The sequence below is a fragment of the Lynx canadensis genome, chromosome D4, assembly GCF_007474595.2.
Source record: "Lynx canadensis isolate LIC74 chromosome D4, mLynCan4.pri.v2, whole genome shotgun sequence".
Taxonomy (NCBI): Eukaryota; Metazoa; Chordata; class Mammalia; order Carnivora; family Felidae; genus Lynx; species Lynx canadensis.
The window spans coordinates 46,154,759-46,298,937 of NC_044315.2; the positions used below are offsets into that span (position 1 = coordinate 46,154,759).

The 144,179-nt window shown below is 39.0% G+C and overlaps 2 long non-coding RNA genes across 12 annotated transcripts; one reads left to right on the forward strand and one right to left on the reverse strand.

Moving 5' to 3' along the window:
* The first annotated feature begins 18,501 nt into the window (after positions 1 to 18,501).
* On the forward strand, positions 18,502 to 71,233 carry LOC115500105. 11 transcript variants are annotated; one of them, XR_003964392.1, is made up of 11 exons: positions 18,502 to 18,632; positions 27,772 to 27,864; positions 30,452 to 30,493; positions 32,927 to 33,007; positions 33,569 to 33,767; positions 36,743 to 36,821; positions 37,509 to 37,650; positions 37,785 to 37,891; positions 57,602 to 57,644; positions 68,328 to 68,484; positions 68,812 to 71,233. It is a non-coding gene; the product is annotated as an uncharacterized LOC115500105 (long non-coding RNA). The 11 variants fall into 11 exon arrangements; XR_003964394.1 differs by lacking the exon at positions 68,328 to 68,484 and having other exon boundaries at positions 18,509 to 18,632; XR_003964397.1 differs by lacking the exons at positions 57,602 to 57,644; positions 68,328 to 68,484; positions 68,812 to 71,233 and adding an exon at positions 38,513 to 38,976 and having other exon boundaries at positions 18,510 to 18,632.
* Positions 24,491 to 37,866, reverse strand: LOC115500107. The gene is made up of 2 exons (XR_003964398.1): positions 37,778 to 37,866; positions 24,491 to 24,864 (listed from the first exon to the last, which is right to left on the reverse strand). It is a non-coding gene; the product is annotated as an uncharacterized LOC115500107 (long non-coding RNA).
* Positions 71,234 to 144,179: the final 72,946 nt, after the last annotated feature.

The window sequence follows — 144,179 nt, forward strand, 5'->3', positions numbered from 1 at the left end:
ATTTTTTGGATATGTATTACTGTAATTATGTGATATTTGATTTAATCCTTGATTCACCACTCTGCAGGAATTATATTTTCATGTTGTCGATGAGGAAGCCAAGGTTCTGAGAGGTGAAGTGACTTACCCAGAGAAACAGAGATAGTAAGTACACACAGAGCCAGAGTTTGTTCTCAGGAATTTCTGTTTATCTTTAGAGTCTGGGTTTTTGCCTTCACTCTGTTTTTACATGTTAATGAGAATGATTGGATTTTGGTCTTTTTTTCTACTTGAAAATCCTCGATCCAATATTAAATAGAAGGGAAAACAATTTTACACTTTAAAGCATACTCTATCATGATACTTTCTATGTTTGCTATTATTAATGGTGAGAAAACATTATACCCAGTTACTGACTAAATTTAGCAAGGATTTTAGGAAAGGAAAGCTAAGCTATGCAAAGATCTTAGAATCAGAGGACCTGAGCTAACATTTTAGTTCTGCTCATTACAGCTGCCTGATCTGTCTCAGCTTTATTTTCTTCTGTGAATTCAAAATAATAATGCTTCTTATGTGGTTTAAGTGAGAAAATGTATGGGCAAATGCCTGGTTGTGCTTATCATCACATGGTAGGCATTTCATAGGAGTTTGAGAAATTAGAAAGAAATATAATTAAGTGCTTCTAACTTCAAGACTTAAGTATAAGGAGAAAGGGTATGGCTTTGTTTGGACTGTAGTCAATTTGGGGCTCTGGTTTGTGCTTGGTGGTTTTACAGTAGGATGCAAGGGATGAGTTTGTTTACATTCAACTCAATCTTATGCATGTAGGTATGAATCTAGATCAACAGGGAACACATTGGATGAATTAAATTTAAGTATTGGATCTTATATGGATTTCCAGGATAGTTCACACTCTTATATAGATATAGCCTTTATGCTATTCTTTTCTTCTTTCAATTGCTTTCATGCGAAGACTAATAAATCCCTCCGGAGATTTCATGACTAAAAGTGAAAGAACCCAAGCTGGGCTGAGAAGTTATTCGTACCTGTTTCATTTCAACATATATTCTTTCCACTCAGGCTTCTTTGATCTAAGAGAAATGCAAACGTGAGCAGTCAGGGAATCTATGTTCCATGAGGATTCAGCCTTTGTATAACTTTATGGCTGTGGTTGCCCTAAGGTTGCATTCTTCTATTTTGAGCCTGACATCTTTTACCATTTTAGTAGCACATTTTTTTTTTTCCTTTCTTCACTTGAAATTCAGTTCTTCTCATCAAGTATATTGATTGAAAGTTTGCTCCCCATTCTGTTCCCCATGCTGGGGCTGGTTGACAGAGGGAGGAAGCCAGCCACACCAAGTGAGGACAGCAGAAGTTTGGGAAGCCAGTGAGGAGGCAGAACCCAGATGGGCAGAAGAGAAGAGAAGCCAGCATGGGGGAAAACTGAGGATTGACAAGAAGGAGAAGGACGGCGGGGTGCTCAGCCGTTGGTAGCCGCAAAGTTGCTAAAGCAGGAGGAGGGAAAGAAAGCAAGCACTCGAGATTACTGCTGGAAGCTTGGCTGCTTCCCCAAGTGTGTTTTCAGCTGTGTTTCAGTCCTCCTAGCTGCACTGGTGAGTGCTGGTTCCATCTTTTTAAAGGCACAGATCACAGCTTCTGATAGAGAAGAGAGTTCATACAATGCTTACTTGCTGAAGTATTTTTAAGGATGACTCTGTTTCTGCTCCATCTGTTTACAGCTCTGGTGGGGATTTTTTCTCTTCTATTCTCGGTTCCTCAGTGTGCTGGTGAAGCCATGTTCGTAGTGGCCAAAAGACGCAGAGTCATGAAGTTAGATTTTAGTCTATCATACACTTCAGCCAAGTTGACCAAATAGAATTGGAGTCAACTGCAAAATTTTTAGTTCTCTTAATGATGCCGGAACTTAAACAAGACCTTTTGTGTGTGTTTTTAACTCCCTTCAGCATAGCTGGCAGGTTACATAATATCCATTTGTCCCGAAAGTGAACATCTTTACAACAGAAATTACTGAAAAAGACATGGCAAACATTTCTAGCATCTTCCCAATTAATTGGTTGGTTTATTTTATAGTATCCTGGGCATTAACAACATTTCTGTTTAAAAAATAAAAAAATACACCATTTTATGTCTTACAAGAATTTCTCAGCTATCTCTCACCTACATTTGAACCTTGTAAGAACCTCACAGTATAGATATTATCTTGGTTTTGCAGTGAAGTATCAGAGAAGTTGAGTACTTTGTCCAAGTACTGTCCACACAGCCAGTAAATAAATAAAATCACATTCTGAATCTGTGGACACCAACTTAGGGGCATTGCTGTTTTAGAGCACACATTTTGTATAGCTGTTTTTGGTATTCTGTATCTAGTGATATAGATGATATAGATAGGAATCTGTTGTTCGTGCTGTAGTAATCTCTTGCCCTCTCCTTGTTTCTCTCAGTTCCTATCCTAGTTTAACAACCCTATCTCTTTTTTCAAAAGAGTAATTTTTATTTTTTATTCTTATTTTTGAAATTCTAATTACAGTATAATTAACATGTGGCGCTATGGTAGTTTCAGGTGTAAAATCTAGTGATTCAACACTTCTCTACATGACTCAGTGCTCATCACGGTATGTGTACTCTTCCTCCACCTGTTTCACCCATCTCCCCACCCACCTAGTTAAGAGTCGGGTTTTTTGCTTGTGCCTTTTTTTTCTTTGTTTATTTTTGTTTCTTAAATTCCGCATAGGGGTGAAATCATACGGCATTTGTCTTCCTCTGACTGACGTGTTTCACTTAGCATTATACCCTCCCCCTCCATCCATGTTGTTGCAGATGGCAAGATTTCATTCCTTTTTATGGCTGAGTAATCTTCCATTAAACATATCTACCACATCTTCTTTATCTATTCCTCTCTATTAAAGGACACTAGGTTGCTTCCATAATTTGGCTATTATAAATAACGCTTCAGTAAACAGGGGTGCAACTATCTTTTCAAATTAATGTTTTCATGTTCTTTGGGTATATACCCCGTGGTGGAATTACTGGATCATATGGTGATTAATTTCAATTTTTTGAGGAGCCTCCATACTGTTTTCCACACTGGCTGCACCAGTTTGCATTCCCACCAACAGTGCACAAGTTTTCCTTTTTCTCCACATCCCTGCCAACATTTGTTGTTTCTTATGTATTTTGGCATTAGCCATTCTGCTAGGTATGATAGGATATCTCATTGTGGTTTTGGCCTGCATTTCCTTGATAATGAGTGATGTTGAGCATCTTTTCACATGTCTATTGGCCATCTGGATGTTCTTTGGAGAAATTTCTGTTCATGTCTTCTGCCCCTTTTGAAATTGGGTTATTTAGGTTTTTTGGTGCTGAGATGTATCAGTTCTTTATATATTTTGGATACTAACCCTTTATTGGATATGTCACTTGCAAATATTTCTATTCACCAGGTACAGAATCCTAATCACATGGTGTAGGCACAAAATTCACTAGTAAGAGGGTGCCTTGTTATTGAGAAGGTCGGAAATATACAAGAGTATATTGAGAACTTTATTATGTGCCAGGAAGTATCTTAAACCTTAAAAAGGAAAAAGAAAAATGATTGCCTTACTATTTGAAAAATAATAAAGATCCCAGTTGACACCATAAACCAAGATGAAATCCAGATGGGTTAAAATGTAAATAGTCATTTAAGGGGCATGTGGGTGGCTCAGTAGGTTAAGCCTCTGGCTTCGGCTCAGGTCATGATCTCATGGTTCATGAGTTCGAGCCCCATGTCGGGCTCTGTGCTGACAGCTCAGAGCCTGGAGCTTGCTTCAGATTATTTGTGTCTCCCACTCTCTCTGCTCAGAGCTCATGCTCTGTCTTTCTCTCTCTCAAAAATAAATAAACATTAAAAAAATTTTTTTAATGCAAACAGTCATTTAAAAAAGTATAAGAACATGAATATTTACCTCATCTAAGGAGAGAACAGGAATTTTTAAGCATAAAAACAATGAAAGAAAGCACAAATGTCTATAGATTTGAGTACATAAAAATTGATTTTTGAATAGTCATAAATAAACAAAATGAAAATCAATCAACAAATGGGAAAATATTTGACATCAGACTAAGAAAGGCAGTCCTTTTTAATATATAAAAAGTTCTTACAGATCAAAGACAAAAATCACTAAGACTGCAATAAAAAATAGATAAAAAGTATAACCAGAAAAAATCAGTGAAGACAACATATAAGTGACTAATTTTAATGAAAAGATTTCAACTCATTTTCTAAGAAAAGCATCAATTCAAACAAGATAGCCTTTCTCTACCAAAATAGAATGAATGCTTCAAAATATATATTCCATTTTGGTAATGGTCTCATGAGATGGACACATACTGGTTGGGTTATAAGTTGGCACAAACCTTCTGAAAAGCACTTAAAAATTTTTTTTTAAAAACTTCAAATAAATTTGTACCTTCTGACCTCATAATTCTCTTTCTGGGAATATACTCTGTGGTTTTAGTAAAAAATTCAAACATATAATGTGTATATATATATATATCACAGAAATATATATATCAATGTATATATAAATTATATATATATATTTTTATGTGTATATGTGTGTGTGTGTCTGTGCATATATATGTGTTATATATATGCAAAGATTTTTATTTCTGTATTTTAGGAAAGCTTTTTATATGGAAAATTTTGCACTAATATGAAAGTAGAGAGAATATGACAGTCAGTCTCTATGTAGCCACTACCTGACTTCAGACATTATTAATATTTCTCCACTCTTATTTCATCTGTTTCTGTGTGCTTTCTGTCTCCAGGACTATGCTAAAAGCGAATGCAAGACCTCTTATTTTATTTGTGAAAACTTCTGTATGATAAAAGCCTTAAAAAGTTCAAAGGCCGCTATTAAGTCTAAGGTATTAAACAGATTGATGTTCACATTTCTTCATTGACTAAAGAATGTCTTTTAATAATTGCTTTGCTCACATTAGAATCTCAAAAAGGTCTGCACATTGCACATGTTGATATTACGTCTCTTAAGTTAATGTATAACAGTTCCTTCCCCTTTCTCTTTCTCCTGTTATTTATTTGATAAATAAACTAGGTCATTTGTCCTGTAGAATGTCATACATTCTAGATTTAGCTGATGTCTGCCTCATGGTATCATTTAATGTTTTTCTTTTTCTTTCTTATTTCCTGTAAACTAGTACTTAGAATGAGGCTTGATTACAGACAGGCTCATTTTCAGTTTTATTTTTTGGCAAGAATACTGTATGTGTGGTGTTTTGTACTTCCTGTTATATTATAACAGCATGCACATAATTTCTGGTTGCCCCACTTTCAGTGACGCTAAGATTTGTAGGTTCTGATGAGCCCTCTTTTATCAAAGTCCCTATTGACTTTTTATATAATTTTTAGTTATAACATTTATTAATGAGTATTGACTAGATCCATTATTTCATTAGAATTTACAAAATGGTATTTTTCTAATTCTACCTCTTGCATTAACTGGAAACTTTTTATACAGAAAAACTCCCTCTCCAACAGTTTGATTACTCTGAAACAGTTCATGCTGGAAAGACATCTTGATTCTTTCCCTTATTTATCAATTTTCAGAGGAATGTGTCAATGCTCCTGCTACCTTTATCCACATTGTTTCATTACAGTGCAAGCTGGTAACAACATAAAGGTCCAACAGTGGAAGATATCCTATGGTATATCTATGCTATAAATATTGTGCAGTCTTTAAATTTAAAAAAATATTTAATAACATAGGACAATATTCTGAATAAAATATTAACTGAAAAAGATCCAGAAATGTATATATAGTGGTGTGATCTAAATATTACCTAAAATGAATGCATCATAAAATACTATCTCTGCCTCAGATATTAACATGATCACCATAGGATAGTGAGTTTTAGAGTCTTGCAAGTTTTATCTTTATTTTCCATAGACCCTTCTAGAAGATCCACTACTTTTATCCTAAAAGAAAATGTAGGGGCGCCTGGGTGGCTCAGTCGGTTAAGCATCCGACTTGGGCTCAGGTCATGATCTTGAGGTTCGTGAGTTCAAGGCCCGTGTCGGGCTCTGTGCTGACAGCTCAGAGCCTGGAGCCTGTTTCAGATTCTGTGTCTCCCTCTCTCTCTCTGACCCTCCCCCGTTGATGCTCTTTCTCTCTCTGTCTCAAAAATAAATAAACGTTAAATTTTTTTTTAAATAAAAGAAAATGTAAATTTGCTTAAAAGAAATGTCGCTGGATATACTTGAAGAGATTCATGGGATGCTAATCCTGGCTCCAGCTTTGACTTCTATTGTAACTTTGATTATATCTCTTTCCTACACCTAAACAAGTTTTTGTGCTGTTAACCAAACAATTGGAGTGATTTAAAATGTGCTCAATTCTGCAGATTCTGAGACATCTTTTTCATTAAACACAACACATAGTCAGTAGAATGGAATCTACTAAATTAAGCCATGCTCGACAAAATTTGACCAATTCAGGAGACAGCCGAACTAAAACTTCCTGTTTTTGTTGTTCTCGTGTGTGTGTGTGTGTGTGTGTGTGTGTGTGTGTGTGTGTGTTTTATCAACTGGTCCATAATAGAAAAACAGATGAGCCAAAGTCTGTTCTTGCCAGGGTCCGTTTAATATATTCTAAATGTGTTTGTTGCTTAGTTTCAAGATGAATGAAAGGAAACCAATACTGGCTTTGATTTTGACAAGTTCTTGGTAATCCCGAGAAAGTACTTGATTCTCCAGGGACCTCTCTGAGGCTTAGTTTATACCTCTATAAAATAGGGAGCAGATGGTTTGATTCACGTGGTTGTTTCCAAGGTAATGTATATAAAACTCCAGGCATGATCTTAAGAAATTAGCAGTTGCCCAACAAATGCTACTTTTCTCTTCTTGCTTCCTAAATAGAAAGGGAAGCAGTCTTTTCCAGTTTTACTCTTCTAATATTGGAGAACTGATCCTGGGGACAGGTTATCTAGATTCAAGTCCAGCTCTACTCTTGGTTTTGAGCCAGTGAAATAAATAAATCTTTTGTGCCTCAGTTTTCCTTTTCTGAAAACGGGGAGAAGAGCAGTACTTACGTATGGGCTGCTATGCATAGTAAATGGGTTAGTAAATGCATATCACTTAGAATTTTGCCTGGCACAGGGTAGGAACTATATGGGTGGAAGCTATTACCTTTATTATCTGCCTAGAAAAATGGAATTTCCAAGCTCAAGATTCAAGGTACTTCCCCTTGGATGATACATGAGATACACTGACCACTTCTTGCTTTTTTACTTCTCTTTTTCAAGGTCCTTCTTCCTTCTGTTGATACATTTAACACTTACAGCCACACAATTCAGATTTTGCTTAATTAGGTCAGGGTTTCCTCCTGTGATTATAATTGATTAAGATTATGTGATATTTGTCCCTTTTCCTTATTCTTTTTTGTTGTTGGTGTGATGGTGGTGATGGTGAGGGTGTGTGTGTGTGTGTGTGTGTGTGTGTGTGTGTGTGTGTGTGGTATAGCCCTGACATATGGTAGCAGCCCTGATGGCTGTGGGTGTAGTTGCAACTTTCCACACATTCATTTTGTTACTAGTTTTTATTCCGAAATTTCTATAGATCTCTGCTTCTGTTATGGGACATTTTATCAGCATATCTCCCAAAAAGTAAGCACCGCACCATGCTTATTGAGGGGTTTGAATGGAATAATCTAAGTTCTTCCAATATTTTGACAACAGAGTGTTATTAGACAGGTTTAGGACAGTGTGCTGAATGACTCAAAGATAGGGACAAACCACATGGCCATATTACTCAGGAATGAGACCACCTAATCAGTGCACAGGGAGCTCTAAATCCCACAAGGGAACATTACCCTCAGATTACATAAGGACTGTGTTAGAAAACATTTCTCACTCAAACTGAAGAAAATAAAAACAGATCCAAAGTAGATGTAAGGTAACTTCCGTGGCAATAACCTAAGAGATAGATTTTTAAATGTGCTGCTAATGAGACAAAGATGTCCTTTCTATTAATTAATAGGCACTAGGATGTTTCTCAGTTTCCATCAAAGTGGTCAGCATGTGTACCCTAGGAAAACAGGACAGTAGTATTGCAACCCACCTATAGGAATGTGTATTGTCAAAACCGATAAGAGTTACGGACATGGAGTCCGGAGAAATGAGTGCCCATGAGTAAAGCCTTGTCACTGGGCAGTTAGCAGTTCTCAGAGTAGACAGCAGTCTGTGTCTGAGGCCAGGCCCCTATTGTCTGGACAGAAATCTCTAGCAAGTGATAGGACAATCCACTCAGATATTCCACTGAGGCTATTAAGAGCATCTATGCCTAAGTGCTCTAATTCTGTGCTCACTAGGAACAGACTGAGGCATCCCTTGTTCCACTGATTGTTCATACCCAACAGGAAGAAGTGATTTGGGCACATACCTCGTGCCGGTAATCTTCTTAGATGAACCTTTTATCTGAGGCAGGTTGCACAGGGTCTTGTAGACCATGCTAAGGATTGGGGGAGGGGGGGCTGGGAAGCCATTTGTGGGTTTTAAACAAGGAAGTGAGAGAAAATGTGGCACTATTTATAGATTTATAAAATATGAAATCAGAAGAAAATCATCTATTCAAACTATTTTAAATGTTAAAAGGAGAGTCACTTACTTTGCACTTCTGAAAACCTTGAAAACACTCTAAGATGTTGTAGAAGTCAGGGTTCTCCAGAGACACAGATCAATAGCATATGTTTCTATATATATCCCCAAACCTCAGTCTTTGCTCTTAAGGCCTTCAACTGATTGGACAAAACTCACCCACATCATGGAGGGTAATCTGCTTTACTCAAAGTCTACTGATTAAACATTAATCACATCTAAGAAATAGCTTCACAGTATCACATCTGGTTTGGTGGTTGGCCAAACAATTGGAGACCACACCCTACCCAGATTGACACATTAAAATTAACCATTGCTGACAGAAAGAATTTATGATGTTACCCTTAGTTGAGAGGTGACTTTGTTAAGTTTAAGCAAAGTCAATTGACCATTTCTACTTTAGGGCTGCAATCAGTAAGAAAGAGGGCCACTCTCCTTACCTGCTTCACACTTGAAGGGAGGCATAAAGTAGCAAGAGCATTTTATAACTGCCCCCCTGCCCCGAAATTCAAGGTGACAAGTACCATTATTTGAACACTTCCCTTTTTTTTTTCCAATTATCACACGATCCTTTCATTCACAACTTTGTGATAACAGCTAAATACCCTTTAGCTTCATTGTTGACATATTGTGGAACCCCATTAAATTGATGGTTTGTAGATTAATTGAGATTTTCCACTTAGAAAAAAGGAATGCCTCCATTTCTAATGAACAGTCTTTTCTTTTTACAAGGCAATGTTTCAAACCCCAATGACCAGGTGGAAAGAAGAAAGAAGAAAAGGGGTATTGGGATGGATTCTGGAAGCTTGCTAACAATCTTGTTTGATGACAGAAAAGGGAGAGTTTTCTTCCTGCTTTCTAGTTTTTAAAGTCTTTTCCTGTACATTTTGGAGCCATGATGCTAAATACACCAACCTATAATGGTCCCACACTCAATACAGATCATCTAAAGTTGACAAGAAAAAATTCTACTTTCTTAGAAAAATGGACTCATTATTTAATTACATGAAAGTTAAAGATCACTTTGTGATTATTTGAAATAAAAATAATCATAACAATTTCCAATAGTATTTATAAATTTTCATTTAAATTCTGACTCTAAAACTCATTCCTATCAGGTTTTAAAAAACAAACATCCCCAAAGGCAAGTCATTTATTATCAGTTACTAGTGTCCAAGGCCAATAAACATGAGTTGGATTCCCACATGAACCATATAGTTTTAAGGCCCATGTTTTAGACTGCATCCCAACAATTTAAACTATGTCTCTAACCCTCTGAAATATCGTCTTACTCACTAAGGGGAATGGGCAAGAGGTGTGAGAAAATCAATATACACACATGCTCCTGTGAGAAAACAACTCAGAGTTGCAGGTTGTTGGGGAGTGGTAGTTGATAAAGGATGTCATCACCTCTCCATGGATGGAAGTAAAGGAACAGCCTCTTTCTGGATGCATCACATTCGTTCTTTAAATGAAATTTCGACTTTCTTTTAAAACTAGCCAGGAATAAATTTATTGTGCATATCAACGTACACAATAAAAGTTGTTATTGTTGGTTACCAGACTTTTAAGATCTTTTTCTTTCTCATATATATATTAAAAACATTTTTAATGTTTATTTATTTTTTGAGGGAGACAGAGACAGAGTGTGAGTGGGGGAGGGGCAGAGAGAGAGGGAGACACAGAATCCAAAGCAAGCTCCAGGCTCCCAGGTGTCAGCACAGACCTGAACACGGGACCCGAACTCATGAAACGTGAGATTATGACCTGAGCCGAAGTTAGACGTTTAACCAACTGAGCCACCCAGGAGCCCCAGTCTTTCTCACTTATATTACTCACAAATTCTAGAGAATGAAATGTGAACTTTTAACTGATTTATTATTAAATTATTTATTAACTTTATTATAATTTTTAGCAAATTTATTTAGATTCATCCTCTCATCCTGAATATTACTCATCTATATGCAGCATTTGTGTAAATGAATATTCTTCCTTTGTTTATGGGATCCAACCAATAATGGTTCCATGGTGACACTTGTGCGGTGAATTAGGAAATTTCTGTGAGTCTAAGATTTATTGAGAGCTCTCTGTGTGACCAACACTGAGGACAAATATTCAAAGTAGCTCCTAGCCCTCAAGAAGTCCACACTGTCATGGAACCCCCAGGTAAAGGAACATTTGTAAAACATTTTGATCAATGATATAAAAGAGGTTTCCTCCTGTGCCTTTTCTCACACCACCCACATATACTTTGTTGTAGACCCAGTTGTTTTCACCTGTCCATACTCCTTCTCTAACAGGGCCCCAATTTTCCCTGGTGAATCATGCCTTCCCAATTAGGACCTGTCATTTGAAGTGTACCAGACTACCACTCAAGGTGACTAACCAAGGAGCAGGTATGTGACCCAACATAGGCTGACACTCTCTCCCAGGATCCTGTATCCTAGGGAGTGTCTTAAGAAGGGAAAATGATTGGAGGCTTCATTGCCATGGCAGTATCTGAAGAGATTATCCAACCTGCCTTTATGACTGGTGAGGCAGTCATTGTGTGAGAAGTCTCATTATTTGTTTTTGTTTTGTTTTGTTTTGTTTGGTTTTGTGAGGTACTTCATCCCATATCTTTCCAATAAATTCCTTTCCAAATGTGATTTACGTTGTTTGAAATGAAAGAAACTTTGATATGGTATCATTCAATATGAATAGCTCTCTCTGGCCCTCCTTATTTTGGTCACACCTCATATATACTTCATCCTATTTTCTGTCATTCTCTACATTTTGACTCTAGGGCACAGCGACTGCCATTTGGGGGAAATTCGTGGCCCAAGTGAGACAGACCTAGATTCTCCCTTTATTACATTAATCACATTGGGTAGGAATCTGAAGAAATATAATCTGTACTATCATTTCAAACTATCATTTGAAGAACTATCATCTACCTCACATATGTTACCTCATTTAATTATTACAGTATTTCTATGTAATAGGCATTATTCTCTCCATTTTATAGTTAACAGAAGTTCAGACAGGTTAAGGAATTGGTCCAAGGTTACATAGCGAGAATGTATCAGAGCTCTAATTTGAATTCATACCTACCTGAGCTCAAAACTCAATTTTTCCTCGAGGCTTCTCAGCTACCCACCCCTGAGATATCACAATTTTGATGCGTCAACACATTACTTTATCTTTGTGGGACTTGGTTTCCTTATCTATAAAATAGGAATGTGAAAACCTACTACATCGTATAGTTGTAATTACTAAATGGGATAATGTAGAGAAAGCCTTTAGTTTTTATAGGTGGCCAAAAGTGAATGCTTTCTAGCTTAATTTCCAACTTTGATATATATATATATATCTGATATATATATATATATATATATATATATATATATATATATATATATCTGGATCTTGGAGATTATGGTGAATTCAAAATCTTGACCAAATCAGTCACTTCCAATTATCCCTTAACCAACTTCTCCCCAGAGCAGCTGAAAAAATTTAATTTTATTTTTCTCTCCTTTCTCCTCTTAGCCCCACACCTTCCCATCTCCTGGAAGAAATGCTAACAAACAATGAAACTCTTATAGTAGGACATCAATGGTAAGGCCCATTGTGAACTCAGACTCTGCATAAGTGGGAGATGGTCTTCAGTACCTTTGCCTCCAGCCTGTATGTGTTTCTTATGTCATTTTTTCGTTTAAAAATGTAACTCACTTTTTTGATAATACTTTAGAGTATCTCTAAACTTCGATCTCTAAAGTTTTTAGCTTGAGAAGGAATTTTCAGTTTAGTAGTTGAAAAGAATAGGCCCTCTGCCTCAGAGTTTTGCCATTAGGGTTAAATAATACACAACACTTGCCATGCACAGAGTAGGCACTCAATAACTGAGCTCTGATTATTATGACACATTTATATTTTCAGTATTTTGAACATACAACCGATGCCTAGGCAATACAACAATACAACCGATGCCTAGGCAATGTTGGTTGTATTGACTAGAGTAGTCCACAGTAAAAAGGTGTTTCATGGAACAGATGAAGAGTTGAAAAGAAAATATTTTCAGTTACACAATGTTTAAATGCGCACTGAGGGACATTAAGTGAAATTCAAAGTAAAGTTCTTTTTCAATCTGGTCCACTTTTCTGGTGTAAGATTGGTTTCTGGCAAATTAGAAAATACTGACTCAAATGAAGGTTTTGGTTTTAGCCTCAAGTTTAAGTTTTTACTCATTTTCCTTATTACCAGGAAGCAGTATCTGCATTGAGCGAGTATGAGGAAAGTCCTACTTTCAAAATATATGTGTCATTTTTCCCACAACTGTACATGAAGCCCACATCCTTTCCTTCTGACCAAGGTGATGGTCAAAACACCCCAAGAGAATACGTATTATCAGCATATCTTTTATAATACTTTTCAAAGCGACATGTTGTAAGAATCAAGTGCTTAGGGCTGGTAGATGCGATATCACAAGCCCGTAGCCCTGGGAGCATCAGATACTTATGTTGAGTTATATTGGGTTGTGGTTTGAGTGGCTGGAGGAGGGGCAGGGAAGTAGTAAAACTAAAAAAAACTTGGAGGCAGGCATGTAGAACGCATTGGAACTAAAGTTAAGGCAAAAGGGAATAACCGAAAGCATGGTAAATCAAGGCCTTTGGGGGGAAACTGCAGAAGGGGAAAAACTTATAAACATTAAGACCTATGGTAGTGCGGCAGCCAAGGATGGGAGTGGGTCACAGAGCCAGAAGTTCAGAGATGGGTAAGGACTATGAGGATGTGTTAGAATCAAAGAAACCTGATGGCCTCAAGTCCCATTGTGTTTGCGTATCACCACTAAAACAGGCCAACTAAAGACTCTGGGAGAGTCCGCTCGGCCATATGGAGGAAGTCTCACATCGGTTTTAAAGTGATGAAAGATTTTCATAAGTAAGAGGTTTCATTTTCTGTAATAATATGTTTCTGTACTACCTCCCATCTGAAATCTATAGCGGGAGAAAAGAAAAAAATTGGAAGAACACAAGAGATCTACAGCAGTCCATCTCATCTAAATGGTCCTCCCAAACTTTGCTCCCTGCTCTAGCAATAAGGAACACTTTACCGAATATAGCACAGTAGGGCCAATTCTGGGGATGGTACTTTTTTGCAGATTGACATTGGCAACAGTTATACAAATACATTAAAATTTTTTTTTAATTGTTTATTTATTTTTGAGGAGAGAGACAGAGTGTGAGTGGGGGAGGGGCAGAGAGAGAGGAAGACACAGAAGCAGAAGCAGCCTCCAGGCTCTGAGCTGTCAGCACAGAGCCTCACCCGGGGCTCGAACGCGCGAGCCGTGAGGTCATGACCTGAGCTCAAGTCGGACACCTAACCGACTGAGCCACCCAGGCGCCCCACAAAGACATTTTTATTTCCATTTATAACTGATGGGAATGTTGACTTATTTAAAAAATAGAAATGGAGTAATATGCTTCTATTACTTATTAAAAATATATAAGTTAGAGAACATGGTTTTAAAAAATACGTTACACCGCATTTAGGTTATTGAGATTTTATTTTTTTTTTATTTTTATTTTTTCAACGTTTTTTTTATTTTTATTTTTGGGACAGAGAGAGACAGAGCATGAACGGGGGAGGGGCAGAGAGAGAGAGAGACACAGAACCGGAAACAGGCTCCAGGCTCCGAGCCATCAGCCCAGAGCCCGACGCGGGGCTCGAACTCACGGACCGCGAGATCGTGACCTGGCTGAAGTCGGACGCTTAACCGACTGCGCCACCCAGGCGCCCCTAGGTTATTGAGATTTTAAAACATTTTCACCATGGTTCCTGACCCACTGCTAGTATTCATGTAGTGGCAAACATTTTTAATAGAGAGGAGAAGAACATGGGGGATGTGGAGGGTAGGCAACTCAGAAACAAGTGGTATTTTACACTTGAACAAGATACCAAGTACTGAGGAAAGATTCTGCTGCCTTCAAATGTGTCATTCTGTCGGATTTCTTTTGGATGATGTTCTTTCCTATCTGAGAAAAGTATTTATTGGTAGCTACCCAAACTATTCCATTGGCCTTTTAAAAAATTTTAATTGTGAAAAATCTAAAGCATACACAAAAGTAGAGAAAAATGTATAAGTTCTCATGAACCGATCATCCAGCTTCAAGAGTTATACATATTTTTGCAATCTTGTTTCATTCTGACCCTCACTTTTGTGTGTGAGGAGGGCCTAGAGCACTTAAGCAAATTCCAGACATTGTGTCATTTTGCCCATAAATACTTCAGTATGCATTGCTAATTAAAAGACTGTTTTAAGTACAAACCATGCCATTATCACAACTTAACAAAATTAACAATTTTAATATATTCAATATATATTTCATATAGTCAATTCACAATTTTAATATATTCAATTTTAATATAGTCAATATATTCAAATTTACATCATTATATTTTAACAAGTTCCCTGTGTTATAATTATGCAAAAATAATGTGAAAAGTCACTAGAAATCATAAAAGCCACTTATTTGAAGGAACATACTAATAATATATGATGATGGTGATGACAGACTTGTGATCTGTTATGGTAAAAATAATTATTGTCTCCGGGATTAAGCTCAAAAAATCCTTAGTTTTAAGTTGCATAATACTTTAGAGAGTCAATTTAAAAGTTTTGCTATTTAAAAAAATTTTTTTTAAGTTTTTATTTATTTATTTTGAAAGAGAGAGAGAAAGAGAGAGAGGGAGAGAGAATCCCAAGCTGTCAGCCCAGAGCCTAATGTGGGGCTCGATCTCACCAACTGAGAAAACAACCTGAGCCAAAACCAAGAGTCAGACACTTAACCGACTGAGCCAACCGGGTGCCCCTAAAAGTTTTTCCTTTTTAATTTTTATAGTAGTTGGCTTCCTGAGAATGTTGGATAGATTATTTTTGTTCTTTTACATTGCTTTCCATTTTATAATATTTATTTTTCTGGTTATGAAAGTAATTCATGTTCCTTATAAAAATGTTGGAAAATCAATCATAATTTCATGACCCAGTGATGACCGTTCAATATCCTGGAATATTTCCTGCAGTCTTTGGTGTGGCTATTGTAACCTACTTTTTACAATTTACATTTTATTTTATGCATTTCCCAAGCCATTGAGCAACAATTATTATTTTTAAAAATCTTTGTGTGAATCTATGACTACTCCATGGCATAAGTCCCTAAAATGGAATTACTGTGTTCAGGAGTATGAATACTTGTAAGCTTTTTAGTATCTATTGCTTAATTATCCCTCAGAAATTATTTTCCTTTTCCAGAAAATGAGCACTTATTTTAATTCAACTTCATTAGCATGAAATACTAAAATGCAATCTTTTTGATAAATTGATGTATGAAATACTACATCTGTTTTCTTTTTTTCTTTTAACTTTCTGTGAGAATGAATTATGTCTCAGTGTTTTTTGAAATATTTTTTCAAATGTTTATATCCATAACTATAAGTTTTTGCCTATTATAATGTGTGACCAACTTTCTCTTTCAGGGCTCATCTCACTGAGTTGTTAATATTTTGTCTATAGTGAAGATATAAACATTTTGTGTGTCTTATGTTGGTAAATATTTTTCTTTTTCTTCTAATTTCATTTGTTTTTTCCTAAAGAACTTTTACATTTTTACAGTCAAGCCTATCAATGGCTTTTATTGTTATTTCTTTCAAAGATTTTACTTAGTCTTTCCCATTCTCAAATAGTAAATATATACTCAAATTTACCTCATGTTGATTTATGATTTTTAAAAATACTTTATCCTTCATTCTCTCTGAATTAACTTTAGGAGTATGGTGTGATGAAAAGCACAAACAGGACTTTTGCCAATTATTTCATTTTCATATCATATTAAGGGATAACCTTTCCTTATTAATTTTTTTGATAGTAACTTTATCACATACTAAACTTCTTTATCACACAATAAGCTTTTTTTTTTTTTTCACACACTAAACTTTTATCTCCACTTTGGCCTATAATGGTGCATTGATTTACAAGTAAATGGGCTGTCTACTATTCTCTTTCCTTGGTAGATTGTCCTTCATTACTTTGAACATGGTAGTCAGTGAAAATGTGTTGTGTGAAATAAGCGATTAATGAGTCATTAATATACCTGAGAAGGTATTAACTTTAAGTTAAATAAATGTCTGCTTTGACTGTTTTAAATATTTAACTTTGGGGGAACAAAAGGTGCTGAGCCTGATGGGTTTTTTAATGACCCTGCCATCTTATGATTCTTTCATGTAACTAACTTCCATAGTTATTTACTAAATCGAAGCACCAAGCTAGATTCTCACGGTCCCCAGGATCAAGATTAACATTTGGATCTAAGGCATTTTAATTCATCATCCAAAGCAATTGTGACGCAGGCTGGTATTTCTGAAACCCTCGTAACGGGCAGACATCTTTTGCAAAAAGACCTTTGAAGATTGCATTGTGTCTTATCAGTTCAGCAGGATATCCATATATACCAACTAGTTCTGGACTAGCTCAACAAAATTCTCCTAAGAATTTGCCTCTGGGGCTTCTTTCTTAGCGCCCCCCAACCCCCGTCCCGCTCGCGCGCGCACGCGCGCGCGCCCCTCCGCCCCCCAGCGATCCAACTTGACCGTAAACTACATCCCCGCAGGGACGCGATCTTCTGCTTTTGCAGCCTCCCGCAGTATTGCATTCACTCTCCAGATGTTGGCTTCTTGACTGAGCCCGCACCTTGCTGCGCTCCTCCTCCCACCCGAGCAGCGGAGCGGATCTCCAGCCTTCCGGCCACCTCCTACCTCCTCCCAGTCTCCAGGAGGCCGCGGCGTCCCTGGCGCTGTGTGGCTGCGCGTCCGCGCCGGCTCGGCCTCTGGGCTTGCGGGTCTGGCCCGGGGCCGGACGCAACACACGGTTCCGGACGCAACACACGGTTCCGGGCAAGGGGCACAGAGGATAGATGCCCCTCCCCACTTCCTCCCCTTTCTCTCCGTCTCCCTTTGCAGCCTAGTAAGAACGGATGAAGACAGTATTTTTATTCCGTTACTTCATTAAGTAACGTCTCTGCTTCTCACGGAAAGACCTCGGTGTCTGGCCTTCAGTTCCCTTGAAAGAAAACCCGGGGCTGAAGTAGATGGGGCTTTTCAAACGGATTGAGTCCCTGGGAATGAAAAAAGTTCCTCAGGGGGCGCTGTTTAAAGTGAACTAAACAAGCAAAACCAAAACAACAAAACACTCTCCCCTTCCCCCCCAAAACATAACCACCACTCCCCCCCTACACACAGCAGTAACAAAAACTCCTTGTAAAATCGTTGAAGCAGACAATCTTTCAGTATGTTTTCAGCGCTAACGCGCCATGCTTTAAGCATTTTTGTTCATTTCCTTTACATCACTTGCCTTTGTTTTCATCTGTAATGTTTTTCAAAAATAGGCAATTTTACCTCAACAATTCCTTTATATACATTTAATAACTTGTGTACATTATATCCATGAGCTGATTAAAGCAGCTTACATAAAAGATCAGTATTACACAAATTCTGTTCCAGAGAAAATTCTGGAACCTAGACCAAAGATTAGAGTTTTAGTCCCAGGTGTGCCACTGTTTTGTTTAGTCTTGGGCAATTCGCTTCGCCTCACTTTTGATCTCTGAAGAATGAACTAGTAGACCTGAATGAAATCCAGGTGTCTTTCCTGTTTTGAGTTTTCAGGACACCCACGCTGACTGGCTGGCGAACTGACTGTAGTCAGATCCCGGGTAGACTATAGGTTTAACTGCCTAGGATGGTGTCTTGGGTCCGTCCCAATTAGGGGTTTCCCCCCCTTGGGGCTTTGGCCACTCCTTTCTTCATTGGCCTTATCAGTAGGAAGCAGGCTGAGTCATTTGCTGACGAGTTAGGGCTGCTTCCTGATGCCATCTGAACCTAAGTCCCATGAAGGAACCCAAGGTCACACCTCATTAAAAGAAGAACACGCTAAGACCATGTTTATGGTAAGCCACTCTTTATAATCGGCTAGTCTGCTAAGTCTGCTAACTATTACTGGGAACAAAACTGTAGGTTTAGTGCCAAAAAGTTAAATCAAGTGAAATAGGATGCAAAACAGGAGGTCGCCTGGAGTGAACAAAGGTGTACAACTCTCCTTATATGGTCAACTGTCTTAGATGAAAAAAAAAATGTTCACTTAGTTATTCTCAAGGAGGTTAGAAGAAGCATTAATGACAAACCTTTGACTTAACTCGTAGATCAGAGATCTTCCTGAATAACTTCTATCTAATCTAGGAAAAGTTTGTTGAAGCAAAAGATAGATGTGTTTTCCACATTAAGACTACTCTATTTACAAGTTAATTTCCTAAATAGTTTCTTTGGTGACATAGATATAGACAGAGTTTTATGTCTTCTAGCATTCTGACATTTTTGCTATCCCCAAACCCAGTAAACTCATATCAACAGCTTATTTCTGTTTCAAATGATAAAATAAGGTTCTTTAAGGATTTTAATAAGTTATTTGCCAAAGTACTCTAGGAATTTGATTTGATTTTAAAGTATTAAAGGTTGAGGGTCTTTATATACCTTTCAAAAAAACATGGAGAGCATTTGGAGATCTTTAATCATTAGTAATGGCTATTCATTTTAAAAGTTAATTAAAAAGTTTTAGTTTGAGCAGTTAAATGAAGTCTGGTGTCAAGGAAACTAGGATGTTTGGTTCCCTTATTGAGGAATGGTATTTGAGATTAATATCTGGGCACTAGGGGTGTTCATTACTACTGGGATAGCCTTTAAGCCATTTTGTGAATAGAATTCTATTGACAGCATCTATATGTATACACACACCATACATATACACATATATAAATTATGAAAATACAGGCTATATGTAAATACATATGCACATACATAAATACATATATATGTGCACATACACATGCACATAGAAACATATATATACATATATACATATGTATGTATATATGTAGACATATATACATATGTATGTATATGTGTGTGTATGTGTGTGTGTGTATATATATACATGTGTCTGTGTGTGTGTGTGTATATATATATATATAACATATATATATATGAAATCTTGGGCACCTGGGTGGCTCAGTCGGTTGAGCATCTGACTCTTGATTTTGGATCGGGTCCTGATCCCAGGGTTGTGAGATTGAGCCCCCTGTTGGGCTCTGTGCTGAGTGTGGAGCCTGCTTGTTGAGATTTTCTCTCTCACACGTTGCCTTCCCCGGCTTGTGCACATGTGCATGTGCTCTTTCTCTCTCTCTCTCAAAATAAAACAATTAAAAACAAAAACAGATATCTGGAGTCCACACTGATACTACCAATTCAGTTGTATCCTTCAGGGTTTTTGCCTTCCTTGTTTCGTATCAGTTTGCCCATTCTTCCCAGTGAGAAAACCATGGTTCTCAACAATCTCAATGCATTACTTTATTCGCTAAATCCTATAACAGATATAAAATAATTCCAGAAACTTTTTGCCCATGCAATTAGAAAACAAACCTGTTAATAAGAATTTAGAATGTGTTTGCTGTTCTCCACTCCCTACTTTATGCTGGGCCCAAGGCCAAGAGTCAGATACTGTGGTCATTAGGGACTTGGGCTAGTTCTTTCACTGTTGTTCCATCACTGTAATATTATGGGCCTTTTTTTTTTTTGGAAATAACATTGGATTCATTTGTTTCACTTTGCTTTGTTTGTTTTTTCTTTTTTATCCCCTTTTTATATTTACGTTTATTCTTTGAGTATGTAATTACATGATTTCAAGTCATAACTATAAAAATAAGAATTCTCAGGGAAATGTCACTGCCTTGCATATTCCTTCCACCCGGTTCCCCTACTCTTTGTAGGTAACCATGGGCATTGTTTTCAGGTTTCTCGTTTATTGTTTTTTTTTTTTGTAAAGATATGCAGGTATATGTATAACTCGTTACACAAAAGGTAGTATAATATATATGATGTTATGCATTGTGCTGTCGGTCACTTCATGATGTCTTTGGGAAGTTGTTTCAAATGAGTTCATAGTGATATTCCTCATTCTCTTTTATAATTGCATGGAAGTTAGAAAGCAGCAAGCAGCTAGAGATTCAGAGAGAGAGAGAGAGGCACAGAGAGACGGGGGGTGGGGGGAGGCTACTGCTGGATGTTGTATTTGGTAGGGAAAGATGAGTAAGAAACATTTTTTGGGAAATTTTTCCCTGGGTTGTGAGGTGTATTTCCTTGCATTTTTCCAACCCTTGAGAAAACTTCAGAGAAGGCCACTTTTCACGTATATTGGGCATGTCACTTTGCTGAAGTAGATTTGAAAGTGTAACAAGAAGGTGCCGCCTGGGTGGCTCAGTCAGATGAGAGGTCCACTCTTGATTTCAGCTCAGGTCATGATCCAGGGGTCACAGGATCAGGCCCTGCTGAGTGTGGTGCCTGCTTAAGACTGACTCTCTCTCTCTCTCTCTCTCTCTCTCTCTCTCTCCCCCTTTGCCTCTCTCTAAAATAAAACAACAAACAAATAACAAAAATATACCTTGAAAGTGTAACAAGAACGTTGATTTTATTTTAGTTACAGGGAAAAAAATCAATGATATCATACAGTGGATCATTTAAAAGTCCTGTTTCAACTGTGGCTAATGATATAAATCTTTCCAGGTGTGGCTGGGATGTATGAAAAGAAACAGTAGATGTCCAAATCCCCGTCGTCTGGGGATTTGAAGGCTCGTCCTAGATAGGGAGATTTCTCACTCAAGGCGGTGGCAACTGTACAATTAGTGTGGAGAGCACAGCCACAGAATCATCATGGCATAAACATTTCAGTGACAGCCTGGAATCCGGAGGGTTAGATCCTGACGTCAGAGCTGGGTTATTGTGCCAGAATCTGAGAACTAGAGATGAAAGGCCCAAACATCTCAAGAGTAAACAGGGAGGGACTTGGGATGATCTTCCAGCTAGAACAAGTGCGGCTGTTCCCAGCTTCTTTTGAAGTTCTGGCCGGGGTGTGGTGGGTCAGCTGAGTGTAATGAACCCGAAGCACAAACGTGTAGACATCCGAAGACTAAGAATGCCATACGAAAGGTCCAGAGAGGGAGTTAAAGTGAGTAAAATATCAGTGTGAAGGGAAAATATTTGAATTTCATTTCTGTATTTTGGAAAAAGATCTAAGACAATGTGATCACGTAGCCTTTTGTTTGTTTATTTATTTATTTATTTATTTAATTTTTCACGCCGCCTTTTAAACACAGCATGGAATACCAAACTCAGACAAACATCTCAAGACTAATTGCGTTTTAAACATCGGGTAGTAAATGTAAGCAATTTGCTTCCTCAGGAGGTTGAAAGTATGCCCGGTTTCCAGCAGAAATTTTTAGATGAGTGAATTGGAAATAACTAGGAAAGTAGAGGCATTGAAGTGACTTTTTTTTTTCTTCTGTAAGACAGGAGGTAAGAGTTTATAGCTTGATAGATTGCAAAACGCATCTTCTACTTCTTCTTTCTCTCTTTACTCTTTTCCTCTTTCACTATTAAATTTGTGACAAACATCTATATAAAAACTTGGAAGCTGGGGTTCCTGGTGGCTCAGACGGTTCAGTGTCCGGCTCTTGATTTTGGCTCAGTTTGTGATCTTGTGGTTTCGTGAGGCACGTCGGGCTCTGTGCTGACAGTGCAGAACCTGCTTGGGATTCTCTCTCTCTCTCTCTCTGCCCCTCCCCCACCTCTCTCTCTCTCTCTCTCTCTCTCTCTCTCTCAATAAGGAAATAAACTTAAAAAAAGAAGCAGAGGGGCGCCTGGGTGGCGCAGTCGGTTGAGCGTCCGACTTCAGCCAGGTCACGATCTCGCGGTCCGTGAGTTCGAGCCCTGCGTCGGGCTCTGGGCTGATGGCTCAGAGCCTGGAGCCTGTTTCCGATTCTGTGTCTCCCTCTCTCTCTGCCCCTCCCCCGTTCATGCTCTGTCTCTCTCTGTCCCAAAAATAAATAAACGTTGAAAAAAAAATTAAAAAAAAAAAAAGAAGCAGAGAATACAATAATAGTTTCTAGGGGCTGGGGGCTGGGGAAAAGGAGGAGTGATTGTTCCAAGATTCAGTTATGTCGTACATAAGCTATAGAGATCTGCTGTAGAACACAGTACCTGTAGTTAACAAAACGATACACAATGATCGCACGCTTCAAAATTTGTTAAGAGGGCACACCTCATGGTAGGTGTTCTGACTACAAAAAAAAAAAAAAAAAAATCAAACCAAACCAAAACAAACCCAAAACAAAGAAAAACCCAAAGGAACACAAGGAAACTAGGAGGTGTTGAAGGTGTTAATTATGGTGAGGATACCACAAGGTGTTTACATCTGCCTGAACTCATCAAATTGCACGTTCAACATGTGCAGTTCTTTGTATATCAATTGTACCTAATAAAGCTGTTAAAAGTAACAATGAAAACATAAGGCTCATTGATATAAGTGTACAGAAATAAACATGCCCCCATATATGGGCTGGACACCTCCCCTAGCACATTGCTAATTTCAGTGATTGTATCTTTCATTTCTAGGAGTTTTAGTTTTAAACAAATCTGCCTGGCCATTTTTATAAATCTCGTTCCCTTTTATGTATTTTTGTACTAATTTCTTTCTTTGAAATATTTATTAGACTTAATACTTTCGACTACTTGTTAACATTTATTATTTCTATGGATTTTTCATCCGTAGTGGCTGGTTTTGTTGTGTGTAGACACCATGTGCCTTGCCACCTTATCTGTGGAAACGCTTCGAAGATGGAGTTTAAAGAGCTGTCCTGTAGAAAGAATTTATATTTACTGCTGTCAGGTGCTGGTGGGGTAGGGAGTGGGCCACAGGACAGAGGCACCAGCAAACCAAGAATCTTTTAATCTAAATTTTCACCTTTTTATTTTTTAAGGTTTACACAGGTACTGAGACCAGAAGGTCCTAAATCTGTGTGAGTGCAGAATTATGGCTAGTAGCTTTCTGGATATTTATTCTCCAACCAGATCTAAGGATGAGACAAGGAAGTATCTCCATGCCCCTTTGAAAGTGTGATTTTTGGGGAATCCAAGCTTTAGGGTTCTTCCCCCATCTTTTTGGTACCCTGATCCTGGGTCCAATGTGAGTAGTGTGGCAGGTGCCCAGGAGAGGAATGTTGTCTCAAGCACTTGCTTATCTTTCTGCATGTGTGTTTTCTCATTGTTTCTGGCCTTTGGGGATTTCCCTGATACGCTTGCATGTTTAGCCATGCATTACATTAAAAACAATTACTTTATATGTTACTTTTGTGTGTGTGTGTGAATGGGGGGTATTCTCTCCTGGGAGGATTTCTTTGGACACCTAAGGCATTGTATTGTCAGATTCAGTTCTGATTGATTTTCTACCTTGTTTCATCTTTACAAGAATACCACAAAATAGCTATTATGTCCCCCTTTATAATAAATATAGAAAAGGGAATCAGCAAGAGCAGCTGATTGCTTGCTGAAGATTATATACGTCAGGAGCACAACTGGGATTTAATGCTGTGTCGGCCAGGCCATGAAAGCTCTTTCCTGCCCTGGATTTTTACTGCCCTGGATTTTTTTTCCCTGGGCTTTGATATAGCATTATATCATGCACATTATACCAGAGATTTTTGCCTGTTTCACCCCCTCGTGCACACCTCCATATAAAGCAAAGCCGGCACATAGGAGAAGGTCGATAAGTACTCATCAGATCAACAAGTAAGGGACTTTTTATGCTACCATATAAGCATCATGATAATTCTGTGGCTGTGTAATGTATCATTGCATTGATTAATTGGGGCAGTGTATTTTTAACTAAGATTCTGTAACAGCAGTCATGTAAGTGCAAAAATCCTCAGAAACTGGTCAATTATTTTATTTTCTGGTGCTGTTTCTGTCCCATGGTGCCCCAGTCCTTTTCAGTGCTTTTACTGTTTCTTTTTTCTTTTTTCTTTTCTTTTCTTTTCTTTCTTTTTTCTTTTCTCTTCCTCTTTCTTTCTTTCTTTCTTTCTTTCTTTCTTTCTTTCTTTCTTTCTTTTCTTTCTTTCAACAAGTCACATCTCAGGAGATGTCTGCATTTCAACTGTGTGCATGGAGCCGGTGCGCACCCTGTTCCTGGTTGTGAGAGCTCTGGAGATACTTTCCCTTTCATCTACGAACTGTTCTTCTCAGAGATTAGTCACGACAGCAACGTGATCTTAGGCATTTCTTCTGCTGTGCAGCTGACTGTGAAGCCAAGTAAAAGGGCAAACTATTTATAAATCAAGCGGTTACAGGTGCAGAGAATAGATAAGAGTTTAGCTTTGTCCAGGTTGGGAGACCATTCTTACTGAATTTCCTTGTTTAGGGTATGGGAGGGCAGACTCAAATTTAGAGTCAGGGTTAGGGTTTTTTCAAAGAGCCTGTTCCAGAGCTGAACTTACTCCCACCTAAGCTGCTTGCAAAGTCTGCCAGTGTCAGAGTCTCTATTGTTGGTTGATTTTCTTTTCATTTAACAACTGTTTACTAAGTAGCTGCTATAAGCTAACACCATGATAGGAGGTGATAAATTTGGCAAGGAAAACAACAAATTCAGTAATATATAAGAATACTTTCTCTGGCTTATAAATGTGAAAAGAGCTAGGTGTGCACCCGGAAGGGAGCCGTTCCCTCTCCAGTGGCCAAGTATGGCTCCACAGACCCGCCTTCTACTTGAGACAGCCCTTGCCTTCCCCAGTTATCCCCAAATGGCTTTGCCAGACTCAATCTTTCTCAACATTTTTCTCTTTCTCCATCCTTTTCCCACCCAATTTGGATTTGTAGCTGTTACTTGTTAACAGGTATTATTAATATTTATAATATAATATTACTAATTATCATCTACAATTAAGCCTCCTTGATTTCAGGGTGCCTGGCTGACTCAGTTGGTACAGCATCTGACTCTTGATCTCAGGGTTGTTAGATCAAGCCCCGCACTGGGCAGGAAGCCTACTTAAAAAAAAAAAAAAAGTCGTTGATTTCTTCAGGAAGGGGAGGGACAGCTCTGGGTCTATCTCCTCCTCACTCCTTGGTGACTGTTTGTCTTAATTTAAGTCATTCCACACACATGCACCTGGGAAACATCTTTCCCAGTTTTGTCCCTGAAATTCTCTCTTTTCTATTTTGTTTAAGTCCCCCCCCCCAATTTTTTGAGGCCCACCTACTTTTTCTTATTGGCTTGTTTATGTAAATATATATACTCATTGTACTCTTGCCTATCATGGCCTTTCTTGCCTCTCGAATTATAGGAATGTAGAATATGCCAGTCCTGGGTAAATTAGCTTTGTTTGGCCACATGTCCAGCACTTTTATCATAAATAACTTTGGTATTTTTTTTTTTTAACGGTGTGTGTTGAAAATTCCTTTTCCCAATTTACTCTTTTGGGTTCAAGGCTCAGGTGTTATGTCTCTTCTTCCCCTGTATACAGAATTGGGCTCCAGAGGCTCCTTTTTAGACTTAAGATGTTAATTCACACAAAAATCATACTAAAGTGCTTATGTTCATAGAATAAATGTTGATTGGCCACAGGTTTAGTCTTTCTTTTTTCTTTCCTTTTTCATTTGCTTTTCCTGATTTCTCGCAATCCCATACCCATCCGTTCTTTATTTCTGTGACCAAAAAAAATCCAAAATATGTATGTTCCTGGCACATAGCAGGCACAGTGTGTACACAAACAAATAGGACAAGGAATCTACCATGGAAAATGGGTGAACATATGGTTTGAAATATCAAGAAATAAGAGCTGACTCTTTGCTATTTTTGTCCAATACGTATTTCATTGGGTTCGACTCTTTGAACCATCTATTACTTTGGGAGAAATTTGTTACGGATTTAGATTTTCTGCCTTGGAAGCCATAAGCTCCTGTGACAGACGTGTTGAATTTTGTATAAAGCTCGAGTAAGACACAGTATCTGTACTGAGGCTTACTGCTGTGCATTTGAGAAAATTGGTTTTTCAGTAAAGAAGCAACCTCCTGTCACCCTGACCCCAGGCAATGGGTTTTCAGATGTATTTAGGAAATCTGGTAATCCTTGCTGCCTCTTATCTCTGAGAGTGACTGAATTGAGTGGAATGAATATTTATTGAGAGCCCACAAAGAGGAGCCTCCCAGCCTCTGCATTAAGTTTGACACAGAGGTCGGCAGTAACAGGGCAAGGGCAGGGGCGGGCGGGCGTGGGGGGGGGGAGCCATCAGAAGAGGCAGGAGTAAACTCGAGGAGGCAAGAGAATTCAGGAGTCTGTGGGGTCTATTTCAGGGTATAGTGGGAAAGCAAGTTGGTGGACTATTTCTGAAAGGGCTTGGAATACTTGGCTGGAAGTGGCAAGTTACATATGACCAACACAATTAGGCCTTGGCTTTCCACCCAGCAATGAGTCAGTGTCAGGTGAGGCTCTGACGTACTGAGGACGCTGTGCCAGCAAACACGTGCAACGCTGAAGCCCAGTCTCCATCTGATCTTTGGGTCCAATGTGACTGGGAGGGAGGAGCCTGAACTGTGATGCTCCCTGAAGTCTTCAGGCAGAGTTCTGTTCAGCAGGTTTTTTCCTGGGAGGTGTGAGGACCTGTGAGGGTCCATACCTGTCCAGGCCCCCATCCCGCATCACAAAACGTTCCTTCTCATGTTTTTATGGTGCTTCAAGAGACAAATGGAGTACAAAGGTCATGCAGATTTTTTTTTTTTTCTCTCTCACTTTTGGAAATGACGTCTATGAGGGTAGGAAGTATGGTTTCTCAGGTCCTTTGACCTCTTGGTTTCAATTCAGGATTGAAATCACTTGCAGAATTTTAAGACAATTCAAAGACAAAGTATAGTCTATTGCTTAGAAAACAAATGATGAGTTTAGGAGAAATTCTTTATTGATTCCACGGTCCCATTTTAAAGCTTTTGTTAAGGTGCTAGCAGTTATAGGCATATAGCTCTCGGAGGTCATCAATGGCTGTGCCTGGGTCAGTGATTTTCAAATCAGGGACTAATTGGGTGGGAGTAGGGATAAAGTGGTGTCAACGAGGGCATACTAATTGTGTCAATTTAGACACAATAAATCCTAAAATCCTAAAATAATTTAGGACACCATAAATCCTTTAATTCATGTCTTGCCCATTCTTTTAACAGATACATCTTAACCGTCTATTATGGGTACGAATTATTGTCAAGAGATGGAGAAGTATGTAGTCTTGTGTGCCTCTTTGTCACGTGTCAATACTGGTAAGTTTCAAATTCTTTCTTTCTCTGACATTGAAAGGTTTTCTCCTGTTTCTCTTCTACACATCTCCTTAAAATGAGAGTCTCTGTGTCCTTTGAGTATGTAATAAGCAAAGGAAAGTATATTTCTGACGCTTAACTATTGCAGAACAGTTTTGAACAAGCTACTCAGGTAAAGTACCATAACAAATCATGCATATAAATAGAACAAAGTCTATTTATGAAACATGTCTCACACTTGTTTCCGTGTAGTATGTGTAACAAGGCAGAAGCTGTCCCCATTTTATAGATGGCGACTCAGAGATCGAGTAGCTTGTCTATAGCTTGTTAAATGGCAAAGCCTAGACTGGAAAGGGGAGTCTGGTGTTTTTCCCATTGCCTTATACTTCCTCCACAAATGTCAAGGGCAACTGGATACCGGCATTATTTTCAAAGTCCGATCAAAATGACTCTTGAACAATTGTGGCTGTTGTTTGAAATATTAAGTTGTTTTTTGGTATCCTTTCTCGATAAGAGAAGGGAAATATGACACCTAAATGTGGTTAAAGAAGACACGTACCTTAATCTGAAAAGACATCTGTACGTATTCTGATGACCTTGTAAATTGCATTAAATAAATTTTTGAGTTGTTTATTTTATTTTTTTTAGGTTTGGGTTGCTTTTATGGATATAGCTTTTTCAAGCCTGCCATTGTGGACGTGTATTTTACTCTAAAATCTGTTTTTAGAAGAACTAGAACTTTTCCATATCGGTGTAGTAGTATTTATTGATTAGTCAGTACATGCCAGGCACTATTACATGTTACATTCTTAGGCTGTCCTAACAACCTTGTGAGAAAAATACTATTATTATTTTAATATTAATATAATAATTTTAATAGTTTAATATTATTTAATAATAATACCCTTCTTATTTTAATTATATTTTAATAAACTTTACTATTACCTTAATATTTAAATATTTTAACATTTAATAGATGAGAAGATCGAGGCACAGAAAAATTAAGTGACTTGCCCAAGGTTATACAGCTCGCAAGAATGAAAACTGGGGCTTGAATTTGGGCTGATTGGATTCAGAGCCCGTTTTTACCCACAGCATTTATAGAGCTTTTCCTTGGCATTGCTGTGAGGAGTGAGTGGCTGTTCATAGGGCACTTCGTAGCTTTGGTCTTCAGATTCTTTATTTGTGAAAAGAGATGGCACTAGATAATTTATTTATTGGGCTACTTAGCAGTAGTCCTTATTTAGGGATGTTCCCTATTTAATCCTCACTGTATGGACCTAGAATTCTAACCTTAAATATGGACAGTATTACCATTCTCTTCATTTTACATATGGGGAAATTAGGACTTAGGCCAAGTACCTGCAAAATGTGGCCTAGGTGGCGAAAGAACTGATTCAAACTCAAGATTCTAATCAATATATGTAACTGCCTTTCCCTTTTAAGGACTTGGGTGCCTTAAAATTCCATACCTTGAATCCTGGCTTTTTATTTCAAAGACATAATAATAATATGTTTGTTTCATAAAGCCATGAATTTATAGCTCTTCCAAGAAGTGACCTTAGTCTACAAATGGCTGCCAATGTTTGAGAACCATTGACATAGATAATAGCAGTCTTAACAATGAAACATTGTGCTATTAATATTATATTATTATTTTTTTGAGGAGTCACATGCGTAGCAAACAGGATGTAACCGGACATGTTAGGCAAGCTGTTGCTAACTCAGAAGACTAAAGGGGATTAAATTCTCATTATTACTCACAGTTAGTCCCCAAATATCTGTGTATGTTCAGTTTCTACAGTTTGGCAGGAAGTTTTAGAGAACCAAACAGCATGCCCTTCCGCCCCTGGCATATTCATAAGCTATTTTGGGGTGAGTCATCGGAATTCTGTGGTTTGTATATCCTGAAGGGAGAGAAGAGACCCTGTATGGTTAGCATTTATTTGAAACAGTTAGTTGGGGAAAAAAATTCTTTGATAAAAGGTCAGCATTAGGTAAGCGATGCCTCCGGAAGGATCTCTCCGTTGTAAAGATTCAGCTCATATTTACGACTCTGGGAATATCACACAAACTTAAATATTCACACTGTGCGTATTTGCAGCTAGTGCACACAGCAGCCTGGGTCTGGAGTTTAGTTAGGGGTAATTAACGGAGAATTCACAACTTGAATTGTAAACTCAGGCTAAATGACTCTTCTTCTGTCCTTAGAATTCCTGCTCCCTGACGTCAAAGTAATGCTCAGAGTTGGACAGTGTTGTAGGTACATGAAAACAGAGAGGCCAAGCCAAACCTCTAAGGTCTGTCTGATATGACCAATATTATAATTGTGGATCATGATTTTTTTTTTAAACCATGTGAATTTTGTGAATCGCCTAATTTAATCATGGCATCTAACTGCTGGTGGATTCTGTAAATATTTTTGTGTATCCACCATGCAAAACATTTTTTTTAAAAAACTGTCGGTTATGATTAAGTCACTTAAAGCAGTAAAAAATAAGTGGGTAAGAGTTAATTTTTCTCCTTGTAGCTACAAAGGAGCCTGAGGGGGAATTACAGTCTTTAAAAAATATTTTTCTTGTCTCATCAGGAAAGGAAACTGATCATTATTGGAAGAAGGAAGAAAATACAGGTTAGTTGGGTATTCATGGTAGGACTCCCAAAAGTCTCATAGGGGCGCCTGGCTGGCTCAGTTCGAAGAGCATGAGACTCTTAATCTTGGGTTGTGAGTTCAAGCCCCATGCTGGGCATGAAGTCTGCTGAAAAAAAAAAATCTCATAAAGAGATTTAGACCTGAGGAGAGTATTACTTCCAGAATTGAAGTAAGCCTATGGCCTACAGCGCCAGTAGTCCCTATGACAGGGTTACCAAGGAAAGGAAGCAGTGACATTCGATGCTTGTGTTCAGTTATCCATGTGATTATGACCACCAGATTGGTGACTGTAGACATGGTGGACAACTTGGAACAGCCCTCATATTGGGCAAGTTAAAATATTGCCCTGTTTTCTGAAGAATAGAGAGACTACTGTTTGGTCCTTAAAATGGTTTTAGACGGAAACATAAATAGAGGATAACATAGCACTGAAATACATAATGAGTAAAAGCTCTCTTTAGTTTTCTCTCAGTTTTCTGATTATGTCAAGTAGGAAGTTTTAGTTCCACATTAGTAAGATTTAAGTTCTCCTCGGAGTAGGCGACCGCCTCTCTTTCCCTAGGCTTGAATAACTACTTATTCATAACCCTTCTTTGCACACCTTATTTATTGTAAGTGAAACAGATTTTCACTTATTTATTATTCACTTATTTATTGTAAGTGTAAGTTACGTCTTATTTATTGTAAGTGAACAGATTTTCTATTTACATGGAGTAGACATTTTTAAAAAATGTATCCATATAAAAAGTGAGGTGATTGGAAAAAACATTAACTAAAAAATAATGCAAGTGGTTAGCTGAATAGGCAATGGGGGCTCATCGGAAGAGGTACCCAGCACATGAAACTTTTTAACTTTGGTAATTAAGAGGCAGATGGTTTTACAAATGAAAACAGAAACCTTAGTTTGATTAGGTCCTCACTGCTTGTCCTTCTCAGAGAATAGTCCACAGACCAGCGATGGTCGGTGAACTTTTGTCCACCTGGAAGGAAAGAAGTCCCGAAACTGCAAGTAATGACTTAGAAACTTTTATAGCCTATCGCCATTGTGTTGGCATTCAATCACACGAAATATTTTTCTAGTAACTTATTTTTATTGTATAGTATTTTACTTAAGCCCTAGTCTGGAATTGAGCAGAAAAGAAACATGATAAGTTTGGGAAGCACTGATGTAGAGTGTGTGTTTAGAACAAAAACATGACTAAGGAAAGTGGCAGTTTGATACTAAACGGTTATGATAAAGGAATATGTGCTGGTTTAAAGTACATGGTCTGCATGGAATCTAGAAGAATGAGAGTAAAGAGGCTAAGTCCATACGTAAGGAGCGGGACTGTCTCAATCCTTTCATATCCCCAGGATCCAGCACAGTGTCTGGGATGTAGTAAGCACTCTATATATATTTTGGGACGGATGAATGAATGAATGAGTAAATGAGGTGTTTGGCAGGTGGATCTAATGCCATTACCAGAGAGTATGCTCTATTACAGTGCAGGAGGGGTCCATTATGCTTTTCCAGGCATCTCAAAACACTATTCAGCTCTCTTTGTTCTGATTATATAAAAAGCAAGTCACCTTCTAAGTATTAATTAGGTTATCAATGTACCCTGACTCTAAGAAGCCTTAATGTAAAATATTTTTTAATTTCAGGACATATACCACAACAGGAAGGGTAGGTTGGGTTATGTTCAGTAATACCCCCAACATCTCAGGGGCTTAGCCCAACAATTATTTCTTTCTTTCTCACACACATGCCCAACAAAGGTTGACACAGGGCCTTGCTTGCTCCTTGTAGTCCTTTCTGTGCATCCATAATAACCATAGCAGGCAAATAACATCCTGCTTCTTCGAGCTTCAGCCTGGAAATGACACATTTCACTTCTATTTATATTTTCTTGGCTAAACTAAAGAGCATGTCTAATATCAATGGTGGTGGGAGGGAAGATAATCCTACCATGTATCAGGAAAGTGAAAAGCAGGAAACATTTTGTGGAGAGTGTTGCCATATGCACTCAGCTATTGTGAATGATATCCACAAGGGTTATTCCCTCTTTGGTTGATCTTCCGTGACTGCACCATCAGCACTGAGTTTCTGCCCTTTCAGATCTCTGGACTGAATCTTGAATGTGGTGACCCCGAGAATGCAGGGCTGTTTGTAACCTTTTGCTTCGGCCATCAGCTCACCTACTTTAGTTACTCTGTTCTGTTTTTTCTGTAATATTAATAGTGACCTCTGCCAGAGAATACCAACTCCTTGGGTTCAAATTCTTTCTCCACTGACCAAGCTTTTCTGTTGAATATGTCTTTCCATAAGAAGGCAGGCGATTGGCCTTAGACCTTGGTCAGGGAGTATTCTTCCAGTGAAATTTTAAAATGACTGTAAATATCAACATAAATATTCTTCTGTGGGATTGTTAGGCTGCGTCAACTTCCAGAAGGCTGATCAATCCCAAGAAAATCAAGCGTATCAAGTTTCTAGATCTACAAACAAGAATGATGGTAGGTGCTAGGTCCCTAGTGATCTGCAGATTCTTTCTTTCTCTTTCTCTTTCTTTTCTTTTTTCTTTTCTTTTCTTTTCTTTTCTTTTCTTTTCTTTTCTTTCTTCTTTCTTTTTTTCTTTCTTTCTTTCCCTTTCCTTTCCTTCCCTTCTCTTCAACTCCCTTCCCTTCCTTCCCTTCTTTCCCTTCCCTTCCTTTCCCTTCCCTTCTTCCCTCCCTTCCTCCCTTTCTTCCTTCCTTCCATCTGTTTACCTAGCTATCTACTCTATCTGTATCTACATTGGGCTAGAAAGGATATTTCTCAGATGCATGAAAACTTTTACTGTCTAAGGGAATAGAAAACATCTTCTTCCCTTAAAATATATTTACATAATTTACTTGCAAATTTACCAGGAAAGAAAGGATCTGCTTTTAAAAAGTGGCCTTTTTGCAGCTATTGCTAGCATTATTTGGACTTCTGAAATTAGTGGAACCTGAATGGTGAAATTTGACAGCATGCTTGAAAAGCCCATGGTTTTCAGAATTGTCAATAAAAATATCAATATCTGCCTCTGTCTACAGACGGATGACGAGGGAGGTAGAGGTCTGAGACTTCTAAATGTGATCAGAAGAAACAGTCAAATATTACTGAGCTGCTTTCTCCAAAGCTGTTTTGACCAGACCTTCCCCTCAGCTGCCTGTACTGAATGCATGAATAGAATCGCTTCCAGATCTTTACAACATTGTGCTGGTGAATACAGACTAATTACCCAGTTGAATGGTAAGGAAGGAGGGATCTTTTATTACTCCTCAGTCAGCTGTTGCACATCTAGACATGTAGCTAATAATTTATTAGCCTCTAATTTTGGAGACTGGCTCTAGATGATAAGCCTCATAAAAAGCTAACAAGGAGATGCTCTTGATAAGGTGGTAAATCATTAAATAGAGAAATGACCAGTTGATTTATGATTTACTGGAATACTTTAGACTGTGAAAGATAAACCTCCATTTCTGTTTTGCAAGTGATATCCCTGCTATCCTTAAAAAAATTAAGCTTGGATTACAGAATGCAAAAAAAAAAAAAAAAAAAAAAAAAAGGCACATTTCCAGCCAATTTCAGACATCTTCAGCTAGAACAAATGCTCATTACTCGGTCCTATTTCCTTTCCTGAGCACATAGGTAGTTGGTTCAGAAATATTTATGCCAGTGTTTCCTTGGGAACTGATAAAAATGGTAGAATTTATGAAGATAAGTACACAGGGACAATGTGGAGATTTAACTGAATGTAACATTTTCATGCTGTTTCACTCACTATGATATATGATTCACCTTCTGAAACAATAGCATTTTTATGTGTGTAGTTGTATCCAGGTGAAAATAGATTGTTCCTAATGTTTTCCTTTATTTTATAATTAATTTTTTTTCTTTTTAAAAACAGATTTCATGAAAATAGTTGCTTCAACCTGTTATGGTCATTACAAAAATTACACGCATTGTACAATGGAATATTATTCGGCCCTTACAAAGAAAGAAATCCTGCCATTTGTGACAAATGGGTAAATCTGGAGAACATTATGCTAAATGTGGAAACATAAATACTGTATGATCTCACTTATATGTAGAATCTAAAATAGTTGAACTCATAGAAACACTGAGTAGAACGGTGATTGTCAGGTAATTGGGGGCAGAGGGGATAGAGGAAATGGGAGACAATTTGGTTAAATGTTACAAAGTTTCAGGTATGCAAGATGAATAAGTTCTGGAGATCTAAGGTACAGCACAGTGACTATAGTTAACAATACTTCATTGTGTACTTTTATACCTATAATTTGCTAGGAGGGTAGATGATAAGTGTTCATCACAAATTAAAAAGAAGGTACCAAATTAATTTGCTTAATTTAAACAAATTAAAAGTAATATGTTAATTACTTGATTGTGGTGATCATTTCACAATGTATATGTATATTAAAACATCAAGTTGTGCACCTTACATATATATAATTTTGACTTGTCAATTACGTCTCAGTAAAACTGAAGAGGAAAAAATAATCTAACCAATCTTCCTGCAAGCTGACTTTTTAAAGAACTCAGCTAGGGACATCTCGCAATATAACAACATCTAGGGGGCTTTTTTAAATAAACATTTTTTAAATTTAAATTTTAGGTAGCCATCATACAGTGCAATATTGGTTTCAGGAGTAGAATTCAGTGATTTGTCACCTACATACAACACCCAGTGCTCATCACAACAAGTGTCTCCTTAATACCTTAATACCCTCCTTAATACCCATCACCCATCTAGCCCATCTCCCACCCACCTCCCTCTATCAACCCTTAGTTTGTTTTCTATTGTTAAGAGTCTCTTGTGGTTTATTTCCCTCTCTCCTCTTCTCCCACCACATTTCCATATGTTCATCTGTTTTGTTTCTTAAATTCTGCATATGAGTGAAATCATGTGGTATTTGTCTTTCTCTGTTCGACTTATCTTATTTAGCATAATACCTTCTAGCGCCATCTACCTTGTTGCAAATGGCAAGATTTTATTCTTTTTGATGACTGAGTAATATTCATATATATATATATATATATATATATACACACACACACACACACACACACACCCCACATCTTCTTTATCCATTCATCAGTCAATATACATTTGGGCTCTCTTTATAGTTTGGCTATTGTTGATAATGCTGCTATGAACATAGGGGTGCACATACCCCTTCAAATCTGTATTTTTGTATCTTTTGGGTAAATACCTAATAGTGTAATTGCTGGATCATAGGGTAGTTCTATTTTTAGTTTTTTGAGGAATCTCCATACTGTTCTCTAGAGGGGCTACACCAACGTGCATTCCCACCAACAGTGCAAGAGGGTTCCTCTTTCTCCACATCCTTGCCAACCCCTTTTGTTTCTTGTGTTGTTAATTTTAGCCATTCTGACAGGTGTGAGAGGACAATTTTTTTTTTTTTAAATCAGAATGATTGCTCTTTTTATTTTTATTTTTTTTTAAGTGGGGTGAGAGGACAATTTTTTAAAATTACCTCAGAAAAATGCAGGCAGCAACAAGAATGTAATAAACAGTTACATGCAATATTTTTTAACTTTTATGACTCAAATCCATTCAGATATTTATTTGACAATTACTGATGAGGTCCCTGCTAAATTCTAGAATGTAAAGTTATTAAACACACATAGCTTTTGTCTTTATCAAAGTTGCAGTCTAGTATTAACTTTATTCTAATTTTCATTATGATTTTTCTTAATCTTTTGATTATTTAATAAATTATGTTTATGACTTTTCCCAAATCTATTTTCTTGTAATATTTGTTTTTACTTATTCCAAATATAATTGCATTGAACAAATAGAATATGGTTTGAAGTATACTGACTGAAATTTACTGAAAATCTTTTTATGGTATGATATGTGGTCAGCTTTCATCAATGTTCCACGTATGCTTGAAAAGAATATGTTCTCTCATCATAATGTGTGCAGGGTTTAATTTGTCCCCATTACATAAATTATTAGTTGTGTTTGTTCAAATATTCTTTATTCCCGTGATTATAATAGTTTGCTTTATCTATTAATTGTGTAGAAGGTGTGTTAAAATTCCCCCCATTTATGGTGCATTTGTCAACTTCCCCTTGCAACTTTGTTAATTTTTTGGCTTTGTAAGGAGGCCATGTTAATAGCTACATACGGGTTTATAATTTTTATATCATTCTGACTAATTGAACTAGTCAAACTCTAGGTGACTGCAGCATTGGCTGACAGCAAGACTGAAACCTCCTGTGAGACCCTGAACTCCTGTGAGATGCTGAACTACTCAGGTGAGCAGCTCTCAGATTCCTGACACCAAAACTGAAACTTCCCTCTGAAACCATGAGAAACAACTGTTTGTTGTTTTTGCTGTTTTATTTTTTAAAGTTTATTTATTTATTTTGAGGAAGAGACAGCTTGAGTTGGGAAGCAGAGAGGGAGAGAGAGAGAGAATCCCAACCAGGTTCTGTGCTGCGAACGCAGAGCCCAATGTGGGGCTTGAACTCACAAAACTGTGAGATCGTGACCTGAGCTGAAACCAAGAGTTGGTTGGTTAACCAACTGAGCCACCCAGGCACCCCTGTTTGTTGTTTTTAAGCAGCTGAATTTTAGGGTAATTTGTTACATGGTTATTGATAACTAACACAATACAATTTTCTCTATTTTCTCTTTCTGGAACTCTAATTGGACAACTGTTAGCCTTTTTTTCATTCTATCCTCCACATCTCTTAACATATATTTTCCAACTTTCTGTCTCTCTGTGAAGTATTAAGCATAATTTACTGAAATCCAGCTTCTAGTTTACCAGTTTTCTTTGGCTTATTCTCATCTGCTATTTAAATAATCTAGTGAGTTTTTAATTGTGGCAATTAGATTTTCACTCTTGGAAGTTATGTTTATTTCCTTTTTCTCACATATTTTTGCTCCTTTTTGCAAACATCTTATTCCTCATATTTGGCCAATCATAATTGTTTCAGAATACTGAGGATACTTGGATGAAGATGCCCAAAGTTCCAGAAAAGATCTCGTGTTTCATTTTGACAAGATCCTGGAGTGTTACCAACCTAGAGGCACATTTAATTAAATATATTTGCTTTCATGTTCCAGAGCTTCCCAGAGGTACAAATTAAACCTCCCACCCTGGCTTTCCTGATGGGAAACATAGAATTTCAAAATTCATCAGGGAGATATTTTCTTCACTGAGCAAAGGACTTACACAGGCAGGTTATAAGTGACATTTGCTCACCTTCTAGTGCATGCTGATGAAGCACCACGAGGGCTGTTTCCACCGCCTCTGTATCTTCAAGAAGACTGGGTCGATCCTGTTCATCAGGGCAATTCCTGGAGCTGGTTTCTGCAGGTACTCTAGAAGAAATGCCCACTGGGTTTGCTCTTTCTTTCTTTCTTTCTTTCTTTCTTTCTTTCTTTCTTTCTTTCTTTCTTTCTTTCTTTCTTTCTTTTTTATAGGGCATGCAAGGAATAGCTCTGACTCTTATCAAGAATGACCAAGGACTCTGGCTGAACTTCCTGAGCACATGAAATCCACCATTCTTAAAACATACGCAGATAGTGGCTCATCACAATTTTGTATTTCATTTCACATATATCATTGGAACATAAGTTCAAAAATTACTATTATTGGTATCAGTTTTATTTTCAAGACCTACAGGCTTCAAGCACTTTAGAGAGTAGTCTGTTGGCTGAAAGAAAATGTCTCTTTATAAAGTGGCTTTTGTTTAATGATTCTTAAGCTTTATAAGGCAGACCCAGAGGTACTTACCAAGACCTTAGTGTAGCAAACTAGTGCTTCTTAAACTATTTATGGTGAAGGATATTTTTCTTAACCAATTCTTTTTTGCATTCCTCCATTTTAAGTTTATGACCTCATTTTCTTCTCTCTCTTGGTTTGTAACTTAAAGGGGACAGAGTTTATCAGGTATTGACTTAATTTATTGTTTCTCTTGTCTTTCCCCTTCCCAAGTATAGGCATCAAGAGCAATAAATCTCCTCTACGTACTACATTGGCAACATCCCTGTAGACTCTCGTAATTTTTTCTGTTGCATCTTAAATGTCTCCCCAACCAAAAGTTTATTTAAGAAGAATTTACTCTCCTAAATGCAATAAGAAAAAGAGCTGAAAAAGAGGTACAACTAGAGGAAGGAAATGGCATACGATAAAATGATCAGTTGTTGATATTATGATATTACACCCAAGATAATCAAATGAAAATTAGTCAACACTTAAAGTGAAGAGATGTAAAATAAATATTACCAAAATGATTCCTTTCGTCCTTTATACTAAGAATTAGAAAACAAAACAGTAGGCAGACCCCATACACGATAACAACTATAAAAATAAATCATCCTAAAATTAGTTTACCAATAAATATGCAGAAAGTATATGAAAACTACAAAATTTACTACGAGTTATAAAAAGACAATGGGGCACCTGGGTGGCTTAGTTGGTTAAGCTTCCTCCTTCAGCTCGGGTCATGATCTCACAGCTTGTGAGTTTGAGCCCCACGTTGGGCTCTGTGCTGACAGCTCAGAGCCTGGAGCTTGCTTTGGATTCTGTGTGGAGACACAGACACTCTCTCTGCCCCTTCCCTGCTTGTGCTCTGTTTCTCTCTCTCAAAAATAAATAAACATAAAAAAAATAAAAATAAAAAGACAGGAAAATAAGTAGACATATCATGCTCATGCGTGAAAAGACTCAATGTTGTAAAGATGTGTATGTTTTCCTGTTAGTTTATATGCTTAGTGTAATGTCAGTCAGAATCTCAATGGAACAGTTTGGAAAATATGCCCAAATGATTCTGAAACTCATCTGGGGAAATAAATGGCAATAATTTGTCCTACTTCTCTTCCTGGTGGGGGTGGAGGTCTGGGCTGGGTGAGGAGTGGAGATGGGAGGAAGGTGAGGTGGTGGTCTAGGTGTAGAGGACCAGCCATCACCGGGGTTGTCTTGAGGCCCACTTGAAAAATGGACAAGGGCAACTCCTGGACAAGATTTTGGGCACTTCCCACTGAGAAATGAGTGCATTTTGGTCATTCAACAAATATTCCTTGAACATCAGGCGTGATTCTAGGAACCAGGGATGGAGCAGTGGGCAAAACAAAGTCCCGTCCTTGGGAAAACTTAGGTTTTATTTGGACAAGGGTGACAGTCGACTTGGGTTTCGCTGGATGATTTTTCAGCCTTATGAGGGAGACCTGGAGGCACCTACCAAGATCATAATGGACTAAATTAAAGATTCTTGAACTGTTTGTCTTGAAGAACCGGTTGTTTTTATTTCCAATCCAATGCAGACATACTTTTGGACATATAGAATCTTTTGCTTGGATGATATGGGACTACTAAAGGTTTCTACACACTCTCAATTTTTGTCTTTATCTCACCCAGAGGCCCTTGGGCAACACTGAGTAGCACTGAAATAAAAGACCTCAGAAAATGTCTTGTGGATAGGCTTTCCTAAAGACAAGCCAGTTTCTAATGCAACTTGGCTATGGCAGTCCATTTTCCTTCATTCCATTGGCATTTCCCAGTTGTTCCCCTTCATTCACACAAGAGTACTCAGATTTATAAAAGTTACAGTCCCTCTACCCTTCAAACCTGGTCACCATGGCAGGGGCATGAAAGATGCCAAAGGTGGAAAGTCAGCCTGGGAAACGAATGGGAGTCCAGGCTCTGAACTGGATGGTCTTGGGTTCAAATTTTGGACATTTGCCTGCTAGCTCTGAACCCAGAGTTACGGAGTCTACTGGGAGAGAATATGGATAATCTTCTAAATGAGAGAAAGGCAAAAACAGGGGATGGTCAAAACATATGTTTCTCTCCTTTGTATAATGAGAAATATTAGGTGTTTTCATTTCTGAAGGTCTGAAAATTAATAAATGGTCTAATTTCCCATCTTAAATTCTAATTCAGTTTTTCCTAATACCCAGGTCCCTCGGGCTCTCAGGCATGCTCAGGGCCTCAGGCAAATTACGTCAGAGGAAATTGCTGTTCACTTCAAGGAAAGTTTCAGATCTTTCTGAGAAACAGCTTTCCTGTTAAGGACACAATAATGATATATGGTGGTGATACCATTGCAATGTATAAATGTATCAAATTAACACACTGTGCACCTTAAACTAACATATGTCAATTATACCTCAATTAAAAAATTATATACATGTTTTAGTGTTGTTGAGAGTATTAGATTAATCAATGTTTGTAGAGCCCCTAACCCAGAGCCAGGAGTATTTGAAGCACTTGATAAACATTAGCTGTTATCTTAGAAACAAGAGTTGAAAAAGTAGTTACTGGTTTGCATGTATGATTTACTTTTACATCTAGAGTTTCTAAATTCAGGATTCCCCTATACACTTCCCAAAAAGTATTTCCTTAATTCCTTTTCCCTTCTGATTCTCATACAAAAAGAAAAGGCGAACCGGTATAGGATTGTTTCTTTGGGGTTTAGTCAACATTTAAGTTTTGAATTAGCCTCTGTGGACCCCACTTTCTCTTTCCCTTATGGCTTGCACTTAGAATTTAGTTACAGGTCCTCTTAGGCTTTAAGGAGATAAAGAAGACATGTCCCTGAAAGGCAACCTGGGGCCACTGAGGTGCTTGACAGGAGGAATGCTTTGAGGAGCCAGAGAGCCAGTTTCTGTAAGCAAACAGGGTGCCCTTTCATAGGAGTCTCAGCTCTTTCTGGACCCAAATAAGGTCATTTCAGTTTTCCTCTCCAGGCAGAAGCAAGCCCAGTCTGTGGCCATTCATCACTTCGTTTGGAAATTGTTTTGGACTCTCAGATACAACTATGTCTGAAATCAAGATTAAGGCTTATGAATCTTTGGTGAATAAGATGGAAGAGAGTGCTGAAAATTCCCCGACCTACCTTGAAAGGTTAACCTGGGGAGAGATTGTTTTCTGGGTTAGGTTGATCTTTCCAGGTGTTTTGCGGAAGCCTAGGGAGCCAGTCGGCGAGTGTGAGTCATCTGGCTGCGGTTAGATTAGAAATTCCTACAACACGATATAGGAGTCCAGCAGTGGAGGCAGGGAAAGTGAAGGGAAGCGGACCTCTAGGCTTTTGTCACTACCCCCATCCCTTGGTGGCCCATTTTCCTGCTTAAGTTTTGGGCAGGTGCAGATAGAGGCACGTGTTTTCTAAATCTTTTCTTTCTCCTTTCCTTTTCTGGTCTCTTTCCCCCACCCTCCCCTCCCTTTCCTGACTCTTTAAAGCCAGGGCAAGGACTTATTTCTGTTGAATGTGTCAAAGATCATAATCAGAAGATTGATTCTGTGTGTGCATAAAAATGGTTAAAAGAGGGAGAAAATGGAAGAGGAGAGACAAAAGAGGGGAGATGGGGAAAAAGACTGGAAAGGAGAAGGGGCCTGCGGGAAGGTGAGGAGGAAAGGGGACGCCGAGCCCGGAGAGCCCAAGGTGAGAAGTCTGTGTTTGTAGCTTTGCCACCTTGGGACACACTTTGCCAAATCATGCTTTTCTGTTTGCCCATGCCATAACTAAAGAAAACAAGGCACTTGCACCTGCTGTTTCAGGAAAAGGCAATGGCTGCAATTCACCTCATTTAAATTTTAAGATGTTTAAATGTTAGAAACGTGCCAGAGCACCGTTCTCTATGTTTACATTTGCTCAGTAGGAAATTGCCAGGGCTCAGGGGTGCCCAGGGGTTCTGTCCCGTGCAGCGCCCTGCAGAGAGCCAGGCAGTTTGGGCGAGAACACTGTTTGCCCATTCCAGGCCTCCGTGGCCTGTCTTCCCTAGGCAGGGTGATACAGACCCTAATTGAAAATGAAAAGGAGCAGCTTAAATGCCGCTTTCTTGACAGAACTCCCTTTCATTTACAGAGGTCGTTTGTTCCCGTTGAACTACTCAGTACCACCCTATCCCTAAGAGCCCAGGAGTCAAAGAACCTGGACACATAAGTCAAGTTAGTTCTCAAAAGTGAATATAACACTGTAGGTTAACTCCACTGGAATTAAAAAAAAACAAAACCCAAAGGGCCCAAGTACTTTGTCTCTCATTATTTTTACTCGGGGGACACCTAGCGGCGGTTTCCTGGCTGTGTTCTTCAAAGGCAAATTGAAAGAAACCAGGAAGGATGTAGTGCTGGTGGGGAGGGACCCAGTGGTCTCAAAGCTGGCACCCTGGCAGCCAGGAGTTGCCTTCAGCCTCAAGACAGATCTGCCATGGCCCTGGGTGACTGACGGGCCCTTGCCGGAGTCTGCAGCCAAGTTCCCTCTCCCAACTTCCGCGCTTGCCAACTGAAATTCCCCTTGACCTAATTGTCTCACGAGTGGTCCTTAATGAGTTCATTGTTTATTTGACGCCAATGACCTCTTTATAAGGCTACAGAATGGCCACAATCTGGTCAGTTCATCAACTAATAAACAGTTGATGATGGTCTGCTAAATTTAGGCAGGCATTTCGAGGGGGTTACAAAGACGAGATAAAGATCTGCATGAAAGGGTTTTTTTCTCCCCCTCTTAACCTCTGGTGGCAAAGTGTGCCTTCCCAGCTGTGTCTTTAGAGCCAATGACCTAATCTCTCTGACTTGTCTTTCCCTCATTTGTAAAATGGAGGTGAGTGTGCTTAGTTCCTAAGGTGGTTGTGAAGATTATGTAAAAGGTCGAAGCAGCTCACATAGTCCCTAGTATCTGGTTGATACTAAATAATTGTTAAGCCCCTCCCCTCTCTCTTTACCTAATCCCAGTTGATTCCTAGAAGTTAAACACGTCTCCCTGTGAGGGTTCTCACTTGAAATTCACATCAGGCTCGCCCCAGATTTGTCTTATAAGTCTGTTCTGTGCAATCAAGGTAAATCAACATGGAGTTAGATCTGTAGAGCCAGTTTTCCCATTAGGAGACCAGCATCAAACCGGGATGTTTTAATAGTAAATTCCCGGGCAGTTGTGGTTCGGGATCCAGTCTTTGCCAGGAAGGCTAATGATACCTATTTTTTTTTTTTTTTTTTTTTTGCATACGGCTTAAGTTTAGACTAGATGGTTTCCATGACCTTCACTGCATTTACTATAAACTTCAAACATTTTAATATGACCTTCTGGGAGCCACATAGCTAGTCTCTACCCACTTCTCCAGCTTCATCTTGCACCACTCTTGGCCCCCGCTTATCGTGTTCCTACTCATTAATTTTTAAAACTCTTCCGTAAACCAACGGAGCTCTTTTTAAATTTTCCTTGTGAAATTAGAGCACATGTGTTCTTCCTTTTGGACCCCTTGTTCTCCTACTTTTCATCTGGCTAACTCCCTCCTACTCACTCTTAGGGTTCCACACAATCTGGCTTTGCCAGAGAGTTCTTTCCTGACCCTAATTTCCATTTGCTCTTTTCCCTTATTCTCTCTCCTTATACTACTTCTCAACGCCTACCATAATTTCTAGCTATGTGTTTGTGTTTGTATTTGTTTATTGTCTATGTCCCCTAGAAATGTATGCTCGGTGGAAAGAAGAATATGCCTGTTTTGGTGGTTTGTTTGCTTCCTGTACCTAGCAAGGTGTCTGGTTCACGCAGGGTGCTCATTATTGAATGACCAAAACCAGTCCTGCTAATAAAAAAAAAGGTCCTGGATCATTTCCACACACTAACACACCCAACGTTTCCCTTGACCAAGCTTTTGTTTTGTTCAGCAGCCTTCTGGGGAATCCCCTTTGCCTCAGAGATTATTTCTGGCTGCTGAGTTTCAAATGAACAAAAATTGGCCCCCAAGAAGAATCTTTATCTATCACTCAGAAAATAATTTTTCCCTCCTTAAAACAGGCATTTCAATTGATGTTTCTTATACATCATTTGTGCAGACTTACATTAGTTCAAATTCCAGTGGGACAAATTTATATCACAAGAGAGCTTTGTGTAATGAAAACATCTTTCATTCCCTCAGTTTGTGGGTTGAGAACTAATCCCAAAATACAAGTCTGTTCTTTAGTCAGTAGCTAACACACAAATCCATAGTCCTTGCCCTGCATGTGACTAAGCCTTACCTACTAGTGAACTATTATGGGAGGTATTAAGGTATTTCTATAGTTGATATTCACCTTAAGACTTCCTCACATTATAATTAAAATATGAATCATTTTGTCTTGCTTTGTCTTCCCAGAAAGCAGAGCTTGAAACAAAGACTTGTGTGTAAGTCATTTATTTAGGAAGTAATTCCAAGAGTGAGAAAGCAGGAGAGTGAGACAGGGAAGGTGGGAAATCCCATATGAGGGTGTGTTATTGAAATTGTTACTATGATCAGTGGGGGCCTAGATTCCCCTGAGGCCTCTTGAAAACCTTGGAAGTTCAGATTAGGCAACCTCCAGGTCCAGTAGACCTTTTCAAGGCTTTTATCAGAATTTGTCTTCCAGGTTATCTGGCTATTTCATTCAACTCTCATTTCTGTGCTGTTTCTACTTTCTGGATTGCCTCTACCCTTTTTTAAACTGGGTTAATTCCTGGCTACTATATCTTGTAAACTATTTTATTTTATTTTTATGTTGTAATCTATTTCCTTTCCTTTCCTTTCCATTCCTTTCTATTATATTATATTATATTATATTATATTATATTATATTATATTATATTATTTTTGAGAGAGTGTGAGTTGGGGCAGAGGTTGAGAGAGAGAGAGAGAGAGAGAGAGAGAGAGAGAGAATCCCAAGCAGCCTCCACACTCAGCACAGAGCTCCATCCCACAACCCTGGGATCCTGACCTGAGCTGCAATCAAGAGTCTGATGCTCAACTGACTGAACCACCCATGTGCCCTGATATCTTGTAAACTTCTAATTTCCACTTGTCCTTTAAGATTTAGCTTAGCGGTTCTCCAGATGACCTCTCTCCCTTCCCACCCCCATCTTCATTGCACTCCCAGATCTCCTTGTGCATGACTATTTTAACATTTACTACACTGTACTGTCAATGTGAGTTATTTCCCTCTCCCCCAACCATATTTCTCAAAGGAACATAGCCTGTTTTTCATTAGCATTCATTGCCTTAACACAATACATGTTCAATAAAATGAATGTGTTTTATTTTTTCAACTGGACAGCAAACTCCTCAAGGTTAGACAGTAAGTCTTACTCGGCCCTGTACTTTAGTCTAGCATAATGTCTTTCATAGTACATGCTTTAAAAATATTTGTGTCATGCTGAGGGAAAACCCCTAAAATCTCCTTTGGTCTCTGTAAGAAAATGGGGCTATAAAAATATCTCTGACTCAAGTTGTTGAGCACCTACAGATCACATTTCTATTTCAGAAACTCTGGCTATGAAAACATCAATGACTCAAGTTGCTTGGTGTCTGCAGACAGCATTTCTTTTGTAAATTTTAAACCCAAATAGTGACTCAGGCTGTTTCAATAGAAGTGAGAAATGAGAAACCATGTAGATGATGCACTAGATGAGTCAAATTAAATTTAGAATAAGAAACCAATATTAAAAAAAAACACTTTAATGTTTATTTTTGAGAGAGACAGAGAGAGACTGAGTGTGAGCAGGGGAGGGGCAGAGAGAGAAGAAGACACAGAATCTGAAGCAGGCTCCAAGCTCTGAGCTGTCAGCACAGAGCCTGATATGGGGCTCAAACCTGCGAACCACGAGATCATGACCTGAGCTGAAGTTGGAGGGTTAACTGACTGAGCCACCCAGGTGCCCCAAGAAACCAATTTTGAAATCCTGCTTAGTCATTGCTTGCCTGAGATTTTTTTCTTACAGCATGCAGGGTGCCCACAAAACAAATGATGTGGGTTTGGTGAACCTAAGACAGTGACCTTGTATATTGTAAAATGGAGCGAGTACATTACATTACACAGACTTTTGAATTGATTATGTTACAATGACTTTTATAAAGTTTATTTCACATAGTCCTTCTTAATACTTATTTCCCTTTTCCTCTTTCTATTTTTATAGCCTAGCTTTGGAGGGATCTGAAATGCTTTTATGATACAAACCTATATTACTACTGGTGGGAAGGTAATATATCAAAATTTGGGGGGTCAAACACAAACATCTTTGTGTAAAAATTATTATTCTCTGGAATTTTGACCTGTGCTTTCTCTTTCCTTCCAAGTTTGACTTTTTACTCTCACATAAGTCTGACTTTTGGTCCTTATAGGAAAAATAGTTGTGCATGGTTTAGAGATAATTTGAATTCTTTTAACCGGGGAGACAACTTTATATTCTATAATAAAGTTGAAGCTCATAAAGCAATCCCCAGGAGAAGTAACACGTGAACTTCATTGCACAGGGAGCTGTAAGGGACTGTGTGCATATTTGATAGTGGAGGACGGTTCTGATCTTGTGGATATTAGTTGTTTGAAGATGGTGAAGATAAGCTCTTAAGCTCCAGCCCAAATCGTGACAGCCAATAAATAATAAATAAATAAATAAAAGGAGAAGTTCTCAAGAAATAAATAGATTTCTTTATCTTTTGTTGAGGAGTAATTCAAATTAACAATCCTTTCAAAAGTCAAATGTTTCTGGGAGGATTAAGTGTTGGGCTGTGTGTGTGTGTGTGTGTATGTGTGTGTACGTGCACCAGCATGTTTCGATGCGTACTGCTGGGAGAGAACTATAACTCCTCTTTATCTTAATGCCAGTTGACTTAAACACAGATACATATGCATGAATGCATGCGCGTATCTATTTTATTATCTAGCCGAATTCAGCCATTTTGCAGGAATAGCCCTTTTAGGCAAGGTCTGGGTGGGGAGGAGGAGACAGAATTTTGGGGCATGGAACACCTCAAGAGGAAGGCGTGCCTGGTTGCCTTCATGCTGAGGGCTTTCAGAAAGCTTAAGGATATGTACGTGCACCCTTATGTACAAGGCGTGATCGAATCCCAGCCACTTGCCAGCTGTGTGACTTGGGTAAATCGTGTAATCTTCCTAGGGCTTGGGGTGTTTTCTCATTTGTAAGATGTGAATCGTAATAGAAAAATCACATAGGACTGTCGTGCTAATTAGATGAGATTAATGGAAGATGCTTAGGGCATAAGCACTCAGTAAATACTAGTCCCAGCCCTCCTCCCTGTCTTCCTCGTCCTTGTTTGTCCTCTTCCTTGTCTCCTTTTACTTCATTTCCTCCTTGATCCCCTGGTGGGTAGAAGACAAGAATGCACCAGGAAATGCAAGACACCAGAAAAAGAGGGCAGACAAGCATCACAGATAATTCCGGTGAGTCGTAGTTTTTCTCTCTCTGTCCCCCCTGTCCGTCCTCTGTCCTGACGTGGAGGAGGCTGCAGGGACCACAGAGTTCTCTAGTCTGAGACTCTTAGCCCCATGTAGCCATGAGCCGTTGGTTACCATAAGGGCTGTGGAAAGGTGCTGGCGGCACGTCACCTACGGGGATGAAAAGGTGAAAATGATCACCTCTGAGGCACCTGGTTCTCTAGACGACCCCTTTTGCCCTTGCCCGAGGGAAATAGACCTGGTTGTGAGCATCCCTGGGCTCGCTCTACCCTGGAACCTGTGTGCGGAGGGAGAGAGGAGAGGGAGAGAGGAGTCTCAGCTCCCGTTTGTTCACAGCATAACCATTCATGCATCCTGTGCGGACTGTCTGGCTTTCTGGTCCATGAGCACCGACACTCCAGCCAAAACAGTTACAGCCAATAGCTGGTGAGCACTCACGCCGCGCAGGTGCCCTTACAAGCACATTCTCATAACCTCCTGATGTGGGAGACGCTATTATTACCCCAGTCTGACAACGGTGAAACCAAGACACACAGAATTAAAAGAAGCAGAATCAAGATGAAACCACACCATTCTGGCTTCAGAGCCTCCTTCTTAACCACTGGCCCCTCAGGGCCCCTGCTGTACTCAACTCCTCTTGGCCTTCCCATCTGTGCTTATGAGCCGTGTCAAGGCTGTGATTTCTGTAAGGCAGGCCTTTTCCCTTGATTCTTCACTTGGATGCTTCCTGCTATTCTTAAAAGTTAATTCAGGCAATAAATACTTATTACACTCTATTGTATTTAATCACTTATTTCTCTCCTCCAGCAGACCGTGAGGTCTTGTTTCCTGTCCCTAGCCAATTGCACAGGGCATGGTACAAAGGAGGTGCTGAACAAGGTCTGTGGATCCAAAGAATGAATTGTGTATTGGGTTGAATTTTTTTTTTTTTTCAGGATATGAGTGTGTAGACATATCCAGCTACATAGGGTTGTCATAAACCTTGAGGATCCCAATGAGCTGAAACACTTCACAGCTTCTATTTATGGTGAAGAGGCTAACAATTCCCCGGGTGGTAGCTTGCTTTTTCCAAGGAAAAGAAGGAACCGGCAGCTTTAGGCAATGATTTCCAAGTCGTGTTTACGGTGTGAATTTTGATTGGCTGGCACTAGGTGGCGCTAAGGAGCCTCGCAGGGAAGCTCGGACATGAACTACAACGCCTCAGACTGTGCTGTAAATAATTTGAAAGATTGTTATTTTTTAAGATTTGTAAGTGGGTGCATTATTTGAGCCAGACATTTATTCTCCAATTCATTTTGTCCACTGGTTGTCTTATTTTTCAAATGGGAAGATCTGATACTTTATTTCTTCAAGTTTCCCAGTAACTTAGTTTTCAAAATTCAGGTCAAGGCTCTAGTTGTGTAATTCAGACTCAACATCTCTGATCTTTCTCTGCCTCAACCCCCAACCCCACCTTTTTTTTAGTATAGTGTGGTTGCAGACGCCAAAGTTCTGGCTTTTTTTTTTAAGGCTCTGGACTAAGGAGCTTTCTTTCCTTTTGTTTTTCTTTCCCCCCCTTCCCTCCCCACTCTCCTTCCCGCTCCCTCCTCCTCCTCCTCCTCTTTCTTTTAGCATTTTTGTAGGTCAAAACAGTGAATACTGGCAATTTCAGTTGGTTCAACCTAATAGTTCTGACTCTGCCTTTGACTTGCCTTATGACCTTGGTAATTCACCTATTCCCTTTAGGCCTTACTGTTTTCATCTGTTAAATGGCAGGAATGGGCATTTCAAGTCATATTGACTTGAAAGACCTTTTTCATTTTGATGTTTCATAATTTTGACCCCTAAAATCTCCTGTTCTGTGTCATCAACTGGTTCTTTATGTCTTTGCCTAGCGTGTGTTCTGGACTTTTATTAGCTGTTGGTTAATTGTGGACTTTTAGACATTTATTAATTATGGAGACAGGAGACCTAAAGTGTGCCCTGTTTATTGCCCCGAGTTTATTGTTACTTTCCTGGAATAAGTTCTTTACAGGGTGCAAAGTCTTGGTTAAACCTCTTTAGTCCAATTAAAGGAATACAATAATAGAAACTTATGTTTCATTATAGTATCAATCTAATTTCTCCCTTTATAATTAGTTTAGTGAGGCAGCTTATGTGGCATCTAATTACTTCTGTGATGATCTCCTTGCAGAAAATTTTACTCTGGAAATTTTAATCTTTCTAGTAAGATTATTACACAGGAAAGTTGAACCAAACCTCAATTTCTTATAGTGTCATTCATCCTGAGTGGGATGCTGAACCACGTCAGTTCTGAGAGCTTTCCATAATTCTAATCCAATTAATAGATTTTTATAGCATTTCTCTATGATACTAAATTGGTAAAAACCAGAAGATGAGTCTCCAATGGTTAACTTGTAGGTGTTTGTAAATGAGAATAATACCACCTGCTAGAACAATAATTCCCCCAATTAACTTTCTTGACCCATAAATCCTGAGCAAACTCCTTAAGAAAATAATGTGATGGTTAAATACCTTAAGAAACACTGCATAATATATATGGAGTTTCATAGTGAATAAGATGTTAAAGCTTCTGAGAATACCAGCAGTACTCATTCTTATTTGGCTTTTAACTACCAGTCCCAAATTTCTATGACTCTTTTTTCCCGTAATATTGTGCAAAGCTCGGGATCCATGGAACATATCGTATGCTTATTTTCTCTGATTAAAATTTTCCCCAAGGCAGGTGTTTATATTAACTTTCTATTACAGCCAGTATTTAACTTTAGGACCAAGAAAGAATATGCAGAATTTAACTACTCTTTGACTTTATTTACTTAGCAGTAAATAAAAGTGAAATTATCACTGGAAATTGTATTTTGGAATTGTAGTTTCTTCTATTTTGAGGGAGAGTTTTATGTCCAAAATTCTTGCTACTAGTAGACCAGATAGATTTGTCTTCTACTCTAAACATGATGGAGGAAGCACACTATTCTGGGCCAAAGCCATTAAATAACTAATCCATGTTTTCCATTTCCCTGATGCAAAAACCTTGTTGCTTGTATCTCATGGAAATGGTTCTTATTGTCATGTAATATTTCTGAATATAAATCCTGATTCTGTGCTGTGTGCCTTTTCTCAAGTTAACTAACCTCTCTGTGCCTCATTTCCCTCATCTGTAAAAGGATATAATTTTAGTATCTATGTTTTGAGGTTGTTGCAAGGATCAGGTAAATGAATGCACAGAAGCACTTGGAGGTCTGCCTAGAAGGCCTTCCATGATGTGAGCTCTTACAGTTAACGCTTGTGATGCTATGTTTAGGTGGTGATGGAGAGATGATGCGTCAACCTCTCCTCACACTTCCAAGAAGTAGGTGAGTCCTAGGCTCTGTATAATCAAGGCAAGGATTTCTGGATCATATTTTTTTCTTTGATCAAAATTTTATTTTGCCTTCTCTTCTGTATTTTTTAAAGTTTTATTTAATTAATTTGAGAGAGAGAGAGAGACAGAGAGAGTAAGAGTGTATGAGCAGAGGAGGGGCAGAAAGAGAGAGAAGGAGAGAGATAATCCCAAGCCCTGATGCAGGGCTAGATCTCATGAACCGTGAGAACATGACCTGAACCGAAATCAAGAGTCAGACGGTTAACCAACTGAGCCACCCAGGTGCCCCTTCTCTTCTATATTTTTAAGATAAATTGTTTATTCATTTATTCATCCCATATAAATATGAAATGAGTGGCTGCTGTTTCCTAGGCACTTGTGCTAATTATTGTAGATACAGTGTTGATCTAATTACTGATGGTCTCCCTCCTTGTGGGCTTCAGAATTCTAGAAGGACAAGCAAGGAGCACCTGGGTACTATGAGAAGAGAAGTGAGGGGGCAAATAGGAGTTGTCCAACTTGGGCAGGGAGCTTATGGGACTTGTTGTGGAGGATGTGACATCCAAGTTGAAATCTTAAAGGTTAATCCGAGATAGCCATCTGGTAGGTGACAGGAACAACTTATGTGATGGTGACAGGGTGGAAGCCATATTCAGAGAACTGATAGATATTCCACAGGGCAGAAGGACAGACTGAAAGGTTGGGAAGGTGTGTGCTGAGTGATGAGGCTAGGTGTAGTTCTTTCACATTAATTAGGGCTATTGTGAACTCTACAGTAGAGTGATAATCTGATCAATTGTTTCCTATCATAGCTGGTAAGAGATTGTCATCAGAAAACCTTCCAGATGACAGGACGTACTTTTTTCAAGGTACCAATTTTTGGTATAGTGTTTCATAATCATGCTGCTGCCTGACATCTATAATGTCAGGGATTGGTTTGGAGGCCAGTGTACATAAATCAGTAACTTTGAGGCTTGCTTACTAGGGTTCAGCAAAGCTGGCCACAGGATGAAGTCATTCGTGGTGGTGAGCTGAGAGAAAGCAGCTGGCCCAAGCTTAGCTCTGTGCCTAGAATGAGGAAATGGCAAAAGCCCTCAGATGATGTTGCTGTGAAGGGAATTGAAGGGAATCAGAAAGATTTGATCTCCCAGATGCCTTCCTGCTGAGAGAGGCTTTAGGGTATCACAAAATCACACATGGGCTCCGTTGGTATTTTCACTAAAGAGATAATTTCCGTTCTTATTAACCTGAGACAGGAGTTGAAAATTGCTTCGGAGTCTGACTCGTTGCCTGTTTTTATTACTTTTTAATGTTTTATTTTCTCTATGCCCAACTTGGGGCTCAAGCCATGACCCTGAGACCAATAGTCACATGCTCTACCAACTGAGCTGGCCAGGCACGCCTGTTAGCCTGTTTTTAAAAACAAACACACTGACCCTGAGTTTAGTCACTTGCAGCAGATGGCCTCACCCCACTTCCTAGTATTGTAACCGTTATGAAAGATCAATTCATAACGAAACCTATTTCTCTTGACCATCGTGTATGATCATGCCCGGGTGGAATATAGTCACAATGAAAGTAACTGCTTTTCTCTCTTTTCCCACAACTGAATTGTAGATACTCTTCTCTCTTATGTTGGTATATTACTTTGAAATGGTCTTGCTTGGATCATCAAACTTAACTCCTTGCAGAAAATTCTGCTGTAGCACTACAGACCCTTTCAGTAGTGAGTCTTTACTTGTTACTATTAAAACATGGGACTGACATTTCCTGAATGTGTCCTGCAAAACATCTGCTAATAATTATAAGCTCCTGGCAATGACTCTCCATTCTCATGGTGCTGTGACCTCCCTCTCTAGGCATCTCTTTCCTAATTTCTTCTGCATTCTTTTTATCGTGCAGTGATGATGTGAAAGGTTTTATCCCATTTTGGGTTTTGGAAGGAAGACAGCCTTTCTAATTGAGCCTAAGTTGAAAGGATCACCTCATTGCAACACTCCCAATTTATTTCCATTAAATGAAACTTCTGGCTGCCATAGCTCTGAATGGTATTGAAGCTCCTAAGTCCATTCATCTTTTCAATAAACACTTAACGAGCACTTTCTGTTTGCTAGACATGGTTATGGCACTTGGCGTATATCTGTGGACAAAACTGACAATGATACCTGTTCTCCTACAGCTTATTTTCTAAATAAGAGGACAAGAAAATGCACACTAAATGCAATAAATCTAAAAAGTTCTACTTTAAAGGTCTAGAAGAAGGGTACATGCAAGTATATTCTAAATTTGAAAATACAATCTTTATATTGAGAGGTTAAAATGGAATTCACAAAATTATATAAAATATTTCAGTCCTTGAATCTGCCTAGGAATGGGCTTCCATATGCAAATTCCCTTGATTGTCTTAAACTATCTCAGTTTGTCCAAATCAGGATCCAAACAAACCCCTTGCTGATTTGGTTATTTCACCGAAGTCTTTTGCCAATTTCCTTTACTCTGGAATAATGCCTTTTCCTCACTCCCTTTTTTCTGTGGTTTGGTTTCAGTTGTCCTGTAGATGACTTCGCTGGCTAGAGCAGATGCCCCTAGTGCTTTGAATGCTTTCCTTTGGCACTCACTGTGCCCAAGTGACCTGACACAATGGCTTCCAAGAAAAGGCCACTGTGACTCTTCGGGCTTTCTGGCCTCTCTCCACCACCAGCTATGCATGAGCTAATAATGCCACTCCCTCTTCCCCCAGCAGTCTTCAACCAAATGATTGAGGAAAGTAGATAAATGATTCAACTTCTTAACCTTTGGGATAACTCGGAGATACAATCTACTCTTTTGAACTTCCGTAGTCGGACTGAACCCCAGTTACTTGCAGCCATTACCTGCTCAATAATACTCCAGTTGGTGGCTTCCTTTCTTTCTCTGGCTTGTTTTGCTTCCTCATTTCTCTGCCAATGATATCCCACAAATAAACCATAAACCTGTCTCGAGGTCTGCTTTGGGGAGAACCAGCCTAAGGTAGCCACAATCTAAATTTGGTTAAATAGTTCTTGTTATATCATTTAATCTACTATTAATCTATTTCTATAAATTAGAAGTTAGAACTAAAGTTGTTTCTTTGGTTTCTTTTTTGTTTTTTGTTTTGGATTCAGTGGTTTTTTTGGGGGAGGGAGGAAGGTCAAGGATTCTTCGTAGACAGTGCTGAGTACATCATATCACATCACATCAAGAGTCAAATTATCTTTAGTAATCAGTAAATTGGATGATGAAGGTGTGTTATTCTCATCAAACGTAATGCCTAATGGTTTTAAGATCCATTGGTGACCATTGCCTGAATCCATTATTTCATTAGGGATTGTAAAATGATGGTTTTCTTAGTTCTATTATCTGGAGAAGAAAGCCCCAGGCAGAGAGAGCAGTATGTGCAAGGACAGAGATGTGAGGCCAAGTATATTATGATTAGGGAAATAAAGTATGCTTAGTTTGCAAGGTGCATTGGGAATCAGTGGGAGATGGATCTAAAAAGGTAGGTAAGACTTTTTTTTTATATAATGTTAAGGACTTAAGATCTTGTACTAAAATTAATTGATTGACACTGAGAGATTTTAAATGTGTCCATCAGCATGAACATATTTTTTTGGAGTGATCACTGTTAATATTGTGAAACATAGATTGGTGATTGGTGAGAGTAGCTAAGAAGATGTTGCCATGGTCAGAGGTAGTGGGGAGGGGAAAGATAAGTTATATACTTAAGACCATAGACTCAGTGGGGCTGACTGACGGATTAAATTTGGGGCAAGGGAGAGGAGAATCCTTTCCTGCTGGGACAAATGGTTTGATAATTGTGTCCTTCATAAAGATATGGAATGTGGCAAGAGTAGAAAATCTTATGAAGCAAATAACTGAGTTTGGCTCTGGACGTATCAGGGGATTATGGTACACACAGATGTAAGTGTCCAACTGGGCGATAACTGCCATTTGTGTAGGAATTCAGGAGGAAGGTTAGAGGTGGAGATAAAGATTCAGTAGTCATCAAAAGATAGTTAATGGTTGAAACCATTAGAACAGATAAGATCATTTAGTAAAGTGTGTGGAGAAGGGAAGAAATGAATTGAAAGAAGGCAGTTCAGGGTATATTCCTGAGCAGTGACACAAACGTTTAAAAGAGTTAGGCAAGAATTTGAGAGTAGAGAGAGAATCTCAAAGAAGACTCAAAGGTTTCAGATGTTCACAATATGGTGATAACAGGAGTCAGATGTTGGAAATGTTAGGAAGGTTTGCATGAGATGTTGCAGAGAGACCAGGCACGAGAGGACTGAAAAGCTCCCAGTGAATTTTTTATAGAGTTAGCTCATTATATTAGTAAGGATAGTTCTGATGGTGTGGTGATAATGGAAGCCCTGATACAGTGAGTTGAAGGGTGAATGAGATGTGATGACATAGAAACAATGGATGCTACCTACTCACAAGAAAGTTTGGGTGAAGATTTGGGAAAGCTTTCATTCTCCCCTCCTCCCTTCTTGCCTTTCTTCCCTTTCCTCCCTCCCTCCCTCCTTCGTCTCCTCTCCTCTCTGCTCCTCTCCTGTCTTTCTTTTCTCTTCTTCCTTTTCCCCTTCTCCCCTTTCTCCTTATTCTTCCTCCTCTTCTTCCTTTTCTTCTTCATCTTTGCCACTCCTCCTCCTTGTTCTCCTTTTCCTTCTCCTTCTCTCTCTCTCTCTCTCCTCACCCCTTCACCTCTTTCTTCCTCCCTGTCTCTCCTGACTACACTACTGACTAGTGCTGAGGGTAATAAGCCATTAGCGGCAGAAGTATCTGAATGAGAAAGTTTCCTGAGGATCCAGGATTCAGAGCACAGGTGGGAATCTGTTTCCTTCTTTGTAAAATACAGGGTAGCACTAATATTACACTGTTATCATAAAAACTGAGTGGAGTTAAAAGTGGGGAGAAGGATTTTCCTACAGGAAAGTCGTGTATCAATGTTAGTCATCAGCACCATTGCGAGAGCAATCTGTCCCTCTAAAGACAAGCATTAAGTTGGAGAACTCCTTTTCCTTATAGTTAATCGGCAAACACTTTCTTTTTTAAAGCTCCTAGGTTTGAGTTAGGGAGATGGTTTTCAGGTTCTCTGAAGTTTCATGTACAGGCAAGGAAGGAAATGCCTTAATCCAAAACGACTTCGTTTGGTGCGGTTAACTTTAGTCCATGAGTGCTTGAATAGTGTTGAGCTGAGGCAATGCAGACAGCTTTATTAATCAGAATCTTTATTACGGTCATGCTTTCTTTGCTGGGGAAGCAAGGAGCCTATATTTTTAAAAATTCATTAAAATGTCAGGATGCATCAATCAGAGAAATCATTTCAAGAATCTCTTAATCTTGAAAATAGGGTGAAAAGAACCTTCATACTCATTTCTTTGTGCCGACAAGTAAGAGCTGAGTGGAGCAATGTCATGAGTTAGAGCCCAGATTATATACACTGGCTGAGGAACGATTATGGGCTGATTCAGTTCAATGCATAATTTGTCATCATCACTTGAAATTAACGATCCAACCCAAAGTTTAAAACAGTACTTAACATAAGGGAAGAGTAGCTTTTGATGATTGTTTGCCAATTTGTCCTTTACAGGACGCAAGGCATATGAAAAATACAATTTTTACAGAAGCTTTGATAGGCCTGAAATCCTCACTCTTGTTTAGCCAAAGGTAGTTCTCACTACCTTTGCCTTAGATCATCTTGAGGGCCTGACAGAAATGAATTCCCTACCCAGAAAACTGCTCATATTTACAAATATTTTATATGTGATCTTGGAACATTCCTGATATACTTTCTCCCCTGAAGTTCATGGGTTTCAGGTTATGCACTGCTAATTTGGATGTTCAGTGTCCAAAGACAGTCATCCGAAGGACAATTCAGCCAAAGTCAGATTCTTAACCAACAGAGCCATCCAGGTGGCCTTGAAGGACAATTCAACTTTTAATCTTGAGTTTGAGTCTGGATATCACATTAAGCTGTATTACATTGTTTAAAAAAGGGGTCTGAACCTCAAGGGATGGTGTGATCAATCCATTGGCTTTCACACTGGAACGTATCTGCTCATACTTAGTCATTCTGAGAAGACCAAGCAGTCTCTCAACTCAAAATTTGTTTGAAAAACTTCATAAATGAGAAGAAAACACTCTCTAGAAAGTTCAGTGTTGGCATTAGAATGATGTCCAAGAAGCATACAGCCATAGGATTCATGGAATTCATATTTCCCTGCCCGTGCTACCTCCCACTTGGACAATGAGCACCTGAACCCTCCATCTGACAAGCAACATGAGGGTTTTGGATTAGAGAAGGCGGCACTGTGTTTGTTCTCAGGGATGCGTTTTCTGTTTCTTGGTGCATATTCTCTAATTCAGGAATTTACTTTCTACTTTGTGCGTCAAAATAAGTCCAGACACTTGATGCCTTGATTTTATTTTCAAAATTCCTTTAAAAAACAAACAAACAAACAAACAAACAAACAAAAAACATGCCTTTTCTTCATCAGGTCTGATCAACACCATCTGAAGTTTGGCTCAGGGGAATTGAGGGTGAGTATATTCCTAAAATGACTTATGCGTCTGGGAGCCTTGTACCATTTTAATTTTTTTTTTCAACGTTTATTTATTTGTGGGACAGAGAGAGACAGAGCATGAACGGGGGAGGGGCAGAGAGAGAGGGAGACACAGAATCGGAAACAGGCTCCAGGCTCTGAGCCATCAGCCCAGAGCCTGACGCGGGGCTTGAAACTCACGGACCGCGAGATCGTGACCTGGCTGAAGTCGGACGCTCAACCGACTGCGCCACCCAGGCGCCCCATCCTTGTACCATTTTAAAGTAAACATATGTGGTCTTATTAGAAGACACTCCTAATGGCAGCCAGTTTGCTGGCCCACATTATTGTGGCATTTAATAATTCACAAAATGCTCTCATATTTATGATTTGTATTTTGAATAAAGGGCAAGCATTACTACGTCAAACTCATAGGTGAGGGAACAAGGCTTATGAATTGTTGAGACTCGAAAGCTGAGATTCACCCTAGGCTCTCAGCTTTGATTTGGATGCATAAGGTCTCAAATGTTTTTTTTAAAAATCTATTTTGTTTCTTGAGACTTATGTTGGTAAATTGAATGATTATTTTAAGCATATAACTATTTAACTATTTGTCATTGTGACTTAACATCAACTTGGGTCCAGTCCTGGTCATATTTCAGTCCTGTGAGTAGTTAACCACCTATCCCTTGGGTAGATTTTAAGCCAGAACTAGTCTGAATTCTACTTCCAAATTGGTTCATCTCATAAAGAAAGTAGTTCTTTTGTTTTTTTTAATGATATCTCTATGAATTACTGCTTCTGTTTGATGTCAGTTTTTCAGAAGAACAATTCATCCATGAAAGGTCATTTCACATCAGCCTTCTAAAAGTGTAACCTTAATTTTGTATGAGTTGCTTATATAGAAGATTGTAGTTATAATAAAAACCCCTTGCCAGGAATACCAGAGAGAATGCCTCTTGCTCACACACGGTGTCAGGTCTATGTTCCTAGTGCCTCACAGAGTGCGTGGCACTGGGTGAATATCTGCTTAGTTGAATATTTCAAATGACGCAACATAGGTTTTATGGAAGTAAAATTTGAATCAAGAAGTCATTTCCCAAAGTTCCTAAATTTTACTGAAATCCTTATCTCCATAAAGGAGAAAAGTCCTAAACTGGAAAAGCATGAAAACTATAAAATGATAAAACTTAGTCAATCCTAGTGTTGTGCATGGAACGGGACTAGAACAAGGTGGAAGGAAGCTCACCAAACACACGCATGTGCTAGGCGCTCAGCCAGACTTCTCCATGAACATGAAAGTCAAGACCTCTTTCATTTGTACGTCTTTGCTTCTAAATGTTGACTGACTGCCTTTGGATTAAATATATTTTTGTTGTTGTATGGTAAAAAAAAAAAAAACACAACAGAATAGTTGTAATGCTGACAGTGGAAAATGCATGCTTCCTTGGTCTTAACAGCTCGAGTACTACCTTTCTCTCAATTTTATGTAGGTTAGAGCTGTATCCTTCTTCTATATCATTAAGCACTAGTTGCCCAATTACAGTGCTTTGGGACACTGTTAAAATGGTGCCCGAGGCTTTTCAGCAAATTCAGCTTTAAAGCAAATGATCCCTGTAGCCAAAATTATTTACTAAACACAGTACAGAGTTTCTTCTAGAGAGATTATTTAAGGCCTATTACCCTTGCTAGATCCTTATATTACAAAATACTTGGGTACTTAACCAGGCTGTTGCCTCTTCTCATGAGGCCTTTTTTTTTCCAACACCAAAATGTAAAAGGAACATTATATATTTGAGTAGATTTGAGTAGATATTCTTAATCTGAAAGCAGTTTCCTTTATTTCAGGACATTTTCAAGAGAAATAGGGAGTTGTTCTATATCAGGGAATTATTTATAAATACAGAATTAATGGTTTATTTTTAAAAATATTCTTTTTGTGTTAAAATGTACAGAGCTATGTAAGCGATAAAGGATTTGAATGTGCCCTAAATCATTGCATTATTGATTTAAAAAAAATTTTAATGTTTATTTATTTTTGAAGGAGAGAGAGACAGAGTGTGAGTGGGGGAAGAGCAGAAGAGAGGGAGAGACACAGAATCCGAAGCAGGCTCCAGGCTCTGAGCTGTCAGCACAGAGTCTGAGGCGGGGCTTAAACTCAGGAGCTGTGAGATCATGACCTGAGCCAAAGTCAGCCGCTTAACTGACTGAGCTACCTAGGCTCCCCAAATCATCACTTTATTTAGATATATTCCTTTTTAAATCTCTGCATGGAAAATGTTATCGAACCTTATATATTATTGACAACAAACAATAACCATTGAGAATTGTGAGGTGTTTTCTCATTAGTGCTCAATAGCTCTCAGCCAGCTATTTGTAACACCATTTTGCAGAAGAGAAAATTGAGGCTTTGGCTACATAAATGACCCTTGTACAATCGATCACACTGCTGGTAAGGCGCAACAGTGTGAGCGATATGTATAGGTTAATCTTTTGAGTTCTTGGACTCAATTCACTGTGTGAATTCCGGTGTGTGTGTGTGTGTGTGTGTGTGTGTGTGTGTGTGTGTTTGGGTGGGTAGCTTCCCCAAACACCACCAAGCAATTCTTAGATACCAGCAGGGTGTCTGAGAATCCACATCAATTCTAACACTGTCTACACAGGGATACAATCAGGGTCTACACATTGAGAATTTGGCACTACAAGAATCCCCCCAACCACTTCAGAGACCAGTCGTCAAGCCCAGGTTGTAACCTGTATTTCTGACCCACTGGCTATAAATCAGAGGTTTCCATGACCTCCTCCTTGGGTTTAATTAATTTCCTAGAGCAGCTCACAGAACTCAGAGAAACATTTTACTTACTAGGTTACCAGTTTATTACAAAAGGATGTGATTCAGGAACAGCCAGAGGGAAGAGAGTCAGGGCAAGGTATGTGGGAAGGGGCTCAGAGCTTCCACACCCTCTCCACATGCATCATTCTCCCCAAATTCCGTGTGCTCACCAACATGGAAGCTCTCCAACCCCCATTCTTTTGGGTTTTTACGAAAGCTTCACTACATAGCCATGACTGATTAACTCATTGGCTAGTGGCCATGGATTAAACCTCCACCCCTCTCTGTTCTTCAGGGGGTGGGACTGAAAGTTCCAACCCTCTAATCACATGATTGCTTCCGGCAACCAGCCCCCATCCTTAGTTGGGGTCCAAAAGCCACCCCATTACATAACAAAAATGGTTTATTTCTCTCATCACTTAAATCCCAGGGTTTTAGGAGCTCTGTGCCAGAAAAGGGGATGAAGACAAAAGATGTATTTCTTATAAATCACAATGCGTACAAAAACAAAAACAATAATACAATTTATAATATGTATAGAAGATGGGGTCAAAAAAGGAAATTTCCAGTGCTAGAACAGAGATCTATAACATATGCTGATAAAAAGTTAAATATATTTTCAAATTGGGGACATATTATTAATGAAATGTTTTAAAAACTCTGTAGCGTATTCTTCTTTAAATCACTGTCATCGAGAGTAACTGGGTTTTCATATATCAGATTTGCTTAAGGTGGGATTCATCTGTATAATCCGAAACTATATCTATATAACTCTTAAAAATTAGTCCATTCTTTATCATATATGATCCAGGGGCGCCTGGGTGGCGCAGTCGGTTAAGCATCTGACTTCAGCCGGGTCACGATCTTGCGGTCCGTGAGTTCGAGCCCCGCGTCAGGCTCTGGGTTGATGGCTCAGAGCCTGGAGCCTGTTTCTGATTCTGTGTCTCCCTCTCTCTCTGCCCCTCCCCCGTTCATGCTCTGTCTCTCTCTGTCCCAAAAATAAATAAACGTTGAAAAAAAATTTATCATATATGATCCATGCAGCTCACCACTCTTGGTCTTTTTAGTTAAGAGAGATTGTGGTGTGCTTTATTGTATTGACACTATATAATGATGTTTATTTCAAATATCACTTTCATAGGTGACCTGTAAAATCCTTTTATGCCTTCCTTTGATCTACTTGAATTTATAGTGAAGCTGTGCACATAATTATATAGTTCAAATGGAACATAGAAATGTTATTGATTTTTATCATAAACAGTTTCCTTTAGGGGCATTCTTTATTTTTATTTTTTTTATATTCACTTACTTTTTTAAAGTATCTCTATGCCCAACGTAGGCCTTGAACTCATGACCCCAAGATCAAGAGTCACATGCTCTATCGACTGAGCCTGCCAGGCGCCCCCTTTGGGGGCATTTTTTGAAAGTCTGTTTATCTTTTTAGTTTAGCCATTGAGAGGATGCCAAAGAAGAGTCAATTTACTCAAAGAACCATGGTAGAATTTAGTGTCTGTATACTTGATTCACAAGACCATACAAAACAAAGAAGCAAACAGTAATTTAAAAAATTCTCAAGGGAAAAATCTCACGGAAAAGCTTACTTTTTTTAGTTTCTGACTTGCCATGCACATGGTGCATGTACAAAAAATATTTGTTGAAGTGACTATTCCTTGTGTCAATGACACTTCTTCGTAGTAATCCTGACACTGATGTGTGATTTGTACTGCTGCGTGTTGGATTCTCTGGGAAGCAGATTCACATAGCAATTAGTGTATAGAAAGTTCACTAGGGAGTTTTCTCAGGGAGGGAACTAAGAATGGACAGAGGGAGAAGTTGGTCTGCATCGCAGTCTCAACCAAGGCTTCAGTCCACCCTGTAGATGGGTTGTGAAGATGGGTTGACCCTTCCAATTCTGGTCTTATTCTGAGAGGGGCCAGGCCTTTTTAATCTGGCATTGACCACTCATTGAATGGGGGCTGCCCCCTTTGCTCCCTGGGATGACAGCCTGCCTTTGGGAGAGGACTGGTTGGAAAGACGGCAGTACTTTGAGTGGGTGGAGTAATAGGAATGAGTCCTGGTACCCTGAAGGGGGATCTGAGGGGGATAGCATGGTATTCAATATAGACACTATGGCCAGTGAACTAAATGAAGCAAAAATGGTAGAAGGAATATTTTGACTATGCTCTTCCTTCTCTATAACCCATTTTTCAATCTCTAATTCTGTTAAAGGATGGGCATTATTTTTGTTTCTTTCATGGCTTTTAACTCCCAGGTAGACTTGCGAGGTCTTACTTGGCTAATTATTCTGAAAATTTCCTATTCATTATCTCACATAGCAGGGAGCCTCTTTGGACCATCAAGCCTGTAAATTTACGATTGCACATTAATCAGTGAAATATAATTGCTAGCTGCTGCCTCTGGGCTTGGGATGCGCTGTATATGCCGGGATATATACAATTAGCCCTAAGGTTTACGCAGGAGCACTCGCCCATCCAACAAGAAAATGAGCATTTCAGTAATTGAGAAAATGAACATCTTGGGTTGTTTTCTTGCTGGCAGTGGTTAGAAACTCTTATCATTGAATTGCCCTGTTTTGTTTTTCATTATCTCTCAAAAGCATTGGTAGGCAAAAAAGCTACAGTAGTCTCCCTTGGTCCCCAGAGGATATGTTCCAAGACCCCCCAGTGGACCCCTGAGACCATGGATAGTACTGAACCCTATATATACCATGAGTTTTCTATACATGCATACCCATGATAAAGTTTAATTTATAAACTAGGCACAATGAGAGATTAACAGCAATAACTACTAACACAATGGAAAAAATTATAACAATATACTGTTATAAAGGTTTTGTGAATGTGGTCTTTCTCTCATAATGTCTTGTACAGTACTCACCCTTCTCTTGCTTATGATGATGTGAGATAATAAAATGCCTAGGGGAGGAGATGAAGTGAGGTGACTGGCGTAGACATCGTGAGGTAGCGTTAAGCTACTACTGACCTTCTGACGATGTTTCGGAAGGAGCATTATGTGCTTCTGGACTGTGGTTGACTGAGGGCAGTGGAAACCGCAGATAAGGGGGGGACTATTGTATTTGACCCACACAAAATTTTAGTTTGTTTGGGTGAGGAAGATCAAATACAAGAGGAGGGAATACTAATTTCTAATGCAGCACAGATTCAGTGCTCTGACATCTCTGTTTATAATATTTTTTCACTAGATGGAGTCAGATGGTAAAACTTGACCTGGGAGTTCTGAGAGTCTTCTCAAAGTGTGTACATGGTTTTAGCTGTATATACATTGGGACATTTTTCTTCTTTTTTTTTTTTTTCTGAGTGTGTATTGCTGTCCTTAGATGCTCAAAGTGATCTAAGATACCAAAAAGTTTAGGAATCATTACACTAAAAATAAAGTAAAACAAAAAAATCCCTCATTCATTCTCTGATTTTTAATTTTTTTTAATTTTAAGTTTATTTATTTATTTTGAGAGAGACTGAGTGTGTGAGCAGGGGAGGGGAAGAGAGAGAGAATCCCGAGCAGGCTCCGAGCTGCCAGCTCAGAACCCAGTGTGGGGCTTGAATTCACGAACCATGAGATCCTGACTTGAGCTGAAACCAAGACTCAGACGCTTAACCAACTGAGCCACCCACCCAGACACCCCATTTATTTTCTGATTTAAAGCTATTATCTCTATCGTCATTCTTAAACATCTATTTGGACACTCCACAAATGCTTCTTCAACTTTTCTACAAGGAATTTATCACAAGCAAGTCCTATCATTGTTTTCCCAATTTCTGTTAATAATAGCACATTCATAACTGCTAATTGTTCCGTTTAGAAATCTAGGCATTTGTTTTCCCCTGTCCTCGCCTGTCCACTTCTGAGATCCATGTGATGATGTGGTTGAAAGACGAAGTGTCTTCTATTTGACAAATCATTTACCTTGGTGGACTCTGGGTGCACCACTGTTCAGCATGCTTCATAAAGCCCTTGTTCAATGGCAGATAGTTCTGGGACATGGTCATTATAAGGGAGGAGTAGAAAGTGTTTTCTTCTATCAAGACAGAAGGAAGGAGTATGCGAAGTGACTCCCAGAAGAAAACACCTATAGAGCCTTTTGCTTTGAGGTGAATGGGTGAGGACAAGGGCCTTTTACAGACCAGCCTGAATCATGCTACTTTAACACAGTGATTGCGTAGGGGAAGGTGCATGAGCTGGAATCAACCAACTGGGGGCTGGGTTTAAGAAGCCGATCATCTCTGAGATGACTTGGGATGAATTCTGCGTGACAGTAGGGCTTCATACCGGTTGGGCAAAAAGCACCTTTCAAATTCACAATTTGGGGAAATTACAAATGCCATTTAAGCAAAGAAAAGGTCACTCAAGCAAAAGTTCTTGTCCCTAGCAAAGTCAGGCAGATTTTCCCAGTGTCTCATGAAGTTTGCCACACATTCTTGAGCAAGAACTTGTTCTTCTAAGATCCCCCGTTCTGTTTCCCCTGTATCCTTGCAATGAATTAATCCTTGTATCTTTTCCTTGGAACTCTCAAGAATCTGACCTGCTGGACTAGGAAAACCTCTACAGCTAAAAAGAGGCATTTTCCTGCCAATGATCTCACAGGTATTTGCTGCTGCCTAAATTCCAGTAACTAGGTACAAAGTGTTTCATTCTACAAGGAAGGATGAGGAATAAGGGAGGAAAAGAAAGAAGTCAACCAATATTTACTGTGCGTCTGTCATGAAATAGTCACTGTGCTAGGCCTCTATTCAGACAATCCATTTGTATGCTTGATCCTACCATCCAAAGTAGACATAACTATCCCAGAAGAGGAAATTAATGTCAGCGAATTTATGTACCTTGCCCAAAGTCAATCACCTTGTCCTTGGGGGAATTTGCCATGTCTGTGATACCAGCATGGTGGCCCGGGACAAGACACGTGATGCTTGGTGCTTAGGGAAGGCTGTTAGGGTATTTACTTCTATCCTTTTGGTTCTCTTTGGTCCTGGAAGGTGGAGCATAGAGCCTGGAGCTAGCTCTGGAGGAGGGAAGAGGCTTGATGTAGGGCTGGCTATTTACCTATGTCCTCTCAGCTCCGAGTCAGCTCTCCCACTGTCCTCTGGGAGGCTGTGGGTCTCTGCAAACTCCATTTTCAAGGCTCCTTTACTGAGAAGGTTCTCTTGTAGGATGTACTAATAGGGGCACTAGAGAGAGACTGGCCTGGATTTCTCTCTCCTTTTTACTTGTTCCCACAGTGTAAGTTAGCTCCTATCTGTAATTACTTGCAGCACTCAAGGCACCGGTGTCTTCCTACCCACTTGGAGGCACCAGCCATGGCCAGTGGTGCGACCTGGCCTGAGGTCTAGTACTCTGAGTACTCTGAGTACTCAGAGGCCTGAGTACTACATCTGCAGGCTCCCGGTCCAAGTTCACAGGGCACATTAACCCCAGCCCTAGGGTGCTAGCTGCTTCCTCTCTGAGCTTCCCCAAAACTCTTTTGGTTGTCCATTACCTGTTGTAACTAATTCCCTGTTTTGTAATGTTTATTTATTTTTGAGACAGAGGAAGACAGAGTGCGAGTCGGGGAGGGGCAGAGAGAGAGGGAGACACAGAATCTGAAACAGGCTCCAGGCTCTGAGCTGTCAGCACAGAGCCGGATGCGGGGCTCGAACCCACGAACCGTGAGATCGTGACCTGAGTCGAAGTCGGACGCTTAACCGACTGAGCCACCCAGGTGCCCCAACTAATTCCCTGTTTTAAAACCTTTGTATTGGCGCTCCGGGTGGCTCAGTCAGTTGAGTGTCCAACTTCAGCTCAGGTCATGACCTTATGCTCGTGAGTTCAAGCCCCATGTCAGGCTCCTTGCTGTCTGTGCAGAGCCTGCTTTGGATCTTCCGTCCCCCCTCTCTCTGCCCCTCCCTCACTCCCACTCTGTCTCTCAAAAATAAATGTAAAAGTATTTAAAAAAAATTGTGTATTTTGAAATATTACAGTGGTTTCTGTTTGCCTGGCCAGAAATTGATTGTGTGTGTTTGTGTCTCTAAACTATGGAGTGGATAGACAGACAATTGGGAGTTCCAAAGGCTGGGGACAAATAGAATGACCTCCGATCTGCTCTGGCAAACTCCTAGCTGCATCAGAGGGTTGTTACAGAAGACACCGTCTTGACCAAGAAGCTCTCGGAAGAACATGTCTGAATTTCATGTAATCCGTGATAAGAACATTCCTTAATGCATGGAAGTGTGAGTTCAGGGAGAGGCTCTGGATGATCTGAGTCTTCAAAGTAAATGCAAAAGACCGCACAGAGGAATCAGATTTTCATACTGTAACCTATTTTCTCTAAGTTAAGTGGTAAAAAAAAAAAAGAATCATTTGCAATTTGATTCCTTTCACTGGAGACACCGAGAGGTCTGCCGTCTCGTGCCAATCCCCTTCTTACCTTCAGAGAGCTTAAGATGAGGGGGTGCGTCAGATTTGATGCCCCCCCCCACCCCAAATTACCCAGGTTTTCTTCTTTACTCAAATGTCAGTGAATGCTTTCAAGTGTTTTCTAAAGAAACAAATTACCTATTTATTGAAATGAGTTAACGGTAGCTTGCTGACAAACAGCATTTAATTTTCAGGAGCAGCTGTCAGACTTTTAAAACATTAAAAGCTCATCAAAAACATTTCAGGAAGTACAGCCAAAACCTTATACGTGACTTTCTAAAATCTGTTATGCTCGGATGCATTCAAGATAATTAACTGGTGTAGTGGTTTTCATATCCCGGGTAAAGGTTGTTGGTTTTTGTTGTTGTTGTTTTTGTTGTTGTTGTGTTACTTCTGTTTTTTTTTTTATTAAGTTAATGGGTTTCAGAAGTTTTCATGTGCTTTTATATACCCACTTCAAGTTCCACAAATGGATGTAACATGAAGCAATAAAATGACCATATTCCACTGAAGACCTATGATCTGTACAAAGGTGATGAAACCTTGTTTCATGTTGGATGGTGGGGAGCACACTTATTTATACCTCTCCTTGAGCTGGCATTCTCCTTCACCCCAGTGTCCTCCAAACTTGTTCTCATATAGAGCCCTTCTAGGCCTCACCAGATGAAATGACCAAAAGGCCCAGGTGGGAGAAACAAAAGTCCCCTAAATGCCAAACAGTTGAGAATGGAACCTAGAATTCCAGCTGGATCCTCATTTTCTGAAATGTATTTCGTGTAATCTTGTCCCATAATTACTCGATGAAAATAAGATTTCCACAGCCAACCCACTGGGGGCATCAGGCATGTGATGACTCTCCCTTAAGGATTTAGCACATCAAGTGTATGTTAAAGACTCTGAGAAGTCCTGCAGTAAAGAAACCAATTTAGCTTTGTGAGAGGAAGTAAGTTCCACAGTTATGTGACTACAGAGCATCTTTTTCCTTTTGTGTTTTATATGGCACAACAGTCCAAAATAATTTTCCTCGGAATGCGTTTTCGGGTTACTGTGTGTAAATGAAAGAAGGAAGATGAAGACATTTCTTCAGCAAAAGAGTGAAGGCTGGAGAAAGATTAGATGCAGTCATATTTACTTTCTGAAAAATATAAGGCGTCTCATATCCATGAAGACTTTCTGTCGAAAAGGACAGAAAAACGTTCAAAGTAGCTTAGAGTAAAAAAGGGAATTTAGTATTTGACAATACTGATAAGTCCACGGTAGACTTGGCCAGACACTGCTAAATTTAGGGATCGAGCAATGTTTTACTCCACCTCCAGTGCTAACATTATTCTCAGAGTCCTTGTATAGTCTCTGAAAGCCCATCCTCTCTATGTGTGGTGGCATGATAGTTATAGAATCTCCAACCATTCCTGTTTTCAGGATAGAATCAATGGGAAAGAGACCCCTTCTTTGGTAAAACTAGCAAATGGGAATCCAGCTGGAGACCCAGATGGAGATCCCTTCGGGTCAAATGAATTCTGAATGGAGGCAGCGAGGACCTTGAAAGGAGACTGAGGACTGTTGTCAGAAGAAGAAGGTATGGGTGGGGCACCTGGATGGCTCTGTCAGTTAGGCATCCGACTCATGATTTTGGCTCAGGTCATGATCTCACGGTTTGTGAGTTCGAGCCCTACTTGGGGCTCGCTGCTGTCAGCATAGAGCCTGCTTTGGATCCACTGTCCCTCTCTCTCCCTGTCCCCCCCCCCCCGACACTTGCACTCTCTCTTTCTCTCAAAAATAAATAAACATTAACAACATTTTTTTTAAAGGAAGAAGGAATGGATGCCAGGGAAGGCAGACAATCAAAATGTCGGAACAGTAACCTAAGGCATCTGCCTGATCTATTTTTCTATTGCACGAATAGGAGAAAACAACCCTTAGGACATGCTCTATGTGTGCTTACTTGAGCGACAGGAGAAGGGGAGAAGTTTGGAGTGTTGACTGGATTGCTGTACTGCACTGGAGCCAATCGGAGAGATTTCGGTCAGAAGCAATCACCGATGGGAAGGAAAGGAAAGCAGGAGCTCTTAGAAGAAAAGAACGTGTATGACGATTGAACTGCCCTGGAATGGAAATGTGCCCCAAGTAGTTTGCACTGGCCGGAGCTCCCGGAGTCAAGGAAAGAAGAAGCTGAAGAAGATAGAGACGGAAAGAATGAAGCCATGACTGGCCCTCACTGAGTCTCATTTTTTTGGTCTTTATCTTTTCTCCTCATCCCAGAGTCTCTTTCCTTACAATCTCCCGTCACTTAGAGGGTTACCCGGTTCTTCTCTTTGCCAGTCCTTCTTTCCCTTTGAGATCTCTGAGAATCTCCGTTTCTCCAAGTGATCACACAGCCCCTGACCTCTGTGGCTTGGATCTAGGAGTCTCCTTATATCTGGTGCCTGATGACAGGTAGAATGTAAATGATTATTGTAAGGAGGGAAGATACTGTCCTTGCAATCCAAAGTGGCACTCCCTTTCCCCTCCCTCACCCACGTCAATACTTTATGTGTATTGAAGTTCAGTGTGTGTGTGTGTGTGTGTGTGAATTTTGATGCTCTTATGAATTGTTGCCCAAAGTACCTCACAGACTTGTTCCTCACACCCCTCCAGCTTCCTTTCTCGCCACTCTCTGACTTTCACCTTATGCTCCATCAATGCAAATCTCCTGCAGCTCCCCATGCATTCTTAAACTGCGTGCCATTGACCTGGTTTGGGTTCCCTAGAAACTGCCCACTGTGTGGATTCTGTGCCAGGGATTTATGGAGGGAATGCTCACAGGAGAAGCCTGAAACAGAGCAAGGGAAGCAGGATGGGACAGGGAAATATGCCAGGCAAAGACATGAGTTCAGCTGATCCTATAGGGAGCTCTGGAGCATGAATTATACCACAGAGTTTTCTCTTTTGAGATAGGGGAACCGGCCTTTTATATCTCCAAGTCTGTCCATCATTGATTGTTGGCCTCTTTTGGAAAGGGCACAGTCTCCCAGGCATTCCCAGGCAGGTCACCTCCCTTAGTCTGGAGCAATTCTCAGAAGAGCACAGCTGTGAGCTGCTAACAACCAATGCTCAAACAGCTGGGAGATCGACTACAACTGTTCTGAGTGTTTGCTCACATAATTCACTCCCTGAAAAATCACCAGCCCCTCTTCTTGCTCTACTGCCTGAAAACTTGCCTTATTGCAGCGGGTTTCAAACCTTACTGCACACCAGAATCATCTTGAGGGCTTGTTCAAACTCAGATTGTGGACCCCCACCCTCAGAGATTCCGACTCAGCCACTCTGGGCTGGAGTCCAATCATTTATATTTTTAACAAGTTCCGGGCCATGTTGACGCTACAGGTCCGAAGCCCGCACTTTCTGAGGACCGCTGGTTTACTAAATTCTCTCCATCCCTCAGAATTCAACTGAGCTATCATTTCCTTTAGGAAATCTTTCTATCCATTTGTATTCCCATTACCCATCTCTATCTTGGACGACTACCCTCTTTGCTTCAGTAACACCCTATGCAGTGATCACCTTGTATTGGAACCATACATAGGAGGGTCTCTGCTCCAGGTGGCAGGTGGAGGGAGATGAGGAGACCACCAGCAGAGCGAAGGATGATACGTGTTCAGGCTTCCAAAGAAGAGCTTTGAATGGTTTTCCCATAAAAATAAATCGTCTTGTTATCTTGTAAATTCTTGAAGACAGCACTCTGTCTTACTCACCTTAATACGCCTGGCTCGTAGAACCTCACCTGATGCCTGGCAGGAGCCCAGCACAGGTTTGTTGAACTGAACAACATCAGTCTTGGTTAGGGTTGGTTTCACGGGAAAATAGGCCTCACTTACGCAAGTTAAATACTCACATAAATTAAAATATATTTAGCTTAGGGGGAACACATCAATTTGCAAATAAACTTTTGGAAAATAATTTATTTTGAGTTGAGGTTTGTGTTCTCTAGTCCACCATGTCTATCTATAAACGTGTGTAGAGAGGCATTAACCTGACTTTTCATACACGCACGAATGAGTCACTTTCAAAACTAAGCACCATTTCTGGTCCAACACTTACTTAATTCATGAGCCTGTAATTTGCTTTTGGAAAAATCATCTCATAAAATGATGACGGCTTGAGGTTTGAGAAGTCTGGCACAGAGCTCGAAAAAAAGTAAATTTTGTGCAACACTGCAAAGAACAAAATGTGAGTAGCGTTCAGGGTCGGTAGCTGTTAAATGCAAGCATTCAGTGTAACAGACAGTCTCCCTTTATTTTTAATTTTTTCTTAATGCTTCTTTATTTTTGAGAGAGAGAGAGAGAGAGAGAGAGAGAGAGAAAGAGAGAGAACGAGTTGGGGAGGGGCAAAGAGAGAGGGAGACAGGGAATTTGAAGCAGGCTTCAGGCTCTGAGCTGTCAGCACAGAGCCCGATGTGAGGCTCGAACTCGGGAACTGAGATCATGACCTGGGCTGAAGTCAGAGGCTTAACCGACTGAGCCACCCAGATGCCCCAGACGGTCTTCTTTTGGAAAACACAGGCCAGTGACAGAAGATAACAAATAGATGCCGTTCTTACTAAAAGTAGGAGTGTTTTCTCCAGAAGAAACATAAGAATTGGGGAAAAAATTAGCAAAGGGTGATTTTGGAAGAGTGGGTACGGGGTATATGATGTAATGGCTGTTCAGGTATAAATCCATCAAAGCTGTTGACACAGCTCTCTTATTAGCTAATATTTAAAATGTCGTTTTAAGGAAATGTTGCATCTATAAAGTACCAGAGGCAAGAGGGTCTGGGGTGGTTGCCATTAAACCTTTTTGCTAATTGAACACGCCAGCTACTGCTCCAACATCAGTCTGCGGCCTCACCTGACAGGCCGAGCAGCCTGAGCTAACCGAACGTTTAGAATTAATGTGTTTACTTTAAGAAACACAAAGTCCGATTCAATCAGCATCCGAAGTCATGGAGGCTCGAGAGTTTAATGCTGGAGGTTTTTCTCTCTTTTCTTTTCTCTTTTTTTAAATTATACTGCAGTGTTTACAGAACTTAAATTAATGATGGAAAGATGTATTTTTTTTCTTGTCTTGGAGGCTGAAAACATAAAAAAATTGGATTAAAATTATGGAGCTACTCTGACATGATATATTAAGAGCTCTGAATGATGCCTAGGGATGTAGAAGAGGAGAAAAACACTTGAGTAAGTAAACAGAGTTTATGAGACTTGTTTATGCCAGGAAAGCAGGATGAATATTTCTGACTAAAAGTTAATTAACTATTTTGCCTCAGCGAGCCAATTTGTCGTCTTAAACTTTGATTCATTAACTGCAAACTGAGAGGGGTGCTTGTTCCTTGGTGTACTTGTAGACAGAGTTTGTGTTAAATGGTGCTGTGAGATATTGTCTGTTCTTTCCAATTGAAACTACTCGAAAAGGCTATTACCCTGAAAGTAAGACTTTTTAAGTGGCAGTAAGTAGATGGGTACTCTTTCAGAGCAAAGCCAGCGAACTATATGGCTTAATTGCAGCTAATCAAGCCTTATTAAATAAAACAAGGGTAAATCTGGGATTTTCAGGTCTGCACATTTAATGGGGCATGGAAGTTGCTCAGTTAGCAATATTGAAGTCTTAAGACTTGCGAACTTACGGGTGATGTCTGGTTTTGCCACTTGGAGACTCTAACTGAAAAAAATCTGTTATGATGAGAAAATAAATCCCCATTTGTCAAGATATCGGCTTTGTTACTAATTGCCCCGTGTTTTGTGAAGGCTGGATATGGAACAGTTTTGAGCTCATGAATGGGCAACCGAAAAGTAAAGCACTTAAGGGAAGAGAACCCCAACCATTCTCCTAAAATGATGATCTTTAAGATTTTAGTCACAGCTGAAGAAGATATTTGAGGAGCGAGTATGTATATGTGTTTTTTAAATTTTTTTTTAACGTTTATTTTTGAGACAGAGAGAGACAGAGCATGAACGGGGGAGGGGCAGAGAGAGAGGGAGACACAGAATCGGAAGCAGGCTCCAGGCTCTGAGCCATCAGCCCAGAGCCCGACGCGGGGCTCGAACTCCCGGATCGTGAGATTGTGACCTGAGCCGAAGTCGGACGCTTAACCGACTGAGCCACCCAGGCGCTCCTGTATATATGTTTTTTAAAGGGAAAGTTTGGACACAACATCACAGACACATACATGGCTAACTTTATATCATAGGACATAATTAAGAATATTTGTGAAAACCATGTCACTTAGCTAAGCTGGGTCTGTAAACCTTGATCCAAATAGAAATGCAAAAAAAAAAAAAAAAAAAAGTTATTCTTCACAAGACCAATTGCTTTTTTCTACAGCACAGCATGTGGACTTTTTCTGTCTTGCGCTGGCTCTCTTTCTCTGTGAAAGAGAGAGCACTCTGTCTTTCTCTGTGGAAAGCCTTTTCATGTGTGCAGATAGGAAACCCCCTTGAATATGGACTAGACCATAAGTTCCATGAGATTAGAGACTTAATGTGTATATAACTATACACATGGTACCTGGAACAATGCTTACTGAATGAATACAGGAATGAATGAGCGAATGAGAAAGCGAATGAATGCATCAGGACATTTAAAAATACACCTAGGAGGTGAGAGTGTTGTTTAGGTAAAATGCATAATGGGTTAAACAGAGGTTTCCTACAAGGCTTTGGATATTGGGTTTATGGGTAGTAAAATGGTGACTAAGCATAGAGTGCGGTCAGATGAGTTAAAATCTTTGCTCTTCTACTTACTATGTAACTTTGAGCAAGTTATTTAATCTCTGTAAATCTTAATTTTATCATTCATCAATTAGGGGCAATAATGATAATATCTTTTTCATAGGCTTACTGTGAGGAATGAAAAAGGTAATGTTTAAAGTGCTTTGCAGAGTCCCCTTGACTTAGCTGTAAGAATTTATGGAGCTGCCATATGCTATGAGGTTATTAATCTAAAATTGAATTTGTCTCAAAGAGAGTAAGAAAATATCAGCATTTACAGTTGAGGCTTTCTGAAGACAGAAAAATTCAACTAATAGACATTTACAAAATGACTTTTGCATTTCCCAAGATTCCGACTTGTGATATATACTGATAATGACTTATAATCATGCCTGCTGTCTTGACTCAAAAAAACACAGAAGTTGAGCAAATTGGATGTGTCTCATTATATATAATGAATATAGGCATGTCTGGCATTAGCAGAGATAGCAAGAATATCAACAAAAATAGGCAGAGCCATTATTGAGATTAACTATCCCAAAGTTATAAAGTTATCAGCAATGTAATCACAATGGTGAAATAGATTTTCTTTTCAAGATTCCTGAGATGTTAAACTTTAGGATAGGAGTGTGTGTGTGTGTGTGTGTGAGCGCAAGAGAGAGACAGAGAGGGGCAGAGAGAAAAAGGATGAGAAAGAGACAGAGAGAGACAAAGAGAGACAGAGAGAGAGGCTTTTGGGCAATGGATGCTTAAAACTTTCTATTGGGCATATCAAAAAGAATGGAGCTTGGACCCTGTTGGAGAACATATTACAAGGTAGGAATACTCTTTATTATTTACAAAGTTTCATGTGTTATCCTAAGTAACAAGGGCTGCAATGATGTGTAATATATATGTAATATATGTAATAACACACACACACATATATGCATACACACATGTGTGTGCGTGTGTGTGTGTGTGTGTGTGTGTGCAAAATCCTTGTAACAAACTTGGCACCAGGTGCTCTATCTTTGGTCAGCAGTTGGTACCTGTAAGTTCTTCTCTAACAAGGGAGAAAGAGGGGACTGTCCTTCATTTCTTCGAACTGAGTTATCTCCATGCGTGGATTTCTTGCCCCTTCTTCACCCACACTAATGTCATGACAGGCTGCTTTGCTTGGAGTAGTTGTAGTGGTTGGGCACGGTGATTTACTCACTTCTCCCAGCCGGAAGAACACACACACATGTGTCCACAGAGAATGCTGAAGAAGATTCAAGCAGCTCTGTTTAAAGAAATTAAAACCCATAACATCAACTTTACCATCTTCACCATTTTTAAATAGTTAAGAACTTTCAAGCAGTTTGGTCACGTTAAGTATATTCACGTTGTTGTGCAACAGATCTCTAGAACTTGTTCATCTGTAAAACTCTCTACCCACCGAATGACAATTCCTCCTTTCGGCCTCCCCACCAGCCCTTGGAAACCATTGTTCTACTTTCTGTTTCTATGAATTTGACTACTTTAGATGCCGCACGTTATGTGGAGTCATACAGTATTTGTCTTTTTGTTACTGGCTTATTTCACTAGCGTAATGTCCTCCAGGTTCATCCACGTTGTAGCATGTGACAGGATTTCTGTCTTTTTTTTTTTTAATTTTTTTTTTCAACGTTTATTTATTTTTGGGACAGAGAGAGACAGAGCATGAACGGGGGAGGGGCAGAGAGAGAAGGAGACACAGAATCGGAAACAGGCTCCAGGCTCTGAGCCATCAGCCCAGAGCCTGACGGGGGGCTCGAACTCACAGACCGCGAGAACGTGACCTGGCTGAAGTCGGACGCTTAACTGACTGCGCCACCCAGGCGCCCCTAATTTTTTTTTTTTAACGTTTATTTATTTTTGAGACAGAGAGAGACAGAGCATGAACGGGGGAGGGTCACAGAGAGAGGGAGACACAGAATCCGAAACAGGCTTCAGGCTCTGAGCTGTCAGCACAGAGCCCGACGCGGGGCCTGAACCCACAGACCGTGAGATCATGACCTGAGCCGAAGTCGGACGCTTAACCGACCGAGCCACCCAGGCGCCCCAGGATTTCTGTCTTTTTAAAGGCTGAATAGTATTCCATTTTATGTACGTATCACACATCTTCTTTATTCATTTGTTGATGGACATCTTGTTGCTTCCAACTCTTGTTTTTTGTGGATAATGCTGTAATAAATGTGGCTGGATCCAGAAACATCTCTGGTGGCGGCAGGCTCTTTCATCTTCAGTTGTACCTACATAGACAAATAATGAATGAATGAATGAATGAGTGAACGAACGGACAACTAAGTGACACTTTCTCTTGTTGGATTTCTGTTATCTGACTTATAAGTTGAATGGTCGATGTCTGAGAAGGATGGAACAGGGCTGTTAACAAACAGAGACATAGAATTCAAGAGTCAGTGCCCATGTCCTTGTCCTGATTCTATATAGAACTTAGAGGCAGCAGCACGAGGCTGTCCATGTGTAGATTAGGATTAGGAGTTGCAGCTGTTCCAGGGAGGATGTGGCAGGGCCAGCCATCAGGGCAATGAAAGCCAGCTTAGCAGGAAGGCTCAGGTGGTACCATCTGTCAACACTACTGAGAGCTAGAGTATATGATAAAAGGCAACAAAGATCAAGAACAAAGGGTAAGACACTAGGGCAACTGTATATGTACAGAGACAGGTCAAAATTGACAAGATATTTGGATATCAGGAGTGGGACAAAAGCTGCAAGAAATGGAGGGCATTTATAGACTCATAGATTAGCAATATTAGCAGTACTATTAAGAGTTACAGTTAGGGGCGCCTTGGTAAGTCAGTTGGTTGAGTGTCTGACTTCAGCCCAGGTCATGATCTCATGGTTCTTGAGTTCGAGCCCCGCATCGGGCTCTGTGCTGAAAGCTCAGAGCCTGGATCTGCTTCAGATTCTGGGTCTCCCTCTCTCTCTGCCCCTCCCCCACTCACACTCTGTCTCTCTCAAAAATAAATAAACATTAAAAAAGATGAAAAAAAAGAGTTACATTTATTGACTATTTAATCTGTGCCAGACTCTAAGTACTTTTTGTGAATTGTATCATTTATTCCTCCTACCACCCTAATGAGGTGAGTTCTATTGTCACCTTAATTTTACATGTGAGGAGACCAAGTCTCAGAGAAGTTAAGTAACTTATCCAAGGACACAGTTAATAAATGGAAGAGTTGGTTTTCAGACTAAATACCGCTTTCTGGTTGTCAGTGGATATGAACTGGACTGGGTAAATAAGGAGATGAGTAAAATGTCACTTATCTCCTTGTAATGAGCCTTGTAATGCATCTCCTGGTGTGTAACAGGTATCATTTATCACTTGATTAAGATTCAGTCAATGACCTTGTTTGGATAAATGAGATTTCAGCATAGTTTCCCTCAAATTCAGTGGCTGTTTCTGTGTAACCAGACATGAAAAGGATATAGGAATGAAACCTTTACGTTCCGAATTTTCGAGAGACTCTGTTTCAAACACTTTGTCCCCAAATGCAGTCCCATACCTACCAAAATGATCTTAAATTCTTGCTAAAATTATTGTCACTGTGCAGAAAGCTACTGGTGTTAACTGATGCGCGGGTTAAAGGTCAGAGTCACCTGACTCCCAAGCCAGATTATTTGTTCTAATTTTGCAATTATAGATTTGGCATGGAAGTTTTGCAGAAGAAGACACTGAGACAGTGATCTGAGACTTTGCAACCTGAGAAAGAATCACCTTGGGAGAAGGAACTGCAAGGTTGTAAAAGCAAGGGTTGAGGGGGATGGAAGGGATGTTAGACATGGTGCCAGGAGACGGCAGGTTAATGTTTGTTCCCTGCCGACTCCAAACCTAAAGCTGAGAATTTTAGTACCACGTGTTCAGTGCTTACGTGGTTCACACGAAATAATGTTATGTGAATGTACTTTGTAAGGTGTAAATTTAGTAAAACAAATGGTAGGCATTTTTGCTCACAACTGAATTATTGATCTCAAGAATTGAGATCTCAATATATTGATCTTCATATAAATAAGCCCTTCATGAAAGTTTAAAATTTTTAATGCATAGTAATGGCTCTAGGATTGATTTAAAGAGTCAAGATAGATCCCTGGAGCAACTGAGCATAGCTCGAAATGGGATTGACAAATCGGTGAGGATGGGAGAAGGTGCCACGACTTCCCCTGGAGACTCTACAAATTCACCAACTTTGAGTGGCTGGAGCTTCAAGTTTCAGAAGTGATTTCTCAGCCCCACAAGAGGGAGCTCATGCACTTCTTAAGCATTGCCCTTCGCTTTCCAGTATCTCATTCAAAATAGACAGTAGTTTGGAAGGTGAGGCGTGATGCAGAAAATGAATCACGAGAAATGAACTCCTTCAAGAAAAAATTGGGAGAGAGTGCAAACTTAAGTTCTTCGGTGTGTTTGAAAGTTCTTGAGAAAATTCTGGCCAGAATCCCTTTTAACCAGCTCCTTAAAGGGAAAAGAACTGCTGCTATCATTTGATATTCATCTTTCTGGCTTAACATTCATTCCAAATATTCTCTCCCTGGAAAAGAACATTGAGAGATGATGATCCAGTAGAAATGATGCCCAACTCCACTTAGCCCAGGCATCTTTGTGAGGCAATCAGGAATATTATAATTTTGGCACCGGTGATCATAGCCTGTTTCTGTTAAACATTTGGGGCGCAAGAAGTATAAGCACACAAATTTAAAAAACATGATGATTGCCTGTAATACTTTTGTAAAGATCATCTGGAGGGGTGTGTGTGTGCGTGTGTGTGTATGTGTGTGCATGTGCATGTGTGTATGTGATAGATGGGTAGAAGGCAGCATGGAACAATGGTAGCGAAGTCCTCAGTTTTGATCTTATTCTTTTTATGATGTGGCCTACTTCTAAGGGCTCCAAAACATGATCAAAGGAGAGATGTCTAATAAGCACTACCCTTGCTGCTTGTGAAGCTACACGGACAATGGAAGATATGAGTTTCTGGTTCTCAGCACCTTATAAATATTTTATTACAATGGAAAGTAGGTACAATTATAAGTTCAGTCAATGTATTATAAGCATTAATCATGTTATGGAATGCTGATTTTCCAAAAGAACTTTGTGCAAGTTGATTTGCAATGAAGTGATTTTTATCCTTATATCTTACAATGAAATAGAAAATGTATCTCACCGTACATGTTTTTGGTCCAGTGCATAATAAAATTAATAAGGCAATAAATCCTTTAAAAACAAACAACTAAAGGAAAATAATGATTGTTTTGACCAATTATTAGCAAGAAGACATTTTACTACCCATTAATAGATCAGTAATGAAACAAACTACAAAATGCCAATTCATAGGGTTGAAGTTTAAATTGAAGGAGAGTCAATGAAGTCAAGTTGTTACCAGCAGAGGTCAACTGAGTGCTTCCCAAAGGGTCTATGCAGGGAGTGTTCACCGTCTGCAGAATCAGCAACTGGATTGGATAACTCTTTCAAAGTGAATCCATCTTGCAATGATTGATCTATGAATTAAAAAGACAATGAGAAATGTACCTTGCATTTTCAAGTCAACATGATCAGAGAGTTGTTTTCTAATAGGAAAAACTTCAGGAAGTTGCATTTAGTTAGAAGATTGTTTGATTTAGATGAAATGAGAATAAAAGGGCTGACGTAGATAGTTTGAGGGTTTTTTTCAGGTAAGTTATTTGAGTCATCGTTCCATACTGCAGGGATAGTTTTTCCAGTGAGACAGAAATGTTACGAGTAGACAGTAAACAGATAGTGAATTAAATGTTTTGATGAGGGTGCTATGGGATCGCATAAGAAAAAGGTATTTCATCCTGCCAGCGGTGGGGGAAGGATAAAGGAATACTTTAGAAGGAAACAATGCAAGCTAAGCTCTTGATTATCCAGAGACTTGCACGGTTAATAGTTATCTGTCTTCAAGGATGTCTCAAACCCAACTGGCGACAACTTTTATCTTCCATGTGATTTAGTATGTGAGCAATTATTCAGCAAGTCAGGCTGGGTCAGCCTATTTGGAATGAGTGGGATCTTTATTGGAACATTGTTCAGTAACTCACCTCAGTGGCAATTGGTGAAGCACCGTCTCCTGAAAATTGGATGTGGCTCATATTTCAGCTTGAGTTTTTGGCTTTTGTTGATGTAGTAGTCAGCTTACTGCACAGTCAGTATATTTTCCATTGTTTAGCTTAGTGTTGACAGGCATTACTAGTTTGGTTAACAGTTTACAAAGGGAAGCCATTCATCAGGAGATTAAAGCTTATTAAGGAACATAAGACTGATAATGTAAAATGAAATTTTGGATGGCAAAAGACACCTGTCTTCAAGGACCATATAAAGCATATATGACCAAAACTGAATCATCGTTATATTTGTCTGCAGATAATGCTCCCACAAAGACAGCAGCATCATCATCTATTCAATTACTCAAGTCAAAATCCTAGGAGTTATTCATGATTCTTCTCCTTCCTGTATAACCTACACTTAATCTCTCAGCAAATCCTGTTCGTTGTGCCTTTAAGAAATATTCTCAGTCCTGCTGCTTCTTAGGATCTCTGTTGCTAAAATTCTAGTCCAAGCCACCGTCAATTCTCACCTGGATCTTTGTAACCAGTTGATCTTTTCCTTCCATCTCCCCACTCGAATCTAGCTTCTGTACGCTCATCAGAATGTAAATTTTTAAATGGAAACTGGAGCATGTTATCTCAAGCCATTTGGAATCAAATTCAACCCTTAGCCATAGCCTAAAAGACCTCACCCAGATCTGGGTCCTCACCATTTGCAACAGCCACGTTAATCTTTCTGACTCGAGAAGCCTCAGGTCTTGTCTTCATCTCAGAGTCTCTGCAGCAGCCATTCCCTGTGCTTGGACCATTTCATCCCAGGTCTCTGGCTGGCTGCTTTTTTTCTCGATGTTTTGTTCACACTGTATTTCCAAGGTTGGTCTTTCTCGGCTATCCTAGCTGAATTAGGCTTTCTTCTCTTCCCCAGTAAATCTAGCATATAACCATTTTTCATCTTCTTAATAGCATTTATTAGTATTTATAGCTGGGCAAAGTTCTCTACTTTTTAGAGACTTATGTGATTATATTGGGTTCTTTATCTTAGTCACATCTGCAAAGTCCCTTTTGCCCTTTAAGCTACCATATTTACAGGTTCCGGATTTTTAGGACGTGAATATCATGGATGTGCATGTGTGGGTTCCTTATTCTTCCTGTCACATCCCTTTGGAAGTGGGGGTCTGATCTCCCACCCCAAGTAGCTGAGCAAAAGAAGCCTGTTAAATTTATTTTTCTTCATCTGGTTACATTTTTGTAAAATTTATATTTAAGATCTTATACTTTTATAACAAAGTATCATGACGATTAAGAAAGTACACAAAATATAAAAGAATATCTCAATGAATTATTAGAAAATGTTTCTAATACTACTCAAATCAGAACATTTCCATCATCCAGAAGCCCCGTTATAGTCCCTCCAACCACAAATACCTTCCTTTTCCCAAAGTCATCCTATCTTACCAAAGGTAAGTTTTGCTAGCTTCTGAAATATATATAATTGAAATCCTAGAATATACATTTTTTGCTTCTGTCTTCTTTAACCTAACATTATGTGTGTGAGGTTTATCAATATTATTCCATTTAGATGTAGTTCATTTATTTTCATTGCCAAAGAGTCTTCCACTGTATGAATATACCCCTCAAAAAAATTAAGCTAGTATACTACAGACCAGGAGTTAGTAGACTTCTTCTGTGAATTTCCAGATAGTATTTTAGGCTCTGTGGACCATATGATTTTTGTTGAAACTATTCAACTCTGACATTGCATCATAAAAGCAGCCATAGACAATGTGTAAATGAATAGATGTGGTTGTGTTCCAATAATTTACAAAATAGGTAGGTAATAGGCTGGATTTGACCTTGTGGTCCACCCTTGAATATCTTGATTGTTTTCCAGTTTGGTGCTATCATGAATAAAGCTGTGTAAATTCTCGTACGTGGATTTTGGTGTTCACGTGTATGTGATTCTGTTAGATACCCAGAAAGGAATACATTGCTTTGTTCAGCTTTAGTAGTTGCTGCCCATTTTCCCAAAGTGATTTTCACAGTGTAGGTACTCCATATTTTGCCAACACTTGGAATCTTCAGTTGTTGTGATGTTAGCCATTGTAGTGGGTATGTGTTGATACTTCCCTAATGTAAGCCTTTTCTGATGTGTCAACTAGGAAAATCAATGGGCAAATTCTGTCATTTGAATATGGAAATTACACTGATTGTTCTCAGGGTAAGTTTTATTTTTGTGAAAGATATTACCTGAAATGAAATATACATTCAAGTGTTGCAGTTAAAAAAACATGAAAATTTGGCTTGGCATTGAGAAGAATGGGGTTTTAAATTAAACAGAAGGATGAAGAGCCTTTAAATTGTTTTTATCTGAAAAATGTTTAGGCTTTCAGTGTGGCTTTGGGTAGAGCAGAGTTATATGCTTAGAATTAGTTCTAGATTTATGACAGCTAGTATCAAATAAGTTATAATGGTTTTGAAGGGAAGCAGAATATGTGACCCCAAAATATGCCACTTTGACATGGATTATTTTGAGGAAAAGGCAATCAAGAAAAACTTTTACCTCTCCCTTAACTACCTAGAAGAATTTATGGTAGGGGGCCTGGCTTAGAGAGAGCTATTTCCAGAGACAATTTTATGTAATTGACCTCTCTATATGGCAGAGCAAATATCTAATTACCAAACACCTACACTTCTTACTGTTCTGTGTATACCCTCCTCCCCTTTGAAGTCCTAGGCCTCTTTCCCATTCCTTAGCTCAGAATGGCATATAGGCCTCAACTTCCTGAATTGCCCTTGGATCTCATATTTTTATGGGGCTCCTATATGTATGAAATTAACTTTGTTTTTCTCCTGTTACTCTGTTTTATGCCGATTTAATTATTAGACCAGCTGAAGAGACTAAAGGGGTAGGAGAAAAAAAAGTCTTCCCTACACTTAGAAGCTTTATGAGCTTGAATGAGTTCCTTTTTAAAAAATTTTTAATATTTATCTTTTTTTTGAGAGAGAGACAGAATGTGAGTTGGGGAAGGGGCAGAGAGAGAAAGACACAGAATCTGAAACAGGCTCTAGGCTCTGAGCTTTCAGCACAGAGCCCAATGTGGGGCTTGAACCCATGAATCATGAGATCATAGCTGCAGTCAGTCACTTAAATGACTGAGCCACCCAGATGCCTCTTGAATAAGTTCTTTTAAAAGCATTGTTATAAAGAAGAATTCACATATCTGCCATATTGATTCCACATGAATTTTGTGAATACCAAATATGATTATGTTAGTGATAATTTAAAATATTCAGAGAGCACTTACACTTTATTAAGGTTGATTTATTTACTCAGGAAACCAAATCTTAACCATTAAGAATCTCCTAAGGTTCACAAGTTCACATGCATCTGTAAAAATAGTTGAAGAAATGATTTTAAAAATGTATTTATTGTGTGAGAGAGACTGAAAGAGAGGGAGAGAGAGAGAGAGAGAGAGAGAGAGAGAGAGAGAGAATGTGCTCAAGTAGGGGAGGGGCAGAAAGAGAGAGAGACAGAAAGAGAGAATCCTAAGAAGTCTCCACCCTGCCAGTGCAGGGCCTGATGTAGGGCTTGATCTCAGGAACCATAGATCCTTACCTGAGTTGAAATCAAGAGTCACATGCTTAGCTGACTGAGACACCCAGGTGCCTGGAAGGAATTCTTTAAATCAAAACCCTCTGAAGATAACAAAAGGGTAAACTGAGATTAAGGGAAGTGTGATATTGTGATTTATAAGAAAGATATATTTGATCTTTCTCCTCTTTTCTGTCACAGAGCTCCTAAAACCCTTGGAATTTCCTAAATGTTAAGAGTAATGAAGGTGTATTTTGTTAGTTAATAAGATGATTTTGGACCTCCGTATAAGAATGGGCACTGGTTGCCAGGAGAACCAACCCTGTGATGACAGGGTTGAAACTCTCAACCCCCCAAACCCCACCCCCACACTCCCCCCCACCCCCAGACAGAGGAGAGAGGCTGGAGGTTGAATCAATCACCAATGGCCAATGAATTAATCAATCAAATTTTTGTAATCTTTCATAAAAAAAAAAAAAACCAACAACAACAAAAGGAGAGGATTTGGAGAGCTTCTGGCTTGGTGAACACATGGGGATTTGGGGAGAGTGGCATACTCAGAGAGGGCATGGAAACACCAAAGCCCTTTCCCTATCTTGTTCTATGCATCTATTTTATCTGACTGTTACTGAATTATATCCTTTTATAACATGAATAAATTGGTTTCCTGATTTCTGTGAGCTGTTCTAGCAAAGTAATCAAACCCAAGGAGATGGTCATGGGGACCTCTGATGTACAGTGAGTCCGTCAGAAGCACAGACACCAACCTGGGCTTGTGACTGACACCTAAAGTCCATGGAGGGAGTGGTTGGAACCCCTGATCTTTAGCTGGTGGGTCAGAAACAGAAGTGATAACTTGGGTTTGTGATTGGACTCTGAAGTGCTGGGTGGAGTCATTCCTGTAGGACTGAACCTTAACTTGTCTGATTTGATGCTATCTCTGGAAAGATAGTGTCAGAACTGGGTTGAATTATAGGACACCCTGCGGGTGTCCAGAGAATTGCTTGTTATTTGTGTAAGAGCTCCTTCCTCCCTGCAAAATACACACAGACACACAGACACACAGACACACAGACACACACACACACACACACACACATTGAAATTGGTCTCAGAACATCAAAAGAGAAAGCCATGCTGCCTAACAGAAACTGCATATAATGGCACAGCTATCTGATACATAGATACATTGCTCTACTATGAAGTGGGGTAGTGGAATTTGACATTTTTCTATTTCTTTTTCACAAAGACGGTGAAAAAGTTGGTAGAAAGTTCAGGGACTGAGACTAAAAGGAGTGCTTTTCTTTTGATTTGGGTTCATCTTCTCCCACGTGCTAAGAATTCTTTCCTGTTTTCTAATTTCACTGGAATGTGATGCCTCCTTGCTTCATTGGATCATAATGCTTTTTGCAGATTATTCTTAGACTCTGCTAATGTTATTTTCCAAAGTTCAAATATTTATCATTTAGTTTTGATGAAAGCGTCGTTTTTCCATTAAGTTCTACATAATGACTGACCGTGCTTTCTAACAAGAAATGACATTCTTTCTCCTAATTTTCTTGTTTATGTTGGCTGTCCCATTTCAGTAACTGGAAAGTCCACATATCTTACTCTTTCAATAAGAATAATAACTTTTTATTTAGGAACCAACCTGATAATTTATTTATCTTCTATTGGGGGAAAAATTGGATGTCATAACACTTTCTGCAAAAAATTATAACATTTCTCAGATCAGAGTATGTTTGTTTTTGACCATGTAATCCCCAATATTGCCTAACCTTCAAAAATTGTCTGTAAAATGTAAGGTGGTATACAAATATTAATTTATAATATAATTTATCTTACTGAATTTGAAGGACACATTCCTTTTTCTCTTGCTCCTTGCAATTCTTTGATCTGCCTGCAAAACCAAGAAAGAAAGCTATGGTGATGGATCCTAGACAAGCAGGAAGAAAAAACATTTTCTTGTCTATTTCAATTATTTCCATATTTTTCAAAATGAGTACCATGAAATAAACCCATTTCCAGAGTTTCTTTTTTCTAAATAGCTTTATTGAGGTATCATTGATATATTTAAAAAATGGACATTTTATGCATACAATTGGATGAATTTGGAGATATGTTATACACCTGTGAAATCATCACTGCCATCTTGCTTTTTTTGCATCTACTAATTCTATGTGTCCTTGGAGCACAAAGGAAGTCTGAGTCGTGAGGTTTCTAGTCTTGTTTTTACTTTTTTAGCTTGTTCTCCGGGAAGTGTTCCAAATTTGTAGCGTCAGGCTATAGGCTCCCAGAGCTCTGGACCTGAAGTCTAACTTGGTCTCAATGCATAAAATTTTCTTTTTCCCCTTCTACCCCCTTCGACCTCTAGTATCTTATTTCCTCCCTTATAATTCACACTATGATTATGCTCTAATTAGTTTCACTTTTAAGAGTCTAACATGGGAATCATCAAAGTAACAAGTCTCCACTCCACAACTTGATATCTCATCGACACTAGCACTACAGCATACGGTGCTTGGGTGATTGGAGTTGATGTAGATGTGAGCAAGGTAGTGGGGCAGGGTACCGAGTCACATTTTCCTGGCATTTGACGTATTATTTTAAGGAAAATATTCGCGACAGCTTCTGTGCGCGGTAGATGATCATGAATGTAATAGAATCTCTAGGTATAGCAACTTAAATGAATTACTGTGTAAATGCTTCTGAAACTCAAGTTAAAACATGTCTGACACCAATATAATAGAGCCCAGTATAATTGATGGAGAGTCACCATGTGTTGGCATATTTATTACAAGGGTAATTGTGATTTAATCAGGTTCACTACCTGCATATACAGATATAGTATTTATAGTTATCCTTTTTCTATAGTCTTTACAAAAGACTCAAGTTCTTTTTTCAGGCCTAAAGTGTGGATATTTTGACAACTACGATGTAAGCAAATTTCCTGAATGAACTGCATGCTTATTTAGTTTGAGATATGCTTTGTTTTGTGGAAGAAGAGAAAAATGGGAAGTCCTTATATTGATCACTGAAAAAATCAGCTTAGACTAGTTAAAAGTCTAAATGCTAAGATGCTTTTATTTTAACTATTCATAAATACTTTTCGATCGATCTACATGGTAAGTATCTCCCTGAACTCTAAAGCCTTAGGTGGCCAGATGGTAGAAGTATAGGTGTTTGGAATTCAGAGGGACTCAGGGGTCGTATAATTCAACATTTTAATTTTACTGAGGTGAAAACTAGGCCTCAGAGCTGAGGCTTCTATATTTTAAACCGGTTTCTTCCCTGATAAAATAAAAGAGCTTTTAGACAGACAAATGAGTCTGTGATGACTAGATGGAGACAACTGATTTGCTTGCGACCCTGTATTTAACAGTCTAAACAAATGAAAGTAAAACCCGGGGGAAGAACTGTGGTAGAAAAGGCATTAAGGCTTTTCTGTCACAAGTCGTAATGACATTGCGATAGGTAGACATGCCCAATACCCAGAGCAAGAAGCGTCATTTCCTAAGTAACTATAATTGGTTTTCAAACTGAGACCTAGAATCTTCAGGTGTATATTCTGTAGAGCAGTCTACACCACCATGGATAAATGCTTTCTCATTCTTCTGTTTCCCTGTCTTACCTGTTTCCAAGGTAGATAACCTTTTCTCTTAAGCATTTGTAGTCTGTAAGCTTGGTTTTTAGCATCTTTTTTTTTTAATATGGCATTGTTTTCATAAGAATGCATGAAAGATTTTTATTTTTTATTTTTAAAGTTTTATTTATTTATTTTGAGAGAGAGAGAGAGAGCTGGAGAGGGGCAGATAGAGAAGGAGAAAGAGAATCCCAAGCAGGCTCTGCTCTGTCAGCACAGAGCCTGATGTGGGGCTCGAACTCACAAACTGTGAGATCAGAAGCTGAAACCAAAAGTGGATGTTTAACTGACTGAGCCACCCAGGCATCCTTGTAATAGAATTTTAAAGTAATATTTAACTTGATCACAATGTTGTTTTATTTTTCTATATTTTGCATAGAAGCTACTCTTCTGGACCAGTTATGACATGGGGAAGAAGAAAAATAGACAAATACCACATGATGTCCTGAGTTCTTTGTTTATTCTTGTAATACTTGGTAGTATGGAAGCAAAAAGGGAAATCTAAGGACTTAGTAAAGTTCTAGCAGATTGTTATCACTTGGATAAAGTAAAAAAGTGTAAGAGTCATCATTTGATTTTTGTTTTTCTTTTAATTCCTTTAAATTTCCAGTTATTTTTTGTTTTCCTAGTGTTAGAAACAGTATATTTTCATTGTGAGGAAGTTCCAAAAGTATAGGCCGTATAATCAAATGCATTTTCTATAATTACAAATATCACGACTAAAATACTATTAAATGATTTGTCTTGATTATGATGAAAACTTTGGCATGTACTCATTTCATTCTTTTCTTCTCTATCCTCTCAATTTTTCTGTTAGCTGGGATGTAGGTCCTGGTTAGCAGTTATTTCTTTTAAGATTAACTTTTATCTATTAGTTTTTAATGTTTATATATTTATTGAGAGAGAGAGAGAGAAAGAGAGAGGGACAGAGAGAGAAGGAGAGAGAGAATCTCAACTAGGCTCCATGCTTTCAGCACAGAGCCAGACAAACGGGCTTAATCTCACGAATTGTGAGATCACGACCTGAGCGGAAACCAAGAGTCAGATGCTTAACTGACTGAGCCACGCCCCTAAGACTAACTTTTAGATACTACTTTAGTATTTACTTTGAAGTAAGAACTTGTTAATATTTATATTTTAATTATTATAAGATTAACCATATTTATAAATACAAAACATATTTGATTGAATTATTTTATCATTATCAATTCTTTTACTCTGAAATTTCCATAGCTGATTTCCTTATCTGGGTTCACCGCTTAGCCAGGGTTTGTTTTTGGTCAATTGCTCAGGAAGAGAATATAGGTGTCTAAAATAACTTTAGTTACTCTTGAACCTGCAGGACCGAATGATTGGACTTGGAATTCTTGTTTCAAAATCATTTCCTTCCCACACCATTGATTCCTGGTGCTTGGCACCTTGGAGACAAGTCTGATTCCAAATAGATTCCTTTTTTTTGCTCTTCTAAAAAAATATTTTCCTTTCTTTTCTTTGCTATAGTGATAGAAGCTTCTTAAATAAAGACTTTAAAAAACACAAGATTAAAAAATTGTTCCCAACATATGCATCTAGGATTTGACCTCTTACTTGGTAAGCACTGCCCTTACTTGGTAAACCCCCCCCCTTTTTTTTAAATCGGAAAAGCCATGTCTAGCTTCATTTCAGGGTTTACTCCATTATTCTTTACTATTTCTCAGTATCTTTATGCTCTTATTTCCAGTACGTATAGATGTTCCCAAATCTCTTTTCTTTCATCATGTTTATTTATCTATTGCTTTTATTTCTATTTTTTATTTGAGTATAATTGGCACACACGAAAACATTAGTTTCAGGTGTACCACACAGTGATTCGACGAGTTTATGCATCACCCTATGCTCACCACAAGTCACCATCTGTCACCATGCAACGCTATCACTCTCGATCTCAGCCACAAGGCCGAGAAGCGATACACAACACTCTTACAAGGTCATTGACCATATTCCTTATGCTGTGCTTTTTATTCCATGACCTATTCATTCCATCACTGGAAGCCTGTATCTCCCATTATTTCTGAGTTCTGAAAAATTTTCTAGAGTTTGCCGTATAATTTTTAATTGCATTGCCTGTGTTTGGACATATGTCGCTTACTATCTCCATTATATTTGGTAATTTAACAAATGAGTTCGTTTCTATGCCATCTTCTCTGATCTCAGAAAATATTGTTTTCATGACTGCTTACTTTGATGTTAGATGCTGGATGTTTTCTTGAAATTACTGAGAATTTGAATCCAAATTTTCCTTGCATTTTTCTTTTGTTTTTTTTCCCCTGCTCATTGATATTCTCTTCTTTTGAATTATAGTTCTTCATATATTTTATTGCTTTTTTTCTCCTGTTGTTTTTCCATGTTGGTAGATGGAGATACCTACTATTCTACCCCTTTGTGGCCTCCTGGCTATGGACTTGGACTCTGAAGAAAGCTTCGTCCTATTGGCCTTAGCCTGATATTTTCTAACTCCTTGTAGTTCAAGGTTATTGAGTGAGATTCAGTTAAAATTTCCTCTACTTCCTTGCCATTGATCTCTATATCTTATTCTGTCTCGTTTGATCTGCATTGTACATACCAAAATTCCTTATATTCCTGACAGATGGATAAAATTCTAGTTTCCATAGCTAATAAAACTTATTGCTTGTTTTTTAAAAATATTCTGTGGCCCCATATTTTTTTGAGGTGATGTAGCAAGATGATTTTGTTATTTCAACACATTCCCCAGAAGTACCTACTCTGTTCTATAGTCCACTTGCTCTTCAGTTTTTACATCTGAGTAAGATAAACAGTCATCCAGCCTCTGGCTCTCTGACCCCTGTCAGCTTTCCATATACCATAATTCTTGTTCTTTACTTTCCAGCCATATAGAAGCACTTGCTGTTCCCTCTAGACAACCACGTTATCATATCTCTGGTACTTTTCTGAAGATGCACCCATCAATTTTCAGATCAAAAACTTTCTGTCTTCTAGGAAGATCTATTCTCCATTAAAAAATTATCTTATTGTTTAGTTGTTGTTAGTATACAGACATGCCTTCCCGCTAGGATATAAACATTTTAAAAAGTTTATTTATTTATTTATTTATTTATTTATTTATTTATTTGAGAGACAGAGAGACAGAAAGTAAGGGAGGGGCAGAGAGAGAGGGAGAGAGAATCCGTACACATTTGTATTATAATTCATATGGAATTTTAATTTTAATGAGTAATAATTTTGAATATACATATACATGTATCTACATATAATGAAATTAAATCTCTAATACAATATTTTATGTTGGAATGGCATATTGGACTCAGGAATCTGATTGACTTTTCATTCGAATCCCACATTCAGTATTTATTGATTGCATGACAACTGGCAATGCTTGAAACTCTCTGATCATTAATTGTTTCATTTAGTTTTTAAATTTGTTTATAATTTTTTAATGTTTATTTATTTTTGTGTGTGAGAGAGAGAGAGAGAAAGAGAGAGCTTGAATGGGGGAGACACACACACACACACACACACACACACAGAGTCTGAAGCAGGCTCCAGGCTCTGAGCTGTCAGCACAGAGCCACACATGGGGCTCAAACCCCCCAACTGTGAGATCATGACCTGAGCCAAAGTCGGATGCTTAACCGACTGAGCAACCCAGGCACTCCTAGTTTTTAAATTTGTAAATGAGAATAATCATGATTGATATTTGGGACCACTTTGAAGTTTCCTGTCTCTTTAAACCTCTGTAAATATATTAGTCTCTCTTCATATTAATTTAGTGAGGAATTTATACTTGAAAATAAATTACAAAATTAGAAAACTCAGTTGAATCTTAAATTTGTGCTTTTATGACTAGTGGAAAAAGCAATCGACACATAATCTACTTGTGATATGTATATATAGTATTGAAAATTTATTAGTCACTAAATATTTATTGGTGAGGTTTCAGTGGCCTGTCCACTTGGTGCATCTTTTGATACTAATAATGGAAATAACAGCTACCTTGTTTCATAACTTTACAGCTTGCAAAGCTCCTTCACACACATTTAATCCTTTGATGCCAGCTGGTAATGAAATGTTTTCTAATTATTATGCATCATTGGACAGGGTGAGCCTGAAGGCCAAAAGCAGTTAACAGGTATTAATTATAGCCATTTACTTTCCCCTGAACTTTAATTGACATTCTCACAGGTTAAAATCCTTAAATATTCTATACATTTGCTTCCTTTGGTCTCTCCTCTATTCCTTTGTCTTTTCAGTACACCAGGTACTGTCCAATTTATAAAATTATGTGGCTCAATCTAGGGTGTTTCCTACTGCAAATGATTGAAACAGGTTGCCAAGATTTCCTTGTCTTCTATTGAGCATATAATAATCTGTGCATGAAACAGAATAAGTAAATTCCAAAAAGGGTTATTGAAACTGAAAACAGTTAAGAAAGACTGCTTTTACACAGCACACACAAGTATAGTATGGTTGGCCAATATTATATTGGTGTGGAAATCATAGAATATATGGGTCATTGTGATTTGGGAACCTATTAAAAAGTGAACACCAAGGAGCCTTGCAGGGCTCTGTAACGGCATCGAGTTCAGGGGCTCTGAGCCCTCCTCATGTTGGAGACCCAATCATCCTGTCAAAGAAAGTGAGTCTCATCATTGTAAGAACACAAACTCTTTTTCCTCCAAGAAGATGATTGATCTTTATAGTTAATCCTTAAATACACATCCTTATATTTATTATATAATCCTTAAATATACATCCATATATAATCCTTGTATAAAGCATATATAATTATATATGCTTTTAAAATATATAGTAAATTATACCAACATGACACTGAAGAAGAATAGTATTGAGGATCAGTTTTATTTCTATGATTTAAGACACAAGTTGACAAAAATGGTTATCTCATTTGTAATTGAACACTAGAATAAGAATGCTCAGTATGAATTTCTTCATACTTAAGTATAAAACAAAAAGACAGTCAGGGCACCTGGGTGGCTCAGTCGGTTGAGCGTCTGACTCTTGATTTCAGCTCAGGTCATGATCTTAACCATTCATGAGATGGAGCCCCGCATTGGGCTCTGTGCTGACAGTGCGAAGCCTGCTTGGGATTGTGTCTCTCCCTTTCTCTCTGCCGCTTCCCCACTCATGTGCTTTCTCTTTCTCTATCTCTGTCTAAAATAAATAGATAAGCTTAAAAAATCCCAAGAAGACAATTAACATTAAATGTCATACATGGTATTTGAAGAACAACTGAAACTAGGATGACGTAGAGAACAAATTCTTTACAAATACCATGAAAACCCTACATGCTGGCGAGACTGCTTCCATATCTAATTGGTAGCATATGTATACTCTGCTTTGATATTTACACTTTCTATTTCTTGTAGTACATTACCTATTTGTCCCAAACCTTGATCTTTACCCTTCCTTCCCTGTGTATAAGCACTTTGTATATGACTGTGGTTCTTCCTATTAAAGAACATATTTCTCTGGCCCTTGACTTAGGTTCCTCCATGTGACATGCTTTGGTTAATAGAATAAGGGAGGAGTGACAGTATGCCAGCTCTAGCCTAGGCCGTCAGTAACTTGGCATGCTGCCCCAACCACACCCAGCCCAGATCAGCTGACTTCCAGTGGGCCCACAGATGTATGAACGAAACACGCTAGATACACTGGTTACCTAGCTGTTTTCTGTCTCTTTCTATCTATTGATCTATCAATCATTTGATGTATTGATTTATCCATTCCTGTATGTGTCTATCTAATGCCATACTCTGTTGTGGATTAAGGCTTGAAATATTTACAAATCTAGATTTCCCACAGGGAAACAAGCGACATTATTTGTCACTCTCTTGTGTTGTTTTTTCATAGTGTTATCCTTTCTTTTCACTTGACTAGATTGTAACTTCTTGGGACTATGCACCATGGTTCACACATTAGAAATACTCTCTAATATATAGTGAAGCATATGACTACATAAATAGTAGGACCTTAATAAGTATTGATTTATCTACCAATTTGTATAAAGCCAGAAGAATTGTTCAGAATTTGGAAAGGGCATATTGAGTCACTTTCTAATTGATTTATGGTTGATTGATTGATGCAATAATGTATTAATTTTCCCAGCTTTTTATTTAGCAGTCAGTATAGTAGGACTTGAGGATTCAGAAAATTCTAATATCCTATTTGAGGTACCTGGGTGGCTCAGTCAGTTAAGCCTTTGACTTTGACTTTGGCTCAGGTCATGATCTCGCGGTTCACAAGTTTGAACCCTGCGTCGGGCTCTGTGCTGGATACCTCAGAGCTTGGACCCTGCTTCGGATTCTGTGTCTCCCTCTCTCTCTTCCCCTCCCACACTCACGCTCTGTCTCCCTCTCCTTCAAAAATAAATTAAAAAAAAATTTAAATCCTAACCCTATCCTCTTGGAACTCCATCTAATAGGAGAGAGACCTGTAAAGGAAAATAATATGTGCCTTTCAGTCTAAATTATCATGGAATACAATTACCTGGCCATTAAATAAATAACATGTAGCATGTATTCTTGCAAAATAACCATTAAAATTTCAGACCGATAGGTCTAAACTATATAGTCTGAATGCAGTGAAATTTGTCCGTATCTTTTCAAAGATGAGTTAGCCTCATTCCAGACTCCAAAGTGCAGCTTTAATTTAACTGAAAAAAATCTTGCTACTTCTGCCTTCCACCCCCAAACCTGTTCTTGCCTCTGGCCCATTGATTGCAGTTTCCAATGACCAATATTCAGTGAGTAGTGTTGAAATGAATGTTATCCCCTACAAGGAGCTCAAAAATCGAAATGCAAGAAGAGAAATAATTTGACAATTTCTGCGTAAGCTCACACATATTTTCTAATTCCAGACATCTTATGAGCATTGTGGAGATCCTTAGAGCCACTACTCACAAACAAAAAGAGGATTTTATGGCTTCTGGTTAGAATTAAAGAAAAATATTTCCATTGAAGAGATTTTATAATGGAAGAGAAAGATGTTCTCTGTTGTTCGTTCCCAGTTCTTATTTAGAAATTGAGTACTGATACTGAAATCATAGAAGAGCTTATTTTAAACTACTTTTAGTTCCGAAGACTTACAACAAAATAAAGAGATTACTCTATCTTTAATTTTTTTAAAAGAAACTGTAAGACTATCTCCATTTTAACGTGATTTTATAACACCAGTGAATAAATTGTGTCTACAGAAAAGTGTCAAATGCATCAGCTAGCTGTAGATTAGATTTTGTTGGGAAATCTTGCCAAATAGGAACATGATGGTTTTCTCAGCCAAAATATAAAGTCTGCAGTAATTGTTTTTGTTATTCATACTTCAAATTCACTTGGTCTCAAATACCCAAGTAACTGAAGCAAAATTAGAAATTTTATCCGTGGAATGAGTGCTAAAATGATTTAAGGTCTAGTAAAAAGCTGTGGTAAAGAGCTGGAAAAGAGATATTTCCATGGCTGTTTTTAAAGTCGTTGTTTCTTCCACACCAATGTTTTCTTTTTTATTTAAATATTTTGCTCTTTTGGTTTGGAAGTAAAAAATAAAAAGTGATTCCACATAATTGGGTTACTAGCTAAAAGATTTTATCTAGGTGTAAAAATGTTATAATTTCTTTTTATGAAATTTCCATGAGGAATAGGGAGAAACATTTTTTTGCTAGGTGAAGCCTATATAATCAGGGAATTTTTATTAGCTGATCTCCAAAGGCTAACTTAGGCTTGTAGGACAAAGCTTATGTAACTTCACTTATAATTAGACACAGAGAGATGATACTTAAAAATTTGCTGCATCCCTTATAGGAGATATTTCCCTTCTCAAATCCAGCCATTTGCCACCATCAAAAACTTAATTCAAAATAATCCATTGTTTCTTTAACTTACATCCACACTCCTTTTTATACAGATACACTCACATGTCTCCATTTTTTAAATTTAAGTGAGATCTTAGAAACATTTACACATTATGAGATGGATTATTGTTTTAAGCGTTTATCCAGGTGACTCTTTAGTGTCAGTCTATACAGATATACGTCATGATTTATAAGTGTAATGTATTCCATAAAACTGACATGCCATGGTCTATTTACTTATCCTGACAGCAATTTGATTGCTTTGATTTATTTGCTTTAGAACAATGCAACAACGAACTTTCTTACACATGAATCTTTGAGTGAATAGGAATTCCTTATAGGCTAAATATATAGAGGGAAAGATCATGCATAGGGGCTTCCAGAATTGTTCAGTTTTGATAGATATTGACAAAAATACCCTCTGAAAATGGTTTGTGACGTCAGACTCCCACCAATGGGTTTTGAAAGGTACCCATTCCTTCATACCCTCCCCAAAACAAATATTAGCAAACTTCCAAAGTTTGTACACCCTGTGGAGAAAAAACTATTCTGATGTTGTTTCAGTTTCAATTTCCCTGATTGCTACTAAGGTTTGGCATAATTTTACCTATATGTAGTATACAGTTTGTCGTTCTTTGAATTCTTTCCTTGCATCTTTTATCTAATTTCTTACCATTGCCTCTTTTCCTAACAATGTGGGAGATCTTGCTATACAACGGTCATTATCACTGTCCCTTAAACTTTTTTGCAAATATTTTCTTCAATAGTGTCTCTTATTACTGCTGTTGTTGTTACACTCTTTGCCAAAAAGAAATTTGAAGATTTTTATATAGTTTCTCTGTTAATTATTTTCTTTAGTTTGTGGGAGGCCCTTTCCTCATTCCTCAAGATTAAAAAACCATTATTCTATTTAAAAAATTTTTAAATGTTATTTGCATTAGCACTTTAATCATTCTGTAGCTTATTTTATGTATGGTGCTCAGTAGGGTTCTAATTTAGTCTTAAAGGGCTAGTTGCCCTTTGTAAATAATCCAAACTTTTCCTGCTCACTTAAATTGCCATTTTCTCTCATATATTGGTACACACACTAATGTGCATGTGCACACATGCACATTCGCCTCTTCTTCTGGATCCTCCAGTTTTTTCCATTGATCTCTTTGTCTATCCCTGTGCTAATAAACGGCCTTGCATGGTCATAGCTTCACAGTTTGCTTTGGTGTTTGTTATGGCAAAGTCATCCCAACTGTCCCTCCCAGGTAGCCTTGTCTAGTTCCATATGAAAGTCCTATCATGAGTTTGACTGGCATCATATTGAATTTATCATTATTTTATGGAAAATTGTTGTCTCTTCCATGTTGAGCTTCGTGATTTTTAGTTACGCAGTCATCCCTGTGTTTGGAATTCCCCCTGTACTTGTCTATGGACGAGATTTCTATTTAGATTGCTTCCAGATTGTGGGCAAGCTATGAAACACACTCCTGGGTTTCCCACCAGCCGTCTTCTGGGCACGGGGGTACCTGGGGCAATGTCCTGCCTCTTTCGTCTCAGTGCCCATAATCCTGGCTTTAACCAGGGTGCAAATGCCATTGCTTCCTGTGGTTCTCCAAAAACTCACCTGCAGCCTCATCCAGGGCCAAATGTGATGTCCTGTGTCTATCGATTCTGGCTCTGAAGATCTCCCAGTCGCTCCTAGCTCCACAACACTTCTCACCTCTACGGGTTTTAAACATTGTGCGTTTCTCTGGTGTTGTTTTTCTGAGCCATAATCCCACTGGCTTTCTATCACACAGGAATTTCTCCCGTTTCTAGTTTCTCAGCAACGTTTTGGATTAAAAAACATTCTGCCGCAGTTTCGGTAATTTTCACTCAAAAGGCGGTTACCCTTCTTGTCACATTTTCAGTAATTTATTTAAAATATTTTCTGGAAGAAAGAAATTAACAAGGCCCCTGTGAGATTAGTTTCTGTATTGGTAAAGCAAAGATGAGGAAATCCTCTTTTATGGGGCTATGTTGGAATTTAATAATATTAGACACACACCAATCTTAAACTCTTACCATCAAATACATTCAAGAAGTATCAAAGAACCCCCCTTTTCTTTAATCTTAACAAAAGCTCAACCTCGCCCAAAACAATTCTGACCCAAGGGCTGTAGAAACGTTCTTGGCGCAAAACAGACCATCATTTGAAAGCAGCCGTGGCAACTGGTCCCGGCATCTTACCAGCTAAAATCTGCTACCAGCAACACTACAGGCAGAATGACAGGAGCTGAAATTTGGTGAGAGTTCTAGATGTGCTTGGCCTGATGGCTAGCATCTAATGGTAGCTGGCAAACTTCATGAGCAAAAGGGTACTGGGGTATTCCCAAGAAATGACAGTGATACGGTTTGCATTATCAAGCTTTTTCCCCTTGTGTGGCTGCCACAGTGGCAACTCATCACCTCTGTGACAGCTCAGTGAAGGTAGAGCCCAGATCCGCAGCATCACAGAAAGGGCAATGAAGCGTCACAGTTGCCTCGTTGTGATAACATCACAGTGGCAGCCTTCAAAGCACCGATGGTTGGTTGTTCTAATTAGAATGTCGTTTTTAACAGTGATCAGCAGTCCTATTGGTAATTATCAGCAATTAGGGTACCCATTCCTTCATACCCTCCCCAATTAGGGCAGGAGCTCCATCGAAATCAAAATGCAAAATTCACAAGTACGTATGAAATACTAAGCTCGTTGCTTATTTATTGTTTTGTTTTTTTAACTCGAACTTGAATGCCTATAGGGAGAGGCTTGTAGCAGGTACTAATGTGGCCATCACCAGTGAGAAATAGAAAAGGTGAGTGATGGTCCCTGAACAATAGTGTGGTGAGTCAGGGCAAAGCAAGGATCTATGGTGAATTTTTCTGGCATTTAGACTAGCGTTTTCCTCTCGAGGCTTTAATGCTGCTTTTCTTTTCCCTTTTGATGTACGTGAAGGGCATTTGCTCTGATGCTAAATTTTGCCCTTTCATAGCAGAGTTGGCATCCAAATCAAAACATAAATAAACAAACAAACAAACAAACAAACAAAAAAAGAAGTACAGTACGTGTCTGGAAGCATCTACAGTGCATTTGAAATCTCAAGGACAACTTGGAGGTACCAGTGATTCATGAAACAGGAATGTTAGCCAAGCCTGATGTAATATTTTATATGAAGGGCTTTTCACTTACAAAGGGCTCAGTATTTAACAAAACTAAATATCCAAAGGCATCCATTTCATCCTACACGGACTAATGATGTGCAAATCGGATTGGATGGACCTGAGAAGTCATTTAACATACAGCAAGTGTTTATAGCAACTGAGCTAAGCGGATAAAAAAGACCCTGTTCTTTTGAAACTACAGGGGAAGGCTCTAAGCAGGCAGCCACAGGCATCCAGCTAAAGCTGGCTCCATCCAGGACTCCGGGCTACGGGGACACGACCGTGGGCCAGCTCTATTTGCTAACCACACATTAAAAGTTATGAAATGTTTATTTTTGGCTTCTCAGGCTAGGGAAAGTTAAAGATCATATCTGTAACCAAATAAGCTTATGAGCTCTCTATACTTCAGGCCTTCTCAGTAACCTTAGTCTGTGCAAACAAACTCAGATTTATCCCTTTTATAAGGGAGGAGAGATTATCATTCCTTATCGGTGAGCCACCACAAGTACCGAATTATATACAGCTGCTAACATCAGGATTATTTTTGAGCCTTATGCTTTTGTGAGATTAATGTTGCAAAGACCAACACTACCATCTGTCTGCCTCTTGGAGACCATGATCTTACTTGCTTCTGTTGGAATGGTTCTTTCTCCTTGGGAAAACAGCATGCCAGTACCATCGAAGAAAGTACTGGCGTCAAGCTTTTCAAGTGTCTTGAAGGTCCCACTCTGTTACAACCCCTCCCGTGTCCCCTCTAATGTGGAACAAGCTATGCGGATATGCAACTTTGTCTGTATAGTCCGTCTGGTCCTCAAAAAGGATCTGTACATTTTCAATTAACACTTTCTTCCTAGAAATATTTAAAAAGATTTTAACGTTTATTTTTGAGAGGGAGAGAGAGAGAGACAGAGCATGAGCATGAGCGGGGGAGGGGCAGAGAGAGAGGGAGACACAGCATCCGAAGCAGACTCTGGGCTCCGAGCAGTCGGCACAGAGCCCGACGCGGGGCTCGAACTCACGAACCGCGAGATCATGACCTGAGTCGAAGTCGGACGCTTAACCGACTGGGCCACCCGGCGGCCACTCTACCTAGAAGTACTTAGCACATTGGCTTTTAGAGTGCTTAGTTCTGTTCTGGATTCTATTCCTAAAGCCAGATTAAGTTGGAACATACAAAAGATAAACTCTCATTGGCCTGAGTTTATGGAAAAGGGTGAGGGAAGAATGTCACTGGGAATTATAGGTTATTTTAGGTGAAATGCAATTTTGTTACGTTTAAGTACATTTGGTGACTAGCGTCAGGCTAACTATGTTTGTTTTTGTATGTTTTGATAAATGAATAAGAATTCACTGTAATTTCCTCATAATTCTGTGCTTTTGATATTCTGGCAAAAGTTATGGTAGGGCACAAAATTTAGTCTGGAGTTTCCTGACAGCTAAGACAAAAGTGAAAACTGTTGTCATATGTAGTGCTATTTGTCAGAGAAGAGGACACACACAATTTTCAGAGCAGCGATAGCATTTTTACTGACATTGAACTAAAGGTAAAGTTATTGGTCCTTATAGATTTACTAGCCCAAAGTCCAATTAATTGATTTTCTTCTTTTGTTGAGCACCTACTATATGATCAGACACTCTACTAGATATTGAAGTTTACAGACAAGTAAGACAAAGTCTCAATACCAGAAAGAGCTAACAGTCTGAAAAATAAAATGATGCAAACTGATTTTTTTTTATAAAAGTCTAACTCAATTCAAATCATTGTATTTTTCTTTTATAAACATGGGGACATGATATTAAATCCTAGTTGGTGCATGTTATCCCTTGAACAGTGCTTTCAGGATCACACGCTTAACCCAAACCGGAGAGAATTGAGAACAACAAAAGCTTAACGTGTCTAATACACTTTCTCAAATATCACATATATGAAGTGAGTCTTTGGAATATTTTGGGTCATAGATTTTTCATGGCTTATTTCTGAGATAAGAGCCTCGAGTCTTAAATATTTTGTGTTGTTTGAAGACTGTAGATACTAGACATTTAGGAAGAAGACTTTTAATTTTCTTGTGGAACTTTTAAGCATCCAGTTAGAGTTGTGTTGTTGTTTGCCAGGCATTTGGCCAGTGACCACCTGTTCTTCCTGGAAATCATGGAGGCCAGTAGAAAGACCAGTATTTTTCTCCAGTAAGATCTCTGAAACTATTTGAGCCCTTAGGCATGCGCTTGGTTGACATCCCAGAAATCTGGGCCATCTACCACAGTGAAGGTGTTTTGGTATAGCTCTGTGGCCCATTTGCTTATCAAGGGCAGGAATCTACAGGCTATTCACAATGCATCCTTATCAAATAACGTATTTCCAGGCATCCAGTGCCCAATAAGTGTTTGTGGAACTAAAATAAAATTAAAAGATGTTAGCACAGTATAGGAATCATCACAAATGTTCAAGTAATTCTATTGTTTTAGCCACTAGGTTACAGAGATTAATGCTCACAGATCCTACTCAAAAAAAAATTTACAACACTTTTTTGGAGTGGACATTAATCACTACAAGACGATATAGTAAGGGCTGGAGAAGAACAGAAAGTAATTGATTTTGCCTCGGCAGGTTGGGGAAGGCTTCATACTCTTATATGAGATAACATTTGAGTCGTATCTTTAAGAATGAGAAAAATTCATTAGGCAGAGAAAGATGGAAATGTATTTGGTACTGTTTCTGATATTGCCGTGTAACAAAACACCCCAAAACTCAGCTTTGACCGACAATAATCATTGATTTTGCTCATGAGTCTGCAATTTGAGCAGGACTTGATGGGGACAGCTTATTTCTACTCAGTGTGGCTTCAGCTGGGTGACTTGACAATTTGTTGGCTGTTTGTTGGTTGGTAGATCGATCAGGGCTTCCAGCTGGAATCCTTTCAGTAAAACTGTTTGGGCTTTCTCACAGCATGGCCCCTGGGTTTTAAAAGCGTATGTTCCAAGAGACAAGAAGAGGAAGTCTCTTAAGACCTGGGCCTCAAAACTGGCACAGCATCACTTCTGCTGCATGCCAAAATTCAAGGAGAGGAGAAGTAGACTCCCGGACATGTTGTGTCCCTTCTTAATCTGCCACATGTACAGATAAACAACTACCATCAATGACATAGTAAATGCACAATTTGGTAATATAGGTAAACCAACTGTTAGCAAGGGAATGTAAGGTAAAAATCAGGGGAATGGGGAGATGATCGTAGAAGGGCACATTTAGGCAGATGGTGAAGAGCATTTTCTAGCGTACTTTTGAGTTTTACAATCTCCTACCCCAAGAATTGACCTAATCATTTCTGTATTGAGAGAGATCAGTTGGGTAGCTATGTGAATGATTACTAGAAGTAAGTGGCATTGCAAATATCAGAAATGGGCAGAAGCTCTCGTAATAGCTTATGACGAACTCGGACACAAATAGGAGTAGGGAACTAGAAAAAGATGTTTTCCATTGATTTTTCAGTTACAGAAACTGGTTCCCAAATGGGTGCATCATTAAGAGATAAGAATGATTCAGGATGGCCTTAAAGTCTCTAAAGTCTCTAGCTTGAAAAGTGGGAGAGAATATAGAGCACAAGAAGAGAATCACATTTGGGGAAGGAGAGAGAAGATGGTCAGTTTAGTTTTTAGGACACGCTTGATTTGAGATACATCTGGCATTAGTAGGCTCAGGAGTTTGATAAGCAGGTGGTTTTATGAATAAAGAACTTAAAAAGAAGGTCAGGTGTGAAACATCCAAATGTGTACTTACAATGCTTGAAGTGCTAGTTGAAACCAGAGGAATACATGAGATCAACGACAACCAAAAACCCACTATTTTTGTGGAAGAGAAGAAACTTGAAGGCAGAATCTGGGGAAAAGAAACACTTCAGCATAAGGATAACAAGGCTGAAAAAAAAGTGGAAAAGGCAGTGGAGGTAGAGAAAGGGCTTTCTTGATCTCACAGATCAGAATGAGCTAATATCATCAGATCTGTGTCACAAAACAAATTGGGAAACATCATCTCCCAAACTGATTTGTATGGTCCATATATTATTCAAGGAGGCACAAGTGAGAAAGTAGGCATACAATTTGTCTTACATTTCCCAACAAGGTGCATTTGTAGTAGTGTCGCAGAAGGTGCTGCTCACTGGTTACAAATGCAGGAGCTTTCTTTTTTAAAATCTGAAGCCATTAAGAGCTTTCAAAAAGACTAGAAAATAGATTCTAATGTTTCTTCATATAGAATGTGTGGTTTAGCCCTTCTAAAATGGTCGTCTTTCTTTTTTAATGCTTATTTACTTTTGAAAGAGAGTGACAGAGAAAGAGTGCCAGTGGGGGAGGGACAGAGAGAGAGAGGGAGACACAGAATCTGAAGCAGGCTCCAGGCTCTGAGCTGTCAGCACAGAGCCCGATGCGGGGCTCGAACCCACAGACTGTGAGATCATGACCTGAGCCGAAGTCGGACGCTTAACCGACTGAGCCACCCAGGTGCGCCGAAAAGCCATCTTTCTTAAAAAGTTCCTCCCAAGGGCGCCTGGGTGGCTCAGTCGGTTAAGCGTCCGACTTTGGCTCAGGTCACGATCTCACTGTCCGTGAGTTCGAGCCCTGCGTGGGGCTCTGTGCTGACTGCTCAGAGCCTGGAGCCTGTTTCAGATTCTGTGTCTCCCTCTCTTTCTGACCCTCCCCCGTTCATGCTCTGTCTCTCTCTGTCTCAAAATAAATAAACGTTAAAAAAAAAAAAATAAAAAAAAATGTTCCTCCCATCTTTAGTTATCATAATCATTGATTTGGCTATGAAGTCCCTAATTCATCTAATACCTAATATTCTAGCACAACAGGGTAAATAAAATGTGCCTAGCTGGAAATTTGGGGAAAAAAAATGTCATTACTTAAATTGGTTAAGGGCTTTCTCTAAACTCTGCCAGGATTCCTGGGTCATAGACTATTTGAAATTTGAATGTTTACTTTGAATATTAATAATGAAGTCATCTCAAGATCTCTTTAGTTTTCATTTGCTTATCTCTGTGGGGCTATTGGGAAGACATGATTTACCCTGGTCCCCTGTGATGGATAGAAAAGTCTGCTGATGAGCACCTAGGAAAAATGTGAACTTTTGTTAGTACCTCTGGGTCCTATACTGCAATCACTGAGAGCTACCTTTGTTATGTATAGAGCTGATTGGAACCACAGGCAGTGGATCTTGGCCCTACCGAGGAGAATGCCTGGAAGTAGCTGGGCATCAGGTCTGATTCTCAAAAGATGGTGTTACATAGACTCATTTCCCTGGCCCAGCCTTAGAAAGCTATGGAGCAACAACAAATATATACAGCAAATGTCTCATTGTAGGTTTGATTTGTATGTCCCTGGTCATTAAGGACGTCGAGCATCTTTTTATATACTTGTTGGCCATTTGTATGTCTTTGGAGAAATGTTGATTCAAATCCTTTGTCTATTTTTAAGTGTTTTGATTTTGTTTTGTTGTTTGGTTTGGGGTTTTGTTTGTTTGCTTTTTGTTTTTTTTGCTATTGAGTTGTAGACGTTCCTTATATATTTTGGAAATTAACCCCTTGTCAGATATATGGTTTGCAAATATTTTCTCCCATTCCGTGGGTTGTCTTTGCATTCCGTTGATTGTTTTCTTTGCTGTGAAGAAGGTTTTCAGTTACTCCTCATTTATTGAGAGGGGTGATGTCGTTTCTGAAGCAAAGGGATAGCCCAATGTCATGGCAATTACCCTTGTGTAACTGTAAGTGGTAGTGTTCAGAGATAGCATATTTTCCAAAGTTGTGTTATCAAGTAGATGGTACTGACTTAACATTAAAAGCAGGAGAGTAACTAACTGATAGCAAATCCAAAACAATGATGATCACAAATTCACACTCCCGGCGAAAGGCTTTATTTTAAAAAAGGAAGAGGAGGTTAATCTCTGCACAGTGTAGGGAGAGGTACTCTTTCCTCAGAGTAATTCCTGATAGAAAACGCACCAGCAAACTAGCACCCTGAAGTCCAAGTTGTCAAGAAGCCTGTGTCCCTTGTAAAGCGGGAAGAAACCACTCCACCATTCTACTATTTTTTAAGCTTAATGAAATGCTAGCAGGTTGCCCTGCTGTTCCCTGTATCTTATATTTCCAGGCCTTGCCACCTGTGCAACAAAAGCAAGCAATCTATTTAGAAGAGTGTTTTTCATTCTCTTAACTCTAAAGGTCTTTATTCTCAGCATGAGATTATTGCAACAACTTAACAAGCCGTGTTTTCTCCCCCTATTTTCCTTTCTTTTCTTTTTGCACCTATGTCCTTTTAAGTCCATTCAGGCCTTAGGGAAACATTTAGTACTTAAGCTTTGGTTTTTCAAGCTCAATCGGGTAGAAAATCTAACACAGAATGTGTGCACAAAACGATAGCTCTGCACAATAGAGACGAACAAATAGCACAAAGAGGAAAGAAGAATATGAGTGTTCAGGGAGCGGGGCTGCACTTGAATTCAATCTCCCAACAGCAGACCTGATGCTTTCTCCCAAGATTCCCAGGTTTCAAATTGGTCATATATTGAGGGCCAGTTACCTGGACAATGGAGGGAAATGGCAGTCAGTAATTATGATCTTGGTTTCTAGGTTGTTAGGAGACTAATATGAATCCTGAAATTGTATGAGGAATGTGTTCATCTGGCCATAATTGTATAGTCTTCTTGAAAGCATTTACCAGCAATGCTAATTTAATGCAGATAACCCCAGGGGAGTATTTCTGAGCTAGTGGGGTTGCCAATTTATTGGTTAACTCAGGGCAGTTTCTCCAGATCAGAAAAAGCAACAGGAAACTCACGAAAAGATACAGGTATATATTTTCATTCTCTATCAGATGAACAATTCAGTATAAAGATTATCAGAGCACATAATGTTCTTTGAAAAACCAAGAGCTTGTGCTGGCCAGCTGTCAAATGATCATGAATGCTACTGAGCTACATGCAATTAAATACATCATAAGATATTAACACCAGGAGATAATAATGCTGTTTTCAGAAAACACATTCAATTTGAATAAATACATCAAAATGTTGTCTTTCATAGTGAACTCCCTATGTAAAATAATCATTCTATACTCTCAAACTCCCTCAAAATTAAAGCATAGATTGTAGGTGGTTTGTTTGCGTCTGTTTTTGTTTTGTGAGAGAAGAGAAGATGGAAAATCCCAGGAAGATTCCAAAAGTGTTACATCTTTAGAAACAAGACAAAAGAACCATAATCATTTGCTTAAGCTTGCTTCTTAGGATTATTTTTACTGTTTGCAGTGAAGCTTACCCTTTCATTCTTCCTTTTGTTCTTCTTCAGTCATTTACTTATTCCATCATAGTTGTCTGATAGAAATAGGCAAGTTTCCAAATTCTTGAAAGTAAAGTTCCAAAGTTTCATTGTGAGACAATGTATTTTTAAGCTTCATAGAGAATGGTATGATAGTTGGTGATTTCATGGATCCCTGGGCCAACTCTGTTGAGTATAATTGGTTAAGGATATAAATAATGTTCTCATAAATGTTATAGCTCTTGGACTGGAAATGTAGAACTCCCCCCCCCCCCAAAAAAAAGAGGTTGTTTCTCTATTGGCATGACTGTGATATTCAGTTTGTTTCTACCACTGATGGCAAAGATTGGGCATCTTAACATTAAGTAAACACCAGGAATAATGGGCATAGAACATTAATGTAACCACTACAATAAATAGCACAAAATTTTAAAACTTTAAGAAAAGACTTTCCCTTCAGTGAGTTGTTTTAAATGTGTGTATGTGTGTGTGCGTGTGTGTGTATGATTAAAGTTGTCAGAACAATTTTTTTAAGTTTATTTATTTCCTTGAGAGAGATAGAGAGCGAGTGGGGGAGGGGCAAAGGGGGAGAGGGAGACAGAGAATCCCAAGCAGGCTCCACATTGTCAGCACAGAGCCCCACGCAGGCCTCAAACTCGGGAACTGTGAGGTCATGACCTGAGCTGAAACCGAGAGTCAAACGCTTAACTGATTGAGCCAGTTAGGCGCCCCTGCCAAAACAATTTTTGTAAATAGATAGCTGAAAGTTTGTATCACTGGTTTGTTTGAAGACAGTTGGATAAGATTTCAATAGTTGTCCTAGTATGCATAATTTATGCAAGTACGCATAAATACCTGGGAAGATAGAATTGGCCCAGTCTCTTAGATACAGTTCATTTATGCTATAGTTGGATCCTACTCTGAACAACCTGGTGTTTCTAGAAGGCTACATAGCTGTAATCACATGGCACACTGTTATTAAATTAGTCAACATACTTCTTATGGTCAATGACCTGCATTTCAATTTTAAGAAGTTATATATTGAATTGCATGAATTCCTTATGTATTTTGTATATTAGCCCCTTATCAGGTATATGATTTGCATATATTTTTCCCCATTCATTAGGATTGCCTCAGGTTGCCTTTTCATTTGGTTGATTGTTTTTGTTGTTGTTGTTGGTTTTATTTGTTTGTTTACTGTGCAGAAGCTTTTTCGTTCAAAGCAATCCCACTTGTGTATTTTTGCTTTTGTTGTCTTTTGTGCTTTTGGTGTCATACCCAAAGAAATTATCACCAAGATCAATGTTAAGGAGCTTTCCCCCTGATAAGGTGTGTTCCCTCCATACTCTGTTGAGAGTTTTTATCATGAAAAGATGCTGTATTTTGTTGAATGCTTTTTCTGCATATATTGAGATGATCAGTTGGTTTTTATCTTTCATTCCAATAATGTGATGTGTCATATTTATTGATTTGTGAGTGAATTAAATCCCAAAGGTGAAACTCACTTGAACATAGTGTGTGATCTTTTAATGTGTTACTGAATTCAATTTGCTAGTATTTTGTTGAGAACTTTTGCACCTATATTCATCAGGGATATTGGCCTGTAGTTTTCTTTTCTTGTAGTATCTTTAACTTTGGTATCAGGGTAATGACGGCCTTGTAAAATGAGTTTGGTAGTGTTCCCCTAAGAGGGTTGACCTTAAATGTTTTTGCCATACACAAAAGAAAAACCTAAGTGAGGTGATGAACATGTTAACTAGCTTGATTGTTATAATCATTTCACAGTGTTTACATATAGCAAAACTTAACATTGTACACCTGAAATATATACAATTTTTATTTGTCAAGTATACCTCAATAAAGCTGGAAAAAATAAATTCTTAAATGAAAAAATTATGCAGCATTAAATATCAAATAGATTATTATCATTTTTAAAACATAAAAATACATTATCTTGACATTGCCATATTTAGGAGACCTAAAATTAAATAAATAGTTTGTTTTCTTTAAAAAAATAGAGCAGTTTGAATCTATACCTGGAATAACAGAAAAAGCTATCATAATAAATGGGTATAATTATGATTCATTTTCCTTTTCCTGGCTTGCTCAAACTGTGTTTCATGGGTCAATGTTCATCATTATCATTCAACCTGGTCATAAATTCTAGAAATCTAATCGGGCTGCTTCCTATCCCTAAGCCGCTCCTGGTTTGCCATCCAATTTTAATTTTAATTCAAAAGTTTGTCATATCAGCTCCTGGCCTTTTCTGCTCCCACTTTCCCTGACCTCATTCAGTGTCTTGTCCCAATGCAATGGCTGTTTCACTAGGCTCCCTCTCCCAGCTCTATTCGTTTCCTCCTATAGTCAACACTGCTTCTAGAATAGCCTTTCTGAAACACAAAATTCATTTCCTTGATTATCAACCTTGATGACTCTCCACTGCACAGAGAATCAGGTCCAAATCTGATTGGACACCAAGCTCCCGAATTGGGGCTGAGCCTGCCTTCTTGTCATCAACCACCATTCTCTTCTATGGACCTTACTTATTTTGTATTTTTCTGAAGATACTTTGTAATGTCTTCTCTTTAGGCCTCAGATTTGCCTTTTGTTATTGTTGCCTTGACTTTTCTCTCCTTCATTTAGAGAATTTGGACTCATCCTTCAAAATACTTGTAAACATTACCTCCATGTAGATTCTCTTCCTGATCCCCTCACACAGAAGAACCAATCGACCGATCTGGCTTTAGTGCATTTCTTTTATATTAAGCTTTAATTTTTTAATGTTTGCTACACTGTAAGAATGAATTCCTTGAGACAAAGAACCAGGTTTTATTCATTTTTATGTCCTATTATCTAGCACAGCACCTGGGACATGATGAATGCTCAGTAAGTATTTGTTGGATGGATGGGTGAATGAAACCAATCAGAACTGTTCAGTACCAGTTATAAAGCAAACAGCAGGCCTTGCTGTCTATCCACATAAGGATTTTATGCTGCCTTCTAACCACTCATGGTATTACTCAAATCTTTCCTTCTTGGTGAAAAACTCAAGAGTCCAGGACTTTGATACCTCTTTTTTTTTTTTCTCCAAACTTAATTAGCAGTAAAAGGTAGTAGATAAAAGCATGGGTTTTGAGATCAGACTATCTGCAACCAAATTCTGGCCCCCTTATCTACAAGCTGTATAAATATGTCCGAGTTATTTAGTGTCCGTGTGCCTTAGTTTACTATAAAATGTTTAATTACTGAACTCATCTCATAGCGTTGTGGTAAAGATTAAATGAGTTAATGCGTGTGAAGCAACCAGATTGTTCCTGGAACACACTCAAATGCATTTTATTAGCTTTTAACTGTTGTAATTGTTACTTCTGAGTTTCAGTTACCTAGGGCTTTGTTGATCAGTGAGTAGTGAGTCTACAAATTCACCCCTACTGATGACTTAATGACTGAGCATAATATGGGATTCTCTACTTCACATGAAAATGTTTGGTTTTAAATAGTTTTAACGAGACATGCCAAAGAAATGGTTAATGGATTGGGATTATTATTATTATTATTATTTGAGAGAGAGAGAAGGAGAAAGCAAGCGAATGGGGGAAGGGAGACAGGATCTTTTACTTATTTTATTTAGTTTTTTTAAATTTAATTTAATAGTTTTTGAGGTTTGTAAATTTTTTTAATTTAAATTTTAATTAGTCAACATACAGTGCAATATTAGTTTCAGGAGTAGAATTCAGTGATTCATCACTTAGGTATAACATCTACTGCTCATCTCTACAAATGTCATCCTCAATGCCCATCATCCATTTAGCCCACCCCCCACCGAACTCCCCCCCAGCAACCCTCAGTGTGTTCTCATGACCGTGAGATCATGACCAGAGCCAAAAATCAAGAGTCAGGCACTTAACTGACTGAGCCATTCAGGCTCCCCAATGTGTGAGAATTTTGAGCTCTATGAAGATTTTTATTTTTTTTAAACGTTTATTTATTTTTGGGACAGAGAGAGACAGAGCATGAACGGGGGAGGGGCAGAGAGAGAGGGAGACACAGAATCGGAAACAGGCTCCAGGCTCCGAGCCATCAGCCCAGAGCCTGACGCGGGGCTCGAACTCACGGACCGCGAGATCGCGACCTGGCTGAAGTCGGACGCTTAACCGACTGCGCCACCCAGGCGCCCCAAGATTTTTAGGTTAAGTTATTGAATCTCTCTTTCTCCATCAAATCACAATGTCCAACTTTAAGCATTTATTGAAGACTCTCTCTTTTCCCTGCATGAGGCTACTCACATACTGAGGGTTACTAGGGCAGAATAAAAGAAAAAGATAAGACATCAATAGACATAGTGCAAACAATTTTTTAACCTGAGGAATATACTATATTTTTGTGGAACATTGGAATTTGAATGTAGGAATTCGGAAAGGACATATAGTAGGTTTGGGATAATCATTAAATTTTCTTGGCAGGGGGCTTCTGGGTGGCTAAGTCCATTAAGTGTCTGACTTCAGCTCAGGTCATGATCTTGCGGTTCATGGGTTTGAACCCCATGTTGGGCTCTATACTGACAACTCAGAGCCTAGAGCCTGCTTCGGATTCTGTGTCTCCCTCTCTCTCTCTCTGCCCCTCCCCTTCTCACACTCTGTCTCTTTCTCTCTCAAAAATAAATAAACATTAAAAAAATTAAAAAAAAATAAAAGCTTCTTGGTGGTTAAGAGAGAGCCATAATTAATAGGTAGAGTTAGGATAGGAAGATAAGAAACAGAGAAAAGAAAAGGCACAGTGTTGATTTGAGAGACCCTTTGTCTGTCTATTAAATGTATGAGCACTGCTGCCAGTAGAATCTCCTCGGGTACATTTTAGCCTGTTGCTTACTCAAAAGTCCCAAGATGAAATACCAGTTCTTACTCACCGATTGCCTTCAAGTATCAAACATTACTGCAGCGGGACCGCAGAGGGTGGAAAACCTCATGTAAAGAATATTGTACAGAAGACAGATTCATGGTTTATTTGTGGTAAATAGAGTGGGTAGGAGGAAAGAGGTAAAGATTTGATAAGTTGTCTTCGGAGGCACCTTCCAACTCGGAAGCGATGAGTCTCTGCTAATGAAGGTTAGCTTGCAGTACCAGACATTGATTTTTCTGGACATATATTGCATTTTTGCCTACCAGTTCAAAAGACTCTTCGTGTTCTTTGTTGGGACTTTCATCTTCCTTATCCCCTAAGAATAATCTATCAGTGCAACATGACGCTGGACGTGAGCATTTATTTCTGAAAGAAAGCTGAGCAACTGGGGTGGATGGTCCTTTGTATGTCTCCAGCCTCTGAAAGGCATTCAATCATTAGGAAATCTCCTCTATCTCCATAATTATTCCTGAAAAAAAAATTGATTTTCAGGATATATTAATGAATGAAAAAACCATCTCAGTCCTCCATAATTTTGACCACATCTATCATTCAGTTTATGTTGGCAGTTTCTCTCATCAACGGAGACAATGTCTTTGATGGTGTAATGGCAGAAATCACATTGGATCGTATTGTTCCTTTCAAATGACATTCCGATTAGAATGCAAGGAGCATTCTTATTAGCTTGAGAGTTAGCATAAGCTTATAGCCTTGTATTAGGCACTGAAAAAAATCTATTGAAGCATGAGTATTAGCAGGTAGATCAAACAGGACAGGAGAAGTGGTCAATCACTTTATAGAATCTTTACATTGAAAGGAAGAAATATAAATATAATGCTTTTCAATTCTCTGTACTCAAACGAGCTTTGAACTGTTTTGATGATTATATATTTGGTAGAAAACTGGTTAGGAAACAGACCTGCAAGTCTCATAGCCTTCAGTTTGAATCCTGTTCCCACTCATATGAAGCCATAGTCTCTCAGTTTTCTCATCTGTAAAATAGTATTAAATAAGCCAATGTGTATAAAGTGCTAGTAAATAGTAGCAAAAAGGGGGACTGATATATACTGACCTTGGCCTATCTACTCATAATTTGTTTTGTGATTAACAACAACCACTTATAAAATAAATTATTTTCCCAAAATCTCTTTTTTTTTTTTTTTTTAACGTTTATTCATCCTTGAGAGACAGAGACAGAGCACGAGCAGAGGAGGAGCAGAGAGAGAGGGAGACACAGAATCCAAAGCAGGCTCCAGGCTCTGAGCTGTCAGCACAGAGCCTGACACAGGGCTCAAACTCATGAACTGCGAGATCATGACCTGAGCTGAAGTTGGACGCCCAACCGACTGAACCACCCAGGCACCCCTCCCCAAAACTCTTTTATTTGCTTCATCCTCAGGGCCTGAGATCCAATGAACAGAAATGCTATAGGCAAAACTCTGGGATAAGGACTTAATTGTGGACCCTACTGGGGTGTTCCCATTTGAGGCGTCTTCACCTTACCAACAAGAGAGAGATACTTTCATTGTCTCATGTACCCTTATTATTCCTGTGTACCACATGGTCAAAAGCCTCATGGAAATGGGTTTCTGGTTATTAGAATTCAATGACCTTTGGAACGTGATTAATCTTTCCTTTGTGTCCCTGTCAGTAAAATTGAAATATAGTATTTACACCATCTAGTGCAGCACTGGCATAAGGGTAAAACGAAATCATATTAGTAACAGCAAACACAGAATGCTTACTCTGTGCCAGTTTCTGTTCTGAGCATTCTACATACATTAACTCATCTATTCTTCTAAGAACCTTTTAAGGTGGTCACTACACTATATTTAACCAGGAGAGTTGCAACATCTCCCTCTTCCAATTCATCCATACATTCCAGCTAAGAATCTGCACATTTAGCCATGTATGCACAAAAGTCATACAACTTAATTACAGAGCTGGGTCATGGATTGAGGCAGTCTGGCCCCACACAATATCGACATCTCAGAGATTTTATATAGTAAATAGTAAATGACAAACGCCCTGGAATGATCATTTTATACTTTGGCTTCTACCTGTGGGTGAGAGGAGGCTAAGTGAATTGGAATTCCCACTTGGAACCTGGGGAGGGAAGGAACTCAAAACTGGTTTTATTTTGTAATAGGCATTTGAGGAAGTCAATGAAATGCAGCCAGCCTGAGAATATGATGCAAGGAAAGTGGAATTGAAAACCAAATTTTATATGTAGTGGAACTGGAAACACGGGGCCATTTATTCATTCATTCATCTACTCAGTGTCTGGCATTGTGCCAGCAGTAAAACGCAGATGAAAAAATGCAGGTTTTTTTTGTCTTCAAATGCTCACAGTCTAGTGGGGAAGACAGTAAGTATTGGCTGTCATTCTGCTCTCTATTGGCATGAACTTGAGTGAGTCACTCAGTTGCTCTGATCCTCTATTCCCCCATTTGCAAATGAGGATAAACTCTCCTACGTTACAAGGTTTAATGGGCTGTATCAACTGCCTGAAGGTGAAGCATGGAGAGAGCTGAAGTCGGAAAGCCAAATTGTACACTCTAGTAATGGTCACATGGAACCCCTGGAGGATATTTAGCAGGGACGTGGGATGGTCAGTTTCTCATATTAGCAAATTCACCTTGGTAGCAGAGTGGAGGCTGAGCTTCACGGGGACTAAGATGAAGAACAGAACATCCTTTAGGAAAGTATTAAAAAATAGAGGATGAGGGCCTACAAGTTAAAGAGAGTTTGTGGATTTGGAACAGAGACAAGACAAATTTTGTAGATAGATTGATTTTCCTACCTCTAAATAGGGCTATTTTATGGGGTTTAAAAATGGAGTCTTAGGGAAGACCCAATGAGAAAATCAGTATTATTTATTTATTTATTTATTTATTTATTTTTTGCAGACAAATCCTATTGAGAACATCTCTCTTGATTTGGAGGCAGAGGAAAGATAGGTATTCTGGGGGTTAATTTTTTGCCTCTGAGCTTTCTTCACCTCCCCTTCCAAAGGGTCAGCAGGGGTCACTTAATTTTGAGCCTTTGGCACCCTTCCACAACAACTTTCTAGAACATACCTTACCACATTGCACTTATGTTTTTATGAATGTCTCCCCCAGTAGATGGAAAACTCAGTGAATGAGGAGTGTCTTTTTCTGAATGCCCAATATTTAGATAATGTGTGGCACAGAGCAGGTATTCAGTAAATGTTTGTTGAATACATGAATGGGTAAGCAAATGAGAGCATAGTAGTTAAGCAAAAGATCCCTGGAGTAGGACTGATAGATTTTGAATCCTGATTCCACCACCAGTTACTAGCAGAATAACAACCATCTAAACCTGTTTCTTCATCTATGAAATTGAAATTACAATACCATAGTGTTGCAGTGAGGTTCAATGGCACAAATATATGCAAACTGCTTAGCCCACTCCCCGATATACGATAAACATTTATTTAATTAAATGAAGGCTAGCGCTAGCGCTATCACTATCTATCTTATTATCATGAAGACAACTGGACTTTTCATTCCTAACCATTTCCCACCATTCCTCTTCTCTCTCCTGCTCAATATAGCTCGGATTTGAAAAATTGAATTGATGGAAACAATTATTGTATTAACTAAACTTGATGAACGATGGATTTTTCTTTCATTATTCCAGCTTACTCTCTGCTATTTGCTCCCATGCAATCAAAACCCAGCATGTTTCTTTCTTTCTTTCTTTTTCTTTCTTTCTTTCTTTCTTTCTTTTCTTTCTTTCTCTAGGAAAAAGGTGTGTGTGTGTGTGTGTGTGTGTGTATACATACACACATCTTCTATATAACTCTATACCCACACATATACATCTGGGAGATATATATGTATAAATATATAGCTCTCCTACTTTACTTATATGTCCAAGTACTGTATATCTATATAGGTATAGATATTTCCTTGCCATAGAGAAATATTAGGGATGGAACATCAGCTCACTAGAAACCCAGAAACAGCTTGACCTTAGTGTGGTAGTAAGGCAAGTGACTGTCTGTGAAGAATTGGACCAATATAAACAGGAGTCACTGGGACGATTGGAAAGTAGTTTTCACAGCTTTGTTTTCTTACCAACTGACTAAACATAAAAGATGAAACTCAATATGTGGCAAGGGCTTGGTTTTATATACTCTGTCCAACACCTTCCACATTTCCAAATAATTTGTTTGAGAAGCACACTTTGTGCTTTTTATTAAGCTCATGATGGGGCTGGATTTCTCTGTATTAGGAGACTTCATTTGTAAGTGAACTATAGCTTCAGGTTGGCCATCTGGAAAAATAAACTCCTCAACGGCCATGTAATTTGTCTTTTGTCTGGTTTCAGGCAGTGGATTTTTGGGGATTAGTATTGAACAAACAGCAAGCAGGCGCTTTCTTGGCTCCTTGAAGCCCTCTCCCTTCTCCAAAGGGGCATCTTGCTAAGTTACAAGTTAACAAATGGTTCTTACTCATATAATGCCTTTGTCAACACTATGTATATATGAACCAAATTTTCAATAAAACAAAACAGCTTTCCTTTTCTATTTGGGGAGGTAATGCCATATGGACCAAAGCCTAAGGTCAGGAAAAGCATATTGCCTGGAACACAGGCCAACACACCAGCTGTGCCCTTGCACCAGAAGGTGAGGGGGTGGCGGGAGGAGACCTTTCTCCCTCAGCTCACAATGCTTACCCCCCACCCCTCTTCAACCCACCAAGTGACTAGTCTGGTTGTTTGGGAAATGTCATGAGGTACAATTCCCATGTTTTACTAAAACTAATTGTAAGTTTTTCTCCCCAAGCTTAAATACCAGATCACCTTCTTTAGATCTCAGCATGTAAGAGGTAGGGCTTGGCAAGCCCATGTCAAATATCATATTTGCTCAGATAAACACCATAGTTCTTGATAACTTACACTTGTTATGGTTCCAAGTACAGTTGCAGAATTATTCTCCCCTTTTGTTTCCTTGATAAGGAAATAATTTCTTTGATTAGGAAGAGGGACATACATGTAGTTGTGGTTAAAAAATGGGAAAAAGGGTCAAGTAGGTCTGGGTTCCTGGCCTGGTTCAGCCACTTACTAGCTAAGTGAGCTTGGCTAAATGACTCACCTTTCTAAGCCTCAGTTTTTCCATATGTATTTTGGGGATCATGTAGCTAGTAACATAACTAATAATCAGGGGCTCCATCTCATAGCATTATAGTGACTACATGAGATAATGGAGACATGTGAAGGTGCTAACACAGGTCTTACCAAAGTACTCAATAAATTTCAAAAATAAAATTAATTAGGGGCACCTGGCTAGCTCAGTCAGTTAAGCATCTGACTTCGACTCACGTCACGATCTCACGATTCTTGGGTTCAAGCCCCGTATCGGGCTCCGTGCTGACAACTCAGAGCCTGGAGCCTGATTTTGATTCTGTGTCTCCCTCTGTCTCTGTCCCTCCCCCATTTGCTTTCTGTGTCTCAAAAATAAATAAATGTTAAAAAAGATTTAAATTAAATTAATTAGGACAAATGTGCATCTGTTAGGCTCATACCACATACTCCCATACACTGTACTGGGCTTTTAAAAATATAATAATCATACCTACGTTTTGTAGTAAGCTTTCTGTGCCAAGAACTAAGACAAGGACTTCATAGCTGCTATTTCTATGGTACAGGAATTGTTGAAACTCAGGGAAGTTCACTAGTATTTTTAAACTCACTTGTAGAGTCAGGATTTAAATCGGGATGCTCAGACTCTGCTTTTACCAAACTGCTAAATTCCTGACTATGGGAACACATGTAAAACAGTGACTTAGTAATTTCATACAGTTTCCCACAATCTTCACAGAACAATGGACACAGCAGATAGTGCCCTTGCTTGTCTCTGCTTAACATGCAGTCTTCTTGTCTTTATCCAAGTCCAGCACGAAGGAAACCAGTTACCTTCAGGTGTTCCGTCAAAGAGGTTTATCATCAGAGTCAAAAGCTACTGTGCTCTATAGATCTATATGAGTTTGCTAGTTTGCTATGGCTGTTATAACCAAGTACCACGAACTGGTGGCTTAAACAGGAGAGATTTATTGTCTCGCAGTTTTGAAACCTAGAAGTCTGAAATCAAGGTTTTGGCAGGATTTGTTCCTTCTAAGGGTTCTGAAGGAGGGATCTGTTCCAGGCCTTTCTTATTGGCTTGTAGATGGCTGTCTTCTCTTTGTGTCTCTTTATACTGTCCGTCCTCTGTGAATATCTCTGTGTGCAAGTTTCCTCTTATTAAGGGGACACCAGGCATATTGGATTAGGGCCCATTCTAATGACCTCATTTTAACTTGCAGACTACCTCTGTACAAACTCCATTCTCCAAACAAGGGCAAATTCTGGGCAACTGGAGGATTAGAATTCTGACATATGAATTTGGTGGTGGGGACACAATTCTACCCCTAATAAACCCATTAGTGGGAATATGTCTTGTCTGTTGCAAAGTTACTAAGTGGTGGTTGAATTAGAGAGAAGAACACCATGGACCTCAATTGTTAACCTCCAGCCATTTTTTATTGCTTTCACTCTTGTTCTCTGTTACCTGCCATCCCACCAAACCTGCTAAACTTTAGTTCTTTCTATGAAAATTGTTGGACACTTTTTATTTTCCTTTATAACTTCTTAGGGATGGTCCTTGTTATATTCTGTAACAGGAAATGCAACTCTTTAATAGAAAATGTTGCTTGCTTAACCTGAAGCCATTCTCCCCAAAAGGTTCTTCCTTCTTGTGACAACTTGTCCCCAAAATGCCAAATGAATATTTCTCTCGCTATTTTTTTCCCTGCAGCCAGAGGCAAGATTTCTCAACCTTAGCACTATTGACATTTTGGGCCAGATAATTTTCGTTGTTGAGGGATATCCTGTGCATTGCAGGATGGGTAGCAGCACCCCTGGCCTCTTCCCAGATTCCAGGATCACTAGCTTAGTTGCAACAAAAATGTGTCCAGACACTAACAAATGTCTCCTGGGTTGGGGAGCAGAATCATCCCTGTTTGATAACAACTGAACTAGAATGAGCATATTTGTATAGCAGATGATAAGCACTCAAGAAATGATATTTTCCTTTCTTAACATTTCCCTAACTTTAAAGTTTGTTTGTTCATTTATTTTGGGGGGGGGGCAGAGAGGGAGAGAGAGAGAGAGAGAGGGAGAGAGAGAGAGAGAATTATGAGCAGGCTCCACACTGTCAGCACAGATCCTGATGCAGGGCTTGAACCCATGAACTGTGAGATCATGACCTGAGCCAAAACAAAGAGTCAGATGCTTAACTGACTGAGCCACCCTGGTGCCCCAACATTTCCATAACTTCAGACCTTCTCCAAGTCTCTGTTTCAGCTTTCTTTATTGCCAGTAAATGTTGCCTGTTAAAAATAAGTAACATCTTAAAATTTTAGCTTCATCCAGGATGTATCCCAAAGATGTCTTATTGATTTCTCTTCTGGGTCTCCTCAATGCCCTAATAGACATTTCCATTAGCTTGTGTAGCTATCATCTTCAAATAAGCATACCTAAATGAAACTAAATTGTGTGTCAACTCTAGCAGAGGAAAAAGAATTTTCTTTCTACCCTTTTGAGTTCTTAGCTGAGAACCCTGTAATAAAAGGTTAACAAGAGAAAACAGAAGTTTATTAGTATATATACCTCATGCATACATGGGAGATACACAGGGAAAAAAGAGTAACTCTCTGAGGTGGCTTAGAATTCAGGCTTCAATAGCATGTTAATAGGGAAAAAGGGGGAGTGGTATGGGCATCCGAAGAGAGAGTTACAATTTTTAGGAAAGATGAATGAGCCCTTAGGAGAAGGGATGAGAGAATTATAGCAAAGTTTGTCTGGGTGTGTTGTCAACTTCTAATCTCCTCTCCTGTGACAAAGGTCTATCTTTCCTGGTTGATAAGACTCCTGGGGAGGCGTTTTGTGACAGCTGATTTCCTTTGGAGTATCTGTCTTTAGGCAGATAAGGAAATTCAAGAACAGTTCCTCCCTGCATTTGCTGTTTATTAAAAGTGCCTGCAGCTCAAAATAATCCACATATTAAACAGCATGTTTTGAGGTGGCATGTCATGAACCCCTGCAGTCGTATTTGAGGTAGCATATTAATTGTTTTTAAGTTTATTTATTTGTTTGTTTATTTGAGAGAGAGACAGAGACAGCATTAGTGGGGGAGAGGCAGAGAGAGGGAGAGAGAGAATCCCAAGCAGGCTCTGCGCTGACAGCCTACATGGGGCTTGAAACTGTGAAATCATGACCTGAGCTGAAACTTAGAGTCAGACACTTAACTGGCTGGGGTAGCATATTAAACTCAGAAACTGTAGGATTGGTCAGCTACTTGTCCAGCCTGAAACTGGGTGTTCTCTAGGAAGGGAGGCCACCATCTGGAGCTCAGAGAGTGCTAGCCTAACTACTGATTCTTTACAAGAGACCCCATACATAATGTCTACTGACATGTACAAGCTTCAAGACATTTTCAAATCCAAAAGGTAGTATCGACTACTCCCAGATGAGCCAGGAAAGACTCTTAGGAGACCCCATCTTTCATTTGAATAAGAAAGAAAATGACATGGTGTTATTGCCCCCCCAAGCCCCTTATACATTTGAAGTGAATCTTCAGAAGATTTGTCAGGAGGCAAACTTGATCATGAGGTGTGGAAACAGAGTTTCCAGGGGGAGTGAGATTTGTTTGAATTTGTATACTGATGGATTTCTCAGATGGCATTGGGAGTGGGGGTTTGATGGGTAATAGGGAGGGGGGAAGAATAAAAAGGCAGCCTTTCTTATTATAAGCTACAGCCTGTCACTTAAGGGCATGTGCCTGATTATTTCTCTTTCACGCATGGGTGCCCTGTTTGCTGAAGGTGTTGTGAAAAGTTGCCAAGAGATAAATTCAACTGTTTATGAGAATCATTACGTGGTTCTGTGTTTATTTCCCTGGCACCCTCCAAGATCTATAATTTGAAGCTGAGCAGCTGCTTTCTGGTGCTTGTAAATAAAAGTATTTAAATTTGTCTTAAGCACATTGTTTAGAAAATGTATGCAAAAAAGGGTGCCTTTGTGGCACTAGGGAATCCACAAGAAGAAGGAAAGGAAACTTTTTTATATGGCTACTGCTAACATTTATTGTGTGACTGGGGCAGTGTTACAGTCTCTCAGCGCTGGTCATAAAGATGATAATTAAGTAGGCCGTCCCTGTAGGCTTCCTACCAACTTAGAAGCGTTTCTCCTTCTCAGGTTTCAGCTACTACCTCTCCTAAGTGGGAGTTGGAAAGGCAAAATAAGAAGACCTTTGAAGCCAACACAATGTCTCGTCTGTCTTGGCTAACTGTGTCGTAATATAACTGATATTATAGCAGGTAGCAGGAAAATATGTGTCAGGAACAATACAATTCCACATTTTGTTGGTAGCGGGGAACAGAATGTGCACCACCATCTCACAGACATCCACTTCCTCACAGACTAGAGGAAGGTGGTCAACGAGGTGGCTGGCCAACTGTTGACCGGAAGTTGTTACCAAAATGGCTATCATGCAAGTACTAGTTTATCAAAGTAATATTTAAAAAGCTGAACCTTTTAACTTAAAAGAGTATGTTTCAGTATTCTTCTTTTCCTTCACCCATGCTCTAGCAACTCATCTCAGGACTCCTAAGATGACATTCAGTCTGGTTCTCCAACATGTGTGTTAATGGGGAAACAAAGCCTAGTAATCACTGGGGTGGGTTAGCAAGACTATGACTTATCTACTAAGTATCCTTCTGTGTTTAGCTAGAAGCCATTGCTCTCCCGTTTTCTATAAAGAAAACTATTCCTATATCACTCTGGTTAGTAGGCAAAGGAAAGGTAAGAAAAAAGAAGTGAGGATTTGCACATTTTGTTTTATAAGAAAAAAAGGAGTTCCCTGTGAATTTGTGGAATTAAAGTCTACAGATTCAGTTGCTTTCCTAATAAAGTTGCTAAATTTTGCCCCCCTTTTTTTTCAACTGTAGAGATTCAGCTTTGAATCATTTCACTGGGGTATAATCTACTCTACGTGGTTCTCAGTCTTGAAGATTCCTGATACATACTGAAGGCACCAGACTACTTTATATCCAGAACTGTTTGCCCAGACCTGTGAGAGATTTGGTTAATGAAGGTAACCATTTTGGGAACCTCTGCATCCAAACTCATTTTAGGCCAGTGTCTAAGACCACAAAGTGTCAAATGCTAAGCTGACCAAGTATTGTGTGAAGACCTGACTGAACTCTTTAATTCAAAAGGGTGAGCATAAAGAAAGAATCAAGGGGGAAATCATCACTTCCTCAAATCTGATTGAAGGTTGAGAGGGATCAAGGAAAACTTCAATATCTTGGAAACTAGTCCCCAGGAAAACAATGAATAGGGCCTGGAAGAAAAGAAAGGAAGATTTGCTGATTAGCTTCCCCCGTGGAGAGAGTCTCTGCCACTTGGCTTCCTTTGATGAGATTACAGACTTCTGAAACTCATTCCCACCAGGAAGGTAGACATGTTGAAAGAACATCCTTCTAACTAGGCAGGGACACATTCCTTGTTCTTGGGAAAGTACATTATTTTGCTCTCTGGAATGACTTAATCATGTTTTCATCCTTGAGGCCACAGAGACCTTTCTTCAGGAGATTCTGAACCAATCTAGTCTAAGAAGAAGTTTAAGCTTATGTGATGAAGTTGCAAGAACTCCAGATAGCCAAAATCACTGTATTTTTTATTTTTATACAATATTCCTCAACAGGGTAGAGAGATGTTAACGATGCTCTTACATTTCTCATCCTTGAGTGTTCCACTTGCATTTCTCCTTGGTTCCCTACACCCCACCCCAACTGGGAAAGGGGGATACAATCTAACCTTTTATTGATTTGGATGCCATAAACTAGCAAATAATTTCTGTCCCCTTTGTTTTCATACGCCCTCAAATCTCACTGTATCCATCAACTCCAATTCATACCATCATAATTTAAGATACTTAGAGTTGAACGGAATTTTAGTTTAACTTTAAAGTTCCCAACCTAGGGGCGCCTGGGTGGCTCAGTCGGTTAAGTGGCCGACTTCGGCTCAGGTCATGATCTCACGGTCCGTGAGTTCGAGCCCCACGTCAGGCTCTATGCTGACAGCTCAGAGCCTGGAGCCTGTTTCAGATTCTGTGTCTCCCTCTCTCTGACCCTCCCCCATTCATGCTCTGTCTCTCTCTGTCTCAAAAATAAATAAACGTTAAAAAAAATTAAAAAAAAAAAAAGTTCCCCACCTAAGCAGAAAGCCCCATTCCTGACTTATGGACACTACATCTTCCGTAAAACCACCAGTGTAAGGGGACCTTCTTGGTTGAGTTGGTGTATTTTGGTATAGCTTGTCTTTAATTCACCATCTTCCACATACACCTTCCCCTTATTTTTCTGTTTATTCCAACCTCAAATATCTTTTGAGGCTCATTTTAAGTCATACCATTTCCTAATGGACTTCTTAGACTAAAGGTGATCACATACACTTAGAAATCTAGTAGAATTCTAGAATCTTAGTGAAAACCCAAAGGGAATGTACAGATATTCTAGTTATAGGCTCTTCTTTTACAGATGTGAAACTGAAAATAAGGAAGGACTCATAGGAAACCAGGCCATATATTACATTCTGACATCCTCTTTAATGCAGCTATGAATAGTTTTTTTGTCTTTTAAACACTGGAAGTCTGTATTTTTTTTTCCCCTCCCAATTGCAAGCTTCTTGAAGGCAATGATTATAATTTCTGTGTCTGTGTATTTTTCAATGGTCTCTCATACATACTAGGTTGTTCTAATTCAGTGCTGTCCACTAGAACTTTCTACAAAGGTATAAATGTTTTATAATATCTGAGCCGTCCAACATGGTAATCACTAGCCACATGTAGCTTTTGAGCACTTGAAATGCTATTAGTGCATCTGAAGAATTGACTTTTTAAAGTTATTTCATTTTCATTACCTTAAATTGAAACTTCTATAGACACATGCTGCTAATGATTACATTAAACATGGCAGGTCTCATTATTTTGTTGATTCACTGCAAGTGAAGAAAAGTTAGAGCACATTTGTTGACTTGATAATATCTTAATATTGTTTGAATCAGAATAACAGAGGTTTAGAGATGGAAAAGGCCAAGTCTCATCACCTCAATTAATAGCCCCAGAAAAGTGAAAGCATTCGATCAAGGTCACATGGTTAATTAGGAAAACAGCCAGCACCAGGGCCTAGGCCTCCTGGCTATAGTTTTTCTTTATTACTTTTTCACTATTTGTCATAGTCTCTTGGGGGAAGTCAGAGGAGGAATCAGGTAGTAAGTAGATAAGAAGAGAAAAACCAATAGAAATTTTAAAAAGTATGATAAGGATGACTGAGGATTATAGATAAGGAGGAAGGGAAGAAAGGATGTCATACCAGAGTAAAGAAATTTGTCAAAGGATGGAGACGAAGAAAGAAAAAAAAAATTAAAAGCTCATACTTTCAACCATGGACTGGTGTAAATGAAGAATTCCCTTTTCAATGCAAAACAATGTTACTGTAATAAATCAGGGGCCATTTCATAGATGTACCCAGGATTACACAATGAAGAGAGTTTAGTAGTTACTGAACCATGACAAAGTCCCCATATAATGAATTACATTCCTCAAAACCTTTGTGAGACCAATCACAGAATTCCCTTTGAATGAGCATGGAATGTTAACATCTGGTACACCAAATGGAGATAACAGTTTCATCCAAAGCCTCAGTTAGTCAAGCTTTATCCCTCTCAGTTGTCCCCTGATCCCACTTGATCCTTCCTCTTGCTTTGCAGCTAAATGAAGGAGAGGCATCACTGAAGAGTGTTGGGTTCTGTGGTATGTAAGAGACCTGGGAAGTAGAAACACTGGTGGATGCGAATTGTCTGGAAGCCTAAAGAATGCTCCAGATGCCCCTTCTCCATAGGGAGTCAGAAGCTCCAATAACCTTTCAAGAGAAATAATTTGGATAGAGACTGTAGGTAATCAGTAAATAAGAAAAGTAACTAGTTTCCAAAATCTCAGTGGTTTTCAAAACAAGATGCTACATTTTTGTTTATTTATTTTGTAGTGTTTTGTATTTCATACAAAGAAGGAAAGATGAAGGCTAATATCTGTAATATCATGCTCTGTAAACTGTGCTTTGTTTCTTTGTATCTTTTCCCTTTCTGGCAGGGAAGTAGAATGACACAGATTTTCTTTGTGTGAAATATTTATTTTGTTACTAATTTAATGGTCGTTCAGTTAGGTCATGGGCATAGTTGTTTTTTTTGTTTTGTTTTGTTTTGTTTTCTACCTCAAATGCTACTTTACCTGTTGACATGGCACCAATCTCTAAGTCACAAGGTTAGGTCAGAATTTACTCAGGATTCTAAGGTGGGGCCAGTCATCAGTCCTTACCAAATCTTATTCTGTCTCTGTTCCTCTCTCCTGTTTTCTTCTTCCAGGTTTCTCTGTTTCTTATTAACACTACCACCTGCATCAGAGATCTGTGGGGGCATTTTGGCTGTTCCTTTTCCCTTATATCCTACCTCTAGATAACTGCTCCAGCAAGCAGCTTTTCTTTCCACAGTAGCCCACATTTTTCTTCCTTTTATTACATTGCCTCCACCCTATACCAGAGTGCTGTTGGTTTTCTGTGTCTCCTGTCACCAGCACATCATGAATCTTTCACAGATTGGGACTAATTGTATCCCTCGATAGCTCAAAAACTTTCAGTGGTATGAGACGCTTAAAAGGAAAAACTTAGAGAAAGAGAAGGGAAAAGGGGGAAGAGGAGAAAGAGGGGAAAAAAAGAAAGGAGGAGGAAGTTGCCAGTGGAAAAAAGTAGAAAACTATGAAACTATGTAAGAATTGAACATACAGTACTGATGGAGAGTCAAATCAATGGAAAACTATATTTCTTGCAATAGCTGTGAATAATTGCTTTAAAATATTTAACTTGAATTGCTACCTTCCAGCATATACCAAAATAACTTTCAGATTGATTAGAATGTTAAATGTAAAAAAAAAAAATCTAAAAATAATTGAAAAATGTGGGAAATAATTGTTTCAGGTCAAGATTAGAGAGATCTTTCTAAATAAAATAAAGGCAGGGGCGCCTGGGTGGCTCAGTCGGTTAAGCGTCCGACTTCAGCTCAGGTCATGATCTCGCAGTCCGTGAGTTCTAGCCCCGCGTCGGGCTCTGGGCTGATGGCTCAGAGCCTGGAGCCTGCTTTGGATTCTGTGTCTCCCTCTCTCTCTGCCCCTCCCCCACTCATGCTGTGTCTCTCTCTGTCTCAAAAATAAATAAACGTTAAAAAAAAAATTAAAAAAAATAAAATAAAGGCAAAAGAAGAATAATGAAAAAGATTAAGCATAACATAAGCCTTAACAATCCACTAAGAATCAGGGTGCCTGAATGACTCCGTTGGTTAAGCTGCAGACTCTAATTTCAGCTCAGGTCATGATCTCACAGGTCATGAGATCGAGCCCCACGCAGGGCTCGGTGCTGACAGTGCACGGAGCCTACTTCTGATTCTCTCTCTCCCTCTCTCTCTCTCTGCCCTTCCCCCGCTGGCACTTACTCTATCTCAAAATAAATACATAAACTTAAAAAAATTCTTAAAACACTAAAAAAAAATCCACTAAAAACATATTCTCAAAATTCAAAAGCAAAAGGCCATCTTGGGCAAAATATTTCCAGGCAATATGCCATACAAAGTGTGAGTGCATTCAAAAGACAAGATCTCTTACAAATCAGTAGGACGAAGAACACTCCAAAAGAAAAAAAAATTGCAAAGATTATGGAGAAGGAATTCACAAAAGAATATAAATGATCTATATCATGAAAAGAAAAACATCAGAGCTATTGTGCTTTTTTTCTTTGTGCATTCTTGCCATTGCTTAAAGCTCATAAAATCCCTCCTCATTTCAGGATCAGTTAGTCAGCTGCATTATTTCCAATTTATATATTCAGTTTTCATTTCATATTTTAATACACCCAATAATTTGACTGCATGCTCAGAGATATTAGAGTCAATTCAATTGTAATCTTTCCCCGCCTTCCTAGACCGTAAGCTCTTCGAGGGCAGGAACAACGTGCTATTTATTTTTGTGGACCCTACAGCATGCAGACGTGTATGGCACACGATCGTCTACCCAGGAAGGGCAAAGAGGGAGGATCAGAGAAGTTTTGAGAGAGGGTACATCTTTTAAGGTGAGTTTTAAAATTCAAAAACGTTTTCAAATACGGTGGGTTTTCTTTTTCCTTTTGTGCGTCTCTTTTGGGTTAAACCTGGCTTAAAGGCATGGTCATAGGACTTAAGAGAAAAGGGTACTGAAGAGAGACAAATGAGGATTTGAATATGGACACTACTCATCATTTCACTCTGAGCCTCAGTTCCTCATCTGTAGAACAGACATCATGACTCCTACTTGCATGGTTATTAAGAAGATAGAAACCCACACTTGTAAAGTGGTCAGCATGCTGGTTCCATTCCCTTCATATTCCCCTTTCTGCTATTCTGAAGTAAAAATGTGGTGACGTGTGAAAACATCTTGTAACATGGGATTTTTTTTTAATAGCACAATGTACTATTAATTAAAATTTTGGTATATGTAAGTGTAAATTGCTTGTTATGCTTTTGCTAATGAGAAATTGAATAGAAGCGATGCTTGGGGGGAGAAGGTTCAGAGTATTTTATTTTATTTACATAAAAAAAGTAGAACAAAGTGAAATGTGAAAAGCAGGTAATTCAAAAGATTCTATCGTGTCGGAGTCCTCTGGTAGAAATGGCATGGATTTGGGGGTCAGGAAAACTTGAGTGTCACTCTCAGCTCTGCACAAACTCCAGTGCTACCTTCGGCCAGTTACTTGTCCTCATCAAGATTCGATTTCTCCACCTGTCAAGCTGGGATTAATAACATTTTCACAGCAGGGGCTGTTGGGAAGACGAAGATAAGTAAATGAAAGCATATGGTACATAGGTGATATTTGATAAATGCTGCCTTTTTCCCCCCTCTTTCTTTTTCTATCCTCTCAGAGATGACATAGCCAGCCTGAGTCATCATAATACCTCTGGGTACTTGGATGTTTAAAAGACCTGATGTAATTTTTTAAGTACCTACCCAACTATCAATGAGTGACTTAGGTGTCAGGAAGAAGAGATTCTACTTTTAAAAGTGCCCTTAGGGGCGCCTGGGTGGCTCAGTCGGTTAAGCGTCCGGCTTCGGCTCGGGTCATGATCTCGCGGTTCGTGAGTTCGAGCCCCGCGTCGGGCTCTGTGCTGACAGCTCGGAGCCTGGAGCCTGTTTCGGATTCTGTGTCTCCCTCTCCTCTGACCCTCCCCTGTTCATGCTCTCTCTCTCTGTCTCAAAAATAAATAAATGTTAAAAAAAAATTAAAAAAAAAAGTGCCCTTAGACTCGACCCCTGTGTTTACAATAGGATTTTTGGATCCATGCCTGTCTCACAACACTCAGTCTAAATCTCCATGCGTATTTAGTTAATCTCAGTTCATCTTGTAGACACACAGCCATCATTTTGCTCTTGGGAAGACTGAGAACATTGTGTTCCAATTCTTTTGTTGTAGGGGACTATCATTAGTTTTTACCACTGCCTGCTTTTTAAATTTTGTGAGCTGTAAAATGTAGTACTATATATTCCTGAGTGGGTTTTTTTTTTTTTTTTTCCCCACTGAGAGTATTTAAGTTGAATGTGTTTTTAATAGTCTGGGAGGGAAGATACTGGTAATAAAGCAAAGCATTCGAAGTTTTAAAAATAAGCAGTACATTTATAGCGATTATGGAGGTCCCTTTTTCTTTAAATGTTTATTTGTTTTTGAGAGAGAGAGAGGCGGGAGGAGGGAGAGAGAGAGAGGATCCCAAGCAGGCTCTGCCCTGTCAGTGCTGTCAGCCTGATGTGGGGTGTGGGACTTGAACTCACGAACTGTGAGGTCATGACCCGAACTGAAATCAAGTGTTGGACGCTTAACCAGCTGAGCCACCCAGGCACCTCATGAAGGTCCTTTTATTAGTGATTAAATATAGTATTATAGAATAGTATATCTAGAGTGAAAAAATGCTAATCATCAACCAGCAGTAGTTTTTTGTTTTTTAATAAGGGAATGCTTATATTTTATTTATTTATTTTAATTCTATTTTAGATAGAGAGGGTGGGTAGAGAGAGGCAGAGGGAGAGAGAGAATCTTAAGCAGGCTCCTCAGCACAGAGCCCTATGCAGGGCTTGATCCTACAACCCTGGGATCACGACCTGAGCTGAAATCAAGAGTTGGACGCTCAACTAACTGAGCCGCCCAGGTGCCCCAGGAATGCTTATATTTTAGAGTGAATGAGGCATGGCCTGTGATATTTGCCTCAGTGAATTTCACTTAACAGGATATACTAGAGTACTTATATTGCTATTTTGTCCTTAAAATTGCTAGTTAAGGAATATGACTCTAGCCTCTCTTATATTTGCTTTCAGTGTGGCCTTGAATGAAAAGAGGCAATATCCCTTTTCTCCAAAGATAAAACACTCTCCACACACCATTTTCTCTTCCTTTTCTAAGCTATGGGGATGTGACTTTGGTGTTTCCTTTACCTCTATGTCCTGTATCATAACTATCTTGCTAGAATCAAAACTCTAGTTATTAGTCAACCTGTCTTAACTTCAGATTCATTTCTGTTAGGGAGGAAGGTTATTGTTGATGTAAGCCTCCTATGTCTATTTATGTACTTTGTAGAAATTATCTCAATTACTTAATTTAGGTGATATGGATTTGATTGTCCCCATTTCAGAGCTGAGGAAAAAGAGGTCCACAGAGTTTCAGAAATTATTCCACACTCTTATCCAGTGAGTGAGTTGAAATTGTAACCTAGATCTCAATAGTTGTTAACACAAATTCTTTCTAATTCTGCAGGCTCCTGGATGTTTACACTGATTCTTTAGAGTTCTTAAATAGCCTTTTTTATGATTAAAAGACTATGTAAGGATAGTCTTCTATAACCGCAAATAGGTACCAGTGCAGGCTTTTGAGGGGAGAGATGAAGAACGTACCTTTCAACATGGTCTTTTTCAAGCATGTGTCATATATCCAGGTAGTGTGGGGCATATGGGACCTACTCTCCAGAGACAGAGACCATGAATGGAGGTCAAGTCTTGGGGGCGTCAATGACATGTACACAATAGGTGAAAGGCACTTACAATCTTGGCTCCCTGTTGGCCTGTTCCCCCTATTCTCAGAGTGGTTTATGGGGCTGTGAAACTAAGAGTGGGCTGGCTTGACATATGGGAGGTTCCGCTCTAAATAAGACGGATGGAGCCAGGAGTCTAAGAGACCAGTCAATTATTAGGAGATGTGGGCACGTTCAGCTAAAGTATTTAACATTGGTCTCAGCCAGAGACTTACTAACTTTGGTGCATGTGACCAGCTGGAGAGCTAACGAAGAATCAGTGGTCCAGTAGGGGAAGACCTGGCTCTCTGTGCTCTTATTAAGTTCTCAAGAAGATTCGATACATGCCCAAGTTTGAAAGACACTAGTCTAAACCGTATTTTGAGATTCCTATCTCATCACCAAGTAATGACTATGAAAAAGCGGTCATATGTCCTTTTCTTTGTTGTTGTAATGTAGAAAGATCTGCTGATTGGCAATTTGAATTCAGAAATATTTGTTTATATTTTATGCAGTTATCTCAGGCTGATAAATGCATTCCCAGGATGAGGTCTTTGGAAGAATGAGCACGTCAAGGACGTCTGAAAGATTCTCCTTCTCAAACTTTGCTTTCCCCGTGGGAAACAGTGCGAGGGAAAGGAAATGAATCCTGACCCTCCCTGGAGGCAATGCTTGCACATATTTTGGAATCTGAGGGGCAGCTGCCAATTTCACCTGCAGGCAGGAAGTACACACCTGTTAGCTATTTTTTAAAATAGCCTGTACTTGGCCAGATTACAAGGAACACTGTTGTCACGGCATCAAAAAAGGAAGCTGACTTACCTGCAAGTAATCCTTATTAAAGGAGATTTTAGGAAGCTGGACACTTGAGAAAAGCAGGCAACTGTGAAAAGAATATCTCCTGCTTACCTTTGTGAAAGCCAACAATTACCCTCAAATTGGGCCGGGATTAGATAAGGCAATCAGTTGTAATAGAGTTGATATCTGGGAAGGGGGGAAGTACGAGTCATTTAGAGATAAACCTCTTATGCTTCCCTTTCCTTGATCATCTTTATCCTTGCACCCACCCCTACCTTTATACATAGTGGTCACTGGTGGGGTGAGGGAGGAGTGACTTTGGAAGTGCGCCTTAACCAGGCTTTTGTGTGCATTGTCCAGGGCTCAGGGCTTTCTCATCAGCAGGCTTTCCTGCCCTGTCATTAGTCCTGGTGGCAAAAGAGACTCATTCCCATGAACTGACCCATGCGGCGAGCAGGTCACCTCGGACGGAGGCTTGCTGCTTCATTCAAAGGCTTCTGAGATTCCCAGATGTTGAGGCAAGATGCAAATATGGGGACGTGCTTTTCATCGCTCCTCAGTTCATTTTCTGACCATTGGGAGTCATGGGGTTCTATCTGCTGACCAAATGGATGGTTTCGCCGGACATGGTAGACTCTGAGCGTTCACAGTTGCAATTGCAAAAAGAGTCTCTTTGTGAGAGCAACAGTTAATTCTCTCTGAATGTTACCACAGCTTAGGGAGAATAAGTATTCCACCCCCCTTACATTTCCCCCTCGCCTTTGCTTAAAAACAGGTAATTGGAGCAGGGCTTCGAAGTGTAATCTTGCCCAAAGGCTAAGCTTGCCACCTAATGACACATGGTTGTTCTTCTTTATTGAGGCGGTCTTGCACTCATTATCCCTAAATTAGTTCCCTTTTCTCCTTTGCTTTATTATTCATCCATCAACTCCTTTTTCATCTGGATTTTTCCAAGTGAACCATGGCAAAGTGTCTCTTTGTGAGGTTGTGTGTCTGTGCGACAGTGCATCTGTGTGAGTGAGTGAGCCCCTGTCCTCCCCGTGCCCCTCGTTTACATTAAGCGTTTATTTAAGCCAAGGCAGTGGAAAACTGACAAAATTCTTTGGCACTGATTGCCTCATAATGATCTGACATCAATCCCGGGGAGGAAAATTTAGCTGAAAGAGGAAGAAGCTGGAATTCAGTTGCAGGGTTCCCTTGGCACAGCCAGAGGCAGGCCGCTCAAACTCAGAGAAAAAAAAAATTGAAACTGGTTTTTCCATGTAGTCAAGAATGTTTGTGTAAAAGTATAATTATGACTTTGACATCCTGTTCTGTCAAAGGAAAAGTTTCATATACCACTTGGGATGTTATACCCAGCTGGTCATATGACACGAGGTAAAGACAATACTGACCCGGGTTGGACTCCCTACTTTACCCCTGGTCATCAGTATTACTTAACCTGTTGGAGTCTCAGTTTCCTCACCTAAAATAGGGATAATGATATCAACTTCATGAGTTTGTGGTGAGGATTAAAAGAGACGATGTTCAGAGTGCGTAATACAGTGACTGTTAGATTGTAGATAACAAGTCATATCAAAGATTTACCATCGTAATTCCCTTATAGTGAACTGAAACACAGCTTGGAAAAATTTTGGTTTAATGGCCTAAGAATCTGAGCTTAGATTTTTTTTATCTCTCTGTCTCTCTCTCTCGGATCATCTCTTTCATCATCTTGAAAAGGGACCTAGCATTTTCTGAAGCACACCAGGCATTTCTCTTACTTACTGGACACTCTGCTTGGTGGTGTATTCTTCTCATCAAACACTTGTATAAACTCTGCGAAGGCTAATTATCAGTCCCATTTTGCAGAGGAGAAAATTCCCATTTTGAGAGGCTCTGGGAGGTTAAGTAGCTCGTTCAAGTTTCCAAAGTTACTGGTGCAACAAGTATGCAAACAAGAGTTTGTCAAGTCCCAAAGGGTATAAACACAATTGAGAATTAGAGTCTCTTTCATTTGTCTAAATTTGCTTTAAGAAAGCAAATATCCCTCACATATTATGTAACAAAATCTTCTGATTCAGAGGGTTAGTGGACTCATTTAGTCTGCACCGAGGAGGGAATATTAGCAACTTTGTCTAACTGCTTGATTCTGAGGGTAAATATGTGATATCTGTATGCAATATATCACATTTGCTATTGATATTATTGAACACATTCAATCATTTATGTCTCTCTGCTGCCAGGAATGCAAACTTATGCAGCCACTCTGAAAAACAGTATGGAGGTTCCTCAAAAAATTAAAAATAGAACTACCCTAAGACCCAGCAATTGCACTACTAGGTATTTATCCAAAAGATACAAACATGCTGATTCGAAGGGGCACATGCACCCCGATGTTTATAGCAGCACTGTAGACAGTAGCCAAATTATGGAATGTCCATTGACTGACGAATGGGTAAAGAAGATGTGGTATATATATACAATGGAATATTACTTGGTGATCAAAAAGAATGAAATCTTGCCATTTGCAACAACGTGGATGGGTGTATTATGCTAAGTGAAATAAGTCAGAGAAAAACAAATATCATATGATTTCACTCATATGTGGAATTTAAAATACAAAACAGATGGACGTAGGGGAAGGGGAGTAATAATAAGATAAAAACAGACAGGGAGGCAAACCGTAAGAGACTCTTAAATACAGAGAACAAACTGAGGACTGCTGGGGGGATATTGGCTTTGGGGATGGGCTAAATGGGTGATGGGCACTAGGGAGGGCACTCGGGACGAGCACTGGATGTTGTATATAAGTGATGAATCACTAAATTCTACTCCTGAAATCATTATTACACTATATGTTAACTAACTTGGATTTAAATTAAAAAAAAAATCATTTCTGCCTCTTTCCCAACATGATTTGCTCCAGACACACATCTCATAGACTATAGCATTGTCATCTCATCTTCTTTACCCTACTGGAATATTCCAGAGGTAGTCTCCCCTCCTTACCTCCACCATATTCTAGTTCATATCTCCCTTCTCCTCATCAGGCCATAGGTTCCTGAGTGTTCTCAGCCTCTATAATGCTGATAACCCTGGGTTGTCGGATATGTTCTATTACCTCCTATTCCTTCCACATGAATCTTCTTTCTTATCCTGCCAAGTCATTTCTTTCTCCTCTACTTTTTATCCTTCTTCTGTGAAACCAGAGTTAGCTGGGAAGAAGTTCAATAAAGTGGTATAGGGAAAGGTTCTAGTTCTAGCTCCAATTACCTGGATAAGTGATTTAACCTCTCCATGACTTAGTTTCCCCACCGGCAAAAACAAACATTCCAGTTGTAATTTTCTATGATTTTTCTTGATCATGGTTCTGAATGCTGCAGATGCAATTTTTGTGCCATGGCTTCCTAAAGTGGTTGTTTCTTCACAAACTGGCACCCATACATGGAGGGCAAGGAGACTGAAGAAAGAGGCAGGCCATTCCAGGTTGGTAGGTGACCGGTTTAACAAGCAAGAGCACTCATGTACAAGGTTTGTCTTGGGCAGCTGCTGGATGAGTAGCTCTCTGCACCTGCCTAACAGAATTTTAAAAGTTTATATAGAGGACTTAATGGGGTTTTTTCATCACATATTCGGTCCAGATGATCTCAATAACACATTACTCTCTCGAGGTTGCATCCTTGAAACAGCTCCTACTGTGGGAACGGTGGGCCGAATGTACATGCTAAGCAGAGGGGAGGGGCTGAGAAGCCTCCGATTGTCCAGGTTCAGTTCACAGGTTACATCCCCTTGATGGCCTTCTCCAACAGATGTACAGTCTCTTCTCCAAGGACGGAGTTGGTAGCAATAATAACATGTGTATATAATAGTTTGTATTCATAAGAATGGTACTTTGACATCATTTTATTTGTTCCTTCCAACACAGCAACTTGAGCCCAGTCACTCCGCTAGTCAGTAGCAGGGCCTGAATATAGTCCTCTTGGTTCTGAATTCTTTTCTCTGTACCTCAGCAGAGTGACATAAGCTGGCTGGGCATGAGGAGAAGAAGATTAAAGGGCTTTTTTGGTATGTGTGTCTGTGTGAGCTGTGCAGGGAGAGTGAGTGGATAGTCTGGGTGGAGAGTAGAAATTTAAGGATAGAAGTGGTGGTATGAATTTTTCAAAAGGAAAAGAAGTCTGCCTGATTAATTATTGTCTCAGGACTTGCAGTTTCTCCTGAACACCTACTGGATAACATCTGAGTAAGAGAGTGTGCTGGGAATAAAACAAACAAAAACATACATATAACTGATTTAAAAATCCTTGGGGTGTTTGGGTGGCTCAGTCGGTTAAGCAGCTAACTTTGGCTCAGGTCTACTATCTCACAGTTGGTGAGTTTGAACCCCGCCTCGGGCTCTGTGCAGACAGCTCAGAGCCTGGAGCCTGCTTCAGACTGTGTCTCCCTCTCTCTCTGCCCCTCCCCCACTCATGCTCTGTCTCTGTCTCTGTCTCTGTATCTCTCAAAAATAAATAAACATTAAAAAAAATAAAAAATTCTAAACCCAATACTAAAGACTGCAGTGAAAGTTATAGTGACTTAGGGGATTTTTCTGTTTTCTGGATGGTGTTTTGCCTAAAATGAAAAACAGTCCTTACTTGAAAATCCATCCTATGGTTAGTGCAAAGATTAGTTTATACAGTCCCTTGAGTTACAAGGCTAGAGACCTGTAACTTCTTTTTAAGTCAAGATCAACAACTCCTTCTCAAGTTGACCCTGTCTTGCCTTTATAAGATGAATCAAATTTAAATCTGTCTATTGTGTATTCAGTGGCCTCTCTTGGCCATAAACAAGTCCATTGTCCATTAAAAGGCCAGAGGCATATTCCAGATTCTTTGTGAAAGAATCAAATATCTCTCTCTTTGTTGAGGAGGTGATTTGTTAGCGGTGGGAATGAAAGGGGAACAGGGAAATGGTTTCATCATATGTCCCAGAAATCCAATGTAATGCATTTGGCCCAACCCTTTCTCACTTAAGATTTAAACCAATATTTACTTTTGAAAGGAAATACAACCTGCATGCATCTGCCTCAGTAGCCTTGTTGGCTTTTATTGATAGGAAACAGGAAGTTACTTTTTACCAACACTACAAAAGACCTAAAGATCAACTGAATTTTAATCTTGGCAAATGTAGCTTCCACCCTGAAAGGTGGACCGAAGTTTCCAGGTAATAACAAAAGAAAGATAAATATTATCCTTAAGTGTCTTCCAGGATAAGAAAAGTGGAGAAGACTGAGCAAGTTCTAAGAATTACTGATTGTTTCATTTTGTCCCAGAGCCAAGATAATTTGTTCTTGAATGCAGATTCTCACATGCGTAGGTGATGGTACAAATCATTCAAGCAATTCTGGCTATTGACTCTAAAGGCTTAGCGTAAAAAGGAAAAAAATGACTGTAATAACATCTTTGGCTTTGATTATTTGCGCCCTTCAAAACAAAAATCATGAGTGCATGCTGTTTATTCCAAAGAGACTCACTATTTTGATCTATATTTTTTTTTACATAAAATATAGCAAGGTTTGGAAGAACAGAAGGAGATGTTTTTACATCATCCTGAAAAAAAAATTGTCTTTTATCTTATACTATATTCTAAGCAGCCTAATTCAAGAAAAAATTGTTTCACAGAACATATTCATTATTTTTTCTCACCTACTATAAAGATATGACACTGAACTGTTTTGATTTTCTGTGTTTAGCTAATTCAGCCTAAGATTTGCCTGTGGAAAAATTTGACTTTAAAATGACTGTCCTTGGGCCGGATAAGGGTTCTCAGGGGGGTGTTGGGGAACAGTGGCCACCAAATTCTATAGACCTGGCTCAAACTGGGGTTATGGCAAGTGGTTTTGAACCTTCTGTTTTTGTACATGCTCTGTGAGTCTGTACCTTTGTGCAAAGGTCACTCATCTAAAGAGACACAAAACTCTTCTTGCTCCTACTCTGATACCATAAAGTCAGCCCTGACTTTCACCCTTGATGGATACATATTTCTCAGGGGTTACCGAAGGAGGCAAAAGAATTATTTATGGTTAGTTACATCTTATCTCCGAATCCCTATCTGGTCATTTACCTGTGACCCCAGGTATTCCCTTGTCACTTCTAACCTAAGCTTATCTCATTTTCTCTGAGCCCACCTTGGCATCCATTTCTACTCATAATAGGCAAGACACCTCCTTTCAAAAATGTAATATGAGCAGCAAGCACCAAGCGATGCTAGTAATGAGGTAACCATCTGATAGATGGTTGTAAACTTCCTGCTAGAAAAGGAGCCAAATCCTACCAGTGGCCAGCTTAGGAATCTAGTCAGTGGGCATATTTGGTTGGAGACGGATACTGTTGGAGAGAGAGGAAGCTTTTAATAGTCATCCAAATACCTGATGGGCCATTTTCTACCATAACATATGTTTAAATAATTGAATGCCAAATGTTTGAGATATCTATCTATCTATCTATCTATCATCTATCTATCTATCATCTATCTATCTATCTATCTTAAGGTATTTAATTTGATCATTGCATCAACCCAATGAGGTAGGGGTTATTAGGATCCCTAGTTTGCCAGATGAGTAAACCAAAGCTTACAGAGGTTAGGTGAATCATTGTCAAAGAGCAAATGAATTGGGAGGTCTATTCCAACCCTGGACCTTTCTTTATAAATTCCATGCTGTTAACCACTATACTATTCTTAATCTATCAGACTTGATCTCTTCATCCATATTTATAAAATATTTGAAGTCCCCCTCTACTATCATGAAATAAATGTATAGGTAATGTAACATACCTACATATAAAATGTTAACTTTCATGAAATGGAATACTGCTCAACAATAAAAAGGAGCAAACTACTGATTACACAAAGTAACATGGATGAATCTCAAAAAAAAAAAAAAAAAACAAAAAAACATGTTGAGTAAATTGGGGCACAAAAGTATACATTCTTTGTAATTCCATTTGTACTATATTTAAGAGTAGCCAAAACTATTCAATGGGATTTGATATCAGAACACTGGTTGCCTTTGTGTGTGGAGAAGGGAGAGAACTGATGATAAAGAGGCCATGAGGTGAGCAGAGAGATGGAAATGTTCTATGTCTTGATGGGGTATTGAATATGGATTATGTATTTATCAAACTTATCAAAATATACTTAAGATCTGTGTGCTTTATTGTTTGTAATTATAACTCAATAAAAATTAAAGTCAATATAAAATTCTAACATTATAGGAGAAATAAAAAGATTTTTAAGTAAGTCATATATTTTCATATATGAATGCTAAAGAGCATCTATATTCAAAGACATAATGAAGTAGTCCTATGTATGCATCTAATATTAATAAATAAATTTGGATTTTCAATTTTGAATTGAATATTGTCAATACTTTTTTTTTTTCACATCACATTTCAAAGATATTATAGATACATATATACATACAGGTCCAGTTAGAATGGGACAGCTGCAGATCAGACAGATACAATGTGTTATATCGGGTTCACCAAAGTTACCAGTAGTGACTGCTGTTTTTGGGGAATCTTGAACTAGTCTTGTATGCACCCCCGCCCCCCAAGTTTTCCTCAATTTTCACAGTAGTGTTAATTCTGGAAAATTCAGTGGATAAACTAGGCAAAAATTATTTTTGTGTGTATATATAAAACAGAGTTGAGTTTAGAGTTTTATTTAATGTTTACTAATTTTTGAGAGAGAGAGAGCATGAACAGGGGAAGGACAGAGAGAGGGAGACAGAGAATCCGAAGCAGGTTCCATGCTGTCAGTGCAGAGCCCAATGCGGGGCTCAGTCCAACGAACCATGAGATCATGACCTGAGCTGAAACCAAGAGTCTGACGCTTAACCAACTGAGACACCCAGGGGCCCTAAAACAGAGTTGAAAGTTCAGATGACTATGTATTCGGTTCCATCTGTAAGAATGTCCAAACATCAAAAAGATGTGTGAAGGGTGCCTGGCTGGCTCAGTCAGAAGAGCATGTGACTGTTGATCTTGGGGTCATAAGCTCGAGCCCCACATTGGGTGTAGAGATTACGAAAAAAAAAAATAAAACTTAGAACAAACAAAAAAAGCCCCTCTGTGAATCACGGAATGCTTCTTCATTGTGTAGGAATCTCCTCCCCTAGCAGGATGTTTTATCTGCCTCCCTGGGCCTTGTCCATCAAACATATGTAGGGGGTGGTACATATGAAACATTGTGACAACTTGAAACCTCGCAGACTTCTCTGTCTCCTCAAAGGAGAGACACCGGCTGAGTTGACAGTTCTACTTCAGAACTGTCACATTTTCTCAAGTGCTACTTCTTTTGCTAAGCTTTCTTTAACTATTTTTCAGGCTTGTCAACATGTCTTTCTTCTGTCCTCCTAGATTTCCAAGGATATTTCTATTTAAAAATTATATTATTACTTTTTACTTTTGTAATTGTTAGTATATTTATCTATGTCTCTCCCGAAATGATAATGTCCTTGATGTTGGAAATGTTTTTATCTCTAGCACTCAGCACAGTTCAGGCACTCTGCACATGCTTGTTGAAAGTATGAATGACAGGATTAATGAAATAATAAATGCAAACATTAAATCTGCTGAGTCCATATCACTCACGCAATGAACTGAATTTACTTTTCTTTAATTTAATTACCTATCACACACATACTATTATGTTGTATAGTTGGGATTTACTAGGATTAAAGAAACTTAGATTGAGAAACAAATAATTCTTTCAATAAGCTTTTTTATCCTAAAAAAAAATGTGCTACCGGCATCAAAAGGTAAATAAATAGGTGTGTTTTACATAAAGACCTCCTTCTTCTCATTTCCTTTTACTGAAATTAAGATGTGATGATAAGTGCTGTATTCATTTTTAACCCCAAATTATCTCACTATTATGTAACAAACAAACAAAGAAAAGGGACAGATTGCATAAGGGCATCTGCATTTATTTTAGAAGACAAAATGGGATTTTTAAGATACTGCTGTTAACAATGGGAAAGAATTCCCTGTTACCCATTATGCCCAGAAGGGCAGCTCTGTGACCTCTGCACCTGAAGCCTTATCAGGGTTCTTACCTATTGTTATCTGCAAACAATCTCAACAGGGCGGGCATTCATAGCTGCCCAAGGATATGGGACCTACTTAGTCTTGGAGTGGCCTCCAAAATTGTGATTAGATAGACTTGTCTCATTTCCAGTCCCTCCCAGCTGTTAAGAACACTGGATGAATTTTCAGATCTCTCAGCTCGGTGGAAACAAAGAGGTACAGTGTTAAGTAGCCACCAAACCTCAGCCTAACTACTGTGGCTTTGCTCTGTAAATATGAGAGTTGGGCTCCTTGTGTTTATTTTTCTCATAAACCAAAAAGGGCTAATAGAATTAAGATTTCCAAAAAGACCCAGGCTTGGAGGTCTGTTTTACTATAAGTGTAAACAAAAATAAAACACTAGAAGTCCCTTTTGCAGATTTTGTTTCCCTTATATATGAAAGCACAGAATTCAGGACTGGTTGGGAACCACCAAAAGTAAAGGCCAGATTTTTACAATCTGTTATATCCTTTTTTGGGGTGGTAGGAAATTATTCCCGAATTCTGATGAAGACTTGCCTGGGACATTTTAAGGACAAGTTTAGTGGGCCCTTTGGAACTTCTTATATTTGGACTCAAAGATAGGATATTCTAATTTTGTCATCATTGTATTTGGGGCATTTCATTGAGAAGGGACCTTTAGATGTCTCTTGGGTGAGTAGTTTTAAGGCCAATTGGGAATATTTCAATATATACAATAGACACTGAAAAAGTCTCTTCTTCCAAAGAGTTCAAGATAGCCTTTGTTCAGGTGTTTTAATTCTCTGTGCAGTATTTCTTGACCCACAAACATTTGTAAATATTTTTTAGAAGACAAATTGGATGGTGTCTGAGGTGTATTGATTATTACTGAATATACATGTGTATATATTTATTCAGAAATATGTTTTCTTTTTGTTTTCAATTTTTTAAAATATTTATTTTTGAGAGAGAGAGAAAGAGAGAGTGTGAGCAGGGGAGGGGCAGACAGAGAGGGAGACACCGAATCCCAAGCAGGCTCCAGGCTCTGAGCTGTCAGCACAGAGCCTGACTTGGGGCTCGAACTTACCAATGGTGAGACCACGACCGGAGCGGAAGTCGGACACTTAACCGACTGAGCCACACAGGCGTCTATACATGTTCAGAGACATGCTCTGTATGTGTACATATAGATAAATAGATAGCATCTCTCAAAAAAGAGGAACTAAAGGCTGTTTCCAGAGAAAGGCTGATCTCGCGGGGTGTCGCGAGTTCTACAGGCGGCTGCGGAGTCCTGAAGTGAGAAACATCTGGGCGCTCCGGTGCACTAGAGGCCCCACCTCTCACCCTTGTCTGTAAGGAGTCTGGCTCACGCCGCCTACCCGGCAACCTCCAACGCCAAGCGCGCAGAACCAGCTCTGGCCCACACGCTCTGCGGGACCACCCCAGCCCAGACTGGGGAAGTGAAGTGCGCATGCTCCAGCCACAGAGCCACAGCCCCCCAGGAGGACAAAGGAGAAGCGCGGAGCTTCCGGTGAGGAACCCCCGGGGCCCCAATCAGGTGTTTGCCAAGGTGCAAGGCCTCAGCAGTCCGAACCACTACTCCCGGGGGCAGTTGTATCTCCCCGCGGGTGTGAGGTGCCCAGAATTTGCCGTGGGGAACCACTGCTTCCGGTCTCTGGAGGCTTTCCCCTGGAGAGCAGCCTCAGAGGCTTGCTCTGCCTTTCTGGCTCGCCTAGTTGCCATCACCCTGCAAAGGGGGCGCTGGCTCCTTCATCCAGGCCTCAAGTGTTCTCTTTTGAATGCCGTGGGGGACGCCCGAGTGCCAGGGTCAGTGCGTGGGCCGGGTGCGTGGGGTGTGGGGCTTCCCAAGGAGGCAAACAGGGGACAATGGAGCCCGCAGGGTGTGTTACATGGCTTCCGTAGACTATCTCCGTCACATATTAATTACTACTGATAAAATCTGTAGGAGGAATAAGAATGATGCTATAAAATTAGATAAGACCAAGAGTTGTAAATCTACAGTTACAGGATGGAAACAAGAAAACAAGATATTAAAAAGTAAGATTATAAAAGAGATGTTCCAGGACACTTCCCGGTCACATGACAAACTAAGATAATACAGATTTAGCTCTCCGTTCACATTACACCACACACAGTCAACTTCAAAAGAAATTATGGGCAATTCACAGGTGCCAGAAATAATCAGCCTCAAAGGTAGAGTTCCCAGCGTGCACACTGCTGCTGTGACAAGCAAAGATGGTGCCTGTGGTCTGCATAAAGGACAAAGACCAGGGACTAGGGATTTAATACCAAGAAATGAGATCCTGGCCAACAAGAGTTGGGGAGTTTAAAACCCTAGTATAAAGCTGGAACCATAAAAGGCCTTCGATTCTTTTTTTTTTAGTCTGTTTATTATTTAGAGAGAGAGTGTGTGTGAGCAGGGGAGGGGCAGAGAAAGAGGGAGAGAGAGAATCCGAAACAGGCCCCACACTGTGAGTGCAGAGCCCAACAGGGGGCTGGAACTCAGGAACTGTGAGATCATGACCTGAGCCAAATTCAAGAGTCAGATGCTTACCCAACTTAGCCATCCAGGTGCCTCAGAGGCCTTCAGTTCTTAAAAAAGAGTCCTGAAAATGCTCCTCAGTGGAGCTGAGAAGTAACGAGTTTGGAGTTGAGGATGAGGAGAAAATAATTCTTCTGTAAGTAATGGAAAGCCCAAGTAGTATCCACAGATGGGGCCCAAATTCACATTATTTGCATTGTACAAGTTTCAAGCTGAGAAATTAGCATATTTTCCTGGACCAGTGAAAACTCCTGGGATATAGCAGAATTAAATACAAAATGAGGATGTTTCTACAACTGAAATTCACAGAACTCATACAAAAGGTACTGTGGACTGAAGATGAGTTCATAAAAACAACAAAAACAGCAAAAATGCAAGCCACACAGAAAATAATTTACTACAAAGGAGATTGGGTAGAAACACAAGCAGGAAAATTAGCACCTTAAAGAACTTCAGGAAATGTAATAATTTGAAAAGGTTTGGAAATAAAATTCAAGAGAGAAAGATGGAAATTACAATGAGGGAAGAGGATATATATATATATATATATATATATATATATTTGAAAAAGAACCATATATAATTTCTAGAAATAGTTTTTGAAATTTAAGCAAAAAAAACCCCTAAAAATTAATCACATAGCAGATTACACAAAAGTAGACAAGAATTAAGAGACCTGAAAATAGGTTTGAGAAACTTACCAGAATGTACAGAAAGAGATATAAAAGAATAGATTGAGATATAAAAGATACAAAAGATAGATTGGGAAGATTTAATAATGTCAGAAAAGTCTCTTTTTTTTTTTAAGAAAATACATTTTTTAAAAAAATCACTGAGAATTTTCCAGAATCAGAATTTTCCAAAAAATTATCAGGTTGAAGTCATACACCGAATCCTAAACAAAATGAGAACAGTAAGAAAATCTTAAGCTGAGCAGATTACCTATAATTATACTTAACATGGAACACTCATAAGCAGCAAAAGAAGCCAAAAGAAAATGAAATAATATCTTAAAATGTTAAAACTTGTATACACAGCAGAACTTCTATATAAGAATAATGCAGAAATAGAGACATTTTCAGACAAAGTCTGAGAGATTTGGTTACTAACAGGCTGTCATTGAAATAACTAATAAAAGATCTCATTCAGGAACAATGGAATCCAGAAAAATAAGCAAGTTACAAGAAACATGTGAGTTGATATGAAGACTCATTTATAAAAGTAATGATAGTGATGGGTAATTTTGTGGCATTTAACAAGACATTGAAGCTAAATATGTATATACTAGAAAACAATGTAATAAAGTGTTTCATTGTTAAAGTTCTCAGGTTCTTTAATTGTTCAGGAGGAAGACAGAAATTATTATTATATCATTTAATCAAGTTTGCAGATTAAAATTTAAACCTAAACATGAGGAAAGACTAAAAGAGTTTTTAAATAGTAAAAAGTCAAACAAATGAATACAGAAAATTTTAATTACAGCAACAGAAGATGGAGGAGATGAAAATCAAAAGAAAAAGTTTGGTAAATTAAAAACACAAAAGAAATGATGGGACAAACAAGTGCAAAATAATAGTAATTAAAATAAAAAGGAAATAGAATAAAGTCACTCATTACAAGACATTCTGGCATAGAAATCCTTTCTGAAATCTTAGGGCAAAAATTGCACAAGAATCCTACTCGTCCTTAGGACAACTCATGTTTGTAGAGTGAATTTACTTAATTTGAAGAACACAATCTTCACTTCAAAGCCAGGGGTTTCAGCTTTTATTTATTTATTTATTTATTTATTTATTTATTTATTTTTAAATGTTTATTTATTTTTGAGAGAGAGACAGAGTGTGAGCAGGGAGGGGCACACAGAGAAAGGGAGACACAGAATCTGAAGTAGGATCCAGGCTCTGAGCTGTCAGCACAGAGCTTGACTTGGGGCTCGAACTCAAAAACCTCAAGATCATGACCTGCCGAAGTCACACGCTTGACCGATTGAGCCACCCAGGCGCCCCCAGGGGTTTCACCTTTTAAAAAGTCCTGTGAAAAGGGATTGGTCACTAATTTAAGTTGATAATTGCTTTTTTTTAAATATCTGTAGTGAGTTTGGGTTTTTTAAATGAAAATTTGTATCTTTTTTTTAAAATAGGATCACAATTAATTGATCTCTTCATGTGTTAAGAAATATTTGGAAGTAGATAGACACAAAAATTTGCAGTAAAGACCTTGGAGCACAGATGATGTAAGTAGTGCTGTTAAATTATGGGGCTGAATTAAGGCCAGTGTGTGTGTGTGTGTGTGTGTGTGTGTGTGTGTGTGTTGAACTACCTCTAATAGAAGCTTATCAGAATATTCAGTAGAATGAATTTGCGTGTTCTGTTCCCATCATACACATTTATTTTTTTCTTTTCTAAGATACTTGAATTTAAAATCTGAATTTAGAATTTCACAGTATCAGATATCTCAGGTACTTTTTTATCCAGGAAATTTCAGGTAGGGTGGTCTCATTTTCCTACTAAATATTTTCTTTCCTCCATTGAGTATCTAGCTCTGAGATTGTTCTCTTACTAACAAATTTTGTCATAAGCCTGCTTCTTTTTTAATAGTACAACTTTAAAACAAGGTCAAATCACTCTAGATTGTTTAACGTATTATGTAAATGCAACTATCTTCTTTTCCATTTGAAAATTTTTCTTTTCTCCCTGTAGTAACTGATGTGACATCCTTAGATGTAGACCTTAAAACCCTCTGGAGAATTAGGGCTTATCCATAGTCCTTTTCAGCTTTCTACTTCAAATATTCTGTCTTACTCAGAACCGAGATTATGTGGATTTCAAAGGGGATTTTGCATGAAGTTTATTTTAACCTACAGAAACACAGTCTTATTTAGAATATTGTGCATAATTTGTTCCTTTAATTCAAAGATTGCAGTTAGATTAACAAAATATTGAATTACACAATTTTCTCTTTTGCTACCACAAACATTTTCTCTGTGGTCATGCAAATATGACTTTATGTTTTCTTAATGTGCTGGAGGAAGGAACTAATGTTTACTGAACATTGGCCATTTTACCAGCCTGTAGCAGGCACATTACATAAACAATTTAATGTTAACACTTTCAACTCCATGAACTAGTTTTAAAATTCCCCATATTCTAAAGTAGAAAAAGGAGTGTTTGCTGAAGTGACAATACTTTTTGCCTTCTACATCCTAGTCTAAAAGGAATGATGTTGATTTCATTTTTGGGATATTTTGAATGAAATTGTTTTTCCTTGTATTGTCATAATAGTCTTTTTACAGGTACTCAACTTTAAATGCTAAAGAATTTATTTTTATAAAACATTGGTATTTAAGAATATTTCTTATTTCTGTATCTTCTA